General features: G+C 38.1%; 1 protein-coding gene and 1 non-coding gene across 2 annotated transcripts; both read left to right on the top strand.

Moving 5' to 3' along the window:
- The first annotated feature begins 12,092 nt into the window (after positions 1-12,092).
- Positions 12,093-95,031, top strand: PDE3B (phosphodiesterase 3B). Its single transcript, XM_032112104.1, has 16 exons — positions 12,093-13,290; positions 76,371-76,421; positions 77,041-77,286; positions 79,739-79,884; positions 82,311-82,417; positions 82,585-82,795; positions 83,362-83,435; positions 83,954-84,057; positions 84,798-84,932; positions 87,066-87,177; positions 87,920-88,033; positions 89,666-89,865; positions 91,255-91,458; positions 91,694-91,855; positions 93,130-93,379; positions 93,720-95,031. The coding sequence occupies exons 1-16, from the start codon at positions 12,295-12,297 to the stop codon at positions 93,944-93,946; spliced, it is 3,339 nt and encodes a 1,112-aa protein (XP_031967995.1). The 5' UTR covers positions 12,093-12,294; the 3' UTR covers positions 93,947-95,031.
- LOC116446226 lies at positions 42,435-42,621 on the top strand. Its single transcript, XR_004241092.1, has one exon. It is a non-coding gene; the product is annotated as a U2 spliceosomal RNA (small nuclear RNA).
- Positions 95,032-101,588: the final 6,557 nt, after the last annotated feature.

Here is a 101,588-nt window from a genome sequence, read left to right as displayed (position 1 = left end):
ACAGGTACGTGTTCACTTCATTTACTAATTGTATTGTTTGTTCACTCCGCTTTTCTCTCTAGCAATATATTGGCATAATACAATATTAGTGTTTAATAAGCATTCTAATTGTAGTAAATATGACATTTTTAATGTAGTAGTAAAAATAATAGAATAAACATAGCTGCAGTTTGTTGGAGGTCAGTGCTAGTGAATACTGTATCAGTGAAATTTACTATGAGGTATCTATTGCTCTGGAAAAAAAGACTTGAATGTTGACTAAATAAAAACGTCTGTAACTCATTTCATGGCCAGTGTTACACTAGTAGTAGTTATAAGAAAATAAGACATATGTGTTTCATGTAACTTGCAATTGATATAGTATTTTTTCCAAATGTAAATAAAATTCCATCAAGTTTGAAGTAGACAGATTTTCAGGTTACAAAAAACCCTTGAGACAGTTTTTTCCACGCTTTCATAAAATCTTACGTAATCACAGAATCATTTAGATTGGAAAGGACCTCTGAGACCTTGAAGTCCAGCCTTTGACTGATCACCACTGTGTCAACTAGACTGTGGCACTAAGTGCCGCATCCAGTCATTTCTTGGACACCTCCAGGGATGGTGACTCCACCACCTCCCTGGACAGCCTGTTGCAATGTTTAACAGCCCTTTCAGTGAAGAAATTCTTCCTGATGTCCAACCTGACCCTCCTCTGGTACAGTTTAAGACTGTGTCCTCTCACCCTGTCACCGGTTGCCTGGGAGAAGAGGCTGACCCCCACCTGGCTACAACCTCCTTTCAGGGAGTTGCAGAGAGCGATTAGGTCACTCCTAATTTAACAACAGGAAACATTATGGAATGGCATAAATGATACTGCAAGCACACGACAAATAGGAACTCGGTTAATGATGTAAACTGAAACACAGTTCTTGGCTCATACAGTGTTTGAGTTTCTTATATTAAGCATCAGTCATTGCTAGCTCGTTACTACTAATTGAGCATAAGTGCAAAGATATCATAATGTCAACTTCTGGGTTTCCCTAATCAGCTCTGGTAAAAACCTATTGCTGTGTCCAGTTTGCTTCCTTTCAAGGTCCTTTCCTCAAAGGTTGTTGTAAATTCAAACACAAAAGCTCCAAAGCAACGGAAGAACCCTTCTAAATGTGTTGCTTTTGCTATTGCAGGTCAATCGTTTTTTAATTGCAAGAAAGATCCAACAGGTGCACATGGCTGATTGTTTCTACATCATTACGTTGTGCACCAGCATGCTGGGCTCATTTTAGCTATAAATAAGCACATAAAATTTAATCAACAGAATTACAATTACCTAGATTTGGAATTGTAAAATTTTCATAGCATACCCTCATTTTTACTTATGTAGTCAGTTCAGACATGTTGTTAACAATTTTCTAAAGGATCCTACTTATTAAAAATATCGACTGACAAAAATATACATCTTGGAAATATTTAAACACATTGGACTTGGATTTCCACATCCAAGTCTTCCTCCTCCTCTTACTGTAACATCATGCATTGGGGTGATAAGCACTAGTTTTGAGCACAAAAATAGCTGAGTTAAATGATCCACTCACTTACCTGTTACTTTGTCTTGTGACACTGCTTTACCTCCATTTGTTTGCCTTTGACAACTAAATACACTGGGATTATATACAAACATTGAGGGTTGTATCATTGTGCTGTACAGAGGTGACAAAAGCAGCAACCCCATCAGAATGACTAAAATATTTCACTTCGCTTGGTGTGCAGCTTCTCATGTGGTAAATTCTGAGTTGTCTTAATGGGTACTGCTTTCAGTAAACTGTGGTTCACAGAATTGGAAGGGATCAATGTCCACAAGGATCAATGTCCAGCTCCTGGCCCTGCAGAGGACACCCCAAGAGTCACACCATGGGCCTGAGAGCACTGTCCAAATGCTTCTTGAACTCCACCAGGCTTGGTGCTGTGACCACTGCCCTGGGGGACCTGTTCCAGTGCCCAAGCACCCTCTGGGTGAAGAGCCTTTTCCAGATATCCAACCTAAACCTGCCCTGGCACAGCTTCATGCATGAATGGCCAACAGAGCTTTAGCTAAGATGCTCAGAGCAGGCTGACAAATTACTGCAATTGTACACAGTATTGATTACCAATGCTAAGAAATCCTATTGCATTTTATGAGGAACAAAAGTGACTTTTAGCTACAATAGTAGACTCAAATAGGAAAGATTATTGAGCCAAGTTGTTTGAAACTAGAGCACTTTCACTGCGTGTGATGGCTTCCTGAACAACACAGAAGGCTCAGGTTATGTGTGATGAACAACTTGGTCTCAGCAAGTAATAAAAATAAAATTAACCTAAGAAATGCAGGTGCCGTGCTTAGGTTTTAGAGAACAGACATAAACCACATAAATTTATCATTTTAAAACCAGACAATTTCTGTCTCCTACCACAATTTATTCCTGTCTGCTTTTTTACTCAGATGAATTCCTTCTGTGATTAGAATGACAAAATACTTCCACATTAATGAACTAATTAGCTTAATTGCATAATTTTGCTGTTTTTTTAATCTCATGTGGAATCTCTAGCAGATATAATTACTAAGTCACAATTACAGGATTCGGTTACATTTCTCCTTCTTTGGAACATGTTTTGTTCTGGAGATTTGCTTACATAGACTGTCTTGTTAGACAATTTTTGCTTTGAATGCTGAAGAAAAAATTAATCTCCAAACAATAGAGAAGACCGGAAGGTTTAAGAGTCCAGATTTTATTATTCAAGAGGTAAGATACTGTACATATTTCCACTATTATTCAGACATCTGCAGCCTGATACTTCAAGTTGAAGGTTCCAGTTTTATTGAACTATGAACAAAACAATTAGTGACTACATTTATGCTATTTTCTTCAAGGTCCAAGCTTTTCCAGTACTTATCATAAGAAAGCGTTGAAGTCTGATGAATTTCTAAATAAATTAAGGCCTGTAAGATTTTCATGCACAAAACTGAATGGAATAATACAGCCAAGCAAAACAGTTGAGATTATACTCAAGCATGTGCTGAAACAGGCCAGACCCTGAAGAGGTATAATTCAGCAAATTTCTTTACTGGGTTATTTTATGCCTGCTGACAGTATAATGTAATTTTAGCAATTTAACAGAATATAAACGGATGTTAATTAACAAGGACCTGTCTTAATGATTTAAAGTCAATAAAATGGGTATCTGAAAGACCTGGAAATGAGGGAAGCTCACTGAAAGACTCAGGTCATTTTTTTTCCTCCCCTGTCCCTCCCAATAAATGACCCGATTCACACTGATTTTGATATTTTTCAGAATATATTTATGCATCTGATGCTTATGCGTTAAGTCAGGCTTATCTGAAAAATCAAACCAGCTCCCTAGTTAGATTTAATCTGTAGCTCTATGAATAAGCAGAGTCCATAAAATGCCTCTATTTCAATTCAAGACAGAAATTTCAATTAGCAAGTTAAGGACTGAATTGACATTGAAATATTAGTATGTGTTCTTAAGTTTAATGCTATCTCACTAAAGGTGCAGATTTTATAACAAAACATGATTCAGCATAAAATAAACTTTTTATAGAAATGCTATATATGAAGAAAGTCACTTACCTTCTGTTTTATTATTAACCTCCAATTTCACTTATAATATAGGATGACAAATTGTACTTGAATAATCAGGTGAAAATTAAAATCTGGTAATATTTGATGAATTCCTACATTTTATTGGTAAACTCCCCCTCAAACAATACCACTATGCTTTAAATAGGCTCATGTAGAAAAATTAGTATCACATCTAATTACACAATTCTCAAGTATCTTGAAGCCAGAACTTTGACAGATATCTGTTGAACGTGGTAGCCCATTATCTTTATTTTTTGCTAGGATATAAACATCCAAATTCATGATGCCTTGGAAAAAGAAACGGCCAAAGAGATCAGAATTTATTTAAATGTGACCTTTTCAATACTTTTTTAAAATTTATACATTATATATTGCATAAAAATGATGTTTTAAAAAGTTACACAATTCCATGAAAACTTTCCAGAAAGTCAATATGAAGTGTTAGACTATTAATTTTATATGAAGGAACATGCAGATTATATGTGGTCTAACTGCTAAAATCACATCAGCATCGATAGATTCTGTCTGTAAAACATTAAAAAATAATTGTTGACACTTTCACCTTCAAAGTGAGAGCCTGGGTATGATCAAAACACATTTCAGCTGTAGAGGTGCACATCATCATGTGCTTATCTGGAGTTGCACATATTGGTCCATTTCCAAAGAGTCACAGTTTGTTCAGATGAGGAAGATGATCCCTTAGATTTAAAAAATAAAATAGTGGAAGCATTTGGATATAGTACCAAAAATCAACATACTGCTGCTTCTTTTGATAAAAATAAAAATATGGGCACAGGAAAGATCTTTGCCCTTCTAATTTCTTAAGAGAGTTAGTGTTTAATTAACTTGATACAATATTTCTGCTATTCACTGACAGTTTGTCAAAGATCATGGCATGCATATTTTCCTTCACTAGAAATGGGAAATCTCATCTAACAATGGCCTTCCACAGCAACTCCATCTTTCCAGTGCTATTGCCCATGCTTTTTAAACTGATGAGAACTACATCCATTAAAGACACCTTTTCATGCAAGAAACAACTTACTTTTCGTTAGTCCTTTCCAGTTTTCTTTCCCATGGTCCTGGTTTTTGACAAATTCAACCAGAAGATGTAATTTGTAGGAACTTGGTCATTACTAGCACATGATGAAGATCAAAACGTTGTATTACTTTGAAAGCAACTGCTCTGCTTAATGTGGAGTGCAGCTGAATCTCTCTTTGCCACTCTTAGACATGACAAACAGATTAACACCACCTAATTGCAAGAGTACTGACACCATGCATAGTGAATACACTTGCACAAGAAGCCTCTTTCACCAGTCTATTTTTAATTCCCCCAGTAACGGCATTTTGCCGTCTCCTTCAGGAGCTTGTTTCCATTATATCCGGTGGTCTACAAACCACCACAGCTCCCTCTCAGTCTTCAGCACTGCAGACACACAAACACCTTAGATTCTGTGACATCACAGCCCCTTGGGCTAGTGTGGTGGCTGCGAACTGTCCCCAGCCCGTTACCGTGCCCAGAGCATGAGCAGAAGTCATCACGGAGAGACGGCTGGAGCGTGTGCTGAGCTGGCAGCTCGACCCACAGCAGCACCATGGCTGGCCACGGATCCTCATGGCTTCTGCAAGTCTATGTGCTCCTGATGCTGGCCCATCCCCTCAGCCCTTCCAGCCGTCCTGAGCGGGACATGGGCACCACAGGCGAGATTCCTGAGGACGTGGAGCACCAGGACATGGGCCCTGCGACACTCCCCTTGTGGGTCATGGTGGCGGTTTCGTTGGCTGGCTTACTCCTGGAGCTGCTGCTGACGGGAATTGTCCTCAGATGGTGCCTTGGCAGAAGGCTCTGGAAACGCTGTGGAGAGCTGAGGGAGGAGTGTCAGGCAGGTGGGATGGGGGCAGGGCTGTTGCGGTGAACCATGGCCAAAGCCAGGGTCAGCTGGATCAAGCGGACCCAAAGGTCCATAGGTTTGATGCTGCCCCAGCCCAAAAGCCCTGAGCATTCATAAAGCTGTGAAAAATATATAAATTTGTGCCTTACCATTGGCCGCAACGCTCCCCTCCCTTATTTCTCATCTTTGGTTGTATTTCCAGAAAGTTCTATGTTCTTCGGTAGTTAATTGGCCCTCGTTACTTCTTCCATTTGCTGTAATTCTTTCTCCCTGCCTCGGTAACACTCCCTAGCTGATGTTCCATTGGTCACTGTGTGTTTCCCACGCCCATATTGTGGAAGTACAAGACCCCCTGCAAGCCGCGTGGCTTCGGCTTTCTCCGTGGATTTTTCTCCTTTTTAAACCGTCCACCCCCACAAAGAAGTCCCTCCGCTTTTTTTCCTACCTCCTTCTTGCACATTTGCCACCGGTGGGCAAGGCAAACCCAACCCAAACCTTCGCCTGCCCTCCTGTGCCGCGATTTCGCTTCCGTCCGGCCCTTCGGAGCAGGCAGAGGGTGCCCGGGACAGCGTGCTAGGCGGGCGGCACCGCGGCCCGGGGGCTGGGAGGAAGCAAGGCCTTGGGGCTTGCCTATGTCAGGCAAGGCATGAGAGCCCTTGCAGGGGAGAAAAGCTGGGCAGATTCCAAGGGTCCTGGGACTCTTTGCCAGCTCTTTGCCCAAGGCCCCAAGGCAGAGGTGGGATCAGAGCCTGGGTGGGAATTGGGCCCTGGTCACACCAGACTGAGCTGGCTGGAAGCCCTCTTCCTGCAGCCTCTGCCTGGAGCAGCCCAGCCAGGCCAGAGTCTCTGCCGGGTTGTCCAAAGGCATCCCAAGAGGGCTCAGCCCTATCCTCTCCCTGTGCTGTGTCTTGCAGAAGCACCAGGGTCCCTCGGTCTCTGCAGGGCCGTGCTGCAGCCGGGGACGTGGCTGCTGCAAGGAGCTGCTGCCGGGGACGTGGCTGCTGCAAGGAGCTGCTGCCGGGGACGTGGCTGCTGCGAGGAGCTGCTGCAGCTGCTGAGGCACAACCGTGCCCTGATGCTGCTGTGCCTGTGCTACAGCTCCGTGCAGAGGCGCAGGCAGAAGACGCCAGCAAAATGGGGCATTTGGAAGAGGAGGAGATTGCACTTCTCCCCTCAGCTCTGAAGTCCCCAGCTCCAGCTCGCCGAGCAGCTGTCAGAGCACAGTGCAAGCGGACGTGTGACCGCTGCTCAGCCTGGGCTCTGCGACATCCCCCACCACAGGTTTTAGTGAAGGTCCCATTTGATAGCCATAGCTTCCCATAGTTCAGCCATAGGTTCCCAGAAAACTTTTTCCCAAGAAGATAAAGTTTTTCATGCCATTCAAGTTCCAGAAAGTTTACAGTTCTTAGGCATAAGATTCTCCCCCTGTAGTCTTCTCACCCCCTAGTTTTGGATTTTTTGAGTAGTCCAGTTGAATAAAGTTCACATTTTCTACACATTGCTGTGCTATTTTTTTTATATTCCAAGGGGGGACACAGCGATTGATGGGTTCTCACAGGAGCTCCACCCCAGGTGGAATGGAGAGCCTGAGTGTAACAGCAAGGTTTGAGAGAGTATTGAGGGCAGCTGGAAAGAAGATGGTGGTCAATATTCTCCTGCCTCCATCTTCCAAGGAAGCTTTGCACTGTGCCAAGGAGCCCCCAAAGGCACAGGGAGATGTATGGGTGGCCACAGAAGTTGCTTGCAGGACCCTTGGGCACCAGGAAAAGGGCAGGAGCATCCCTGGGATGCTGTGGGAATCACACATTGGGCCCATCCCTGGGGCCCAGGCAAGGACTGCAGTCAGGCAGCCAAATGCATCCAGGAGCTTCTCCACCTCTGCCAGGGAGCAAGGCAGCGAGGACCCGTTCTTTTTCATATATTTGTATTTTCTTTGTATTTATTTCTTTCTGTTTATCATGTTGACCTTCAGAATGGCATTAGAAATAATTTTCCTTCAAAAAAACCCCTGACTTACTGTGATTGTAGGAATTAACCATGTGTACTCGCTGATTAAATGACTTCCCTCTGATTCATTCTGCATTTTGCTCCTTTACACTACCATCAAGCACCTCTGTGAAAATAAAGGTCCTTCATTGGAAGCAGGAATATCTTGCTGTTTTCTGTGGAATGCTAAATTTGATGGCTTACCCATCCTTACAAATCAAATAGGAATAAAGAGTACAGATCAGCTTTACAAATTCAAAGGCTACTCCCTCAACTCTTACACCTCAATTTCATTGTTGGTAAGGTTCTGAAGGGATACCAAACCAGCACAGAAAACAAATGGAAGAAGATAATCAGTAGTTGAGACCACCGGCTAAACTACGTTTTAAATCTAGTTTTAAGGTCTCTAGGAGCAAGTTTGAGTGTGTAAATGGGGACATTCACACAGAAGCACTACCAGTTGGTAGTTTTGGCATTGCCTCTGAGTTTCCTTTTTATTTTTCATCTTTCACCAAATTAAGAAAAAACCAAAGTGACTTATTAGGCGGAGAAAACACGTGGTTGGTTTTTAGGAAGCATTTTATTCTGTGTGTATAAGAACCTATTGGGAAAAATGTGAGCTTTTAGCAAAATGTCACTATGCTGTTGCAGTTGTCCTACCACTGTGATGAATAACAGGCAAGTCTGTAAGACTTCTGTAGTTCGTCCTATGTGAGGGTCATTGACCACTTATCACTGTAAGGATCACTGGGAATAACGATGGTGGAAAATGTGGAGGTAGCTGGATAAATAAATACTTGCCATTCCCTCAGTCAGAAAAAAACCCCCTGAAAACAAAGCTATAAAAATAGTTATCCTCTGAATTAGGAGAACTTAACTGTTTTATGACTGCATTTGGTTCATATTCTTACGTTAAATATAATTTCTATCTGAAATATTCATCATCATTATGTCTTTCAGAAGTGAATTACGAAGTCATATACACCCATCTTCTCAAAATCTGATTTCAAGGGTTTTCAAGTTTCATCACTTAGGAAGCAAAAGGAACCCCCATGTGTCTCAGGATCAATAGAAACTAACCAACAAAACTTGACAAAATATATTAAATTGTCAATAAAGTTAATAAATATTTTCCACTGTAGAGATAGATATCACCAGCTTATGAATTTTGCTAGTATAGATTTAGTGAAGAAAAAAATGTCTTTATTGCCAAATCAGTTACGAGTTGTTCTACTTTACTGTCAGTATGCTCTGGATATAAACACCATGTTCTTCATAGTCTCATCCACGAAGAATTCCACTTTAAAATTAGGTCTGGTTTTGAGTTTGACAAAACAAATGAAAATTCTCTATTAAAACACAGTGATTGGCAGCAGGGTCAGTCTTTGCAATGAAAAACAAAGAACTAACAGTAGATTCTTGATCAGATCTCCCAGGTTGAGTATACATTGTTATTGTGGTGGACTGGCCCTTGCTGGCAGCCAAACTTCCACCCAGGCATTGGCTCATTCCCTCCTCTCAGGAGCACAGGGGAGAAAATAAAAAAAGCAGGAACAAGAAAGCTGCCTCAGCATAAAGACAGGGAGGTCACTGATGAAACAGACTTAACCTGGAAAATCTTAATTATCACGATTTAAAATGAATATTTAATTATATTAGTATTTATTATTGTTACGTAGTCAGACAGCCAATCTGATTCCAATCACTAAGCTACCCACCTTGTTTTGGTAGTGAAACTGGAGTATGAAAAAAAAAATAAATTCACCTGAAATAAATTTATTCACTCCAATTTTAATGAAACAGTATGTTTTTCTGTATTTGTTTAAGAAATAGCTAGTGAAAAGTTATTTCTTTATTCTAAAAAGTATTCTGTTGCAAGGAGCAATTTAGTTAATGCTCTTGTAGTTTACAAGGGACACTAAAGTACTCAACCAAGTTTTCTTTATACTGAAATTCTTCATTATTAGATTGGAAACTCCTCAAGACAGGGTCCTGTAATGTAGTAGGAAGAGTGTTGTTAGGCAACAGAGACATTACTAAAGACCAACTATACTCCCGTTGCATTTTGGAATGTATACATTTCTTCAGCACACATATCACTGAAATTAAAGCTAATTAATTAATGATAAATAATCTGAAAAAAGATAGGAAGGTGGTAAAGTACATTGTTAGTACAAAGTTATGAGGGTAGTAAAGATAGAACTGACTGAGGGAATGTGCTTACAGCTTCACATCCTGAGTTCATAGGCAGGTGAAATTTACTGTAGATAACTGAAATGTAAACACAGAAAAAAATCCTAATCTTACCTATAAAACTATCGACTGGATGTAGATGTTAACAATCAGAAGGTAGAGCCTGGGATCTATATACTTAACGCTGTGAAAACAGTGTTCAACAGAACAACTTTCAACAATGCTTAGTTTATCTGTCTTTGCTAGGGAAGTCTCACTTCCCTAGCAAAGCAAAACAAATGAGAGAAGGAAAGAAACCATTATTTGGACTGTACTCGTGTCTTGAATACTGGGTGTAACTCCTGGTCTCCTCTGCTCCAAAAGCATATAGTGGTGCTCAAAAAAAGAAAAAAATCCCCAGTAACATGAAAAGAATCTGAAAAAAATATGCCCAAACTCTCCAGCTTAGAAAATAAATACAAGACTGAGGAAAGACATAAAATCATGGGTTGAAGAGAGGAGAGACCAACTGTTCATTGTTTCTATCAAAATGAGAAGAATATCCATCAAGACAGATAGGAAACTTTAAAAAAACAACCATATTTCACAAAGTGCATGGTCAAGTTGCATTGAGTAAGGACCTTTTCTTGTACTACTCTGCAGATGCTAAAAACCCTATGTGGACTTAAAAAAAAAAAAGACTGAGCAAATTTGTGGATTAAAAACCTACTAAGAACTGTCAAGAATAAGACACCACTTCTGATTCAGAAAGTGCTGAAGCCACAGATGGTTGCATTCATGGTATTTAGGGATCATATGACGTCCTATCTCCGTAGTCTTCCTTAGGCACTTTCTAGTCTCCACTGCTACAGATGAATATACTCAAACGTGTTTTATTGACAACTACACCAGCTAATTATTTCTGGAATGCATTTATTTATAGCTGAATAATAAAGAATATGCATAATAGCAAGGTGTATCTCAGCCTTGAAAGCATTTACAAGTACGCTTGATTGTGGTCCAGTTGATATCACTAACATATGAATACAAATAAATGTAAGAATATGATCCCAAAGGAACTTAACATTTTCCCTTTCCAAAAAACTTTTTAGAACCAATGTGTTGGCACAGACTCTTTGTTAAGTGTACCAAGTCAGGACAGAATTTTTTTCTTTTTTTTGGGAAAAGAGTGTAGGGGTATTTCTAACAGAGGAAGCTATACCATGGTATTAAAATCCACCAGATTGATCTGCCTTTTAAAAAATAAATCATTACTTATTTCCCTCCTGTGTACAGGAGTTATTCTATTTGCATACTGCATTTTCTGTCAGGAATCATGCTTGATGGTTTCTGTTCATGGCCAACTTTCAGGCCCGTGTCTTGAAGCAGCACTTCCTGCCACCCCACAGCTTCCCCAAACCAGCTGCTGTTCGGGGGCTGCTCAAAGGGAGGGAATCACAAGCCATGGCACCAACTAATTTCAAGAGTTCCTTGTTTCAATAAAAAAGCAAAAAGTGCAACCACGGACGTACCCGAACTTATTTCTGAACCAGTGTAAGTAAAGCAGTACAATATTATGTGGAAACGTGGCTCAAAGGACCTTTGTTCTAAGTAACAAGGTAAACATGCACAATTATAATAAATTTCAGAAGTGCTTAGCAGTTACTTTTCCAGAAGCAAACAAACAGAATGAATGAGCAAAGGCATTACTCAATATGCCATTAGCTGCCTATTTTCCCTTACAGCAGTCTAAACACTCCAACGGTCCGTTCCAAAATTATTATTTTGATCCATTCCAAAGGGATTAGTTGTGCAAATAAACCTGGTCGTGCAATGCGGTCTAGTCTGCAACTTAACGAGGGTTGGAAAAAAAAAAAAAGGTAGAAAATTTCTCTAATCCATACTTACTTCTCGGGTGCTAAAAAAAAAAAGAAAACCAAAAACGGAAAAAGTGATGCTCCTCGGAGGGAAAACACTTCGATACTCTGCGTGTGCTTTACAGCCCGTACGAGCAACTTTTCCGCGGCATCTCGAAGCTAATTGACAAGATAAAGCACAAAGTCGCGCCAGCTCAGCGTTCCTGTCCCTCCATCGCTTCCCCACGCGTCCCTTGCCGCGCCTGCAGCGCCTGGCGGGGGCCGGCCCGCTCCCCGCACGCTGCCCCGGGGGGCGGCTGGGCAGATACAGACACACAGATTTATATTTTAAAAAAGATCGCGGGAAGCGCGGATCCCAGGGCCCGGGGGAGGCAGGGAAGGCGGGCGAGAAGGCGGGAGGCAGGGAGGGGAGAGCAGGGGGCGGGCGGCGGGGGCAGTTCCCCGCCTCACTCCCACCCCCGCCGGCTCCGCCGCGGCCGCTGCCGCCGCTGGGCGCTGGGAGGCGGCAGCGAGTGCCCGCCGGCGGAGCCGTTTGGGGAACGCGAGCGGGCGAGCCAGACTTTTACCTTTTCTCTCTTTTTCCCGTCCTCACCCACCATGCCGCGGACGCCGCTGCCCGCGGAGGACGAGCGGCGGCTCAGCCCGGCGCCCTTGTCCTGAGGGGATGCGGGAGGCGCGGCCGGGACACAGCTAGCGCGACCCGCGCCTCTCCGCCGTCCTCCCCCTCCCGCGTCCCCGACCACCATGAGGGAAGAGCGAGAAGCTACGGCGGCGGCCGCCTCCCCCCCCGGGGCCGGCAGAGCCCCGCAGCACTGCCCGCAGCCGGACGGCGGCGGGGCGGCCGCCCCCGCGGCGCTGCCCGGCAGCGCGGAGAGCCTGCGGAACGGATACGTGAAGAGCTGCGCGACCCCGCTGCGGCAGGATCCCCCGAAGAGCTTCCTCTCCTTGCTGCTCTTTCCTACCGCCTCCTCCTCCCCGGCTCGGCTGGCCCTGGGCGTCCTGGCCGCCGCTGTCCTCTCCCTCCTGGCCTTTCCCGGCCGGGGCAGCGCCCGGGGCCAGCAGGACGGGAGCAGCTGGCGAAGCCCGCGGCCACTGCACGCCTTGCTGTGCCTGTCCCGCTGCCTCAGCCCCCTCTTCAGCATCGCCTGTGCCTTCTTCTTCCTCACCTGCTACCTGGCCGGCGGCCGGCGTGGGGAGCACGGCGGCGGCACGACCCGCTGGTGGCTGCTGGCGCTGCCCCTGTGCTGCTACTCGGGGGACTTCGTGGCGCTGCAATGGCTGCTGCCCGCGGAGGGGCACGAAGAGGAGCCGCAGATGTTCCTAGGAAGGCTCCTGACGGTGATGGTCTCGGTGGCAGCGCTGACCCTGCTGCAGAGCTCCCTGAAGTTGCGCCGGAGCCTCCTCGTCTTGGTGTTCTGCAGCCTGGTGTGGCTGGTGTCACTCAGCAGCCTCCAGGCGCTGCCCCCAGCGCTCGGCCCGCTGCTGGCCGGCACGGTCGGGGTGGCAGGCTGCCTTCTGGCACTCTGTGGCGGGGAGCACGGCATCTTCTCGGCGCAGAGCCGAGGAGCGCACCACCAGCATCACCGCCACCCACGGCTCCCCAGCGTGGAGGAAAAAGTGCCTGTGATCAGACCCAGGAGGAGATCTAGCTGCGTGTCCTTAGGGGAAACTTCGGCCAGCTACTACGGCAGCTGCAAAATGTTTAGGAGACCCTCGTTGCCTTGCATTTCCAGAGAGCAGGTAGGTTTCTCCGAAACTTGAAGGAGAAACTTTTGGAGGAATGAGCGCCGCTCCATAGCTTTTCCTGACTGCTGTGTCTGTCTGTGCTGGATGTCTGCTCACTAACAAACTCCTGCTAGAGGAATGGAGGAGAATGTTAGTCCCTTAGCGGGTTTCTCAGCTCGGTTCTGCAGAATCGATATAACCCTTTATTTCTGATGGGTGCTAAATCATAATAATGTATTTGCCGTAGAACAGAAGGCTCGCTCGCTTTTTATGCAGTCTCAATTATTAAACAGCAGTTCTTATTGATTCGAGCGAAACCTCAAACCAGACAGCTTCAGCTATCAGTTACCTTGTTATTTTGTTTCTTTCGCGAAGCCCCCGACCTCCTCCGCGTCTGGCAGCCTTTCCGAGAGAAAGAAACCACAGCTTTCTAAGCTGCTCGGCACTTCTGGTTCTTCCCGCTTTCTATCGACAAAACCATTGCCAAGTGCTTAAGAAATACCAGGTTTTGAGGGATATTATTTATCGAATGCTGGCGTTGTTTGAGTGGCAGCTGTCCTTCTGCCCTGCAGATGACTGTCGTTTGCTCCTCTCTCTCCCTCTCTCTCACCCCCTGCTCCTCGCTCCACCTAAGTTAACGTTAGTTTTGGGTTGATGGGTTTTAAGAAACTTCTTTTTACTGAAGAGAGAGCTGTTCAGTAGGGGCTGGAGGGATGCCCGAAACGCTCAGTTTTCTTGAATGGAACTCTGTTGGTTTCTACCTCCCGGAAAACTTTTCAATGAGTCTTGTTTTTTGTAGCGTAAACCCCCGTGCGTGTGGGGGAGTTTGTTTTTATTTGGGCACTTGCACGTCAACTGTAGGAACATCGAGTTGTGTTGGAACTGGCCCGAGACTGCTGCAAGTGGATTATCAGCCCGTGGTAGGGGGGAGAGTGAGGGGAGTGTATTTAATAAACCTGCAAGTGAGCAGTTTCTGCGAAGTGATTGTTGCTTCGGAATCCCCCGTCTGTTACTGTCGTGGCTGAAACTCATCGGTGCCAAATGAAATTTTCTATTTTTTCTTTGACATTTATTCTATAATGCAGGTCTTGTGATTGACTATGAGTTAGGTCTGAGGAGGTACGAGGTGAATCTGAAGCGGTGGAGTAGTTTTTGAGCATTTTCCTCCCTCAGTTTGCACAAGAGAATTAATACAGTAATTGTTTACAGTGATTAATACAGTAATTGTTTCTGCATAAAATGTTAAAATGCAAGTGTGCTGTGACAGTCTTCAGAAATAACTCATTCAGTAAGTTGCTGATTATCTAATGCATACAATGAAAGAAACATTAAAATATTGTACTAGTAGTTAAGATATGTAGGGACTATCATATAATAATTTACTTTCTCTGTTCCCTTCTGGATAGTAAATATTCTCTTTTTCTGTCACATTTGTCTGTAGCACAGAAACCTCAGAAAATGCGATTTCATTAACCTTCCTAATGATAGAAGATATTTGTTCATATGCAAGTTACTAAAAGCTTTCTTTGACGTTCAGCTCGCTTCTTAAAGGCACGTGCATATTTCAGGTTAGGGCATTCATTATTCTTCAAGTAACATCATAAATGTCAACTATAACTAAACACGTAGAATTTATTGGCAGTGCTTAAATCATACGTGTTCATAATAAAATATAACTTTTTGGTAGACTTCCAGAATTTGATATCTTTGTTATCACTAGACGTGAACAACAAAGAGATATGAAGTTCTTAATTTTCCTAATAATCTATTATGCTTTACAATAAATATTTCTGCTTTGCTAAGCACAGTTTAAGTGAGATTCATAGATACATGTTCTCTGATGTCTTTTATATGCAGTTTTACAAGGATAACACAGGTTAAATCCTCTGATCTCCTGTCTGACTTGAAGAGAGATCAGACATTGCAGAGCTGATAAAACATCAATTGTTTGGGCAGGGCTAGGGAAAAGTAAGCCCATAATGTGTGACTTTATTTGAATAAACAGTACAAGGTTTTTATATTGCTTCCTTGAAACTGAAGGAATGTATGTGCTTTATGCTTTTCAGAGAGCATCTATTATGTGACTTTTCTTTAAGGGATGATTACACATTTTGCAAATCTTTATGAAGCAGTACAGTGGTTTTTTCCAATATTAATATTTCAAGGAGTTTAATGAACAGTGTTAGGAAGATCAGTACAAGGAAGGTGCTGCTAGTCCACCATGACAAAAATACTTTGATGAATGAGAGATATTACTGTGATTCTATTAGATGTATGTTGTGTGACTATCACAGATCTCTTATATGTAGAAGAAATTTATGTCAAATATAGAATAGCAGGTCAGAAGGGTATCCCAAGGATCATCTGGTCCTACCTTTCTTGGCAAAACCACTGTCTAGACAAGCTGGCCCAGCACACTATCCATCTAAACCTTAAACTTGTTCAATGTTGGGGAATCCACCACTTCTCTGGGGAGATTATTCCAGTGGCTGATTGTTCTCATTGTAAAAAAACCTCCTTTTGTGTAGATTTTAGTTATTATTTGATGAAAATAGAAAATGTTAGTGTTGAACTTAAATTTTCAGTAACGTGTTGATTTGAAGTTATATGTGTTCTCTGTGTACTTAGGTAAGTACTTAAGGAAATAATTACATTTATTTGATTGTTTGGGGTTTTTTTTCAGCCAACAATTCTAAGGGGTCTGTGTGAATGGATAGAGGGGGAGCAGGATGGAATACTAACACACGGGGGAATGTGCAACCAGCAGCACATACACACAGAAATTGGATGGAACTATCATTGCTTTCTGGGGTACACGTGGAAAGAGGCCCTCTAAGCATGATCCTGTAGCAGCTTGCAAATTTGAGCAATCCTCATGACAAATATTTAGATATTGCTTTCTGTACTTCAACAGGTGCAGCAATTACGAGGCTGGAAGTTTGATAAAATTAGATTATTCTTACTTTTTATACGAATACCTATATTTACGTTAGCCATCAAAATATCTAAATTCATGCTGTGTGTGTCTCCTCTGCAGTACATGTTTAGCAACATGGTTTGAGGTAGGAGGAAAGAAATTTCAACAGATTATATCTTTATGTTTTTATCTAAGTATACTTAAATGCCAATATCAAAATATATAAATACACATAGAGGAAAACAGTATGACTAAAATTACAGGTAAAAATTTTGCACAGGTAATGCCTTTTCTGAACTCTACTATATTAACACTTCTGCCAACAGAAATTGATATGATTTTAGCAGTAAACAGGCTGTTTGTATTCTTACTTCAATATTCATCTTGCACCTAGAGAGGAGTTGCAGTAAGACTGCAGTATTGACTGGTTTGTCAAATTTTGTGTAGGTCATATTTTGACTGCATGTATTAATTAGTTGCTAATCTGTTAGCTCTACCTATTGCTACTAATATCAAAAGGTTTATCTTTATTGACTGTTGCACATTTAGCACTTAATTTATAATTTCTTTTTTGTCTGAAAGCCAAATCAGGGAATCTAAAAGGTGTTTATCAGTATTGCAGATCTTGTAAACACTATGTCCTGAAACATACGGTAGTAAGACTTGTTTATTCTTTAACTTAATAGTGGACATGTGTATGAGAGCAAACAGCTCTGTGTAGGAAATCATACATAGGAGCTTCTCAGAGCCCAGAAAGAATATTCATATTTTTCCTTGAGTAAAGAATAGGCCTTCCTAATTAAATACACATGATACATGTCCAAAAAAGTCTGCAAACAGACTTTTTTTGGTTATCTGACTAAGTTCAAACATGTAGGAAAGCTGGGTTATTTCATGGACAAAGACTGCTTTCATGTTGCACTCTGTTAATTACAGGAAGAATTGTCTTGTGGTTAGGGTTGGATTGACCACCACCTCTCCCCAGTTGCTGTTCCAAGATATCTCATACCTTTGATGTATTACCTTAGGAAGATCAGGACTTGATTTCAAGAGTCTAAAATATTTGTGTAACTTGAAATTAATGCAGTTCCTTATTTACTCATGAAATTGACATCTGTGTCTGTTACCTATTTGTGAAACAAATTACACTTTGTCCTTAAGTTTTCAGGGTATAAACTTCCTAGTGCAGAAGCTGTCTGTTAATGTGTATTTTAGAGTGTCTTAAAATTGGTATGCTCAGACACTGTTTGCAGCCCAGAAACATGTGAACATTTACCTCTTGAGTGCAGCCAGTAACAAAATATAATTCTCCTTGCTGTGTATTTGACAAACCAGCTCTTTGCTATTTGAAGTTTCCCCCTCACGATTCCAGTGACTGTTACCACAGCTGTACCTGCATGGCAAGATGTGTTTCTGTTGTTCACAGAGTCTTCCTGTCTCTGGGGTTTGTCCTATGGGGAAAAAAAATCAAGGTAGCAGTGTGTGTTGAGCTGTGAATGGAATCAATTCGAATGGGATGCAGCTGAATATGAGGAATGTGCAAAGGGAAGGATTACGTGGTGAAAGCAACAGACTTAGGAAACTGTTTCTGCAACCATATTTTGGATGGGTAGGATTCTCTTGTTTCTGGCTGGTTCTCTCTGACAAAATATTTTGAGCTAGTTGAAATTTGAAATGAGAAGGCTCTTGGTCTTTCTCTCTTTCACTCTCTCGCTCTTTCTCTCTTGTAGTGTTATGCCACAAGGAAAGGATGATTGAAGCATGGTTTGCCCATAGAGGGGTCAGAGTTTAAGATGGTGTCCTCTGGCAAAGTTACTCCTAGGACCATCATCGAGAATGACAAAGAAGGGTTTTAGGGAGATTGAGTGCACTCAAGAGCTCTGTTAGCTAAGTTTACCTTAAGCTGGCTTTTAGATACCCAAGGCTTGGTGGCAGTTTATATTCTGCATAAGTAAAAGCAGGCAAGTCTCTGAGTTGTCTGTGTAGCAAAGGAGGATGACTGTTGCTTCAGGTGTGTTTTCCTGGAAAGAAAATATAAATGGAGAAAGGAAGGAGATCAAAGACCTCTGCTGTGGAAATGTTGGAGAAATTTGTTGGAAGGTGAGGGCAGCATGTCACAGAGCACCAGTAGGAAAGAAAAGAAAGAAACTGTGAGAGATGGTTCCAACAAGTGCATAATTGACTGTATTGAAGAAAAATAGCAGAATAAATAGCATGAAGTACTAATATTCAGTTTGGACCAGGAAGATGTTTTAAATTTATGAAAGAAACTTGCAGCGATGAGAAACAAAAGGTGCCCAGGAGAGTCTCTAGAATGAAAAAGAGGGGGCACCCTCCATGCTGGGGTTTGTGAACAGTGTATTCTGGGAGGTTAAATATGAAAGGAAAGAGAATTGCAAGAAATTTGGTATATTTTCCTGAGAAAAGGTCTCATCTTTCCACACAATGTATATCTGTGCAGGTATATGTCTGATAGTACTCTTCTAATAGTTGAACTTGAGCAATGGAACCGGTTGTAGTATATTGGCCTTAGAAGATGAAATCGCAGCAAATTTTATGAAAAGAACATGAATGGGAAGTGAAGAAAGCCTGTGGAATATGCCTTGACACAGGGCAAGTCTGCAGTGTGAGCTGAACTCTCAGAATCCCCGTGACAGTGTCTCACGTCACAAGTGAATGCCAGAATGATGCATGCAGGTGGGGCGAGGAGTCTGTTACAGCCTGGGCCCTGTGTGACATTTGATTGGAAAGTTATATTTCTAAAAAAGCTTTTTTATTCCTATTTTGCTTTTCTGATACTTTAAAATGAAAACTTCATGCAGCCTTACCACCCTCAGAATAAATCACTGAACAAAGCCAAATACAACTATTAGATGATACCAGTTGCTGAAGATGGGAAAGAGTAAGTACTGTACTTCTGTGAAAAGATTAGGGATTACAGGCAGAGAAATCAGGGGATGTAGTCCGTTCTGTTGTTGGTGTAAAAAATTCTGGAGGAAAAGAGATGAGAAACTTTTGTCTGCCAAGTGACAAGAGCGGGCAGACCACAGGAGGCTACAGACATAGAATATTTTGCTGGAATCTCACTGATTTTTCCAGGATAAAACTATGTGGAGAGCAAGCTGAAAGAATAGTTGAAGATGAGAATAAAAGAGAGTGAAAAGAAATGTTGAATTTCAACATTTCTTTTCCAGCGGCTTAAAACAATGCTTAACAAGATGCAACGACACAACAGAATAAACTGTAATGGTGAGAAGAAAAAAAAGGGGACTTTCCTGCAACTCAATAGCAGAAACGAAAATTTAAGGTTAAAGCTAGGGCTTGGATTGGTCAGGGCAGACTGTGCAATGTCTGAGTGATTGTTACTGAAGCATGAAAAGGATCAATAACTTTAAGGATCCAGTGGCAGTAAAATTGTACCAGAGCCTTCAAAACAGACAGGAGCCATGGATGTTAATAAATGAGAGTTCACAGGGTAACAAGTAAACTGGCAGATGATGATATGTGGGGAAGGGAAGTGTGAGAGAAATAGGTCAGGGAACTCTGTGCTTACGGAAGACCAGTTAAGTGAATGGCCTTATTGATGAGTGTGGCAAAACAAACTGTTCTAGGAACTAGAAGGGCCATAACAAGGCATGACTGCTGAAACAAAATGTCAGCTTCCAGAGCAGTTTTATGTTTGAAAATGGATCATACAGCTGGGAGGAAGGGCATCATTCATATAAATACAGGCAGCTGGTGACCAGGAGTAAGTTTTGATGTGCTTAGTTTTTCACACAGAGCTTTTGTATGTAGCATGTTCCTTTGAAACAAGTGCAAATTTATTGGGAGAGGGACAGACCAGGGCACAGATACCCAAGTAGCTTTTTTATATCCCTCTGTTTGTTTGATAGTTCAATATTTATGAAAAGCAGTGCTGTTATGCAGAACATTTGTGACCACCAGTGTTCACTTCACTTTGTACAGGAGGCAGTGAAAAAACCTGGCATATTTTCAATTCAGTGACTGATGAAATGATAATGTTGACAAGTTTTGTTACCCAGTATTGAATTGCCAACCCTAGTGTCCCTTTATGAAAACCCAAATACCTTCACTAAGTTAAAGGTACGTTTGCCGTCTGTTCCCTGGGTGAAAGAAGGACCAAACCATGAACTGAAGAACACCAGGTGGCAAAGGGTTTGACATTGCAGCAAATGTTTAGTTTGTTGTTCATCTGATAGATAAAAGGTTTTTTTATGGAATATGAAAATGGTATTTTCCTTAAATAATTTACTATTTTTAAGTTATTCAAGATACCATAGAAAATGTACCATATGAGACTGTATTTGAGTGCTTTGGATTTGATTTTGAGAGATCTTCCCTCTTTTTATGAGGAACATCCCAGGTTTTTAGGTGTGAATTAGAGTTACAGGTATGTTGGTTTAGCTATATCCATGCTGATGATGGTAAGTGGGAAATATGAATGGGGTTTAATTTGGGGAGAGTTCATTCATTATGCCCAAAGCATATGCTGCTCCCCTACCCCAAAGGAACTGTACCTCTGAGGGGTGGTGATACAGAAAGCCTGTGTCACACCTGCCTGTTAATGGCTATTGTCAAGACAGTTATGTCAGCAAAGCACTTAATACAGAATGAACTTTTCTAAAAGTGTGTGAAAGTTGAAGTTACCAGAGGGAAATTTTATCAGTTTTATTGAAATAACAACTTAGTTATGACCCCCTGCATAGTCACTATGGTATAGGGGTGTCTCTTTAACCTTCATTACTGGTCACGCTTCATTTGTTTTTGATTAATTAACCCCCTTTAACAAGATAGGATCTAAATCAAAGGGTAAAAAAGACATTTTTATACTAGATTTAATGTCTGCATGACTTTTTTTCTGCTGTGACCTAAAACTAAAGGCCAGTGTTTTCACTTAGGGTCTTTTTATTTTTCTTAGAGCCAGCTGATATTACATGTTCAATCACAACATATTTTTAGGGGGGTTGACTTTATTTATTTTTTCCTCCTAAGTATTGTTGTGTGATACCTGTTTGCCACTCCAGGAATATAATTTTGTTCTTTCTGCCTAGTAGAGTTTCTTAAAAGAATTCTGAATTTCTAAGTACTCTAAAGTTACTAATTTAAGAAGTACAGGATTCATAAAGGACAAGTATCAGTGAGGTTTTCTAGTACTTTCTGGCTGTCCCGAATAGTTTCCATCCTTTCACAGAAGTTGCTGATACACCTCCTGTTTTTCAACACTTGATGACTGCTAAACAGTGACCCTCAGACACCTCATTATCTACTGTGTGAGGGCTGTGTGGTGGCCAAGGAGCCTCACATCGTGTGTGCTCTACAGGCATGGGTGGCCTCCTAGCTGGGCTTGTACCTCCGAAAGTGAGCTGACTTTTTGTGAGCCTTCTCCGAGGCAGGGATAGGTCTCTGTATTCATAGGACATCGTTAGTAGTTAAGAAAAGCCAGTGTCATGTGTGGTTTAATGATGCTAACTTAAAAAAATAAAAAGGAATGTGTTTTGAGAGAACCCTAAGTGATTCTTGTGTTGATTAGTGTTCACAGTGGCCTTCATTTCATTTGATTTGCCACCTGGACAGTGTAATGTGTAAATACACTCATAGGCTCTTCCATACCTGCTTTTGCAATTCTGTAGTTTCCTGCACATTCTCCCTCCCTTGGAATTAGCCTCATTACATAGTATGAAATTAAATTTCAATTAATTTGAACTGCATTTCTGTAGATAAAAGCTGTTATGTTCAGATGTGTGAGTAGACAGGGAGGGAAATTTGTGTTGAAACTTGAAGGTGTGATTAGCAGGCTGAAAAAGTTTAGATCCTGCTGTGCCTGTGAAACACCATCTGCTCTGGCAGCGACTGCCCTGAAGGAATTGGCTCAGGTTGGAAGGAGTAAAGGCACGCTAGCACAGTTTTCCTCTTGGCCAGTTGGATCTGCAAGAAGCAGACTTTATTTTGCTCAGGGAAAGATGAATATTGGTCCAGGTTTTCCTGTTTCCATTGAGATTGTCCATACAAAAGGGCACTGAGACACAGACGTAAATCAATTGTTAACGATGATATGATTATTCCTAACATGTTAGTATAGGATAGAGCATTAGATCGCATATTTTAACTAAAATACACAGGCTTGTCTTGTCCACCTTGCGTGCATCCTCCTTCTGTCCTTGTTTCAGCTAACTGCATTTTTGGCGCAGCAGAGTATCCTTCTGGGGATGACTGGAGCACACTTACAAAGCAAATTTCAAACAAACGTTGCAATGAGAGAATTTCCATAGATTATTCACACAGATCTTTAGGCATCTTCTAGTTTTTCTTTCTTTCTTTCTTTCTTTTTTTTTTTTCTTTTTTTTTTTTTTTTTTTTGTTTAAATAGTAAAAAAGCTGTGACTTGTTACTTAGGATCTTTCCAATGATTAAAGAAATGTAGTAGGTCTGTCTGAAGTTAAAATTAGTTATTACTGTGATTTGAAGAACAGCTTTTTGCTGTTACAGCAAAGCACACTTGAAAGTATTTTGATTATAAGTATCTGTTAACTTATTTTTAGGCAGTTGTAGAAAGCATTAATTAGAATTTATATCAGCTTTTCTTGCTAGTTTTTATTCAGCAAAGCAGAATATTTCCATAGCCTGATACTATTGAAAGGCTAATTTTTCCTTCTATTTGGAGTCTCTGCTTGAACAAGTTTGATTAAGAAAGAAGAGTTTGGAACAGCTTTTGTGTTAATGACCAGTCTTTTTTTGTCACTGCTGTTAATTAATTTATTTTTCATTACTGGCAGCCTGTTCATTAGATGTCAAAGAATTTCCAAAAAGTTTGAAAATAATAAGTTTGCAATTGATTGTCTGTGATGTCAAGATGAAAATAAGAAAATGGGAGTAGATGAGAAGAGGCAGATGCAATGCTGGCCATAGCTTTAAGTGTGGTCTGTGTTTTCAAATCCTCTGAGACAATGACTGTCATGTCAGACACATCTGCAGAATGGTCTGATGAAAAAACCAGTACTTTATTCCATGTGTGATGGGTGAGAATTTTTTATGAAGAGTAAAAATCAAAACTAGATGAGAGACCCTAAGCTTCAAACTGTGTTGTTAAAACTGAGTAAAACTCAGTGCTTCCATGTAAGATTTTCACAACTCATTATTCAGCACAAAATTTCAGGACAAATTAATTTAGAATCTGATATTACACCTCTAAACAAGAAATTGATGTCTTGTTTAGGGAAGTGTCTTACAACTTCAGAAAACATTTAAACTGTGTTTCGTGTAATAAAGAGATGCCATTTCATGTGTCTGCACAAGTCAGTACAGTTTCAATAATGGACCTCTAAAGGTATATTTAGTCTCATGTAATTTGTCTTTTATGAGACTGTTAAAATCTCCTTGCTAAAGATTTGTAAGTCTTCCATGCTTGCCTTAACACTTGTTCTAGTAGGAAGCTCCCTAGAGTCAGCAGAGCACTTAAGCTTTCAAGTGGAAAAGAACATGTGTTTTGCAGTGTTTAAGGATTGAGATTATAGTCCTTACTTGTTTAAAAATTCACAGACCTTAATGTAATTTATAACCTTAGCAAGTGTTAACAGTCTTGAATGCATTCCTAGAGCTATGTTTCTTTCACCTGTCTGGTGATGGATATGTTTGGTGTGCCTTTAGAAGCCACATCTTTATTTTTAATTATTTGGGCCTTGAAAGTACAAGAAAAATAATTTTCCAGGAAATTAATGTTCAAAAGTAAATTGCTTATTTTATGGTCTTTTTTTTTGAAATGTAATTTTTCTTTCTTTTTCTTTGTCTTTACCTTTTCTTTATTTACAATAATTTTAGTACTTCTTTCTACCAGAGTGATCTTTCTCTTTCTTTGTTACAAGATCAGTACCATAATTTGGTCCAAAATTACAATTGTCTGCTTCAGCAGAGATATGAAAATGTTCTGACTCAAAATACTTTATCTTTTTAGAAACATAGCAATCAAATTATTGTTCAAAAAATTACAGAACATTTGCTAACGTACAACTTGTATCACAGAAGAGTTAATTTTTTTTTTCCACTTACAGCATTAAAATGTTTCTAGAATATGTTACTTGTAACTGTCCATTGTTGAAAATTTATACACAATTCAGCTCCATTCAAGATGGTGCATACACTTATTTTTTACAGTCACACAGACCTTCTTTTAACTTGATACTACATTATATGGTAAAGTTCTTTGTTCATTTTGCTTTTTTAGCTCTGCAGGTTAGATGCAAGGTGCTCACTGATCTGCTTCATTCTCCTTAAGCGCAGCTGCAAATTTGTTTGTGAGATCTGAGATCTTAAGATGTGGGCTTTGGTGGCTGGGAGCTTATTCTTTGCTGCCCAAAGAGAATCTGCATGTCTTCAGGAGTTTCAAAACTCAAAAAAATCCCCTGTTTGTTTATTTCCTGGATGGAGGGGACAGAGGTTTTCTAGATTGGTTTGGGGTTTGGTGTTTTTGTGTGTGTGTGTTTTTTTAAGAATACTAAACCTTTAGATATCTTGTTTGTTTTGCCTTGCTCTCTTCTATTGTAAGCAAGTGAGGAGGGAGAAATAGGAGTAGTATTGACTCAAGGACTGCAGTTGCAGCAAGACGAGCTGGCTCACTAATGATAATATGGAATGAGCTGTGCCTCAGAAAATAAATACTGAACATCTTCCTCCCTTCACTTCAGCGTTAAAAATGGAGGGAAAGAATCAGAGGATTTGTATTTGTCATTGTACCTTCCTGCAATGTTTGAGAGCTACAGGAAAGCTTTGCCTGATCTTTATAATACTGATGTTGAATGTAATCGAGGTACTTCATTCTGAGTACAGCTTGGCTTGTAACAGGATCATTAGGAGCAGAGGAATATTTTGTCCTTATACCTTGAGCTTTATTTACCTCCATAAGGCAAGCACATTTAACTGGACTTCTGCAGAACTTTTTTTTTCTTTTTAAGGAAATGTTGAATTTATTTCTATATCTGAGTTAATGCTTTGGTTCAGCATATCTGTTAGATTCCCTGCTGTGTCCCAGGTCTGTCCTGTTCTTCCCAGCTCTGATTCACTCTCTGAGATGTTCTGCAGTGGTACCCCTGCAGATTTCAGTAAGAAAGGTAAGCCAAGAAAAGCCAGAGTTAAAAAGAATGGTGAGTTCCCTGCCTCTCTCTTGTCATGAGCATCTTTTGGGATGTCACCTAGCTTGGTGGCCAGAGCTGTATTTTTCTTCTTGTGTCCCAGAGCGTAGCTGGAGACAGAGCTGGAGAAAACTATATTATGATGGTAGATTCCATAATCACTGGATTGTTATAAGGCAGACAACAATTCTGAGTATTGTAAAAGTACTAAGTCAGTAGTATGTGGATAGATTTCTAAGCCTTGTGGAGCCTTTTGTTCATATTTATATATAAATATCTTTTAGTGTCCTCTGACGGAACTTGTTTGTGGATGTTCTTCCACCTGCTTCTAATCCAGTCACCTAAAATCTCATTTTATCAAAGATATCCTTGGCAACCATTTTATGTTTTAGTTTTGGAGAACTTGTCTGAACCTTGAATCCCATAAGCTAAAGCCATCGTGTGGCTCGTGACTTTTCTCAGGGCTCCCTAATCCACTGCTGAATAGAGTTAGGGTGGGAATCTTTTGTATCTTGCTAGCCTGTGCTGGTTTGCTTCTCTTCCCTACAGGGGTATTGGGGTTCCTCGACATGCCTGTGCTATCCCAGGTTTTTTCCCTATCATTGTCTCCTCATCCCTGAAAATTCTTGATCTCATTCTGGAATTTCCATAATCACATACCAGACTTCTTCCTTTATTTTTTTCCTGGGCTGGCTTTCCATTCAGCTGGGGAAAATTGTCTATGGGTGAAGAAAATATTTATTTCTGTTTTTCTTCTGCCTTCCTACAAACTATGTGGGTACTGTAACATAGGGGAATAACATAAGAGGAATGCAGGTGGATGGGAAGAAGCTAAGAAGGGATGCAGAGAAAAATCTGTATTAATAGAGTAGAAAAGCCTGCTGATGGAAACATCTGTATTTTGAGAAAAACGCCACGGAGATGCTAGCAAATAGTTAATTGCTGACTAAGCCAGAGCATTGATCATGCTGTGTTAACTTTTTGGTTTCTTATTTTCTACAGAAGTACAGGTGACAGTGCATACCTGCATACTGTTCTCAGGAGTTTTATTTCAGGCTGCTCCTTTCTCTGTACCCCTGGGCTTTTTAGCCTGAGACTTGGTATTTTATATTTTGGAATGTCATTACATTATGATAGTAGATTTGAGCAGGAGGGCTTCTCAAGAAACTGGAGAAACGCAGTGTATTAGAAAGAATGAGAGTGCCAGTTAGTGGAAAATCAGGATGTTTTCGATCTCCTTGCAGAGCAGCTCTGGCGTGATGTGGACTGGCCCCTGAGTGATTAAGTTTTGGGGAAAGGAATTCTGAAAAGTCCCTGCCATTGCCTCCTGCCTGCACCTTCACATTTTCGATACCCAGTTCTCTTTGGTGGTCAGGAAGCTGCTGTGACAGGTTGTTCTGGCTGGCCATTGTCTATTTCTGAGTGCTTGAGGGGGATTTCCCATTTGAAAGTGCACTGAGGGGATCAATCTGTAAAGGTGGGAGGCTTTTTCACCAGTAAACTTCTCGTGCATTTTCCCTTGGTGAAGAATTGCCCAGAATTTTTAACAACAACAACAAGAAGTTAGTTTTATCTCACCTTTTTGCTTTCTTTGTGGCCCGCAACTATTCCCATAGTACAGAAAAACAGTTGTGTGTTACACCGGATAAGCACTGATGTCAGCACAGAAAAGCTCTGTGCTGAAAATAGTTTGTTTCATGTTTATTCATGTCCTGAAATGACCAAATTCACATTTAAGAAGTAAACTGTAAAATAATCTATTTTTCATGTGTTCAGTATATAGTCAGAAAGATCTGTTCTTCTTTGTAATTTTTTTTCTCTGGAATCTGCAATTTCCCTGCTCGCTGATGAGATCCATGCTCTCTACATTTTTTTAGATCAAAATGTGTTTTTTTTTATTTTTAATTTTTATTCCTTGGTGTCTTCACCATTTTCCGATAAATTTTTAAAATATGTTAGCTGCTTATAAATGAGTCTACAGCTACTTATAAATGAGTCTGCATCTGTTTGAATTGAATGAGAAACTGTTTGATAGATGATATTTGTATTTAATTTACTTTAAGAATAGTATAAAATCAGGAAAATTCTGTAGCTATAAAGTTAAGATCAGAAATACATTTAAATCATTGTTTTATGTAAAGTTTGCAGGCAACCAATCTTTTAAAATTTAATTTGTGGCCGAAATGGTATTTACAGTAGTGCAAATACAAATTAAAAGATACATATATTTTTTAAATTTTTAATTTAAAAATAGTTTTCTTTCTCATCCTTTCCTTCTCAATTAAAAATAGAAAAGGCAGTGTAGACAGCTGCTGCCGAGGTGTGAGAAAATGCAAACGCCTGCGCAAAGCCTGGCTGTAAAAAGTTAAGTTTGAGCTAAGCTGGGCTAACTGGAAAGATGTAACTCAAGGGTTAAGCCGAGCGTTTCGCTGGCTGCTGAGTGAAACAGGATGCAGTGACTACATTGTCAGACTGCTGGTGTGAGTGCAAACAGATGAGGAAATGCTGGATCAGGCACTTCAGCAACTTGGGCTGTTACCTAGGAAACCGCTTGCGTCATACTTGCCAGCAATTAGCTTACAGTTCTTTTATTTTTGATAGTGTTGCAAGCTGAACTCGCCAGCTACAAAGGGAAAGACTGGCTCCATCTCAAGCCCTTCGCTTGCGACTGCGGCCACGGCGCTCAAGAGAATTTGCGAAGCGCTGCTTGGGATAATTTTTCAATTTATTTAAACTTTCCACGCTGCTTCTGTGAAGAACATTGTAGCTGTGCTTGGTTCTCAAAAATGTACAATCACATTTTTGTGATCTGTATGAAAATGACCTTCCCTAGTTGCCAAAATTAAGTGCTCTGCAAGTTTCACCAACAGTTTGGGTATCACCACCCTTTCCAGCAATTAATCTGAAGTATTTTCGTATGTTACATATTAAAACATAGTTTTCAAAATTAATGGTACCTGAGGCTTAACCTCTAAAGCAAGGGATTTTTTTCCTAAATCTTTTTTTTCTGTGTTCATTAAAATTCAGTTACTTCCAGTGGTTACCTAGCTGCTAATATAAACCAGTTAGTGTTGAAAGCAGTGTGTGTCTTATCTCAGAAAATCATCCTATCTTCTGGATTTCGCTTAAAAACTGTAAGCGAATTTACACTAACTGGCTTAATATTGATGTGTGTTGTTAGTATGGGTATTGCCTCATGGCTAGGTATGGCTGGGTTTTCTTTAGGGAAAAATCACACTGTGACCAACAGGTTAAACCAGAAATGTTTGTGTTTTTATTTTTCCGTGGGTTTGTTACATAGGCAAACACATGAATAAACTTAGATTTTAACAAACTAGAATTATAGTACATAGCTGAAGGCCAGACTTGTTAAAATGTCAAGGTTAATACAGAATACACGTTCCTCAGTTTGTGTGAAGCTTAAACAGTCAATATAATTTAAATGTTTGAATACTAGGATTTTAAAATGATTTTAGAAGAATTTAATCCATATTAAAAGCATGAAGGAAAAAAGACAACCAAACAAATCGCCGAATCTTCCCAATTTTGAACGCTACTTTCCCCTCCTCTTCACCCCCAAACCCTTGAATACAAGGCTTAGAAAGATTGACTATCTTCATTTCTGCACACTTACGATAAATTGGCTTGGCTGTAAGAGTCTGGCAGCCCATATTCTTAGGGCATTTTTTGGACTGTAGGCCATTGTCATTTATGGTTAGCTGGTCACCGGGGTTGCATTCCAAATGGTGATCACTGTCTGTGTGGCCTGGGATCTTTGTACAGTTTTCTCTTCCATTGTATTTTACTTAAATTAAAAAAAAAGAAAAAATTGTGCGGAGGCGGCCAAAACACCAGGGGTTTATTGGCCATTAAAAAGGAAGAGCAGCAGGTTTTTCTGATATTTCAGAGTAGTTTGGCTGCCTTGCCCAGCCTCACTAAGACGTTGCCTGTGGCCTCTGCTTGGTAAGGGCTGTATTTGGTGTGTGTTTGTATTGGCTCAGCTGCAAGATAGGAAGTTTTACTGTTGAAGTCAATGGCTATTGGGACTTAAATCTGTGGGATCAATAAACAGCTAGTGTAGATGTTAACAAAGCAAGATGTGGAAATCACACTTCTGAATTTAGTCCTTCATTTTCTTTGCCGCTTCAATTCTGGACAATAAAATGGAGGCTGTGGTGTCATCAGGTCACTGTTGCGCTCCATTATCTCCTGTAACTCTGCCAATTTTTTAGGGCAATTCCTGCAAGTTATGCAGGAGTTATACATCAGGCACATTGAATATTTTGTTTTATCCTTGTTTAGTATTTTAGCCCTGTAAGCCTTGTCAGTTTTCCTTCAATGAAGGAAATGGGAGTTACATGATTGCATACTTATATTTCTGCATAACTTTTAGTATTATTTAATTGTCCAAATTTGATCTTCATTCTGGCACTTGTTAACTATTTTTAAAGTGCTTGTATGAGCTGACAGTACTCAGTTGTTGTTTTCTGGATTCTCAGCCAGACTGTTTGGTATACATGCATGTTTCAAAAGATAAGTCGGTAATAACAGATGGAACTGGATGCTACTTGGCTATTTCATCTTTTAGGCGTTACAGTAAGGGACTGCATGTTTTTCAGCAAAATCAGTGATGTTTTGTCCAATTCCTGGGGAAACATTTGGTTTATATCTGTCAATGTCATGACAAGTCAACTTGTCTCATACTGTTTGTTCTGTAACAGAACCAGTCAAATAGGTAGGTGCTATGAAAGAAAAAGGATTAAGGTCTCTTCCATCTCCTTCTGATTGTGATTTTTACAAATTACCAAAATATTTTTGCAACTCTTATGGAATATTTTGTAGAAAATTCCACTGAAAACATAAAGAAAGTGTCTCACAATCTTTTTTTTTTTAAATGTGTGTAGCTAAAATGGCCAGCAGTCAGATCACCTTGCATGGAAAGTTTTGTGCATCAGGAATGTTTCCATGCTTTTTTGAGCAGCACAAAGGGGTGTTTTCTTTGTTTTGTGTCCTCATCACATTCCTAAATGATCATTAGAATCCCCAAAATAGGCAGCATTTTAAAAATTATTGCTATTATTCCTATTGTCTAATTTGAATAACTTTCTTCCAGGTCTTTTTATTTTCAAACTATCTTTGCCAGGAATGTTTTTTGATTTCCATGTAACCATTAAGATCAGCAGAGGAAATTATGCAGGCTTACTTCTGTTCACCAGCCTCTTTCTTCTGATATTAAAATCTTCGTCTTTCTTATGAATAGGAAGTTTCTTTACATCTCCACCCTAGAACATCACAACTTCGGCCTGTGCTAAAGCTGTCATTGGGCTTCGTTGTTTGTTTTGGATTTTCAGAGGATAAAAGCTAGGGGGAATAGCAGAGAGGCATGCCCTAGTCATCTCTAAATTTTCCTGGCATGTCACAAGTTTTCCTTTACTATTTTGTGATTTTCACAGTTTATTTATTTGCTGTGTCCAAGTAACTAACTGGTTCCCAGTTTCTTCAGTGTCAGGCTTCCTCTCAATGTGTTTGGTGTCCACGCAGAATTTGAGTTCTTAACTAATCAATAGAATGTAACAGTTTGCTAAAATCCTGTGGAACAGAGAGCTCATTTCTCCTTCTCATTGCTCTAGATTACAGTTGCAGATGATTTTTCTCAGTCTTCATATCCCACTACGGTTTCCTTCTGGGATAGTAATTTTATAAGCGTTTTTGACTTAAAATGTATATTGTACCTATTTAGAGGAAATGTTTTTGTTAAAATGCATGCTGGAGGCCAGGACATCAATGACTTTTAAAATCAAGTAATTTAGTGCTATCAGTAACTTTTCTATCCCTCCTTCCTTTTTTTCCACCCTCTATCTATTTACTTCTTAAAAATTGGAATGATGACCTCTTGTATTTGTCTTTGCTAGATTCTATCTCCTCCCCACCCCCCACTCTTCCTCACTGTTCCTTCACATATTGGGATTTTTCTTTAGGGCTTTTTTTTTTTTTTGCCTCTTTTTTTGCTCGTAATACCAGCAGCAGAACCAAGTAAAATGTGTGGTGCAACAGCAGGTTTTGCTGGCTGGGAGGTAAAATTGCAGTGCAAGTCTTGATTAAAATTATGAGTTCTGAGGTCAGAGCATAATTTTTTGATGCTAAGAACTATGTCCAATTTAGACTAGTTTTTATGTAGTCACAGAAAGTGAATTTTTTTTATTTTGACCTTTGGACATATGGTTTCTAATCTGAACACCTCTACTCAAATATTCCAATTCCCTGAATGCTTTATGGCACTACCACTGAGAGGAGTGGTCCTTCCCAGCCCTGTCTGCTCATTCCTGCCCTGGCACCATCCCCCATTGTGCTGACACAAGCATTCATGAGACTACACAGTGAACTAAATTGGGGAACTAATCCGTGTTAAAAGTAATCAGTTCTTTTTTGTAGCTCCTTGCCACGTGTCTGTGTAAAGGCTTTTGCTGCAAAAGGGAGGGAGTCACCCAGGGATGGGAAGGAGCAGCAGAGGGAGGGGAGGGTTGCAGCTTTATTGTGACCATGCCAAGTTGTGCTGATTTAAGAGAACTAATGGCATTGCCATGTAGAGAATGGATGTGTTTAGAACTTCCTAATAAATCAGTCAAAAGAGCATCCCCTCATGCCCAAAAGCCTCTATATCTTTTTCCATGTCTTGACTGATCCATATATTCTGAATTGTCTGTTTGAAGTAAAGGAACAAAATGCTTCAGCATTGATGGCTGAAGTATGGCAAACAGGTAGTTAAAATGAAGCAGTTGCAGGCAGATGTGGTACCTTGCTTGCAACATTGAATGTTTTACATAAGGTTTTCACAAAGACTTTAAATGGAAAGGTGCAATTTAGATATTTAAGTGAGAGTTGTACATAAAGGGAACAGAGAGTTTGTTTGAAGAACAATTTAAGATCGTGTGGTCACAAACAGAATCATACTGCATTCATACATCAGAACAGAATGAACTAGTAAAGGGCACATGTGAATTAGGCTCTTCCACATACCAGAGTATTTGGCACTCTCTTTAAAAAGTGCTTTAATACTGTTCTGTTTATGCAAAAATTCTTCACAATTCTTGGATTGGAATAAAACAGAAACTTTATAAAACTGTAACAACACTTCTGTGTGAGTCACCTTCTGAGTCTTGGACTCTCCTCAATTCTTCATGCTTCCATCTACAGGACTAAATGTGTAATATGGTAGTGAAGAAATGTTATTACCTGGGAATGCAGAAGTGGAGATCCTCTCATACTGAGGCAGCTCTGTCCCTCTGATGCTTCTATGTGATGATTTTTCTGACTTTTGTGGGTACCTGAAGTTCCAGATAAGTAAATTGCTACAGTCAGGAAGCTTCTATCCAGCTCTTTGTAGTAATCCTCCTTGGCTCTTAATTTTCGTGCTGCCAAAAATTCACATATGTGACAGCAAGAAATAGGAAAATATGATGAAAATGTCAGTTTCTCATTAGTATTTCAAGCCCAGGCTGAACTTCATGGGACAAATAGGTCCTATAACTTTGTTCCTGCCAGTTCCTTTACTCCATCCAGTTTGCAATTTTCTGTAATGTGGAACTGGGCAATCCAATCATGTATCACTCACTGCTTTTACAATAACTCCTAGTCTGTGGTATGTTCATTTTGTAGAGTTATCTGCTTATCTATTCTCTCTGTCACCCCTTCAGTAGAATCAACAGTGTAAGAGGCATTAAGTCACCAAGATAATTTTTTGCAGAAGGGATTGAGAGTGGAGATAGAAGCAGGAGCACCATGTGTCTCATTTCAGCTTTTGAACAAGTTCACCTGCTGAGGAGTAGACACAAATGACTTTTGGTATCTGTTCCTTTTGTGAACTTTTTGTGTTTTCTTCTACTGTGTGCTCAAGGTTTGTGATCAAAGAGAAAATCGTGTGAAAACATCTGTGGCCCTGCTGTTTGGAGTTGTTAGCTCTATTCCTTTATGAAATGTGAGATATTAAATCTTGCATTGTGCAACTAATGATGCATTCCTAACACAAGGACTGTTACTTATCCCCTAATTATTGTTATTATTATCTTTTAAAATAATGTTCAGGAAGATAAGGAGGAAATTTGCTCTTGATTAAATTCACATTTTTTAAACCAAAACATTAACAAAAATCTTGATTACATAGATGAAGACTAAGATCAAATTCAAACCTGGGAGAACTGAGAGGGAAGTGAAAAATAAACTGGAGAGAAAGATTTAATCACATAAAGAGGAAACTTTAGAAGCCTGAAGTTTGTAAGTAAAGCCTAATGCCAAGCTGAATTCACTTGATCATTTTTGATCTTCCATATCAATTATTCCTAGCCAGAAGATGGAGTTAGAACACTTAAATTTTATAATGTCAAATAAGCAATTTTTAGGGCTTTATCTATTTGGTAGTGATTGTACACGATAATGTGTTCCAGACAGCGTGGTGTGAAGTATGAAGGATGTGCAGGGTCCTTTGTCACTGGAATTCCCAGAATATCGTAGAATCCTGGAATGGCTGGATTGGAAGATCAGCTTGTTCTATCCCTGCCCTGCCACCTCCCACTAGACCAGGGTGCTCAGAGCCCCATCCAACCTGGCCTTGAACACTGCCAGGGAGGTGTTCTTTAAGGTCTTTAGTAAGTATGGCTTGTTGGCAGAAATACACTGAGGAGCTGAAACAGAACAGATACTTTGCAACTGAAAACACAGTCAGAAATATTTTGTAAGAAATAGTTGAGGAGAATTATTCATTGACCGAGGCAGTTTGGTAAGCACTTTGAAGAGTGTGGCTCTTAGCAGTCATCCACTCTAATGACTGTAAAGAGGTATAAATGATCCTATAATATCTCAAGGAAAGGGCCACAGTGACTCCTCTTTGTGGTGGCCCTAAACCAGCCGTAGGTAATGTTGCCAATGGTACAGTGTACTGTGAAACCTACTCAGGAAATTGGGTGAGCATGGGTGGATATTTTGTGCTGAATTCTGTTCTGCCATTAATTTTTTTAAAAAATTAAATATTTGGAAAAATAGCCCACAAGATTTTAAATATATTGCCAAAACTCCTTGTTGTGTCTGACGAACTGTCAGAAGTTGAATGCTCTGTGAATTTAGCCAAAGTTTCCTGTAAATGGTCAGTGCCATCAGGGATATAACCCCAGGCCAGACCAGGCAATTCTAATCTGACTTCCCTGCTTTATTTTTTAAACCTCACTCTCTGGGGGTCTCCAGTGAAAAAGCTGTCTTTCTTATATATTACAGGCTTGGTTTCCAATGCAAATGTTCTCTGTGCAGATTTTAATTAATTAATTAGCTTGTTACAGCCCTGTGTGAGTCGAGGAAAAGTAAAGGTCACCCTTTTATCTATTGGTCAGAAACAAGCATCAAACAGAAGTGATTTCAGAATCTCTTAAGTGTTTGCTTTGGTATTTAGTATTAATATAACTTTGGGTATTAATATATAGCTTGATTCACAATAAGGTTACAGATTTTTGTTGCTTTGTTAAAATGTTAAAAAACGCTATCATAGATTTGTATTTTTTAGGTTTCATTATGTAAAAGAGAGTTTTAGTCTCTCTTTTCTTGGAATACTTGTAAAGGATTCTTATTTGGACAAAATGCTTGAAGACAGTACTTTTAGGAGACAATATTTTGTCAGAAAATTTCAACTAAGTATTCAAAATGTTTCAAATTTTCAATATGAAAATTAGGAATACTGAGATGGTAATACCATTAATTCCACAGCTTCTTGGAAGTGCTTTGTGTAGCTTTATTGGTTTTATTTGACTGAAGAATTGCTGCATTCTGCTGTGCTAGTTACTGGATAATGATTGTTAGGACATTTACTTCGAAGCTTAAATTAAAAAAAAATCCTTATGCCCCAAAATTCTAAAATTTTATAAAAAGAAAAAAAGAAAATTAGAACGTCCAACATTCACAGAAGATACCTGTTTTCCCCACCCTATTTTCAGATCTGTTTATTTAATGACTGAACCATTTTGATGTCTAAATATTGTAAAGTTCCCTGTATTTCACACTGAAGTCTCGTAACTTCAAGGCAGCTACACAACTTTTTATATTAGTAAAATTCCCAGTGTCAAAAATATAATCAAAAATAAATGAAGTTAAATAAGAGCTTTTGCATTTTGACATTTAAATCATATTGGTTAGTATTCTGACTCATTTGATAACTGATGTGAACTGTACAGAATGTCTTTGTTTAAGCAGTTGTAATAATTTTTAATAACCATTTATACACACTGAAAGACTGTATTTTCTAGTTGGAAAAGTAGTAGCTCACTTTCTGTGGCCTGAGGCAATTAATTAAAACTGTTTCAGTGCAAAAGTGGGAGTCAACATTGTTTAAACATGGTAATGTGACTCAGTCTTATGGTGTTAGTAAGTTTGAAGTTTCTACATCAGTGTTTTCAAGCACCAATATAGATTTTTTTTCACTGATGAGAAATTAATTGAACTGTTTGATTCAGCATTTCTTTTATAAGTAGCTTTTTCTAGTCTTAACCAACTAATTTTTGTGAACTCTCAAGTTGAGTTTCCTCTGAACGTCTTTCATGATTGAAGCTTTAGTCCTGAACTTGCACTGATTCTTGAAATCATAGCCCTCTCAAGAAGCTAAAGCATAAATATATCCCTAAAGTTTATGATACAAGACAAAAAGTCTTGAATAAATAATTTCCTGTTTCCTATTTTATTTTCCTGTTAAATTCTAATAAAAGACGTTGTCCTGTCAGGTCACAACAACCCTCTGCAGCACTACAGGCTGGGGAAAGAGTGGCTGGAAAAGTGTCTGTCAGAAAAGGACCTGGAAGTGCTGGTTGACAGGTGCTGAACATGAGCCAGCAGTGCCCAGGTGGCCAAGAAGTCCAGTGGCATCCTGGCCTGGATCAGCAATAGTGTGGCCAGCAGGACCAGGGCAGGGATGGTGGCCCTGGTACTCAGCACTGGCGAGGCCACACCTTGAGTGCCGTGTCCAGTTCTGGGCCTCTCTGTTCAGGAAGGACACTGTGGGGCTGGAGTGTGTCCAGAGAACAGAGCTTGGGAAGGGTGTGTTGAACAAGTCCTGTGAGGAGCAGCTGAGGGAGCTGGAGGTGTTCAGCCTGGAGAAAAGGAGGCTCAGGAGAGACCTTACTGCTCTCTACAACAGCCTGTAAGGAGGTGGTAGCTGGGTCAGGGTCCACCTGTTCTTCCAGGCAGCCAGCAATAGGGTGAGAGGAGATGGTCTCAAGATACCCCTGGAGAGGTTTAGATTGGATATTAGGAAAAATATTTTCATGGAGAGGGTTGTAAAGCATCGGAACAGGCTGCCCAGGGAAGCAGTGTAGTCATCATCCCTGGAAGTGTTCAAAAAACATTTGGTTAGGGTACTTGAGGACATGGTTTAATGGTGGATGTGGTGGTAGTGCTAAACTTTGTTGGACTTGATGATCTTAAAATTCTTTCCCAGCCTTAAAAATTCTATGATTCTATAATTGTATCTGGACTTGGTGAAGAATTTTTGTTCCCTTACCACAGATGTCTGTTTTCCAGGTTGTCTCTGAAGTCTCTGGCCTTTTTGGATGTACTTCTCTAGGGTAATTTATTTGGGATATAACCTTCTATTGAATTATGACCTCAGTGTAAATGTAGACAAATTTATATATGTACAAGTAGTGTATGTGTGCACACATTGTAGTTTACTTCAAATTCCTTTCTGTCATGCAATCATTCATAAAGTCATAGAATGGTTTGGGTTGGAAGGAATCTTAATGTTCTAGTTCCACCCCCCCTGCCATGGGCAGGGACAACTTCCACTAGACCAGCTTGTTCAAGGCCTCATCTACTGTGGCCTTGAACGCTTCCAACTTTTCTGGGCAACCTGTTCCAGTGCCTCACCACCCTACAGTAAAGAATTTCTTCCAAATATCTATTCTAAACCTGCTCTCTCTCAGTTTGAAGCCATTTTCCCCTGTCCTGTCACTACAGTTCCTGATGGAATCCCTCCCTGGCTTTCCTGTAGGCCCCTTTCAGATACTGGAAGGGTGCTGGGAGATCTCCATGCAACCTTCTCTTCTCCAGGCTGAACAGCCTCAACTTTGTCAGCCTGAGGTATTCATCCTTAGTATCTTTGAAATAGCTTGAAATAGCTTATTTCAGTGAAATTTGGCAGAGGATAAACATCCAACTCAAAGTTGCCAGGTAATCCAGTCATAAGACAAAACTTCCAAGGATTTCATCATTTGTGCTCCTCACAGAGGTACTTACCTCTTTTACTGAAAAGTGTGTTTATTGTCCTGATACTCCTTGTTGAGGTGTTTTTTTTCAAATTTTGGGAAGGTGATCTCTATGTGGTGAGACATGACAGTGTATTTCCTGTGATGTCATAGGACTGAATTTGTTGCTCTTCAGTCTTTACCAGTTAAGGAAACGAGCTGTCTAGCAATGACAGCTCCAAGATAAATGAAATGCTGACTTATTTATTGGCTAATTTTTTTAAGCTCTGTGCCTTTCTTGCAGAGACTACAACTTCTTTTTCAGTGCAGTAGGCTACTGAATAGAAATGGCAATGGCCATTCTTTGTAGGACGAGCTTGAACAAATTCTGACCTGGCATGAGGCCTGATTTACTGCTGCTTCTGGGATGTGAAAGAAAGTTGTTTCACTGGTATTTTATTTTGTGTTGTATCTATTCAGAAATAAAAGGATAGGTCACAGTCTATTCTTGTGAAGCCCTGAGTAGTAAAATGGACAGTAGATAAAAGGATGAAACAAAGAAGCTTGCTTTTCAAGCAAAGGAGGAGTTTTCATAGAATTTCTTTTCACCAAATGACCAGAAAGCATGAAGATTTATTAACATTGATTACCACTCATTTTCCTCAGTCTTTTCTGATGCTTAGAATTCTTTTTCCCCACTCTAAGAAATGGAACTTATGTGTTTGTGGAGAATGTTTCTCATTGTATCTCCAAATTCACGTTTCGTTTGCAGATCAGATGATTTTTATGTGGTAGTTTATTACACTGCTCACATGTGTGTGTCATCTGTTTAGGCAGCGAGGTGATGTTTTTGTTTGTTTTAAAATTAACTAGCATTTACAAAGGAGAGGGTGAAGAAGGGAAAAGACACTTACTTAAAACTTGGCCATTTCCAAGACCAGTTATTAGAACAACAAAATTAATCTCCCAGTAAGTCTTACCTCTTTGTGGGTCACAAAGCTGGCATTGTAGGAGCATAATTCTAACTAGAATTCTGTGTAGTGTGTGCTTAGTGCATAGGCTGCATTTTTTGGTAACAACTGGACATTTGTTTCTGGCTCTTTCCTTCCTATCTCAGGTCATATTTAAAAGATTGTCCAGGTGGCTTCTAAAAGTCTCTGTTTGAGAGGTTTACCGGCAGTGGGACTTGGGAGAACAGAGTCTCCTGCTGCTGCTGTCCATGGAAACATGGTTGAATTGTGTTCTAGCCCCTCAAAAATTCTCAAAGTACAGCCATTTGAACAGCAAGTTGTTCCCCTCAGCACCTTGATTTGTTCCAGATACAGCAGCGGAAAAGCGATGCTTTTTTCCCCAAGGGTAGTAGAAGACTGGCAACTCAGTTTTGAGCTGTCATGATGAGAGGTATGATGGGAAGTAAATTCAGAATTCTGGAAAAGCTGACTTAGAGCCCAGGTACAGGCATATAAATCAGAAAGCAAGCTGAGGCAGTTTCTGAACTCTATCTGAATCAATGAATAAGGCATTGCTGAGTTTAGCAGAGCCATTTTTTTTCTACAGATCTCTCTGCTTCACTTCCTGATAAACTACTTAGACCTTTGGATGGTGTTGAAATGTTTCAGTTTGGGATCGTATAGCTATTCTTGGCCCAAATTACCTCTGGGCTTTATCCAGAGACAATATTCTTTAGGGGTGCATTGGAATCACAGAGCTTTCTCCCACTCCTGATAGAAGACCAAAAAATACTGAGATGAATGAAATAAATAAAATAAAGATAAAATTAGTCATTATCTGCTTCAGATCAAGTTGGTTTTACTTGCTCCTTTTCTTTGTTTTGGTTTTAGACAATTGGTAAAACTGTTTACATGTCAGGAAGCAAGTATTTAAAAAGAGAAGTTTACCCCTGTTTACTGCCTTTTCTATAGTTTTTCCACTTTGCATTTGGATGGTGGGGTTTTTTTTTTGGTGGAGTGAAGGGGGAATGTTCCTGACTTTGATCTCTTCCATTTCATATAACATATATTCCAGTTAGCCTTCCGAAATTTATGGTAATGCTTATATTAGGCAAATTGTTCTCTTTCCATGCAGTTAGTTAGTTTTTTTTTTTTTTTAATTGGAGATGTGTGCAGCAAAAAACTGTGATAAATGCACACACAACCTCTCAGGTCTGAGTAAATAATTACAGTCCAGGGGTTGAGAGGCACTGTTGAATGTGGGGCTTCATACTGGATATCTGTCAAAAGAATGTGAGAATAAGCATTCTGGGTTTTGTAATATTGACTCAAATTATTCCATGTTCTTCTCTGGTGTGTCCTTTTTTTGGCCACTCGAGTTTAAGCTTCTTCCTTCATGTTTTCTCAGAGCCAGCAGGAGGAATGTGAGCACACAGGATACAGACTCCCTCTGTTATGATGTCTAACATTACAGTGCATTCCTATTAGGCCCAGCTCTGATGAGAAAACTGTTTCATTTCCATAGACTGAAGCTGGAGAGTGCTTAATAGAGGTGTAATACATGTATCAAGCACATTAAATGCCATTTTTTAAACTGGTATAGACTCTGCAAATTTTTTTAGGTGGTTAGAAACTTTATAGAATGTTGTTATAGAATGCAAGGTATCAGGCTGCTCAGAATTTGGGCTTTACTTGTAAATTACACTGGACTAATAAATAAGCCTGTTCATACAGTTTTCACACACATATTTTTAAATTAAAATTCTGTAATTGTAAATATAGGTGATTTGGGAAGTTGTCTCAAACAGCTTTGCATCTGTGTAGTTTTATGTTGTTTATCCTTCAGGGTCTTCTAAATAATTTTTCTAATGAGTTATTTAAAATATAGCACTTCTAAGTTCCTTAAATACTAGACTTCCTAAACAGTTGACTACTTAGAAAATAGTGATGGCATGATTATTTCTATTGGTGCAGGTTGTTTTGTGAGATCCATTGTTTTCTTGCTGTGGGAACAACAGGGCTTTGTCCCTGTAAACAGTTACCCAATAAAGTTGTCACTGGATTTGAATTTTCATTTACAGATTATACAGAAGTGAAAAAAGCTCAAAGCTTACATTCGAAACTGACGAAACTGACAGCTACTTTTTTATTTTTTTCTGGCCAGAGTGAAAATTGTACCATTGAAAATATAAAAAATAACTGTATTGCTCTTGGTATTCATCAAAAGATCTTTGAGCAGATAAACATTCTTTGAAAGCCCCGTGAATTTTTCAAGAAGCTCTTTTGTAGCTTACATTTATAAATTTGTATCTCTGTTCCTGAAGCTCTGGTGAGCCCTGCATACTTCATTCTTTTTCAATTGTAAACATAGTTTCGGTACTACCACTTTTGCACCAAACGCGGTTCCTAAGCGACTGCTGACGTCAGTTGGTGCAGCACAAGAAGGTTTGTGTGTTTATCTGCTGTGGGCAGACTCTTAGAAAAGACGAAAGTATGTAACTAGATTAGACCAAAGAGATTACTGCTTTAAATAAGTATATGTACTGTTTGCAATGCCTTACTTCTTTTTTTTTTTTGTTTGTTTTTAATGTATTTTATTTTGGTTAGCGGTTGTATCTTCTGTTGCATGTGCCACAGTATTTTGTTTGCAGGAGATGATAAGGAGGGGTATATATTCTCTTTGCTACTGCTTTAAAGGGGCAGCTGCTTTACTTCTTTTCTGCAGCACAGTTAGAATGAGAAATTCAAAGGAGTGTGTGTCATAGCGTGAAGCTTTCACATACCTGATCTCAAGGTTAGAAATAGAACTGTTAGAAGTGAAAGCAGGCTTACAATTTCCAGTTTAAGTGAAACATATTTACTTAGAGATTTTTGGCCAGAGTCTATATGTTTGGAAAAACTGTAATGATACTCTTGGAATATTTTACTGCATGCCTTTGTGTCAAATACAGTTGGAGTGGAGCTGGCTAAAATACCTTTGCAAATTTTTTTTTTTGTACTTGAATATACTTGCAGCACACCCACAATTAATAGAAATTACCTCCAGCAAAATCTCTTTATATGAAAATCTTTTTATAAAAGTAGTGGGACTGTAGTCATGGTAGGCCAAAAAGTGAAGCTTTTGTAGTAGTAGTACTGAATGGCATAATAAGACAGGAAGAAAAACAACAAGCATAGAATCTCCTCTTCAGGTTGAAGAATAGAAGCAGCAACTTTCAGAACTAAATAAAAGCTAAGAGCAAGTGCTCCAAATAAACTTAAATCAGAATAAAATTTTAAAAAGTACCTGTGGGAGATAGGAGGATATTAGCAAGCATAAAGGTGAAAAGGTCAGGCTAAATAAGGTCCAGTTTGAATGTGGCTGTGGTGATGGTCTTCCCGATCTTGAAGGCCCCATCCATCTTTTTTGTGTATCCTGTACTATTATATCGTGCTATCCACTCTTGCCTTGAGGACCTCCATGGCTGGAGACTGCACAGCTTCTCTGGGCATTCTGCTTCACCTTGTCTCCCTGCTTGTGTGTTCTCATGGAGAGACATTTTTTCCTTGCCTCTAGTCTGAACTCCTTGGTTCTACATTGCCTCTCATCTTCGCACTCTGCACCACAGAGTACAGCCTGGCTTTGTTGTTGTGATGGCCTCTTGTCAGACACTGGTAGACTGCTGTTAAGTCCCCAAAGGCAAAAATCCATTGCTTCTCCAGCCTGGATGAGCCCAGCTCCCTCAGCTTCTCCTCACAGGGTGGGTTCTCTACTACCTTTAATCATATATTCGTACTCTAAGATATTTTTTTCAGCTTTGAATAGGAAAGGTAGAGTTAGGAAATGACATTTAATTCAGTAAACTGTTCTTAAACAAATGGTGAAGTTACTTGTGAGTTTCGTTAGTATTAAAACAAAAATAGCTCAGATTAAGAGTTCATTTAACTTAATATTCTGTCTCTAATCTCTGATCTTTGTCTAAGGTCAAGTTTAACATCTGTTCATAACAATTAAATATCTTTTACATCCTTGGCTTGAAGATGTCATATTAAGCAGACTTTTGGGCCAAAGGATGGGTTAAAACTTTTTCTGTCTGTCCAATGCACCTGCCTGTTACTGCAGTGTCTCTAAAAGCAGCACACCAAGGGAAAAATCAATAAAAACTATAATCACAAGTTGCTGCTTATCATCTTCCCATCCATTGCAAGGGCTAATGTGCAATTAAATGCATTAAAGGTCATGGGGGAAAAGAAAGTAGCTGTAATCAGAAGCCAATGGAAGGATAAAAATATGATCACATATGATACTCTTCTTTCTTTTCTCCCATACCACCTTCCTACACTCTCCCTACTTCCACCTGTTTTCAGCTCGGGGGACTTTCTGATGTGGTTTAGCTATTTAGTTGCAAGAACTGTTCAGTCTCCTTTTCAATGTATGGACATTTCCTCCTTTGTCCAGTTTTCCCTTGAACTTACTTGAATTCCTTGCATCCTTTGATAAAGCAGGTTCCTTCCTACCTGTTGGGAAAGAACTGTCTGTTTCTGGCTTGGACTGGCTTGTTCCTAGCCCATGCTAGTGCCTTTTGGTTCTTGTGCTGTAAAAAAGTACCCTAATGTGTTTAACTTTCTGCTGATCAGTTCCTTGGGCAGAATTTACAACAATCATGAGTTCGCTGTAGCAATGTGCATGACATCTAGCAATGACAATAACTGATTGGTTTAAAAATTATTTTAAGGTGCTTTAGAAACTCTGTTGACACCTCAAACTTCATGAGATTTTATATTCTGAATCTATTGCAGTAATACACAGGCTTTCTGTTTCCTGAAGGTTAATAACTATTTGCCATTAGGATTTTTTTGTCACAGGCTTATGCAGCTCAAAGTTCTGCCCAACGATAGCAGGTGCTCTTGTGGAAAACCCCTGGAGATAAAAGAAGAGCGGAAAAATCCACTCACTGAGCTATGATACCATGCTATTACATTGGTTTCCCTTTGCAGGGGAATGTTGTTGATTTGGTGTTGTGAGATCAGTTGGAATTACCTCAAATGTCTTTACATAATTCCAGAGAAATGGGTGCACCTTGGACACAAAGTTTGGGCTTTTGCAAGTATTTGGTCTGCTCTTGTTCACAGAGAGCAAATTTTTAAAGATTTTGTAAAGAAATGGATTATTCAAAAAGTTATTCTTTCATTGTCACTGAGTTCAAAAAGCAGTCACAGCAGATCCCAAATACAGGTCTATAGACAGAAAAGGTCACTGTTTCCTTGCTCATTTTTTATGAATTATGATCTTATAACAGTCCTATTTCAAAATGTTGCTCTGGGATACCACAGAAAATAAATTTAAATTCTATAATTTTTTTTAAATCTATGTTTTTTTTTAAATGAAGCTTTTTAATTTGTTAAGCGGTTTAGGGAGTTACTGTAACCTCTTCTTGAATTAAGAGTATAAAATACTAAAATTAAATTTTCAAGAACACCTATGACTTAACCATAATTATTTTGAGACAAAGCAACAGGCTTTTATTATATTTCTTAATTACAGTACAGCCTATAACAACCATTCTTGTCTCAGGTCTCTTAGTTACCATCCTGTATGTTCTGTTAGTTTGTGAAACTATAACTGGGCTCCGCTCCAAAACCTGCTCTCTGTAGATTTATAATAGACAAACTGAGAAGTATTTGTTTCTAGATTTGCAAGAATACCCATGCTGACTCTTTATAACTTTTTGGTGACTTATTTGCTGGATTTTTTAAATAAGGGAATAGAATAATTTGAGAAGATGTGTACATTAGTATGAGATGCTGGTATGAGATGCTGGAAATGAAATAATCTCCCACTGATAATTGGCTAACAGTGAGATTTTATTTTTGTTTATACAAAGATTAGAAAAATATACATTTGATCTTTGATCCTGTAAATGTTGTCCTCCTAGATTTCATACGACTTTTGCTTTTATTCCAGATATAAAGCTGAGCAATTATAAAGCTTTTGTCTTCAGAAACACCTTGAAAGGCTAGGAGACTTCAACAGATAAACCTTGGGTTTGCTTAGCACATGTTGCAATTAATAGGAAAGTTGGCTAATAGGGTGCATTTATAAAGTTACAAATCAAATATGTTTGCACATAAGCGCTGAAGACAATTTTTGTTTCTGTAGCCCAGAATAAATTCTGTGAGGGATAGTTCACATATGGCTGCCAAAAAAAGGGAAAGGTTTGTACCTAAGCGAGGTATGGCTGGAAGAATTCGTTTCAACTCAGTATGTTTATGCCTAGTGTAGTCCTTGGAGGCAATCTGGACATGTAGGCTTTATTCTGTGATTTCCTTTTGCCTTGTGCTTTTTTGGATACAAGTGCTTTAGTGTGGTGTTTCTAGAGTGGAATTACAGCATATTTTGGGGAATATTAGTTATTCTCTCTCTGCTCCTGGTAGCTTTGCCTCCTTACCTTATTCCAGAAACTGACTGTTCTTCTTGATGGAATTATCGGGTCTCTTATGTGTTGTACATCAGTTGCTCCCAAACTACTTGGCACGACCAACGGCTGTCATCCTACTTTGGGTAACAGCAGTTGCAAAGGGAATTCCATCCCTGGTGTAAAAGCTTAACTGCTCATTAACATTTGGAGTTCTAACCCGAGGAGAAATGAGGCTTGAAATGGAACTTATCACAAGGGAAATGAAATTGGCAACTACTCCAAGGTGAGACGGGGATACGGGGCAACGTTTATTCTTTCATAGAAACATCTGCTATTGACACACTACGACTCTGTGACCCCTTGAGGTTCCTTTCAAGCAGAATTATCCTGGAAGACTGTACCTGTTGGTGTGAAGTTTTGTGTAGACACAGCTAACTAGTGCAGGTACTGCTGAGGGCATGTTTGCAGTAGCACATAATTCTGCTCAGGCTGTGAATCCTGGGAAAGGAGCTGAGCAAATATTTAAGTATTGAGTCAGTGTTGAACTCCAGCCACTCAGTGGCTACCGAGCTCATACTGCCTGAGCTTTTTAGCTTATAGTTCTCTAGTTTCCTAGCATGCTCCTTGCTAGTTTTATGAATGAACTAGAAACATCTCAGTACCTTTGATGACTGCTCATATCTCTTCTATCTTTGCAGAAATAGGCCATATTTCATTACATATCCCATCTTTCTGTTCAGGGGATTAAACTTGCAAAAAACCAGATTCCTGCTGCTTTAACCAGGACCTGCAACAGTCTGTGAGCTCACTGTGTTAGTGTAAACTTATCAGCACATATTAAATCTATGTTTCAGAAGGTGGTGGGAGCAGACTAAATGTTTTGTGTTCTGCAAGAGGCATTTTAGATGCCTTTTTCTCATTCTGTAGCACAGCAATCGTGGCAACTGTGTTTTCAAGTCACATTGTGCCTTTAAATATAATTGAGACCTGAATACTTCTGGTAACACAGCACAAACTTCTGGTTGCTCTGATGTTTAACTCAGCTTTTTGATTAAATCTTGTGAATTTTGGAGGAAAATGTTCATATGCTTTAACTCTGTGTTGTAAAGCCCTCTGACTGCAGTGTTAGTTGCCTTTAATGTCAATGCCTGAATTCTTCAAAAATTAAACCTCTTGTGGATATTTTTAATTTAGTTCTCTTTTCCCTATCCTGGTGTGAAACTTTTGTTGATTTTGGATGCTGCTGTTTAAGGTTGCTGAAGGAAGTCACAATAGAATGAACTTTGAAGTATATTTTGCTTAACAGCATAAATCTGCGCCTTCCTTTAAATGTTCTGTATAGAACTATCAGGAATTTGCACCTCTTAAACTGGGGAAAGAAGTGAGACCATATGATTCTTGTCCTTCACTACATACAAAGTATGTAATATAGAATGAATAAACTGCACACATGCAGCTTTTCACAGAAACCACTCCTGTGGCCCTCTACTACCAAAACCTTGCCACGCAAACAAAGGTCCTGCTAGATGTCGTTCTCTTCCATTAGAAGGGGCTACTGACATCTCTTTTGAGACTTGGATTTTTTGATACTTGTTAATATCTTCATTATTATAAGGGTTGAAGCAGCTGTTTGATGGACTGGACCACTAAGAGATCATAACTAAACACTCTGTAACAGGAAAATATGCTTCTAAGGTCTGTAATAATTCCTCATTGCATCAGTAGTACACTAGATTGGGTTAGGATTATGTTATAGGATTAAAAAAGTTGCATGGTCCCTTACACTAGGCTTTATTCAGAAAGTTAGAAATTAAGAGTGATGTTATGGGTAGAAATAACACACTAGCATAGTTTGAGTCTAAACAAAATAAAGAACACAATTGTCATTTTTTACAAGTTGGCTTTCAGGTTTCATTAAGAATAGTGAAAATCTCACAAATCTAAAGAATCCAGATAATTATAAATTGTTGGAGGTTGAGTGAGTTGGAGGTAATATCAATATTAATTTTAACTGGAGACTTTTTCTCCCTCAGAGGTCTTGCTTTTTGTAGTACCTTAAAAAAATCTAAAACTACATGAATTAAATATATCTTTATGTAGAGTGTGCAGATTTTGCATGAGGGTGGGGTGTTCAGATGAAATGTTTAGATAACATCAATGATTGTTTATTGGAGCAGCCAACCAAAAAAGGAAACACAACTGTTGACTTTTTCCTGAGGAATATATTTAGGATCTCCTTCAAAACAGCAATCAGAGAATATTTCTATAATAATGATTGCAGTGTTAATGATCATTCAGAGTTCATGCTGGACCACTGGAAGGTAAAATATCTGTTACACCTGGGCTCAAAAAAACTTTTAAAATAAAAGGGGAAAGTAAATGAAGTAGAATCCCTGCAGGCAGCATCGGGACTGTTCCAAGACATCATACTGGAAACTTGAGGCAAATGCATGCCATCTATCAGAACAAGATGTAAAGATAAAAAGGCAAATGCCATGATTAAAGAGGATGCTAAAAAGGGCTCATGGGAAAAAGTAAGTATTCTTAAAACAATTGTATTTAGAATAGGCAAAATAAAAGTAATAGTTCAAGGCAGCTCAAAAATAATCTTAAGACCAGCTTGTTGAAAGTAGATGAAAAGATTAATAGTATTTGTATGAGTGCATTAGAAGCTTGAAGCCTCCTAGAATGCCTATAGGACCAGTGGGCTCTCAGAAACAGAAGGAGCCATCCGCAGCAGGAAAAGAAAATATTCTTTTTGATAAAGTTCATTGTGGGAGAATCTGGAGAAAATGCCTATGCTGGAAATTTGCAGGCAATGTTTCAGAGCCTGTAAGTCAAATTTAAGTGTTGCAAAATACATTTGCTAACAGAAGAGCAGCAAACTCTCAGGACCAGATAATGCACACCCAAGGTTCCCAAGACACTTGAGAAAAAACCACCCAAACTGATGAATGTAATGTGCAGCTTTTTACTTAAATTTGATTATGTCCCTGTTGACTGCAAGCTGGCCAATGCAAGTCATTTAAGGAAAGTTTCCAAGAAAGCTCTAAAGAACTGTTGGCCAATAATTATGACTTTCATAGCAGGCAAATTGGTAGAAATCATAACAAATGTTAAATGACTCACTTCAGAGAAAGATGTTTTGGGGAAGAGTCAACACTGCCTTTGTGAGTCTTGCATCAAACCAGCTTGTGAGAATTTTTTGAAGGAGCTTCAAGTTTGTAGATAATAAAGATCCATCTGCTACAGTCTGCTTGGATTTCTAGAAGATTGTGCACCCTCCACTTTGTCACCTGAATTACCAGTTATCAGGAATTTGAGGAGCTGGAAGAATGTGGCTTGATTGGAATGCCAAAGAGAGGGGCAGCTGGTGTGTGACAGCAAGTATTACAGGAAATACAGTAGGTACAGGAGTTGCTTTTACTTTATGTATTTTGTTAGTATGAATTCATGGAGTCCCTCTTGAGTAACTCAAAATACAACTATGTAAAGCTCAGTTTTACATAATGCTATGGATCATGAAAATGTAAGGCCTGGCCTGAACATAGATGTATTTGCGTAGATATTTGTATGGTTTGCTTTTTAGCTCTGCACATAGGAGATCACATTTGTTAGGTTAGATACAGGATTCTGACGTGAAGTCAAGCTTCTGTTAAGCCTGTCTAGCCAAAATTGATTAGTAAATTGATTTCTAAATTACAATCTAATTTGTCTTTGCCTCCCTTTTCCAAACTGAAAGCTACTAAATTGACACATAGACTAAACTTACCTTTTTATTTATTTTTCCATCATTGGTTTGAATATTGTCTCAAAGTCCTCTGCTGTAGGACAGGACTGAAAGATGAAGAGAATTGGCCTTTATGGCAAGGATGTGTGGGGTGTTGTCTTTCTGAAATTCTGCTCTCAGATTAGCTGTATTTTTAAAAATGGTGTTTTGCATATGCTCCGTTTTCTTTTATCTTCATAGCACAGTACCTGGAGATTTCATCACAATGTGTATGATCTGATCTGAAGTGGACTTGGCCTAGAGTTTCTTCTCTGAGCTTGGCCTGGGCCCCAGAACTGAACAAGAGAATGGTTTCCTCTGTGCTTTGTCTCTCCCTTGCCTTGTCTTGCCTGATTTGATTGCAGTAGGGATAAGAACGGGATGTGGGTGTGGAGAAGAAAATAAGTCCAATGTTTTGGCAAGCAGAGGGGAAGAAGTTGGGACGGAAGGAGAGGAGGCTCAAATGGCGGTTTGAGCTTGAATGAGGGTGGGATAATTTTATGTCTGGAGTAATGAGATTGACATGCTAGACAAGGAGGTTTTGGTGAGAAAAGTTGGGAAGTAAACATACCTGGAGATACCTGAAGAATGAAACTGGAATGGTTGGGTCTGGATTAATGCTGAATGGATGGGGCTGTAAACCTTGTGTTTGAGAGAACATGCTGAAATTTGAGCCTGTTGAGGGACATCAGGAACCTGGATGACACCAGGTTCTCTGCTCCAAGAGCTCCTGAGAGAGGCTTTTGGTACTCTCTAATACCCACCTGAGTAAGAAATGCTAACCTGACTTCTGTCCTTCCCTGCTCCAATGGGACAGATCTGTTGGCTTGGTGCTACATCAGTGTGATGGCAAATGGTGGAATTTGAGAGTTTTGGTGTGCCTTGAGATCAATTAGGAAGCAGCAATAAAAAACTTAAAATGGGCTGTGTTTCTGAAAGAATTAAAAAAATTAAACGAGTAAAAATGCCTGATTTTCCCACTTAAAAATATGATTCCATACCCCTTTTCTGGCCTCCTCTTCCCTCCAAATCCTGAAATTTGTGGTACATCACAGTGAGCAGTGAGAGATTTGTTTTGTTTTGTTTTCTCATGGTAGTTCCCAGTTCTCTGTGACCCCAAGTAAGTGCAAAAACTTGAATTGGAGATCAGAAAAAAATGAGAAATGGGTGTAAGCATGAGACAGTTGAACATTACATTGGAGAACTGAATTTTATTTATTCTGACTTTGTCACTGTAATTTCTTTGTGTGTGTGAGATCCTTGAAGTGTCACTAAAATCTTATTATTCCCAAGTGGTTCCTAATTGCATGTGTGTGTTTCAGTTTTTTTATGTGTTAGGTTTGTGTTTTGTGACTGTGGATCTGTTTTGCAGTAACAGGAACCATTTCTTGCTGTAACTGAAGGCCATCAATCCTACTTTGACTGACTGAAATCTAAGCTGGGGTGAAAGAAACTGAACAATCAGTTAGACATCGAAATTTAGCAAGATTATTTTGATTTCTTTTTTTAATCTGAGGTACTGATCAGTACAGTACTGCAATATTTTGCAAGCATTTTGTTACTAACTTTGTAAGAATGTGTGTGAATATTCAGGTGTTATCATGGGATAACTAACCAAAAGCAGAGGAAGTGAAAAGAAAAATGGTTGTGCAGTTTTGAGCTGCAGTCAGCAATTTTGGGGCTGTACACTGAACAATAAAGCAGCAGAGTACTCTGCTCTTTCTGTGGGCCTGATCTGTTGTTTTTCACATGTGACAACTCACACTTGCTGTAATCCTTGCTGGCAGACAAAATTTCTACCTCATTTGCTCATGTGCAAGTCCCTTAAAACGGAGTCTTGGTGTTTTGACACTGAGAGTGTTTGTTTCTTTTTCTATTTAGGTGCACATGTTAGCATGTTTCCCAAACATAATCATTGCATCAGACTCGAGGCTACCTTGTGTGACTGAGAGCTTCAGAGATACATTTTCTCCATGGAATTTTGACAAACGCTTTCCATTTGCTGGAATAAGTGATGACGAACTACTTGCATGCATCACCAAAAAGGAATGTGACAGCTCATTAATTGTTCTGCTGCAACAGAACAAGTTCTGTCAGTCATGAATTGAAATCTTTGTTAATAACACATCAGCACGTGGCAGTGGTACTGTGATTCTAAAGCATTAACCATAATATTTTTAGTGTCTAGAACACTGTGAGTGCTGCTTTTATACCATACAACTTTATTGCAAAAAATATATGTATATATGTATTTTATACAATCTATATTATAGGGTATTTTTATAGAGTTCAATTCAAATATTGGAGTTTAAAGTGCAGTAAAGCATGTGATGCATTTAAGAAACCTGCATTTATGCTTTGCAGTTTTGCCTGAAATGTTACCATACTAATAGCCCTCAATTCTCTTCCATTGCACAGGATTATCATAAAACCTTTCCTTTTCTAGCAATCATTTTTCTCTTTTCCAGGTACAACCTGGATGTGTTCAGAGAAAATAATCAGCGTAGGCAATTAAAGATATGCAATAGGTTCTATAGTTGATGAGACTTTTTAGGGGCTGTGCTTTGTTTTGTTTCAGAGTTGAAGGTGAGAGAGGATAATTTTGTGGTTGCAGATACTGAATGACAAAGAATCTTTGCCTGATACAGCATTGTTATGATGATAACCAGTCTATTTCAATTGTCTTTCTGTCTTAGTCTTTAAAATATTTATCATAATGCTTTCATCTGTCTTGGAGAAGATGTTTTTTAAATATCATCATAAAAAACACATTAGAAAATTAATCTGCATCACAGTTTGGAAGGTTTACGGTAAGGAAACATATGAGGTCACACTAAACGTGTGGAACAGAAAGAAGTACTAGATCGTTTCCTTACTCTAAAATGGTCTAAGTTAACCTTTTATCCCCTGATCATGTAGCTGTGTGGGTGGGTGTGTTGCTATGGCTTGGCTGGTTTATGGTACATCAGCTGTTCTGCAGTAATTGCCCATGGATTTGCTTTTATTTCCAGTGCAGTAAGACATTCCCTGTGTATTATCTCTGGGGGGTGGTAACTTGAGATGTTTTGGTTTTTAAAAAGAGTAAGATGCTTCTGTTGGAGCATTTGAAAAGTAGCAGCTTGAGCCACACTAATTGTCTAATGGTTGTGTCTGAGGGGCCCTAATACTTAGGAAAATGTCCCAGAGAGCAGGGGTAGAGTCACCTCCATGTGAAACTGCAGCAATCCTCAGGTCTTGCGTCAGGCACTATCACCCTGCTTCTACCATTTGAGAAACCTGGTAATTCACGTTTCCTGGAATTAGGAGGTGTATCTATTCAGAGTTTTGGATTCATCATGTTGCTTCAAAAGTTTGTTTTAATTTAATGCTTCTATTACTTTATTCTTAACTTCCAGGTGTTTACTTTGCACTTTCTTTACAATACTCCAAAAAAATTTGGGCTACTGCTTACACAGCACATATAATAATGTTAAATGTATTGATTTAATTTATTACAACATTAATATTTGGTATCTCAGCATTTCTCTTTGGTTTGATTAAAGGTTCAGTTAACAATTTCTATCCTGCTGATTTGATCCAATAGTTCCAGTGTCACAGGTGACTGACAGTTTTACGCAGATGATAAGTCTCTTGAGATTTATATATATATTTTTAAGGTTTCATCATTTGACATATATTCTGAAGATTTAGGTGAAAATTGATGAAGTCCCATGAATACCTAGTTGAAAAGCTGTCTCTACTTCTGTGGCAGGCAATTTCTGTCATTTACTCCACTGCCCTGTTAATCTCACAGCTTTTCCTGCCTACATCGGTGCAAACTCCGCTCTTCAGAATGACAGCTTGTGTCTGCTCACTACGTAAGATGCTTATTTCTCAGCTATTTGACTTCTTTTCCTTTCCTACCAGCCTGGGTTCAACATTTGCATGTTAATAATATCAGAAAAGTCAAATTTGCATCTTTTACCCCCAGTAATCATTTTGTATACAGTCCGAGGATGCAATAATGAACCAGTTCTGAGAGGGCAACTCATGAATGTAAATAGTCCCATTTTACAAGTATTTTGCCAAGGTCAGTGGGAGAGAGGAGGGGGGTCAGAAGTAGCTCCTTAGTCACAATCACATCTGGAGCTGAAACAGACTCTTTCTTTGTCTGTAGAAATTTGGCAATGTCTTAGGGTTGCCAGAGTTTGGATGCTAAAATCTGGGACGATGTCAGAGAACTAAACCGTGCATACATAGATTAACTGTGCATGGAAAGTACAATTTATCTGCATAATAACCACTTTTTCTGGATGCCTTGATTCCTGTGTTTTAGGAAAAACAACAGTTACTACAGAAATGCAGAAAAAGCCATATTATAAAGGCTTTTCATAAGGCTTTAGATTTGGCTACTAGAACATAACTCCTTAATTATACAAGACATCCGGCAATCCTATGAGGTTCAGTCTGCATTTTTCCTTCATCACAGAGGAAATATTAATGCAGCAGCAGAAGCATTCCTTGGGTATAGTGATTATTGTTCAAGATAGCAATACTGGCACTAGGTTTTGACCTCTAAACTTGTTTCTGCTTGGCAGTGGCTTTTGGTATTGTCGAAGTGCAGACTGGTGTCTTCTCAAAGGAAAAATATTTTTGTTTTCTCTTATCTGTCAATCTGTCCACTTAAGTAGCCTTGGCTATCATAATATTATAAAATGCAACTCAGAAGTTGTCTCTGAGTGGGAAAAAAAAAAGCCTGTCTGCAAGTCCCAAAAAGGATGGTGCTTATGTGGTTCCTTTTGCACTTTCTCAGTTTGATCCTAGATTTTAAGTAAGATGTTTTGGGAATTTAGGCTCTTCGGGGGAAGAAGGTACAGGTTGTTTTCAAAAGCAACTCAAGATGACCAAAAGTTTATATTATTGCCACAAAACCCACCACAGTCAAGGGGCAGAGCGGGTGGCACTTCATAGAAAGTATCTTCCAGACAAATTAGTCGCCTTTTAAAAAGTTTTTCTTCCGTATACAATGTGTCAGACTGATGAAGTGCATAAGCTTTTTCTGTAATTAATGGCCAATCTTGTAGTTTCACTGAGCAAATATTTTGTGTTTGACAGTCATTGTACATAATCAGTCTGGAATGATGCCATAAAGAGGAATCACTGAACGTACGCTTGAGGAACGAGATCATTGGCCCTTAGTTATCAGCTGCTGAATAATCCAAGCTTTGTGTCCTCCTATCCCCTGAAACATTTGCACAGGTTGGAAGTACTGTTTGTATATGGGGCTTACTGCTTTCCAAATTCAGGGCCTTTTATGTTACAGCTCAGCACAAAACCATGGCGCCGTGTAGATTTGAGAAACTTGAAGTACTTTGAAATTCCCCAATGGCCATGATGATGTATGTCTGGAATGACAGAGCTGTGGTAAAAGGTTTTAAATGAGTTTAGTTCTTTCTGCTGCAGCAGTGCTGTTACCTGAGCTAATTGAAGACAGGAGCAGTGTTAGCATCCTCTGCCCAGTGCCCCAGCATACTGCTGGGGAGCCCAGAGAGAGCATTAAGCCTCTTGAGTTATTTGATTTATGGTGTCTCAGGTAGTTTGTCAGAGTGGTAGCTTGAAAATAGGCTGTATCCTTAGACCTTTTGTAGTTTCAAATAACATTGTTTGAATTCAGTGCTCAGTAGTTGTGTATAAAATTATGACCAGCATTGTCTTATCTGTAGTATTATCAGAAGCTCTGACTGTTTTGAAGCAAGAAAGCTTTTCAGGAGTTTTTTTTGGGAGAGTCATTTATTAGCCTGCTTCCAGAAAGGTTCATTCAAGGATGAGAAAACCACAGTGTGAACCATGTAGATCTAATAACTATAAGACATCAAGTAATTTTTAAAATTCCTTCTATTTTAGATCAATGACACAAAAAAAGGAAGAGGAATGGTGGAGGAGCTATTGGAATTTTAAACTAAAATTAGGAAATTGATGATGCAGTATACAGTAGGATTTTTCTGTACACTTTCATACCCCTAGAAATATCTACTGATTGTATCTGGTTTGTGTTTTGATAGTGAATATTTATATACTCTCATTTTTTGTTTCAAAGTGGAATACCAAGTATAGATATATATTTGAGCATAATTAAGAAATCAACTTCTGTCCCAATTCTGAAGTTATTCAACATGTCCAGATGTGGACATACAAGCAAGTTGTTATTTTTTTTCCACAAAGTGATTTGATGAAGGGGAAAAATATTAGAATTTGCTTGAAATTTAAAAAATCTGATCGATCTCATTTGGAACTCTAGACTTGCTGTGTGCCAATCACAGTGGTCGAGGTTGAAGAGGACTCTGGAGTTTTTAAAAACTATTACAGGTATTACACTGAAAATAGACTGGTAAAATATATTCAACTGGTTTGTTGAAATGTGATAGTGAGGCTTAAAACATGTCATTGTAGAGTAAAGTTCAGTTCTGACGTCACACTTTTGACCTTCCTCAGTTTGTAGCACTTTGATTTTCCTGCAAATGTCTTTGTCATTGTTTTAACTTCTTTAAACACACAAGTGCTCATGGCAGAGGAGGGACATAAAGAGAAAAGAAAAAAATATATGTAAGAAAAAACTGTCTGGTATTATTATGGATAAAATATTTGAGAAAATAATTCTTTAGTGATTTTATACATTTTGGTCTTATTGTTATTTGGGAATCATGCAACTTTCTTTTCACTTTTCAAGTTAAACTTGATCCTTGCTTGAATGGTCTTCATTACAAAAACTGAAATCTTACTCTTTTTACAGATTACACAAATCACATTTATATTGCATAAAGATGCATTTTCTTTTCTTTACTTATTATGCAAAATGATTATTTATGGGTTTAAACTTCCCATAAAACCAGGAGTATTGTGAAGTGGAATGGAAAATTTCACAACTGTGCCCTGGTATGGCTGATTAGAGATGCTCAGAAGGCCCCTGAAGCGCTTGCAGGATGTTGGTATGTGACAGATGGCTCCTGGTTTTTAGAGGTGGTCACTCCTTGGCTTGTACCTCATGCCATGACTTTATTAAGTAAATGGCAGGCCTCAAGTAGGCATTTCTGTCCGGTCAGCTTTATCCTCTCTGTATAAATAGTGAGGTGATAGGAAGCCTGTAGGAGGGTTTTTTTTTAAAGCCAGTTATTAGCTGGGTAAATGCTGTGTCATAAAAGTTTGTGGAGTTATTATCTATCTAAATATTTTTGTAAAGGTTTTGATTGTTTTGTTTCACTCCTTAAAGGTGACAAATGCATTTGTTAGTACTGCCAGTGCACTTTGTATTGAGGCTTACAAAGCTAAATTTAGGGTGGTGCAAGTAACAAAACTGTGCCAGGGCTGAGGTCAGAGATAAATATTGAACTTATCTGAGTCTGAGGGGCAACTGCATGGCCTCAGCATTTCTGTGTGATATGGGAATGGAGAGATTGTGCCGTGGCAGGAGACAGACACAGCTCCTTTGCATCCCTTCAGCGTTCTGGGGAGGTTGCCTGGCACTTTTTCATGCCCTTCACAATTGTGTCATTCTAGATTTGTGTAAAGGATAGATTTGAACTGTTATATTTCGTTTCCTGGAAGTTAGTAGAGCAGAAGGAACAATTCCTGCAGAGAAAGAAGTATGTTTATTCAGTAAATAGTATTGGGGGTATAATATGTATTTTAGCTCCGTTTCAAAGGAAGCGAAGCTCATATGATTCTGCCTTGCAGGCAGAAAGGTACAGGACAGTGTCTGTGCTACCTGTATTTACCTATGCATTTGTCCCCTCTTGCTAGCTAGCTTTTGAACACGTTGCATCATTTAAAAAAAACTGATAGAAGAGGGGATATTTTACTGATGATCCAGTTCCTTTAAGTTTTGGGATTGTAGGTGTTAATGATTTCATGGCAAGCTCCTGTCTGTGCTCTACCAGGTAGAGATTGCTGTGGGAGAAAGACCTCACAAATGTTGTGAATGCATGGCCATCCTAATTTCAATCCAATATTTTGCTGTATTGTTTTTGACTGTTCCCTTTTTCTCTTTTACTGTGCAATATTTCATTACATGAATTTCGAGACATTAGTCTTGAACTTTTGTTTCTTAATTTCCTTACTTGAAGTGAGACCTTTGCGAAAGTTTGCTAAAATTACAAGGAACAGAGATCCTTTCAGTAAATCTTTAACTACATTGCAGGTACCAGGTAATCAGGCAGGAGTTTCCCTGTTGCCTTGTTATCCCGAGGTTTCTAAAGATGTGAAGTTCTTTATGGCTCTGTCTTCCTCCAGCTGCTCCCTGTCTACTCTAAAAGTGTGTTGAGTATATGACTCTTATGTACCTCTTAGAAGATGTTTACACTCTTGGAGTTAAAAGTTGCCAAATTGATTTTGATTTATGATTTCTAATGTTCTGCTGTATTGAACATAATGAATATTTTTTGATTTTTGCGCAAGTGTGAACAAATTGCTATGTTTTATGAATAACTTTATGTATTTTGGTGGGGGGAGAGAGAAAGTAAGAGAGATGATGGATTTAGGCATCTTCTTAATTTGTCTACAGTTGAAACTAATATGCTTTATACACTTATTTGGGGAAGTAATGTTGGGATAGGGCTTGTAACAGAGGTATGGTTGTATTCTTCATTTTAGACTATCTCCTTCTGTAGTGATGGTTGCCAAGCAGTGATACTGTAATAATATTTTGACAGAAACTATTCCTGCTATGTCAGGAAGCAAAACAGAAAACTGCTAACAAACAAGGCATATTTACATGTTTAATCACGTTTCTGGTTTGATTTTTCTATTATGCATATGGATCAGTGTGTGTTCTTTTTAATAAACCTGGGGATAGTCTCGTAATACACAGCTCCTCCAGTTAATCTGACAAAACACAAAGGGTAGACTAATCTTTTTAACTCTAACATAGCCTGACTTTTTCCTGATGAAGGCCTCCAGAGATTGAAACATGTGTAGACTTTAATTTTCCTCTATTTTGACAATTAGTGAAACTTGCTGTGAACAAAAGAGCATTGAAAAATTAATTTGATATGACACAACTGTCAAAACTTACTCAGATATGCTCAGCTTGAATCTTGCTTTATACCTGCCAAAAAAATATCCCTGACTGCATTTCAGTTGATGTCTGGAGAGGATCTTTTTATTAAATTTTAAATTACTAATTCTTTTTAAAAACAAAAATATATGAAACTCAGATGGTGATATTTGAAAGAAGACAATAGAAATAATGTTTGTTCTAATTCACTCGCATAAGTAAGGTAAAATAATGTCATTATTGACTCGTTTTTCATGAATAAGTACCCTGTGCTTTTTGAATGAAAAGTTGCATTATGTGAGTCTTGGGGCTTAAGCAATTATTTAAGATATTTCCTGCAATTTAAATATTGGCATCTGGGTTCATATTTTTGAAGAAGCTTACTAGGAAGGAAAGATCAGGTGATGCCGGAGCATCCGTAGAGCAGAGTTGAATGCTGAGAGTTCCTTCAGGCTGTCTCATGCTCTCTCAACCCTGTTCTGAGCCCCAAGATTCAAAAATGCTTGCATAATTGGGTACTGTTTTGTGACTTATTAATTGCTCTATTGGGTATATAGTTGCATGTGAGCCAGATTGGCCACTTTCCCAGCTTGCATCACTGGCAGCTGTTTTGCTTGAGGCAGATGGCTTGTGAGAGAAGCACCCATAAATTAGGGCATTGCTACTTTTTTCAAACCATTCTGTGAGAGCAAACCTGAGGAGATGATGTTTCAAAGTGGGTTTTGTCCACCCTGCTAATTTTCTTTTAAGTGTCTAAATAGCACATTTTACAGTCATCTCTATTTTTTAAAAGGAATTGTAGGACAGTGCAGACACTACAGTGTAATCAGCATGAAAATGTTAAATTATATTAAAAACCATTGGTGATGCTTTCTATATGAAAGAAGGTGGTGAAAAAAAGTTATATCAGAGAGAGGAAATAGCCTTTATATAATGAGAGTAAGAGCATTTTTAAGGGCTATAGCAAGACAGGAAATGGAATAGCATACAATAGGAAAACTTCAATGGTCTACTCAAGTGTTTTAGACATTTGTGTGACATTTTTCTTCTGGACTTCATGCTCACAGGTAGAAGTTTAATAGCTAGAATTCTATAAAGCTACTTCTAAAGAGTAGTATGAGACTTGTGCAACTTCCTTCTAGTTAAGAATTCTGTTATCGTGCTTCTTCATCCATAGTTAAATTCCATAGGTGTACACATACTACTGTGTTGGAGACTGGAAAAATTCTTCCCCAGTCAGGACCCAGGGACAAACACACACACACCCCTTGCCTTTTTGTGTGTCTTCTCACTGGCATAAACCAGTCTAATCCCAAAAGTTTGATCCTAGAATCATCATTTCTTAAAGCTCCACAGCAATTTTAAGCCAGAGCAGCTTACTACTTTTTGCTGATTTATCTTTTGTTCCCATACTGTAACATCTGTTAAAACAAATTGCTTTTGGTCTTTTCTAGTTTGTGCCTCAAAGATTCTCATTTACACTTAACCATGCCTGCAGTCCTCCAATGGGTTTTTAGAGCCACCATTATTATGGAGACTGCTTCCGAGTTTGATGTCTCTGTGTGCACCTTTGCCATCAGGTTTGTGTTTGAGAAATGTGATATTTGATCTGGACTCATGCTCCAGGAATTAAAGAACTTTTAGAGGAAACATCAGTAATTTCCTCCTAAACTTTCATGCGCTGGTGGCAAATTGGGAAGGTTTCTAAATCTACTTCAGGGTCAGTTAGGACCTGCTATAAATGAGGGGGAAATAGGTTCTGAAAAAGAATTGATCTCTAACCAAATTTATCTTGGAGAAAATAGTTTTTGCTTCTTCCTTAAGAAAACAACTCTCTTAAGTTGAGCTGTGGCAGAGCTTTTGATCTGTAATGCTGGTCCAATCTGCCTTTGTGTATGGACTGCTGTCAAATCTGTGCTTTACTGCCTTACTGTGAAGAATTTGGGAGCAGTTCTGCTTACAAAGTGGCCACAGAACCAAAGTCTGTCTGTCTTTATCATGATGTTATTTATAAATTGCCTGTTAGTTGTTAAAGCATTTAAATAGTTTTGCTCTTGTGGTTATGACAGATGTTGATCCCCCAACCCCCCAATATTTATGATTGTCTTGAAATGCAAGATTTGTTTATTTTACTACTGAGAGAAAATGCTGAAGTGTAACAGTGATCTTCCTGCTCTGCTGAACTTGTCACAGGACTCCTCTTTGTACGTGCAAAAGACACTGTAGGAAGTTGGAATCTGAAGAGAGATTTGAATTCTCCCTTGCTGTAATGGTTCAACACAGAATTAGTTTTTAAAATAACATTAATTTTTGGAGGATGAGTTTTCTGTGTTCCTGTGCAGTCTGGAGAGATGACGTGATTTAGTGCAATCCTAGTTATGCTGCGTATGACCTAACCTAGAGCAAATATTTAAAACCTTCACTCACACATGCTCTCTTTCAACTAAAATTAACTTCTGCGATAAGACCCAGACATTGTCATTAAAAATAGGTTCTAGAGTAAGCCAGTTGGTAGTTATGGGGTGGGTGCAGAAATTATTACTATCTGCTCTGTCCTATGTAATAAAGATTAAAATTAGTCCCTTTGGGCCTAATATTTCATAAGTGTTTGTGTATCCTGTTTTGTCATCTGCTGTTAAAGCTGCTGTGGCTGCTCTTCCTTCATGTTAAAAGATACTTTCAGCAATCAGTGCCATAATTGAAGCACAAGGAAACAGAGGCAGGTGCCAGCACAGAGCTCCAAGGAGGAAGGGTGTCCTCCCTGTTTGATTTAACCTGGAATTGGTAATGGGTCTTTATTGAACATTTCTGACTGATAACTGCCTAACAGAGAGGAGGAGACAGGGCAGACCTCGTTGAAATCTGCAGCTTCCTCATGAGGGGAAGCACAGGGGCAGGCAATGATCTCTTCTCTCTGGTGACCAGTGACAAGACCCGAGGGAATGGCCTGAAGCTGAGTCAGGGGACGTTTAGGTTGGATATCAGGAAAAGGTTTGGATTTCACCCAGAGGGTGGTTGGGCTCTGGAACAGGCTCCCCAGGGCAGTGGTCACAGCACCAGCCTGACAGAGCTCAAGAAGTGTTTGGACAACACTCTCAGGCACATGGGGTGGCTCTTGGGGTGTCCTGTGCAGGGCCAGGAGCTGGACATTGATGATCCTTGTGGGTCCCTTCCAATTTAGGGTATTCTGTGATTCTGTGATAATTGTCTTCACTGACCAAGAAAGAGCCACTGCACAGGTAGGCCTGGAAAGATTGAAACCTTAATGGTGCAATGGAGAGAGGGGGTTGAAATAAGGGCAAACTCTAAAGGGTTCTTATTGTAAAATTATGAAAGCAGGAAAAAAGAGAAGCAGCAAATACAGTGGGTAATTTTCAGGTGAACTGGGTTTGGGGTTTTTTTGTTTGGTTGGTTGGTTTTGGTTTTTGTTTTTTTATGAAATCTTCCTCAAAATTTGAGGGACTTTTCATTGTTTAGTTTTTGTTTCTTTTTTATGAAGTCTTCCTCAAAATTTGAGGGATTTTTCATTGTTTGTTTTGGTTATTTTCCCCATCAACCTTCTCTTGACTGATCTTTGGGTCAAAATCCCTGGCAATATGCATGGCAATTATGTGCTATCTTGCTGATGTAATTGCCCTTATTGGCCATCTGACTGTCCTTGGCAGAAACAAAAGCAAAAAAGTTAGACAGTATAAACAGGCAGGTTAAAAAGAAAGGATTAAAAAAAAAAAAAGAAAAGAAGGAAAGGCAAAAAAAAGTACCATAGAAGAAATCATTCTGTGTTTCCATATATTTCAGACAAGGTTCTCTCCATCTGTTTTTATATTTCTGAGTTTATGACAGCCTAATTTTAACCCTTTGTCTGCAAAGTATCTTTATTTACAATGGTATCCATGGTGTGTAGAACTATATGTCAGTGATTTTTTTGTGATTTTTCTTTCCAATTCTATTAGCATAAATAGAAATTCTTCTATGTACAATTTGATTATTTCTCTCTTATTTCTTATGGATCATGTGCTCATCAGCCATCACCATCAAACTGAAAAATAAGCACTTGTGTAGATAAAGCAGATCATGGACCTTTGTATGACAATATGGGAAGTCTGTAAAATGCTTTTAAAATAATAAATAATTCTTTTGAAAGAAAATAACGAGTTAAGAAATAGTAATTTAGGTTCTCACAATAATATTTTCTTTCCTTATTTCTCCTTTGCCCTGCCTCAGGCTGCTGCTCATCTAATTTCTTTCCAAGCAGTAATAGTAAAATTATTAGAGGATAAAGAATGGGGAAAGAACTAAACTTGTTTTCATTTAGAAATGTAATTAGTAATGAACACATTCAAATTTCAAATGCAGCTTCTGAAGGTCTCTAGCTAGTTTTAAAGCAAGTGCTAATCTCCTCAAGAATTCTTACACATTTTTTCTGAATTTAAGTTATTTTAAGCTGTTCGGTGATGATGTTCAGAGACAGGTACCCTGTGCCTTTTACAGCAGTTATAGTTACAGTTGTGACAGTGCCTGTCATCTTAGGATTAGACTTGTAATTTCCTCTGATCTTCAAAAAGTAGGTTCTAATTGGATGTGTGATAACAGATTGATCAATGTTTGATTAGTTCAGTATAATTGTAAGCAATTCTCAGCTCTATTGGCCTGCTGTCTGCACCTGATTCAGTTTTGTGTTTAATATTTGGTGTTGCATTTTGTTACTTGAGATCTCTGCTGCTTGATGTCTCCATTGAACCTTCCTGATCATTTTTAGTTGCCTGCCAGATGTTCACATTTTGAAAGTGTAATGAAAAATAAGAGGTGAGATGCATGCAAAAGCAAAAGTTCTGTAGCTTACTTTTTCCATGCATTTTCTGTGTGTTACGCAAGATGATGTTTTAATGTTTCTTCATTGATTGTGTTACTTTTTTTGCTGATGCTCGAGTGTAACAGAGGTGATAATACTGTTAGTGCAATAATGTGTTTCAAAGAGCTTTTTTAATGTGATTAGATAGTTTATATACTCTTTTTTGTAGAGTTTGTGTGTATATACGTGTGTACATATACAGCTGTATATGCATATACGTGTATATAAAAATATACACAGCCCGAAAAGGAATGTTATTAGGGTTTCCCAAGCTCTTTGATGTGTTTTGTATTTAAGTTTTGAAGAAGCCACATACTTAGTTACTGCTGGAGGAGGGTTAGATCATTAATGTCAATTATTCTGCAAAAGGGAACAAATAGATTAAAGAGTATCTGAGCCATAATATAAGCAAATCGTGTGGGTAATATTTATATATTTTAAAGTATATTTCCTTTAAAGTGAATGACTGAGTCATGTGGAACACTCTGGGTGGAGCATATTGGGTGGAGAATATTCCAGAATATTCCAGACTACAAGAGTGGAGGAAGAATGCTGAGCCTATTTAGTCGAGAGAAGAGAACACTGAGAGGGGATCTCATCAGTGCATATAAATATCTCCAAGGCAGGTGCTAAGAGGATGGTGTCAGACTGTTTTTGGTGCTGCTCATTGACAGGACAAGGAGCAATGGCCATAAATTGAAACACAAGCAGTTCCACCTCAAAATGAAGGACTTTACCCTGAGGGTGGCAGAGCACTGGAACAGCTGCCCAGGGAGACCATGGAATCTCCTTCTCTGGGGACATTCAAACCCCACTGATGTGTTCCTGTGTGGTTGGACTGGATGATCTCCAGAGGTCCCTTCCAACCTGAACTATTCTGTGAGATTTACAGAGAGAGTTTGGAGATCTATCATTCAGACAGAGGTGGATGAGAGGAGCAATTCTGTAATCAGGCCTCAGTAGGAAACTCCCCAAGGATATAAAGGACAGTACAGTTTCATGCAACTAGGAGGACTGCTAAGATGGGCCCATTTTTATAATTACTTTTTTACATTGATTGGAGATAATACCAAACTGGCCTCCTCATCTCAGGCTTTTATCTTGAGCAATTATCAGCAGTGGCATTTCTTTCAGAAGTGGGTTCTTCCCCATGTGGGGTTCTCTGCCATGTTTTGTCAGATCACAGTTTGGGCCATCCTTAGCTGGAGGACACATCTGGGCTGTGGTGAGTAGCCATGGATTGATGAGTCTATGTGAAGTTTTTGAACATCTTTGGTTACATTTTTTTCTGTAAAAACCAGCAGGAATTACTGCAATAATTTATTTATGTCGTGTGTGAGAAAGACCTCCTTAGGCTTGTTTTAAGCCTGCTGCCAGATGGTCTAATTACATGGCCCCCATTCTTGTGCTTGTGAACAGCACGGACCAACCATTCCATGACACTGGTAACTACAGAGCATTGCAGTAATCCCTCTGTTTTCCTCACGCTTGAGGGATCCCAGTCTCGCAGTCTGTGCAGCTCCTCATAGTAGAAACTGCTCCATCCCTTTGATTTCTCTCATTAGCCTGCCCTTTTCTATTTCTTCAATACTTCTGTCTCTCTGCAGCTTGGACTGTGGGTGTTGCTCGGATCTATGCAGTGACGCTGTTTTGTCTGTATTGTCTGACATTCCTTTTCTAATATTTCATTTAACATCTTTGAGAATGGGGCTGGTGCAAATGACTCCAAGATCTCTTTCCTGGTTGCTATTGGTGTAATATAAGCCTGGCGTTCCACACAAATAGTTTAAAATTTATTTTTGTTCTCAGCGTTTACTCATTAGTGCAGAATTCCAGCAATGTGTTATTCCTATTTAATCACTAGATTAGGGCCTATTGATTCCTTTCCACAATCAACTCTATTTTTGACTATACTCGGGAATTTTGTGTCATCGGTGCATGTTGACACTTCAGACATCTACTGCTGTTTCAATTCACTTTGAGAGGGGTGATTAGGATAGATCCCAGCTTGAATCTTTGAGGAAGTCTCTATTGGCAATTTTTTTTCTTTTCTGTGAACATTCTACTCTCATTCTTTACTTTTTATGTTTTAACAAATTGCTAATCCTGAGAAGAGCCATTCCTTTCTTCCCATGTAAATGTGATTTCTTTGGGACCATTAATGGGAGACCATGTCAAAGTTGTTCATTGTGTTTTGTTTGTGTCGGTTTTCTTTAAATCAAAGCACACTCACTGACTGGTCCGCTTTTATTGATAAGTGCAGTCTGTTTCAAAAGTCTGTTTCAAGTAGACTTGTTTGGCATGGTATTGGTGTAGAAAACCCTACTGATTTTTGTCAATATTACATTTACATAGTGCAGCTGTAAATTAATTTTGTAGGGTCCTGCCCCTATTTCATCCCCCCCAATTTCTGTCCATTTTGTCTGACATTTTCCTCACATTTTTCTGGATCCTTTTAGAAGCTGATGGTGTAGCTGCCATTTTCTGGTCCTATGATACAAGACATAGTTTGTGATTGGTTTTAACACAATGTACAGAGTTACTAGAATAAAATCTTATTTTACGTGAATGACTAAATACCTGATTGTTTGTTTTGTCCAGACATTCTCCTACTTTAATTTGTATGTGCTTTGCAAAAGTATTTGATTAATATACACATTTTGGACATCATAAGTTAACTGATATGTTAAAAATACTCAAATAGACAAAAAAATTCTAATTACTTCATATCAGTTTAAATTTAATAATGAAATGCTGCAGAAGATATTTTTATATGTATTAATTTTAGAATGAAATTATAATTCCTGAAATGGAAAAAATGTTTGTTTTTAAAGCATGAGGTACATAGCGTTCAGTTTAAAACCCCCAAGCTATATAAATATTTTCCTTTTTAATAAAGATTATGAGGTTTTGGGGATTTAAAAATTTTTTTTAATGGAATAGCCAATTATAGTGGTCTGATAGGTTTTGTCAAAACTTGCCTGATTTTCTCTCTGGGACAGTATTTTTCTAGTCAGATATTGCTGAGAGTCTTGGCATCCCATTGTTTTTCTATGGTTCAAATTCTTGGTATTTTCCCCTTTTCTGCTCTAGAGAAAATAAATCAAAACATATGCAAGCTCTATGAGATGCTAGTTGAGAGCTGAATTTGTTGATAAGAACATAGAATTAGTCACAGATGAGTGTAGGGGTTTTTTTTTTTTAGGTTCATCTTATTAGTAGCTGAAAAAAAATTTGAAAACACAGTCTGAAAGAGATTTCATAGCAAACACATAAAACGTTGATAGAAAAAGGCTGAGAAATGAAAAAATTAGTGTTGTTCCCCAAGGAAAAGCTCCTTTGCATGCATTTATAAAATCTGATGGATTTATTGGGCGTGCTACACTGTAACTTTATTGTAAGTAATACTTGTCCCAAATGGCAAATTATATTCTCACTGCCAGTGTTGTTCTCTGTAGATGTTTATGTAACTTTCACTGTTGTGATGATTTTGCTAAAAATGTCTTGTAGTTTAAAAGAAGATTCCAATGCCTTTCTGCTTGCATAGAAAAAACTGGCAAGCTATCATTATTATCTTACAGTCACTGGAAGACACTTGACCCATCTTGACCTCCTTCTTTAATATTAGTTCTCCATCTGAGTCATACTACCAAAATAAAAGAAAAAAAATAAAAGATTTTGTTGAGTCTGGGTATTCAGAAGATATTTATTTTTTTGGAGGGGGGTGGGAGGTTTGGGTGATGATTTTAGTCATCAAAATCATAAGTAAAATCTGTCATAGAAACAAAGGTTTGATTTTTTAAAGGAAAGTTTCTTTTAATGGAAGGGAGGTTGGGTTAGGATTTCACTCATCAAAATTGTAGGAAAACTTATAGAAACAAAACTAGGGAACATGTTGGCATCAGTATTTTTCACTATTTTTTTTTGTGCTAGGCTTTGGTATTTAGAAACCTTTGCAATAAGAATGCTGTAGGTAACGGTAGTTGTGCCCTACAAATATGGTAGCAAAGTAGCTTACAGAGTAAACCAAAACAGTGGAATGGAAATAGGCTTTTGGATGCAATTTTCCACTACCTTTGTGGGTAATAGGTTGTACAGTTATGTCTTCAAGTGTGTGAGAGTCCTGTGATAGAACAGCAGAATGGAACATAATATATAAAAAGCCAGTGAAGAAAAGAACCTCTGGTTTAGGAGACATTGAATGTGAGACAGAGATGAGTTTTCTTTCCTGGAAGTTCACCTTTAGTTACCACATTAGCAGAATGTGAAATTCAGTTTACACCTACGTAAAGGGGATCACATTGAGAAGGATGTGCTACTAAACCTTGTTAAACCCACAGTATTTCACAATGTCTTCTGGAGTTTGAGGCTGGTTGGGATTCTTTTTCCCTCTTTGAGCTGAAATCTGAACCCGTTCATCCCTCAGTCTTTTCACAGAAAAAGCTTTCACCAGATTAGTAAATGGTAACCACTACCAGAGGGGTCTGACTGCATATTTTCTTCCTAGAAAGATGAATTGATCACAAAGCAAGGTGCAATGATGTTTGTGATCCTCCCACACTGCTGGTGGTAATTCTTTTGTTCACTTTGCACATGCAAGATAAAAATATATCTATGCAAGACTTGCATTTTGGGCACAAAGCAGATCTTCCCAAGTAATTTGAAGTTAGTCATCACCTAATGCAACGAGTGGGAAGGCATCATTGTTGTTTATTTTTTGTTTAGAGCTGCATCACAATGTCACTATGTGGGGAAAAAAAAATTGCTTTCTTTCAAATCTTCTGTCATTTGATTCTTTTCTCAGCTGCTTACAAAGCTGCCAACTAAAGTAGTACTTACCATGAATACATTAGAGCAAAGTAAATTGGCACTTTCTGTAGAATGCAGCAATTTGCATTCCTCTCTCTTTCTGAGAGCAATCTGTATTACATTCTTCAGAGTTTCAATATTTTTCTCCCCCTAAGAGATTTCATCTTGTATTTCCTGGCACTTCAACCAGAAACTTGTCCATTAAGATAATTTTTCTTAATACTGATTTAACTTTCACTAACATATTTGCTCTTGTAATCAGCCTCATAATTATATTCTCATCTGTTTTTAAATTATTGCTTTTAAGTCTTTAGCTTGAGCAACTGAGGATGGAGTCAGTTCAGTCCCAGTGTATAACTTCCAACCAAAGCACTGCAGCAATATTTGCTTTCCTTTATGACATAATATCTTCTTTGATGTCTTGACCAGCTTCTTTCAGCTTACTTCTCTAACTCTGTAATATTTCTTTTCGGGTCACCATCAGGTAATTGAAAGAAAAAACACCCATTTGCGTAAAGCTTGTACCCTGTGGCAATTTTTGTAAATAAAACCCCTAAGATGACAACTAACACAATCAAATGACAAGTGTTGGTGTTCAGTGATTTAGAGGGTTTGTTATGCTGAAGGTGCTGTGTCTCTGAAGTAGCCTGAGGGATATGAAAATGCAGCCTCATAGTCTGAAAAAATTTGTTTTGTGCCTGAAATCAGCTGGAGAACAACTTGAAGCTTTTGCAAAAACCAATTGTTCAGTGGGTGAACTGCATGAAAGTTCTGGTGGTTGTTTGCTTCCTCACTGTACAACTTTGACGGTGACAGACCCAGAATGAAAGGGAACTTTGCAAAATCTGCGTTTAACTTGAGAAATGCCTTTGTGTGTGATGTTGGATCTGTCAGAATATAATGTCTGAGAAAGACTATCAGAGAAATGCAAAGGTGAAAGATCCACAGACTTTTGTACTGCACATGTAATATATGCTTACCATGTAGCTTCTTGGGCTGTGTTGCTGTTTACTTGAGAATATCCTTATCTTGAAGTGGCTGCTGTTGCTAATGGCAAGATACTGGACTAGATGATCATTTGGTCTAATTAATTTGATGCTAACCATTCTCAGATTCATGGTAATTTTTGACTAAGAGAGTTGTACGGTTTAATTTTACGCTTCTTGATTTAGAGAGGGAGTGGGGAGAGAGGAAAATATAAGCATTTTTATACATATATATGCTATTTTAAAGAAAAATTTGGGACAAAACTCTGTGTGAAAAATTCAGTATCCCCCTTTTTTGAGCTCAATTCTGTAGGAACACTTGTGTACATATGGCATATTTTCTCTTTGCTGAAAAGAAAAAAATCCTAGATTCATACCTATATTTCCAGGGTAATAGGTGGAAAAACACCAATTGATTGAAAAATGTAAGTCATAAGAGGAAGAAATTGGTTCATCTCTAAGTGTTTTTAGTTACTGCATTAAGAATACACCAGCATACAGTAAAATATTTCGGCATAAGATTTTGGCACATCCTTCTATTGAAGGAAGATAAAATATAAGGTTGTTCCCTCTGTCTGTTCCAACATGATGCATTAACAGTGTGTCAACACAGCAGTAAAGGCTTTTACTGTGTATAATTGTAAAATAATGCCAATAGGTAAATGGGAAAAGGATGTTTGGGGAGCAATTTCTCGATCTTGCTTTTTGTAAAATAAACACCGCTTTAAAAAGAACGGCTTTGGGTTTTTGGATGACAGTAAAAGTGGTGCAGAATGCCAGAACACCGAAGCAACTGCACCGGAGCAGAGCACTAATCCACCTAGCACTATTGCTTTCCTTTGATGGTGATTAGAACCACATGCTCCAAAGGAAAATGCTTATAATGGGCAATTAAAGGATCTGCACATAGCAGGCTTTTTTTTTCCTGTCTGCCCTCCCTCCCCCAGTTGCCATAAATTACTGGTTGGCCTTTACTCTGACGTGCAAGTCTGACAAAACCTAGAAGGAACAGGAAATGACCTAAGTGTGGTTTTAGACAGTTTTTTTTTCATTACCTACATAATAAGAAAAAACCCCTCTACTTTCTACCTTTTAGAACCTTTTTGAAACATTAAAAGATCTTAAAAAATATATATAAAAAGAAGATCGGATCAAATAAAACAGACAAGAATGGAGAACTTTCTACAGCAAACAAAGTAGAAGCTGTCCTGCTGGTACTCCTGGGTACAAAAGCAGAAGTAGCATGTCTTTTTAAAAACAACCAAATGAAACAAACATGTAAAAAAAGAAACAAAACCCCAGCCAAACAAAAAAGTATTTTTCTGCTTGCAGGGAGTAGCATCAGCTGTAAGAATAAGCTTGCTGCAGGCTTCTTTGAAGCTTTAGCGTACAGTGGGGCATTTTTGCTCTGTTTTTGTATCTGTGCTGAGGGCAAAGTTACTGGAAATAGTAATGAAGCTTGTGAAAACTCTAAAGGGACTTATTAAAGTTTACCTAGGTGCAGCTCTTGTCAAAGATTTGTATTTGTGGGGAGGATCAGGATACTGTGGAGTCTGGTGGAAACGTTATAGTAGGGAGACACCTGCATGTTCCAGTGTTGTTCTTACGTGTCCAGCCAAATAGATTGCAGGTGCTATTTAGTGTATAGAAGAGTGTTAATTAAAGCAATTAAGAAGAAGCAAATATCTTTTCACTGAAGGAAGATTTTAGGGCTCTTAAAAGAGCAAAAGTAATGTCTTTCATGAAAGAGTGCAGCAGAGTCAACAACTGAGTCGTTGGATAGGGGATATGACTGTTTCCGTCAGGATGTGTGTCCAAACCTCAGAACCATGAAAGCACACACAGCTTCTGTTCAAAGATTGTGGCTATCTGCAGACTTCACAACCCATTGGCCATTTTACAACCTTGGATAAATAAATTGTGTATAGAGTCAGGAAGTGATAAGTATTAGGGTTCCAAAAATACCCTAGTTTTTTCCCCTCTTCCATTTATTTTCATGGGAAGGTTTAGGGAGTGGAGAAAAACCATCATGATTCTTAATGCCCAGAGTATCCTGCTGAGGGCTGTATTTTGTCTTGATCACAACAATCTACTCAAGTGGCTGCTGTTTTGGCCTGCAAGATTTCACAACAGAACGTTGTCTTTGTTATCTAAATAATGCTGCCTCTACTTTGAGAGTCATTATTTGGTTGCATCACCTTTAGTTCATGCTGAATACAACTTAACTACTTCATAACATACTGTTTTTCAGCATCTACCTGTTCTACAGAGAGGGAAAAGACCTCTAATAATAAATAAGACCTCCAGGACTTCTAGGTTGTATACTGCTGTGGGGGGGGGGGTTTTGTGTTATTAAATTACATAGATAAAACATGGTAATTGATTGTAAGCTACTACAAAAGACTAATCTAGAAATAAAAGCAATGGATCAATCCTGTTTGAAAGGCAGTCATGAAAAGAAATGGGTATGGACCGCAACCTTTCTCATATTTTACAATAAATTTGTTTCTCATCTAGTTGTAGAATTTGGCTTTTGAGTGAGGTGATTTTTCGAGGAGTTGATTTCTGAATCAAGTTGCTATGGTGTTGGTTTCATTGTTTAGTTAATTCTATGCTTCGTTGCTATGGAAATACTTATTTACGGAGCTAATGCCTAATGGTGTCAAACAGATGCTACTGGCAACTAGGAATCCTTTATATTTGATCAATGAAAGCCTTAGTCAGAAGTAGAAACTCAATTTTGTGCTCATTTTTCTCCATTAAAATTTTGGAGCATGGAATGGAATGGATGTCCTCAAATAGGACAAGTTTTCTTTTCTTTACAAGCATTAAAGCACACATTGAATCTCCTAAAAAGTATCATCAGTGAAACGAAATCCTATTTTATGTTCAGGGAATCATACAGCAATGTTACAAATGTTAACATTGTGTGTGGCCTTAGACAGTGTGCACATCTCAGCTTGGGGCATGGAGAATAGTGTTGGTTATATTTGACTTTTAAAATTGATTTTTAGATTTCTAAGCTCTGCAATATTTTTTTTTTTTGTAGCTGTGTATTTTAAATCTCTGCATAAGCATTAGTGTTGTTCTTAGTACAACTTTTCACAAACAAATAATTCTGGAGTAACTAAGCTAATATGATTTTGTATTTTATAAGTTAAATTATTAGGAAAACATCACTGCAGTTACCTAGTAAAATATACTTTGAGTTCAACATTAGCATTTAAAAAAAAAATGTTTATAAATGCTTAGTGTACTTTTATAGTAATTTTAGTGGTTTATATCTTGACAAAAGTAAAATCCATAATCTTTTGTCATGCTTAAGCCTTTGGAAGTTGAAAATAACTCCTCAAACATAACTTTAGACAAATGGAGTTGTGGTATTTGTATAAAGAAGTTCTAAAAAACCTCCACCCTCCATGGCATCAACTCTTCTGAAAGACACCTCTATTCCAGGCCCTGGAACCGCTGGGTGCGCTGAGATAGGAAAGATAACCTTTTCAATGGAAAAGTAATTAAAAACAAAACCAACCCCCCTGAAGCCCTGCTGATTTGCCTTGACTGTCTTCTCCCATTCCTCATCTGTTTTTAGTTTATTTAGACCATGCACTTCTCAGAGGAGCACTTACTGCCTTTTACTTTGTGAAAAGTAACGTTGCCACGTTCCTGCTGCTGTTGGAGCTATAAGCTGTACTAGGAAAGGCCTCGGTTACTGTTACCTCATGTATTTTTTTACGTGCTTCTGATGTTGCTAACAATGTGTGTTTTGCCAAAAGTGCCGTCCTTAAGCTTTGGTGATGGTTAGGTTTTTATTCTGGTGTTCAAATAGCAGGGCAACTCCTCTGAATTATATGGAAATATTGCTTTTATTCTTTGAGGAAACATAAGCCTGATGCCTGCTGTCAATTTTTCTCCATATATCCACTAAGTGAGAAGTATTTAAGATCTTCTGAGATTTGACTGAACGCCCATAGTACTGAATACAGTGTTAATTCTTCAGAACAGCAACTTTGGGCAGAATTTGTTGAGCTTTAACAACTTTTTTAGCCTTTAAAAAAACCCTTATTTTCAGTGACGCAAATTCCTTCTCTTGACACTCTTAGGCTGTTTTGAGTGACAAGTTTCAGTTTGACCTATGCTGGCTGATGATGGCCAAATTGGGAAAGGTCACTTGTACTTAAAGGGGTTTTGTAAGCTGGCTTGTCTTTTAACCGACTGAAATTTATTTCAGAGGCTAAATAGATTCAGTTATTACAGTTAAAAGTAATACAGTCCCCGACTGTTAAAGAACAAGGCATGGTGCATGTGTGGGTTTTTTCTTGGTTAGTTTTTTTCTATTTGAAGCTATTTTCTACTGAAGCTGTCCTTCAAACCCCTGATCAGCTTGTATCAGTGATACAAAACCGGGAGAGTGTGTTCATGGCTCTCTGGATAAGCTGGGAAAACTCTGCGGTTGGACTCAGGCTGATATGAGAACTTCTCCTCCAAGCTGACTGGCAATTTCCTATGCATATTTCTGGTGGGAATGGCTATAGACTTCTTACCTTTCAGAAGTTCATCTACAACATTAGAGCCCACTGCAGTTTGATTTTCAGAGGAGCTCCCAAACGTGCGATTGCTGTGATGTTGCCACTGACAATGGATGCTCAAAGCCCAAGTGTGTGAATTACTAAGCAGAGGTCTAAGCTGCAGCTTGGAACTTTTATGACTCAAGTCCATCCTAGATAAGGTGTTTCTTGATGGAGGAGGTGAGGGAAGAACGTTATGTGCAATGGATTACAAAATCTTAGTATTACAGATTACAGATCTTTCTGCAACAAGTCTCATGGTTGCAAAATCAGAAATTGCTGAGCCTCTGCAAAAGACCTATTTTAAGGTCTCTTGGTCTGTTCACAGTAGGTCAAAATAAATGGTGTCTTTTCACTCCTGTTGTAATATCAATGTGATATTTGTAACTTTTGTTGATGTACAGTAATGAAAAAAAGCTTCAACTGCTAAGCTCTCAACAAAAAATAATGCCAGAAATGCTGCTTGTTTAGTATTCCAGATTTAGCTTCCAAGGCATGGAGTTAGGCTACTTAAACTAAGTCTGGTAGGTAGTGAGACAAAGTACAATTTCCTTAGTGCTAAGGAGAAAATTATTCTTTAAACAGAGAAATAGAATTTATCAGCTGTTAACCTTTAAAATAGTCACCCTCCTTGTCTTTCAAACCCTGCAGAAGGTATATTAAGGAATATTCTGCTGCTTTCTGCTCCTTTCTCCCGAAATTGTTTTTTGTGGGGGAGGCTTTCTGGATTTTGAGTGCCACCTTGTGGTGCGTTCTCAGCACCTAAGGAAAGGTAACCCTCCTTTCACTACTGACCTGCAAGGATTTGCTTAGTGTGGAGATGTACCAAGTCGGATTTACCGTGGAAAAATACTCATTGTTTAGAGATTTGCACTTTTTTCCAGTTGTGCTTAGCAGAAGAGATTGCTACTTTATACCTATAATTCTCATCAGTTCATTTTAATTACTTTGATGTGTGGCACACGGAGTGACCCCTGAAAATGTGACAGACCGTGGTAGCCTGCTAGCTGTGTTGATATACTGCTCTGTCTTCTCTCAGGAGATGTGGCTTCTAATTAATGGTGATATATCATGAATTAAAGAAAAATCTGATAGCAAAGTACATGTAAACTGAAGTTCTGTTTATTTCAAAATTGTTTTAGTGTCTTTGCTGTAAAATTGGTATCAGTGGAGAAGCTTAAATCTTCTGGTTTAAATGACAACAGAAAATTTTCAGTGATGAATCCAAGCTGTGAAATTTTTCATTTAAGTAAAACTGCATAAAATTATGCCCTGCCATTTAAAATATCAAACCATTATTTGCACTGAAAGTAGATTGGAAGATTTTTCTGCCTTTTGTATACTGGGTGAGCATGGGTCACAAGAGCCTATCTATTTACCATAGTGGGACTAAAACCAAAAGGAAGGTTTTCAACCTCTTTAGTCACAAAGGTGGACCCCCGAAATTGTAGCTTATGTGAGCATATGTACATGTACATGTGGCTTAAAGGATGAATAAAGGAGTTGCAGTAAAATGTTTGGTACAGAAATTTTCTGGAGTTAGCAAGATGTTTATTGGTTTGGTTTTTTGTTCGTTTGTTATGTTTTTTAAATTATTATTATGAGCTCGTTTGCAACAAATAAATAAAATTAGCTAACATACCACATATTTAAAAGAAAAATAAAATAGTCCAAGAGGGAAACCTCTTTTCTGTCCCCTAATGGAGGCTGCAAGATTGCGAGCGAGCTGACGCAACTCAGTGGCCCATTAGTATCAAAGGTTACTAACACAACTAACAAAACCCATGTGGACAGCTGATCTTTGGTGCTGATTGAGTCAAAAGTTATTGAAGCAGATTAATGCAGTCTCTGTGTGCGAGGACAGAATGAAACCAAAAGATCTACTGATGTTCAATGCAGTACAGAAATGTCAATTTAGAAAGAGAAACCTCACAATGAAGAAAATTTAAGAAAAAAACCACTTAAACAAACAAATGAAAAACCACCCCAGTCTGACAAGATGTTGCTAAAACCAAATGCATCGTGGCAAAATGGGTATGGCCAGAGAATGTTGGTCATTATCTTACTGTTTGTCAGTGACAGACAGCAAAAAAAAAACAAAACAAAAAGACATGGTAGCTAGATTAGTCACTTAGAAAAAACCCCAAACTCTCAAATACTTAAATTCTTAATTCTTGATTTTGATCTGCTTGCTTTACTCAGTATCACCCAGTATGATTTTTTGACAGAGCACAACTTACTCCCAGTCCAAGCACATGCTTCGAGGTAAATCTCTTCAGTTTTCCTAGAAGTGGATGTCATAACTACTAACTTTAAGCATAGTTTAGTGGTATCTCTGTGAAGATAACTGAAGAGAAAAAAAGCCTTTAAGTGCCTCCCTTGCCTGGGCACTGCTGACACGTCCCCACCTGTGTTTCTTTTTCGACACTTTCTGCACCTTCTTCTGGACAAGCTCCAGACTGGAACATTGTGTTTTCTCCATGGAAGAGCTGTTAGTCCCAGAGGAACAAAAACATACCTAGATCTCACCTGTAAAAATAAGCAGAAGAGCTTCCAGGATTGCAAGATATGAACTACCAAGCGGGGTATCGGCATGTTATTTGTGCTCTGTAGCTACGCAAAAGAGTGAAAAGCTATGTTTAATTTGTGAGTACGCATTTTGCAAATGAATTAATTTATCAGAGAATAGTTAGAATCTGTCTAGAAGTCATGAAGACTGAAAGCTTTTGAAACAGAACAGACATCTGAATTTCATTTCTTGTATGTTGTTTTCATTTTTTGTCAGTATAGAAGACAAATTAAGTGAGTGCTGTTGACGTACTTGAAGCTGATAGCATCTTCAAATTGTGTTGCTGACGTTCTCTTGTGGGTTTGGTGGGTTTAGTGAGGTTATTCAGAACATGGAGCTTTGTAGCCATGTTCAAGCAAAGCCTAACAAAACCTCCTGCAAGAAAATGTTTTTTAAAATACCAATTTTTAACCTAAGATATTGGAGAGATTTTTGCCCCCTTTAAAAGTACATTATTTAATGTAATGCTTTCTGCACTGTATTTACAAAAAATTGCTACTGTTTGAATGATTCTGGAAAGAAAAAAATATTTTTGAGGTTTTAGGCTAGATTTGCTTTTGAAAGTTGAGGTGAATAGGAGCAGGAAAGCACTGTCACCACCAAATGGAGTGTGTATGTTAAACGATTTATAAGCAATCCAAAAATATTGAAATAAGGCCGTATTATTCTGTCATCACAATATCTCTGTTGCATGCAATTTCTTCAAACTCTTCTTTAGGGCTTTTGCTGGGTAGCATTAACCAAGAATATGGCCCAAATTACATATGAAAAGATGAAGGGAGAAACATTTCTCATTGCACCACACAATCAAGATTTATGCCATTGCTGTTTTTCAGCATTACCATATCATCTATTAATCTTTTTTTAATTATTATTTTTTTTTTAATCTTTACAGATGATACTTTGGGATTGGGATTTGAAGCAATGGTACAAGCCCTATTACCAGGTCAGTATATTATTAATTTAATTGGGGGTTTGTAAAATGTGATTGAGTACAGAGTTCACTGTAAACTGTCAAATTTCAGTTTTCTGTTGATGCTGTATTTGCCTAATTTTACCCTCTGTCTCTTACACTGTAGTAAGCTCTCGTTGTTCCTGTTCAGAGAATTATGCAAACTTAAAACGAATCACTTTTTTTTGGACAATTTTTTAATAATTTCTTTCAGTAGAATCAGGGTTAATAAAAATGATGAGGGTGTGGGAATTGTACCTCTGTAAGGGGCTCCAGCAGTTTGACTGCCAAAATTTGTTGATATTGTTGGAATAAATAGAATACTAAGTTTAATGCTGAGATAAATAGAGATTAAAAAATTCAGAACAGATTTTAAATAGAAAAAAATAAACTGAAAGCTAATGTTGAGTTGTGAATTACTTTTTATTTGTGTGATAAAAACCTGCAGAAACTGCTGTCTGAATGTCTAGATGTATATATTTCCTTTGAAAGAAAAATGTTGCATTAATTTTTTTAAATTTATTTTTAAAAATTCTCAATCCTTATTTAAAATAAAGTATACCATGAAGTCTTTTGACATGTTAATAGTTTGCAACACTTCCATCTATTCCAGGGTGCTGGCAGTGGAAATGGAGTTGATCTCTCAGTGCTGAACGAGGCTCGGAACATGCTCACAGAGCTCCTGAGTGACCCATCTCTTCCACCACATGTGATCTCTTCCCTTCGAAGCATTAACAGTCTCATTGGTGCTTTCTCAGGAGCATGCAGGCCAAAGGCCAGCCCATTCACACCATTTCCTGGCTTCTTCCCCTGTCCTGAAATAGAGGATCCTGCTGAAAAAGACCGGAAGCTGCTCAAGGTCAAATGGCTTTCATTTTCATTCACGTGTATGTTGCAATTAAACAAAAATAAATAGATAAAGAAAAATTCATCTGGAAAGAATGCTCCTGTATGCGTAGTAGGTTCTCTACTGAGTACCCATGGACAATGTTTAAGGTTGAAAGAGAGCAGCTGTGAAAACACATTGAATGAAATCGAGATAGGTACCAAAATGCAAAATTAAGTGGTTGGTGGATAGAAAGGTACAAGCACTGGTCTGCACCCTGACAACATCATTCCTCAAAATAACAGCAAATATAAACTGAAGATGTTACAGTCTCATGATATGGGACAAACAGGGCTGCTTTTGATTCTTCCACATTCTTTATCTAACTATTACTGTCAGCTTGGCTTTTTCATTGACCTTTCTTCCCCAAGAAATTTGCTCTTGTGGACAGCAAACCAGCCATCAGCCAGAAGCAAATCAGCTATGTCAAAGGAAAAGTTCCCTTTTCTCTTCAACAAATTACTTTGTGTAAAATCCACAGTCACTTCTCCATTACCCTGCGTTAGTAAGTGAAAGCAAAAATGTAGTTACTACATGATACACTAAGGAATGTGGTGGAAAAACATCACAATATAGAAACTCAGCTGCAGAGCACAAGAGCCAGTAATTCCAGCCCAGTACTGACAGCTTGAGGCTGTTCATTGTGGAGGCTGCTCTGGAACATGCCCTTGAGGTGTTAACCTTTTCAGGAAAGTGGGAGGCTTGGCCCAAACTGATCGTCTTACTGGCTTAGTATTTTGGAGCCAGATTCAGATCGTGAAATGTCTGTTGGGAGCCATATTTTTGGGGAAAAAACTCAGTGTCTGCAGGTTACTCTGGTGGAAGATCCTGCAGAATCACTGCAGTATGAAATTCTTCAGAATGTCACATGGATACCTGCAGAAATCAGTTGGACAGGGATCACAGTCATTCAGGATGTTTTTCTTTGTGGATTTCTTTAAAAGCCACTAAGGATTTGTATACCTTTTGTTTTTTAAAATTTCTTTATCGCTAGTCAAAATAGTGTGAAATGAAAAGTATTCATTGGTGGAGACGAGTTATGAAGACTATGTGAGATTGAAAGGATATGTTTTTTCACAGCTATTCTCTTTTTCTCCTTCCGAAAAGTAACTTTTCCCTCAAATTTTGGGGGGTTTCTGTATAGAAATTTTCCTAGGGCTTGCCACTATCATTCAATGATTTTTTGGCTTTGGTGTATGTTTAAGAGTAAAGCCCAAGTATTTCCCCCTATGTATTACTGCAAGAGAAAAATTTCTTTTTCTTCCAAAAAGCAGGTAAGTGAGCACAAACTCCAAAGAAAATAATATGAAAGTATTTCTTCAAAATGGGCTCTCTTGAAAGGTTCCCATTCTCTCTTTCCCTGACTCGGAATATAAAAGGTCTCCTCCATGTGTTTTTTTCTGCTGATTATGTACATCTTTATTTCTCTTCCCTGACTGGCTTCCAAAGTTTGTTCAGTTATAATTTTCAAGTTGATTAAGGGGGTCATCAAGTTGATCAGAGGGATGCAGCACCTCTCCTACAAGGAAAGGTTGAGAGAATTGGATTTGTTCAGCCTGGAGAAGGAGAAGGCTTTGGGGTGACCTAATTGTGGTCTTCCAGTACCTGAAAGGAGACTGCAGGAAAGGTGGAGAGGGATTATTTACACGAGCGTGTAGTGACAGGACAAGGGGGAATGGCTTCAAACTGAAAGAGGGCAGGGTTAGATTGGATATTAGGCCAGGTTGGATGGCACTCTGAGCAACCTGGTCTAGGGAAAGGTGCTCCTGTCCACAGCAGGGTGGGTGGAACTAGAGGATCTTTAAGGTCCCTTCCAACACAAGCTGTTCTATGATTCAGTGGTGAGCTGCCTGTTCTCCTTGATAGGAAAGGAATTAAAAACAAGGAAAGAATGCAACTGAAACTGGGCTTCAGACCTTGGGCTGGTCATAACTGGTTATCTAACACTAGCCTTTTCCCTTGGGTTTCTAGGAAGCATGAACTGCCCAGTACTCAGAAAAATTTAAAAAAAAGAAAGAAAATTAATTCTGTCACAAAAGATGTTACAAGGCTGCTCTGTGAGAGAAACACTTTCCGCTGTCATCATGACTGTCCCTAGAGTGTCCCCAGCTCTCCTAGTGTATGGCAGCAGAATGCTTGCCGGATGGGTGGATTGCTGCTGTTATTATCAGTCATGATTTGAACAGTTTTCACAATTTAGGCAAATAAAAGTTGTCTAGGCAAACCCCTGAGTATTCATATCTCTTGTCTCTTGTTGCCCTTGGAAGACCCCCATCTGGAGTAAGATACCACACCTGTGGCAAGATACCACGTCAGCTGTTTCACTATAAAAATAAGCAATAAATAGCCCTTACAAACCATAAATAAGATTTTATCGTCTGTTTTAACTTCCATGGGTTTTAACCATGGCCAAATTACTCCACAGGGATTAACTAGCAGGAGCAGCCTGCCAACCCCACAGCTGAGACGATCTTCAGGAGTTTCTGGCTTGTCACCTATAGAATCAACATCATCTAGATGGGAACGGAGTAACATTAGCAAGAGATCCCATCAGGAGTATAACACACCAAGGTAAGCACTGAACAGCATTTTAAGGGCAATAATAGTGCTGGAACTTGGCAGAAGTATTTGAGGTAAAGTCTTGTGAATTAAGTCTCCAAATTCTGCCAGCATAAACTGGAAAAGTTAATTATGTACTATGCTTTGTAACTCGGGTTGATCTTAAGTAGAAATCAGGTCATTTTGAGGTTAAATAGTCTGCTCTGTCATAATAAGTAGGCCTTTGAGTAGGAAATGAAAAAAAAGTCCAACATACATGATTGCAAAACAAACTAGTTTAGTGTCTAAACTTGTACTGACTTCCTCCTTCTTTTTATTTAAAATATGTATCACTTGCCAACTTCCATATACCCATATATAACTAAAATGTGAGACAATTTTCTTGTGGTTGGGAGCCACTGTTTTGTGTATTACAATGTTTATTGTTCCTCCAGTCATCAAGCAAGCTGTAAAACAGATTAAGGCAGTCATCTCTTCTCTTCTTGTTAATCAATATGGTGCAAAGAGAGCTTTTATTTCCAGAGTTGAGATAACATTCTGAATTAGGATTAAAATAAATGTTTTTTTTTTTCTTTTTGTGTAAAGTTGTATATTAGTGAAAATTCGCACATTTAATTTTATTAAATGTATGAATGTGTATATCTTTGCTCTGGAAATCTGTAAAAATGGGTGGAGTTCTGCTTTCATTGGTTTTCTTGGTTTTTTAATTTTTTTGTGTTTTTTTGTTTGTTTTTGTTTTGTTTGGGGGTTTTTGTTGTTTTTTTTCTTTAAATGGTTCTACATAGGTCATAAGGAAAGTATAACAGATGCATTTTTAAAAAAGAAAATGTGAGTTAAGCTGATAACTGCTAATTATTAGTAGAGGATGGAAATTCATATACACACATGCAAGAATTTACTTGTCAGTATTATATTTAATTTTAAAGTGAACCATTTAAATAATCTGGCCCAGTGTTTTTCTTCTCCTTGAGTAAAATATGAGCTTTAAGTTTTTACGTTGTAAAACTTAATTGTGGGTTGTGTATAAAACACAATTGAATATTCTAATATGAGCACTGGTAATCATGTAAAGATTATATTTTGATGCTGATTTGGTTGCCAGTGTCCAGACAAACCTCCTCAGTTGTATCCTCTGGAAATAACCAGGGACCAGAGAAATTGCTTCAACCTTAGCAACCATGGGATTTCAATCTGAGGCCCAGCTCTCCTGCTGCAGTCTCAATGTATATTTACAGAGGGTTTCCTTACTTTCCTTACTGTTCAAAAGCAGCTCTTGGGAGCATCTGTTTTATTTGTATGCAGATTTTTTGATTTGGTTTCTCATTCAAACACTAGCTCAAAATGTAAGGAAGTTCTTCCTCATGTTGAGGTGAAACTTCTCATGTTCTGGTTTATGGCCATTGCTCCTCATCCTCTTTCTGGGTGCCACTGAAGAGAATCTGGCACCATCCTCTTAGCTCACCTTTGAGATATTTATGTGCACTGATGAGATCCCCTTTCAGCCTTCTCTGGACTAAACAGGCCCAGCTTCTGCAGTTTCTCCTCATAAGGGAGATGCTCCAGACCCTTCATCCCCTTTGTGGCTTCTGCTGGACCCTCTCCAGTGGGTGTAGATACACAGAAACAAATCCATGTTTATTCTTTAACTCATTTTTCATATTCATATATTTAAACTAGTGATGGGAGATCAAGTATTATTTCTGTATTGGACTTTTTTTGCAATCGGCTTAAGAAAGATTAAATCTGTTTTGGTAAATACTGCTTTCCCCTCCTGAAGAGAAATAGTTTTAAATTAACTATTTTCACGTTGAAGTGCGCATATGCAATTATATTTAGTTGCATATTACATTTCTGCTCACTAAAGCAAATAGAATTTTAAATTATGGCATGAAATTTCGTCTCTGCAACAGCAGATGGCAGAATTGAGCAATTGAGTTGAACGATTTGGCCACTGAAGCAAAATATGATTCGATGTCAAAAATAGCTTTGGTTTTAAGTTTATACTAAATAAAATAATTAATTGAATATGCAAAATTTATTTGAAAACCGCTGTGGCTGTGTGAGGTTCTCAGTGTGTTTCCAAAGTAATCAATCCTCAGATCTGTTCGGAAACAGCCTGCTTCAAATGTTCAAGGAAAGTAGCATGTTAGAAAGTAAAACCTATCACACATAGTCTGAGTATATTTATTGTGTCATTTTAGGACTGTGTAAAGTTTTTTGTTGCTTTCAGTCAGTACACAGCAGTTTTTATTTCATGTGATTGACATATTTTCTAGCTGGTCTTGAATTTGCCTGCTTTGTAGTATTCTCTCTTTCTTGAATGGTGGTGGACATGTCACAGGGCAGTATACCTATTTTAAAAGGATTTTATTTAATAAAAATGGAAGAAAAACTAGGAAAGACATAAAAAAAATTCTTACTGTTTTTTTTCTTTTCAGCCAAGGATCTCACTCAAATGGGTCTTTTGGTGCAAACTTGCTGACAATACCAAAGCAAAGATCATCCTCTGTGACACTGACCCATCACATGGGTCCCAGACGAGCAGGTAAGACCACGCAATTTGTACAGTAACAAGATGGTACATCAAGGGGTTTTTCATCAAAACACAGCACTAAAATAACATTAGTATGTCCCTTGTTGTTTAAATCCAGTCTTGGTAAACAGCAACAACTTCACTGTCATCTGAACCCCATGCAATGTTTGTTTTGGAAGGTGCTTCTCCCGGCCTGAGTCCCGTGGGGTCACCGAGTCACGGATCTGTCTCCAGTGGGGCTTTCAGCAACTGGTCACCTGTCGAGTTCCCTGACACTGCTGATTTCCTCACAAAACCAAGCATTAATATACACAAGGCTCCAGGACACACATCTAGCTCTCCAGATTTTCAGCAGCCAGTTAAAACACCTGTAGGTTATATGTGCAGCAGGTACTGTAAACTCTGTTATAGTTTCAGTCACTTCATATCTGTTGAAAGGAATGCAATTAAAATGAAAACCAAAACCAAAAAAAAGCAAAAAAATAAAGCAAGACCTGTGCACCTACTAGGATTGAAAAAGGCATAAGATCTCAAAATAATCTGTAACTGTTATCCAGGGGAGAATAAAGAATGCTGAATGTATGTCACTGCTTTGCCATGGCCCATCCTTCTCAGCAGCTGTTTTGTAGAGGAACAATATTCTATGGAATTTTAGAAAAGGAGGGTTTCTTACTTGGGAATTGAAGTCTGTGTTTCTGAATACCCTCTTAGTTATGAGCTCTACTTTATTAATTCAGAGGTCTAAGTCTGGGGGAGGTGATGGTTGATTGTTATCCAAGGACAGACTAAATCTATGTGTGCCAAATTTAAGAGAAAACACTAAGGTCAGTTGTTGAAGAAATCTTCACAAGCCTTTTTTTTAAAAAGTAATCTGCAGATATTTTTCAGTAGAAGACAGCAGTAGCAAAAGAAGAAAGTTACTGAATGTTGTAAATATTTTTCATGTATTCTGTAAGCTGTGGACGTCAGATACTCAAGCCTGTTCCAATACCAGAACCAGAATTTGCAGAATACAGAGACAGAAAATCAGGTGGGATTTCGAAATAGACAAATACTTGATATCAACTTGCTGCTTTTTTTTTGAAAGCCAGTTAAATTAAAATTTTATTATTTCTACATAAATTTTTTCCTATATTTTAACCTATGTGTGTATTTGACTTTGTTTTGTGTTTTAGAATAATCAAAATAATACAAAATATTGCCTGCTCCATAGTAAGGATTTTAAAACAGGCTTCCACTAATACCTTTATAGATCTGTACTCCATATATCAAACAAGTGCTCTACCAACTAAGCTAAACTGATCACTGAACCAATTTTTTGCAAATAAAAGCAATGCTTTTAGCTTTTCTTAATGTTCAAATAGGTTTTGTCTAATAAATTTTGTCCTTTACAACTCTTTTTGCATATTTCTTAAATTAAATGGTTTAGAAACAAGCTATTACTTTTATTTCTGTGACAAATCTGTATGATCAGTCCAAAAATTATTAGGCAGTAGTAATTTACAAATAAATTATTGATATAGTATTTCTGTATGTGCTTTCTTTAAGGTGAAATTGCAAGTGCTAATGCTTCAAAAGAATCTTTCCACCATATGGAGGAGAGGAAAGATGGAAGGAAGGAAATGATTGATCAAACACAAAATAAACTGCTTGTAAGCATGTAATTGCAAAAAACCACTTGCAGTAACTTTTCTCAATTCAGTATTTCTTTGTAATTCCTAACTTGCTGTGAAGAGGCCCTTGCATTGCTAAAATAGTAATTTCCAAAGGGTGGTGGTGCATGGGAGTTCAAATTTTCCTTTAACAACTGTTTATTTCTATCTTGCATAAATGTCCCTAGCAAATGATAGGAAAGGTTGTGATTGTATTGATTTTGTTGATCACTATTGATTTGTGTAGATTTAATGTTGAGGGGGTATGCTCAAACACTGTTTGGCTGGTATTTTCCTTTGGAAGTTTATGAAAGATGCAGCAGTTCCAGTGAGACTTACAAAGGAATGCTCAATACAGTGCTATTAACATTTTGGGTTTATAAATCAGGTGTTTTTAAAGCTCGTCCAATTAACAAAATCTTAAAGCTCAGTAAATCTTGGGTTAGCCTATGCATATTTTGGCTTTGTTTTAACTCATCTTGCTTAAAAACAAATAAGAAGGAAAATCTAGTGCCATCTCAGAAAGCCCTGGAATTTGCTGCCCAAAACAGGAGAAGTCAAGCCTTTAACTGTGCTATTTGTGATATTGATTTATGATTTTCTCATAGCCGTAGTTGCAGCACCATTCAATAAATTCACAAATGATTTATCATTTTCAAGGCTTTTTTTTTGCCAACACAACTGATAAATTAGTTTTCGTTGTTATTTTAGAGATGATAAAGTATCTTAATCTCATACAGGTGGAACAGAGCTCTTCATTAGAAACAATGTTATTAGACCATGATTCACTAATGGAGAAAATGAACAATTGGAATTTCCAAATTTTTGACCTTGTAAAAGAAATGGGAGATCAGTCTGGAAGGATCCTTAGCCAGGTTTGTTGTCTTCTATTATATGAGGGAGGGTATGTAAAGGTGTCATGCTTCTGTATTTTATTTAAACCATGAAGAAGTTTTGCAGTGCACATATGTGTGAATGCTATCTTGAAAAGCAGAAATATGACTTCTCATGTACTCCATGCCATTGTAAACCATAAAAAATGGTTTATCTATAGAGAACATGCTCCAGTTTTTCTGAATTTTATTCTCAATGTACATAGGTTAGACTCACACTGACTGGGTTTTATCACAATATGCCATTGCCTGTGCAAAATTACCTCCTGCTTTCAGAATTACTACTCTGTTTATCAACCATTTCTCTTTTCTTTATTTCAGTAAAATATTTCTGCCAGCGCTACCCCCGTGAGGGAAGAGAAGTGATCTTTTAGGCAGTCTTTTGCCTCTTGATCCTACAAACAGTGGGATGTTTTTTCCATGCTGCTTTCTGCACGTAGTATCCCTTTTATCTCTTTCTGACTTACTACTAAGCTCTTCCATGCAGTTTCATTTTGCTGAAGCCAAACCTGCTGGCAGGTGCAAGAATAGGATTCTGTTTGCTCTTCCCCAGCTTCTCCCATTCATCAAGGTCACCTGGAAGCTTCTGTCTCCTTCCTTAGGGTGGATTTAGCAATCGTGGAGCTTCTGATCTGACCATTAAATAGTTTTATTTCCAGTATCTTAGTTTTCCACTCTGGAACAGAACATGACACTTTTGTTCAAGGTCAGTGTTAGGAACAATCAGCTGGAGGGAAGGAAACAAGTTGGAAGCACTATGATGCAGTTGGAATCACAGGCCTGCCCCTGGACTGGAGTCAGGAAACACCAATGGGAATAGTTTAATTCTTGTCATTAGACACCATCTTTTCTTTCATAATACACAATACTTTGGTGGTTTTGGTTTGGTTTTTTTTTTAATATTCGATTAGGCTTTGTTGATCAAATGTTTTCAGGTCTTTTGTCACCCAAGTTAGTGACAAGTGTTAATGTACAGACTAGAATGCCCCAAACCACTTTTGAGTGGTTTTTCTAGTGCAGGATACTCAGTGATCCACACGGGCTTGCATTCCATTTGTGTGCAGAGGAACTCTAGGGCAGAGTTCACACCTCTATGTACTTTGGTGTACAGGCCTTAACTCTACCAGAATTTCTGTACTAGTTCTTCCTGAGATTGTGTGTATGTTGTTACTTCTCCTTCTCCCACCCCAGAGCTTCTGCCTGTTGCGCTCTAAGCACCTGATTCATTTCTTATTTAGCAGCCAATTAAAAAGTGCATTTTACCCTCATCAGTTGTAAGGTTCTCAGACTGGATATGTGAAAGGGGAAAGGTTGGGCCAGGTGGAAGGAGTGATGTCTCCTTCTTTTGCTGCTCCTGTTCCTGTGAGCAACTCTCACATTTCAGAACTTCTTGTTCCTCTGCTATGTCTAGGAAAAAAAGTTATAAAAATGAGTAGCAGTGACTTGTTTTAAAAAATATTTTTAGCCTTGGGGGGGGCGGGATTAGGCTTTGAAGTACACTAAGTTCTCCATGTAAACTGTAACATATGCTTCATATACATAATTGGATATTCTGAGTACCTTTTTGAAATACTTCTTCATTTACCAGCTAGTTTTGTTAAAAACACTCAAGTCATAATAAACACAAGAACTAGGATCTCTTTGTCAAAGTCTCAAAAATAACCACAGTGTTGAGGGGCTGGTGCTGTTTGTTTCTCTTTGTTTTATTGTTAATGACTCTGCTGCTATAATTAAGTAATTCAAAGTTTTGAATAATAAATCAGAATGTAAATTTCTTCTTTTTAGGTCGCTAACGGAATAAAGCAGGACTTACTTAGCCTTACGAAAAAATTTTGGCAATATTATTAAAAATAATCAGTTGTGCATAGGATTTATCAGTAAGGAAATAAAAGCTTTTATTATTGAGAGGATCATAAAAATACACATTTTTGCGCTAAAAATTTGTTAAATATATCTCTATGACAATAGCATTCTGATAATCTTTAATGGAATTTCAGTAATTTCAAAGTCTGTTGGCATGTAAAATTTTAAAAACAAGAATATTCTCAAAGTTGAAAAAGCTGAACATGCATTGGTATACCTTTCAGAATTCAATTAATATTAATCTTTGTTTAGGTAACTTATAGCTTGTTTCGAGACACTGGCTTGTTTGAAATTTTCAAAATCCCCACTCAAGAGTTCATGAATTACTTCTGCGCGCTAGAAAACGGCTACCGGGATATTCCCTGTAAGTACTCCCTGGCTGCACGTGGAATTTTATATCAGTGTGTCTCCTCCAGTGTGTGCATTTGTATTGGTAGGCAGTGTCTGAGCTTAGTGTGTTTTTAATGAATACACTTGACAGAACTTGGAACTGCTCTAATGAATTGTAGGACAAAGTGGGTGGACTCTAAAACCGAATTTGTTAATTTGCAGTTTGAAGATAATCTTAAAGAATTTGAATTAGTGGTTGAATCAAACATACTGAAGTCACTTGGAGAATATTTGCTGACTTAACAGAAATTTGGCTTAGGTCCTTAATAAAATGAGAAGCAAATAGAGAATTTTGATGGTAGTTGTTCATCTTGCTGTGTAGAGCAGCCAAATTTATTGGAAAACAAAGCAAGAAACACACTTCCCCACTCCACAGATGTTTCCCCAGCCCAGGTGCTCGTAGGTGTTAGATTGCAAGCTGTGCTTGCTTCTCACCATGGTTGATTTAAAAGGACATTTAATCCCTTCCTGAGGCCCAGGTAGGATGAAGTGTGCATAGACTTGAATGCTTGATGTCTATCTAATTTCCCTCTTAAAAGTGTTCAGTGATACATATATCCTCTACTAACAGCTTAAATACAATTTTTCCTTTTATATTTAATCAATTTAATCACATAATACATTTTGTACTTGTTTTGTTTTCTTTTGTTGTTGTTGTTGTTCTTTTTGATGACATTTCAGATAACATTTCTTCATTGTATCTTGCTGATTTTCAGACCACAATCGTATCCATGCCACGGATGTTCTCCATGCAGTGTGGTATCTGACAACACGGCCCATTCCTGGATTTCAGCAAATCCGTAGTGAGCATATAATGGAGACTGATATAGGTATGCATTCATATCAGTTAATTTTGTTTTGCTGAAGAATGTTTTAATGAAACTACAGCAGGTAAACCAAATTATTCTGGAAGAAAAGATCTAATTATTCTTGTGACTCACTTTTTTTTTTTTTTTTTTTGTGCTTTAATATAAGGCAGTAGAAAAAAATTACAAAGCACACACCGTTCAGAAATATCATGCAATTGACTTTTAGAAAAATTATTAGATGAGTAATGGTTAGTTTGTTAGCCAAGAAAACTGGTTCACTTAATAAATTTTCTATGCTGAATGAAATCTCTGTTTCCTGCCATAGTCAGGGGTATTTTTAGCATTTGAAATACGTTAGACTAATACTTCTTAATTTTTTGGAAAGTTAAACAGACCAAAGAAAAAATACCAAAGTATTTAACGTAATTGAAGTTCTCCTTAATGGCTTTAGTATAAAAATTAATACTTCAGAATTTTCTATTAGGTGTCACATGCAGACTTTCAGGCAGGGAAGTGACCACCCTACCAGTAACTGTGTAAGAGCATCCCTGAAAGAGTAATACAGACTCCAAATTCAAATTTTGTGTGCCATTACTTCCAATGACGCTTGCTTTTGTTTTGTCTATGACTTCATAGTACAAACTTTTTAATTAAGAATTTGTAATTTTTACCAAAATCTTTCCTGTAAGTGAAGGATTAAAAAAAAAAAAAAAAAAAAAAAAGATTGTAAACATAGACTTTGATGCTAAATGGTTTGTATTTTGGAAAAATGAAGAGAGGAAATCAAACTCTCTTCAAGAACTGTGCTTTTTATGTGTAGTAGAAAAAGACAAGACATGAGTTGTGTGGCTTTTAAAAGGCTGGAATTTTCTCATTTTTTCCAAGTTTGTCCATATCTACAGATTGCACCCTATTGCCTTTTCTTTCTCCAAGTGTTAAATGGATTGGGTCTGGAGACTTAACTGGACAAAAGTGATAAAAATAATTTTGTTCCCTTCTACAAAAAAAAAGCAAAATTAAAATAAGAAATTATAGTCTTATTGCTTGGAAACTCTTCCAGTGTAAGTAGTTTCAGGATTTCAATCCTTGCTTATTTTATGAAGGAAAAGGAGTTCCTCTTATATTATGCACTGATGAAATAAGTGCTATTCCTTTTTATTTTCTTTAAGTAGTGACTTTGTCACTAGAAAAAGAAAAAAGAAAGAGAAGAATAAAACTGTGAATCTTATCATGCAAATACTTCTAACTTCATGCAGTTAGTTCCTTTTGTGGTAGTTTCCACTGCCCTCGCCAAGGTTTTCCTGTAGGTTTGCAAGTTCAAGAAATGGGAAAATTATAGAAATACTAAGGAAGGTGCTGATTGATCTTTTCTTGGACTAATTGAGGCTGGAGACAAACAGTAGAACGTTCTGTTAGTGCTACAAATTTGCAACTCAATGGCATTTCAGCTTTTCTTCAAATCTGTTAATTTATCTATAAATTTGACTTTTTCAAAATATAAGTCTCTGCCAATTATTCAGCTTCATGACAGCAAGGATAAAAATACCATGTTTACAACAGTGTCTGGCTGCATCATTCATAATGTATTACAGATATGAATGAAATACCATTCTAAAAAATCTTCTATTTTTTGTACTTTGATTTTTTTTTTAGATGAAGCCAGTGGTATTGCCCCTGTTCAAGTCAGCTACACTTCTTCAAAAAGCTGTCCTATTGTTGATGACAGTTATGGCTGTCTGGCATCAAACATTCCTGCTTTGGAATTGATGGCTTTGTATGTAGCAGCTGCCATGCACGACTATGACCATCCTGGACGCACAAATGCTTTTCTAGTGGCCACAAATGCACCTCAGGTAAGAACCTCTTTAAGCAGAAAATTATTTGTTTCTGTTTGAAATCAGTACAAAGAAATTTTTTCTATTCTATATCCCTAAAGAAGTTATTTAGGATTTAAGTGTTTAAGGCCCAATTTAAGGAATGGGGAAATTAATGTGTACTGTACATGTGTAATATTGTTATTTTTCTACCCTGTTAAATTGTGGTGTGTTTTGTATGTATTGGTTGTGTATGCATGTAGAAACAACTTTCAACTTGCAAAAATGAAAATAACAACCTAAACCAGTGCAGGACAGAGTAAAGGATTATTTCATAGAGAGCTGGCCCTAGGTCTGTCTAAGCAACTCTGATGGCTCTTTGGATCTCTCTTAATAAGGTACGGACAGGAAACTTAAATAATAATTACAACACCAATAACAACAATAGATCAGAAACTGGAACTGCTTGTTAGGAGATAAAAACTTAGAAAGGGAACTTTCCAATCAGTTTTCAACAACTCCTTTTTACAAAGAGAGTTTAGGATGTAGGCAGATATGTATTTCTGCTGAAAATAGCATGCAAGGAAGCAGAAAAGCAAACAACAGAGACACCCATCACCAAGTTTCAAAAATATAAGCATTCTTGGAAAAACTGCAAAAAGCATCGACAAAATGAAGGTTTCTTTCAGGTTCTGTTTCATCTATACAGGATTAATTATTTATAGAGTGTTTTATATAAACATGGAAGCTGTGAGTAAAATCTGCTGCTGTTTTTATATTTTAGTTAGCTTTATGCATCAGCATTAAACATAGCACTTTGAAAACTAGTGATACTTTGCACCATTTCCCAGTAATGACAGTTCTTATATGTTTTGTATGTTTTGGAGTTCTTTTTGTGGTGGGGTTTTTTGTTTGTTATGTTTTTATTTGTTTCTTTGTTTTTGTTAGATGGGGGATTTTCTGTTTGTTTTTAAATGGTTTGGTTTGTGGGGTTTTTTTGTTTGTTTGCTTTTGTTTTTCCAACACAATTAAGAGGAATTAAAAGCATATACTTAGATTTCTTTTTCTTGGTTTTTTTTTCATCACTATTTGACATAAAACACACACTGCTCCACACATACACTGTGCAAAGTCTTAAGTGGTTTGTGTATGTGTGCCTACAGTCTGAATGTAGATGTCACTAGGACATTGTTAAGGACTTTTAAAGAATCAAAGAACTTTGCTAATTGTTAAGTTTGGGGGTTTTTTTCCCCCTCATCTGTCATTTTCGTGTCGCTTTAACCCAAAAACTAGAAGGCAAAATATAATTTCTATTTTTTTTTTTTGCCTAATGTAGTTCCTGACTAGCCCTGAAACTTCAGAATATTTAATTATAACTTTAAAATTTTCCTGTGTAATTTATGATGTTCTGGTTTTTTTTATCTGTAGGCTGTTCTCTACAATGACAGATCAGTCTTAGAAAATCACCATGCTGCATCTGCCTGGAATCTTTTCTTATCACAACCAGAATACAACTTTTTATCGAACCTCGATCATGTGGAATTCAAGCGTTTTCGTTTCTTAGTGATTGAAGCAATCCTTGCCACAGACCTCAAGAAGCATTTTGATTTCCTTGCAGAATTTAATGCCAAGGTTTGTTCCACTTTAGTGTCTGCACTGCTCTGGTCTTGATATACCGATGTTATCACTGCTTCTCAGTAGTTGTTAGTTTTAATTACTTGCATTTAAAGTTTTATATTATTTAAATTTAAGTTATTAAAAACGCAAATAAAGTATTTTCTTTGTACAAACCAGCTGTAGATGGTTTGTAGATTGCCTAATAAACCCACGATGATCAGTTTTAACTTGATGTTTGTGCCTATGCCAGGTGAATGACATGAACAGTAATGGCATAGAATGGAGCAATGAAAACGATCGCCTGCTGGCCTGTCAAATATGCATCAAACTGGCTGATATTAATGGCCCTGCCAAAGTCAGAGAGCTACATCTGAAATGGACTGAAGGCATTGTCAATGAATTTTATGAACAGGTGGGTATGGCGAGAGCAATTTTCTCTTCTGTTTTAATGATGGGCAGATGATTGATTCTTTGTTTTAACAGTGGTTTAACTAAATTAAGCTTTATTCCTTGTTTTAAATCTTCAGGTAAGATATTTACATCTTCTCATTCTGAATACTGAAATATATTTTCATTGATAGCTTACTAGCATGATCTTTTAGTTTGTACTAATTGTGTCCAGAAAACAAGCTCCTAGCCAATATTTTCCATTTTTCAGATATTAGGGGATTTTTGAGGGGGAGGGCTTCTTTCCTTAGGATGATGCTGATAAACCAAAATAACTTCTTTTACTTTCGGAAGGTAAGTTCACAGATATGTTTCCAGGTCAAAGAATATGTGCAAAATCCCCAAGCTGGAAATGTATGTTCAGCTCTAAAACTATCAAGTCCATGGAAATGCTGAGATAAGTAATTAGAGATCAGATTTTTCTGTGAGCAACTGTTCAGTGTTTTTCTTCTCCAGTTTATAAAATGGGAAAAAAACCCAAACCAAACCACTTTACTCTGGATGTTATAGTTCATGTCATTCGTCTGTGGCCTTGCAGGGGATGCCATTACCAGAGTGCCTTGCTGTGGCTGATCACTCTGCCATTTTCTCTGTCCACCAGCTCAGCAATTGAAGTCGAGTCTCTGCCTCCTCTGAAGCCATCCTGTGAAGGCAGAGGAATAGCAGCTCCAGTAGAGCTAGTTCTCCATCCAGGCATAAGCTGAAGGGAGGATTGTGGACTGTGCAAGTCCGAGCCATAATGTGTCTTTATTTTAAACTGGCCTAATTACATTTACATTCACTTAGTCCATATTATTGTCGCCAGTAAAAAGATACAATCCTTGTGATGGTTCGTGGAATCACAGAGGGACCACAAGAATCATCAATGTCTAACCCCTGGCCCTGCCCAGGACACCCCAAAAATCACACCATGAGCCTGAGAGCACTGTCCAAATGCTTCTTGAGCTCTGTCAGGCTGGTGCGGTGGCCGGTGCCCTGGGGAGCCTGTTCAGTGCCCAACCACCCTCTGGGTGAAGAACCTTTTCCTAATATCCAATCTAAACTTCTCCTAACCCAACTTCAGGCTGTTCCCTTGTGTCCTGTCACTTCTCATTGGAGAGAAGAGATCAGTGCCTGACTCTACGCTTCCCCTCGTGAGGAAGTTGTAGGTTACTTGGTTCATTAATAGCAATTTTTAAAATAAAAATTTAAAGTTAATTTTGTGAGAAATTCTGATAAGCTTTTTCATTTCTCTTTCAGGGTGATGAAGAAGCAAGTCTTGGATTACCAATAAGCCCCTTCATGGATCGTTCTTCTCCCCAGCTGGCGAAACTGCAGGAATCTTTCATCACTCACATAGTTGGCCCCCTTTGTAATTCCTACAATGCAGCTGGATTGCTTCCAGGGCAGTGGGTTGATGAAGAGGAGGAGGATGCAGAAAGCACTGAGGATGACGATGGTGCACAGTTAGAGAGTGATGATGAAGAAATGGAAGATGATCTTATTTTAAGTAAGTTTCTACATTTCAGTTGGTGTGTAGTTCTCATTCAGTAGCTTCAGACATAGAGATGACAGTTAAAATTGTGCTGTACAAATCTTGTAGATTTTGCTGTTATGCTGCTTCATAAATTTTCCTCTTTCAATAAAAATTTTGGTGCTACCAGGAGACTTGCAGTTTGAAACAGAAACTTGGTGATATCCTTTGCCATGCCACTGTTTAAATATTCAGAATAATCATCCATATGCCTTGCTCAAATTTATGTCTGTCTTGCAATCTGTCATTGGTTTTGTATGTGCGAAGTACAATTACTTGGAATGTCAAACAATCCAATATGCTTATAATTTTACAGAAGCTCAAAGAAAAAAAGGTAGACGAATATTTTGCCAGCTAATACACCACCTCAGTGAAAATCACAAAATATGGAAGAAAGTGATCGAAGAGGAAGAAAAAAATAAAACAGAAGGAGCCAAACTGCTGACTGAAATCTCATCTTTACCTCAAGCAGATGACATTCAGGTTATTGAGGAAGCTGATGAAGATGATGAACGACAACTAGGAGAAGACAAGACATGCTAAGGGAACTCCAGTGGTGTTCAGTGTGATGACAGCCTATTTTTTTTCCACTGTGCTGACTTCAGCCTGACACAGCTCACACAAAATCGAAAGGCCTTAATACTGTGAGAGGATTCTTTCTACTCTGGTGGAATCCCACTCCTATGCACTTTCGGCACACAGAATATGAAACTTTATTCAGAGATTGAGTATTGTACACCCTGATGCAAAGTTCTTTATGCCTTAGTTGGTATAAAATATCCTGATATAATGCTGCCTTGCTGAATATGGAACTCTTCTTTTCCTCGAGGTACCTGCAGTTTTTAAAAACATTCAGTGACTTCGATTACCAAAGTGGCAAGAACTTTTCGCTAACAAGGAACCGCGGGATGAATCCTAATATTGTCTTGAGTTGCTTATTTCATGTTGTTTTTGAACATGAATGAGAAAAAAGTCTGTGCCTACATGAAAACTATGTTACTGCTGCAGTGCAAGCCTGTTGTGGGGTGTCTACTTAGTGCAGTAGTGTGCTTAATGTAGTCATCTCAGAGCAACTGTTCAAGGACTGTGACATAAATGCTGAATTCTGATATTTGTGGTTTAAAAAAAAAAAAGGAAGAAAATCCAGGTGCATCTATTTCTGATGCTTTTTATTATTGTGCATAATCTGATGTTTTATTTTTGCAGAAAATATTCAGGTTTGCAGTGGATGTTCATGATAATTCATTGAATACAAGGCCATTAGCATCTGTTGCCTTGCTGTTTTGTGGTAGAACATTAAAAACCTGTTCAGCTACTTAAATTATGAAGGAATTTTATTCTTTTAGTCATAAGTCATGTTTATTTCCTGCCCTTACTCAGGTTCACATTTAAAACAAGTCAACCACATCATAGATTTTTATCTTGCACCCATTTCCCATATTAAATTTTAAGGAAATAAGATCGTATCTCATTTATTCTTTGTATGTAAAGCTGTAGGAGAATTAAAGATTTTTTTTTTTAAAGACATAAACTACTGTTTCAAAATGGCTATTTTAATTTGCCCCACGCTTTTTCTTTCATCACAGACACAGCTTTTATTGCCTTCACGTTTGATGTGCATACCAAAATACACGCATGGAAACCAGAACATGGAAACTTTGTGTAAGGTGATGGAAATCACTGCACTGTACTACAGTTTCGATTGCTGAGTTTTAAAATAGCAAACTTAGACATTCCACACCAATGTATTTTTAGGAACACTACCATTGAAGGTCTAATTTGTAAACAAACAAACAAAAAAATTCATAAATTAGGCTACAAGTAAACAAGCAAGCCACAAATAAGCCTAGTTTTAAAAGTGTTCCTTTTATTACTAAACCTTTATATGCTGTATAGTTGAACTTAATAAAACCCAAATGCACGTGTGCTATTTCTAAATGTATCTCAGCATATTTGTGTTTACATCAATTGACTTGGAGAAAAAGATAACCTTGTGTAAATTGTATTACACTATTTTACACAGATTTTCATTCTGCTATTTCATTGGCCAGTTTAAATAACTGAAAGTTTTGGGGTTTTTTTGCATTTTTCACTAATAAGCTTTTTGTTGATGCACTTAAAAGACCACTGAAATGTGCTTTTGCTATATCTTCAGTGCCAAATCCCCCTTTGCTGCCATTATTACTACCACTGAAGTTTTTACATAACATGAGCAGTGTTAAAACCAGATATTTCTGTCATTAATAAAATGTTGCACTATTGAAGCTGGCACTTACTGATCATACACCTGTATCTTACATTTCCTCAGTCATATATTCTTCTAACAGTTAATATGAAGACTACAAAAAATCTGCTTCTTTCAGTATGCTGTGTTCTCAGCATTTTGTATTTAGACAGTTTGTGTACATAAAGTATCATTTTAATATTGTTTAATATCATTTTGCTTTGTTGGAAAAAATGATACTAATTAGTTTATCTAAAGTTACTGCTCTATTATTTTACATGCCAGGTTTCCATTTTTAGTTTCCCTTTGAAATTATTTTAAAAATAGCAGAAGTATAACAAGGTAAAAATTAAGATTTTGTCTTTTACTAGGGCATTGGCAGGACTTATATGTGGTGACATCTTTGCCAACAACTTTCTTATCTCAGGTTTCCCTTAAACTCTTTAGGAATACTGAAGCAATTTTAAAATCCAGTAACAAGCAGCAAACCTCAGTGTTTCATAAACTATAATGCTAATATGTATTTCCAATTAGATATTTCCAAGTTACAACAGCTTGCTTCAAAGATATTTAATTATGAATGTATTCAAAATCCACTTTAAAGTGTCTGTTATTCATGTGTGCACAGTATGGGACTAATTGTTACTCTAAGAGCAAAGGGAAAAGAATGGAAAAAAGTTAACAAAGGTTGGTTCAGGGCACGTTTGCAGAAGTGGATGTGGCTGTAACCAAACGTGTCTTAAATCTTTCAAAAATGGTAGTGGAGGGTCCTCTGAATGTTGGTCGGGCTGTTGTCCAAAATAACATATCCCCATACAAGGCATATCACTCTTAAACCTATGATCACACTTCAGTAATTCACAGCTACCAGGGGATGCTGAGGAGTGCTGGAAACCACACAAAGGAGCACACTTAAAAGACTTTCTAATGCAAAGCTACCTCTTTTTAAATTTTCTTTTCCACAAGTGGACCAAATTAGCCTACACTGAAGTTTATGCCATGCAGGAATACAACTTTTATGTATAATATTGTCAGGTTTGAGTCTCCCATCTTCTCATTGCCTTCTTTTACAATGTATGTTGGATTACTTGCACCCATACTTACAGAATTAGACCTACCAAACTTTCTATAAGGACAAAATTCTCTCCGTGCTTCTGGAGTCCTCTGGATGTGAAGGAGCTGCTAAACCAGTCAAAATGAATTGCTTAGAACCTCTTCCTGTGAGTTCTTCCTCTATGACAAAGTAAAATGGTGAGTGTAAGGTTTAAAATGAAAGGAATGGTATAGCATTGCTTCAGGTAGGTCCAGACTAACAAAGTTTCCGTAAGACCTGATTTGCTCTGTGCATAGAACCATTTCTTTGTATTTGCATCCAGCTTTCACCACAACCTATGGCAGGTGAATCAGCAAAAGGAGTTAGCAGAATTCAAGAGCTCAAAGTTTTAGCTTTGGTGCCTGCTCCTGGGCAGACTTAGTTGAATCTGGGCTTCTGGATCCTCTGAAAGCATAGACAGAATTTGAGGTAATCCAGAGTGTGTTATTGCCCATAGAGGGTGTGGGCTCTCCCTCGCTGGAGATATTCCAGGACAGTCTGGACACAATCCTGTGCCATGAGCACTGGGATGACTCTGCTGGAGCAAGGAGGTTGGACCAGATGACCACTGTGGTCCCTCCCAGCCTGACCCATCCTGGGATTCTCTGTGGCACCAACATTCACACGGCAGCACTTCCTCTTTTGTCCGAAAAAACTTGAGATGTGCAGAACTGGAAGTGTCTCATACTCTGGTGAGTGCGAGAGCAGGAATCCCAGCCCGAGAGACATGTTTTGGACTGAAAGGATGGAATTAGCTTGGATGATGAGAACCAGAAAGAAGAGGTAAGGATGACACGAATATACTACAGATATTCAGAAGAGAGACACTGTTGATTGTCTCAGGAGAGTTTGTATTCGAAATAATATGGAAACAGTATGTCTTTATCAAGTCAGAATACCTGGATTTTTAGAAATGAAATGAAAATGGTAATGGAAATAATGATGCAATTATGACAACTTAAACTGTCATACAAGTTTTAGGAAATTGATCCTTCTGTGGCCAATAAAGATTAGATGAGAGAAAATAAATATACAAAGTTGATTAAATGAGGTACAAAAAGTATGATCAACACAGTATTTATTTTGCTTTTTGTCCTCCAGCTCTCTTCAGAATTGTGTCTCTGGACAATGTGCTGCTTCATTCATGTCTCTGTTAAGGCAAATGAGGTAATGAATTGCTTTCACTTTTCCAATGAGGAATTTTCCTTTTGATATCTTCTGAAGTAAGACTTAAACTTGCTATAAAAATTACACTGTGGATTCTCAGAGAGGAAGCTGACAAAAGAACACAATTTTTAACTGCTCTCTACCTGATCTTAGTTTAATAGGGCTGTAAGCAGTCCGTGTATTTGTCCTCTGCTTAATGAGAGAAGGAGCAACACATTTTTAGAGGAAAGAAAGCTAATGGACTAAGCTGCTACAGGATAAACATTGCATGGCACTTGGCTTTCTAGTTGGCAGAACCCTTCTGGCATAGTGTACAGTCCCCACAACTTTATGAATCCAGCTAATAGATACATGAACCTCTCTCAATGATTTTGTTGTCCATTTGTTACTCTTATTTCTCTAAGACATTTCTGGCTTAAGCTTGAAATAGTACTTCTGATTAGTCTCGTTCCTGGTATCTGCAGTACTGTAAAATCCTCCAAAAAGAGGTAGAGTAACTACCAATTGCTTGTTTTGTTAATAACAGCATTAAGCTAGAGAGTGGTTCCAGTAAAGAAGAAACTGTTTTCCTTTGGTTCTGAGGGTGAAACATCTGTCCAGAAATGGTCTGACTTTAAATGAAATCTAAGGATACCATCAGAATACTGAATAAAGAATGCTTGAGGTATGTAAGTGATTGACACTTGGTTCTATGTGACACTACAGACACCCTTTAAAAGGGCACAACACAACCAGAAATGTTTGACAGGAGGGTTTCTTTTCAAATCTGCACACCCCAAGTCATTTTTTTATTTCTGGACTTCAAGAGATCACAGGTGGTAGCAACTGGTGTCTGTGGTAGGTTGTGGCTGTGCCACCTGACAGACTGTTGCCATCCGTGGAACCTCATAGAGTAAAAATCTTCTAGTGAGGTGAAATCTTCTGTATTCTGGTTTATCTGTGAGGTTTCAGAAGAAAAAAAAAAAAAGTAATCTTAAACAAACCCAGCCTTTAAATAATGATGAGAGACCACGGTGTTTCAAATGATCCCTACCATTCACCTTGTGATTTGTCCATGTTCTAAACATCCTGCCAAAAAACAGGTGATGAGTCACTTCTGACTCATCTCTCTAGGTCAGCAGAGCCCTTTGCACCTTGAATGAGATCAAAATATCTTCATTTTAATTGCACATAAAACAAGAGGTAATGCTTAGGTTAAAATGCAGGTACCATACCAAAAATCCAGAGGATGGGGTTGACATTAATTATTGCACATGAGGAGCAGAGTGCAGATTTTGTCCCCTGTGCCTGTCAGATGTGAAAACTTGCTCCTATATATAGTCATTCAAATGGGTTTAGCATGCCCCTTTCTTTATCATGACATTCATCCCAGTAGAGTTTATTAATCTGCAGTATTGCCAGTTTATCTGACTCATATTAACTAAGCTTTCTTTCAGTCAAAGAAGTGAATAAGTAAGCTCCTCTATTTGTCTTTGAGAATGGGTTTGTAATAATTTTTTTCTATTCATCATAGCTAAGTCATTACCAAAATACGGTTTCTAATTTCAGATGCCACACCCCAGGAAAAACACCTGTCCATTAGACAGATTGCAGAGTTCCAGTACAGACCAGTGGAGACTGATGACGTGGCCTGAAGAGAAGGAGAAAGATAAAATTAATTAAAGAGATTTTTTCCTAGTCTGGAGAAAATGAGACTCAAGTGAGACATTCTAAGGTTACCTTACAAGCCTGTTTCAAAGAGTAATCAGAGTAATGCCTTCAGTGTTTGTAGTGTTTAGGACAAGAAGTAACACCTTTAGGTTGCAAGGCTCAACATGACTGATTGTCTAAGGATTGAGAGGGCTGTGAGTCACTGAAATAGATTGTCTTGGGCTATTGAGAAAGTCTCTGACAATAAAAAAGAAGTCTGAAAACCAGCTTTTAGTAAAATTGTTAGGGGACCTGATGAGTGAACTGCATAACTTACTGAGATCCTCTATGAACCTATTTTTTTAAACACTAGAATTAGAGGTCTGATATGGAAGCCTTAATACCAAGAAGAAAATGTGCACAATTATAGAAATAATAAAATTCAAACAACAGGAACTGGAGGTGTCAACTTCTTTATTTCAGTAAATATTGAAACCTTTTTATTTTAAATGTGTTTAACCCACAAGGCCTCTCCCACCAGAGAGAGTCTTTTTATCTAGAGCTAGAATCCTCTTGAAAGAATAGACGAGATTTGAAGCTCAGGCAGAGATAAGAATCTGTCTACTTGTCAGATTGTGAATAAATGGAGATCAGAAGCCAAATATTTTTTTAAAATATGATTATCTAACGTTAGTTTGCTAAAGCTAATTAGATTTTAAATATTTGTCAAGCTATGTGGGCCTTTCTAGATGTTAAGAAAGTGCATACTTAAGACATTGGGAGGTGCTGGATGCTTTAGATGATGTAATTCATATACTTAGCAAAAGAATTAGTTTAAGTGAGTTGGATTTTTTAGACAAATTTTAGCTCTTAGCACTAAATTTTATTCCAATCAACAATGAATTATTCTTACAGTCTCTATATAATAATGACATTCATTATGGCACAAAGAGCTTGAATATTTTATAGATTATACCTACGATTTGTGGTGAAGTAAATGCAATATTAAGGTATGTTGCACTTCTCTCTATAGTGTGTATAGTTTAGGCTGTACATTCTTTGAGAGAGAAATGGTGTGTCTTTACAGAATGTAAAATAAAATGGAACAAGATCTGAAAATGTCCTGAAGTGGCTTTATAAAGCAATTTTTATGCTTCCAAAAAAAGGCAATTAAATTAACTTCCTAAGCTATATCAACTAAAGAGGGGTTGTGAGTACCAATGTTTTTCCTGGAAGAATTAGGCTTATAAAATTCCACTGTGGTGCATGTTCAGCATTATTATTATTATTTTAAATTGAGCTTATTGTGGGAATTGAAGAGAACCAAAAGGGCATTTTGACCCCTTAAACAGGGATGCCTGTGGAGAAAGGAAACTTAATTACCTGAGAAAAGCCGGAATTCTTTCAGATGTTTTATCCATAGTGATTCTATTCCCTAACTTTCATTCCTTAATGGTATGAAACTGTACCTGTATTACCTATATTAGTGAGGGATCTGAACGATGAGGCATCCATTACCCCCTTGTTTTGGTGTGGGTATGTGTGTCCAGGAGACATGGATGGGTGGATCCTGTTGTCTAGATGCTGATGGGCCTAATGTGGATGAGCATCCAAGCAAATTAACTGTACTGTAAAAAGCTTTTTGATACATAATAATTTCTTCATGCTTCTGATAAATCATAGTTTACACAAATTAAAAATATTTCCTTTAAGTTTTTTTGGCATGAGTGTAGAAAAGGAAGTCAGGACTTGAAAACAGCAGCAGAATAAATAGTAAGTTTATTCTATTTTTTGGAATATTGCTATAGGCTGGTCTACATCACATGTAAAATTTTGGGCAAGCAGCCATCTGCTGCAGTAATAGCAAGATATTGGATTAGATTGCACATTCCTGATATGCTCCCATTATTTTAATGGATTTAATCTATTTGGAATGTTACTTATTCGGAAGAATGTAACAAATGTAATGTCTCCTGAAGCCTGGCAGCCTTCCGAAGGAATGACCACTCGAGTGTGGGTTCTGCTTAATTCTAATGACATGGAGAGAGTTGACAGCCTTCAAAAATGCCTGA

Source organism: Corvus moneduloides, chromosome 6, assembly GCF_009650955.1.
Source record: "Corvus moneduloides isolate bCorMon1 chromosome 6, bCorMon1.pri, whole genome shotgun sequence".
Taxonomy (NCBI): domain Eukaryota; kingdom Metazoa; phylum Chordata; class Aves; order Passeriformes; family Corvidae; genus Corvus; species Corvus moneduloides.
Note: the sequence above shows the minus strand (reverse complement) of the source record. Positions and strands in the feature narration are given on the sequence as shown.

Excerpts from the sequence above, each read along its gene's own strand:
- PDE3B (XM_032112104.1), top strand. The coding sequence starts at position 12,295 with ATGAGGGAAGAGCGAGAAGCTACGGCGGCGGCCGCCTCCCCCCCCGGG. Across the intron at positions 82,418-82,584 it reads CATGGGTCCCAGACGAGCAG|GTGCTTCTCCCGGCCTGAGT; the intron begins GTAAGACCACGC and ends TTGTTTTGGAAG. Across the intron at positions 83,436-83,953 it reads ATACAGAGACAGAAAATCAG|GTGAAATTGCAAGTGCTAAT; the intron begins GTGGGATTTCGA and ends GCTTTCTTTAAG.